Source organism: Vidua macroura, chromosome 3, assembly GCF_024509145.1.
Source record: "Vidua macroura isolate BioBank_ID:100142 chromosome 3, ASM2450914v1, whole genome shotgun sequence".
Classification (NCBI taxonomy): domain Eukaryota; kingdom Metazoa; phylum Chordata; class Aves; order Passeriformes; family Viduidae; genus Vidua; species Vidua macroura.
The window spans coordinates 70,507,656-70,628,351 of record NC_071573.1 but is presented as its reverse complement, the minus strand read 5'-3'; the positions used below and the strand labels follow the sequence as shown (position 1 = coordinate 70,628,351).

General features: G+C 41.4%; 2 protein-coding genes across 2 annotated transcripts; both read right to left on the bottom strand.

Annotated features, from left to right (window-relative positions):
• Nucleotides 1–17,983: 17,983 nt before the first annotated feature.
• Nucleotides 17,984–74,635, bottom strand: SEC63 (SEC63 homolog, protein translocation regulator). The gene is made up of 21 exons (XM_053973842.1): nucleotides 74,468–74,635; nucleotides 57,436–57,535; nucleotides 56,498–56,612; nucleotides 52,847–52,959; nucleotides 50,505–50,566; nucleotides 47,974–48,032; nucleotides 47,203–47,253; nucleotides 44,604–44,712; nucleotides 42,080–42,174; nucleotides 39,364–39,496; nucleotides 38,136–38,228; nucleotides 33,235–33,389; nucleotides 31,297–31,444; nucleotides 29,478–29,560; nucleotides 27,784–27,843; nucleotides 27,401–27,559; nucleotides 26,350–26,508; nucleotides 25,443–25,544; nucleotides 21,137–21,235; nucleotides 20,179–20,283; nucleotides 17,984–19,646 (listed from the first exon to the last, which is right to left on the bottom strand). Exons 1-21 carry the CDS (start codon nucleotides 74,589–74,591, stop codon nucleotides 19,503–19,505), a joined length of 2,268 nt encoding a protein of 755 aa, XP_053829817.1. The 5' UTR covers nucleotides 74,592–74,635; the 3' UTR covers nucleotides 17,984–19,502.
• Nucleotides 74,636–100,905: 26,270 nt separating this feature from the next.
• On the bottom strand, nucleotides 100,906–109,008 carry OSTM1 (osteoclastogenesis associated transmembrane protein 1). Its single transcript, XM_053974090.1, has 6 exons — nucleotides 108,679–109,008; nucleotides 105,830–105,944; nucleotides 104,849–104,946; nucleotides 103,710–103,874; nucleotides 102,787–102,952; nucleotides 100,906–102,480 (listed from the first exon to the last, which is right to left on the bottom strand). The coding sequence occupies exons 1-6, from the start codon at nucleotides 109,006–109,008 to the stop codon at nucleotides 102,425–102,427; spliced, it is 930 nt and encodes a 309-aa protein (XP_053830065.1). The 3' UTR covers nucleotides 100,906–102,424.
• Between the last annotated feature and the right edge of the window lie 11,688 nt (nucleotides 109,009–120,696).

Sequence of the window (120,696 nt, the reverse complement as noted above, 5' to 3'; positions counted from 1 at the left end):
GGGGAGCAGACCCTCTGTGAGGAGCAGGGTAACCACAGCACTCTGAGCAATTCGGGGCACAGCTCTGAATGCTCCAGTTCAGTCACACCTGTCGTAAATAAAGAAAATGCCAGCCAATACTCCTGGGAGCCCCATGTATAAAAATACTTGAAGCAACGAGAGCAACAGCTGGGCCCTGCAAAAGCTTTTGTCACTCTGACATTTTGAATGCCGAGCACACCGGCAGCAGTGCACATGCCAGAGAAGAGGAGCAGGAAACCAGACACATATTCCTGGCTCCACTGCCAGCTGATGTTGGAAAGGAAACCCCATCCTTTGCGTCTCACACCCAAAGTGAGCAGAGTAACAAACTCTTACGGGGGGAAAGGGGAAGGCTAGCATTTATAGCACCGTTCCTTCTCTACTATGAGAATCACCCCTAAAGATGAGGGTGATATAAACTGCAGGGCTACAGCAAACTGTTCAGTTCAAGAGGAATTATTCATCCTTCAGTGGAATATAATTGCACATCCAGACTCTCTCTGGGCAATCCTTTATTCAAGTCAAATTTACACTACTTCCTAAAGGGAGCAGTCAATCTTAATGAATGACTTACAGGTTCATAATCTTTAATAAGGCTTTATTAAAAAATAACATCAGAAGTTTAGAAGTTTAATAAATTTTGACTCCACCTTCACTGCACATTGCCTTTTCTTTTGTTAATTTCTTCATTCTCATCAATAGAAGAACTTGCTGCAAAGATGCTAACTTAGATTTTAAATTCTTTTCCATTTTATTCATCAATAGCAAATTAGCCAGTATCTTTAGTGCACCAATATATCATGACTGTGTTCAGCAGAGCAGTGTGTAATCTCCTGACACACAATTTTGAATCAAGTTTCTTTTCTAATATACAGCAAAATAAAGAGAAAATTTTGCTTCCTTTGTACAGGAAACCAATTCCTCATGAGGCAACTTGTTATGACAGAATTAATAAATGTAATTAATTCTTCCCTCCAAGGTGAGCCTGGAATATTTTTCTTTGCATAAGTAAAGCAATTATTGTTCATTCTCACTGTGGAGAGTCATCACCTGTTAAACACTGTAGCTGCTCTTAATGGTCAGCTGGAGAACTCAGCTGGGAGTGTTTTATATAAATAAAGCTGACTCCTCCTTTGCACCATTTAAAAGCTGTAGAGAAAGAAGTAGGGTAGGATTTTAGGGTATATTTCCTCATTGTTATTTTTTTTTTAAAGACACCATGTGGCCATTGAATATAGTTTATGAAAGTGAACTAAAACCCCCTGAAGAAAACAGGGCTTTGCTGACTCCAGTGTTACCAAATATAAACATTTCATTTCTTTCAATTTTCAGCAGGAATCATTGCTGTCTTGCTCTCATCAACTATTTCCTGAAGGTCTTCCTTACCCCTTAAAAAAATGTGCTTTTATCCCTTTTATTTACTTGCCAGGTATGTGTGGGTTCCCTGCCATTTGCAGGAGGAGAGCATGCCTCTGCCTCCAGCTGGAAGTACCCTGGGTGTTTCCAAAATAGTGCTAGGAATATGGGCTAGCCTTAGTGATGCCAGTTCAGTTCACTGCAGGGAAGGAGCCCACCAAGAAGTGGGGATGCTGGGGAATTCCAATCCCAGAACCATGGAATTGGAAGGGACCCACAGGATCACTGAAGTCCAGCTTCTATGATTCAACTTAAATGAGCTAAATTATCCCATATTTTACAAGAGGGTTTGAGCTGGCTTCCACCAGAGCTGGGTGCTGGGGGAGTCCAAAGATGCTGACAAGCACCAGTATGGCCAGGGATGAGGAGGATGGATGCATCCCCACTGAGGTCAGCCCATGCCCCAGCAGAGAGGCCCTTGCCCAAGTGCCTCCCTGCCGCAGGGCTGGCTGGGGGAGCGGGCAGGAGCCCAGCTGGCAGGGCTTGCCTGTCTCCTGTTACCAGGATGCAAATGGACAACTGTCCCACACCCTACTTCCTCATTCACCCCACAACCTGGGTTGAATGAATGCTTTTTTTCCTTTTCTTTAGTATTACCTAAATTCGAGGGAGGGAAAGGTGTTGGGGAGACATCTGTGTAAGGTCGCATCTCAGGCTACTGAACCGTGATCAGGTGCTATATCATGTTTCTCTTTTAAAAAAAAGATATGTTTAACAAAATTCCAAATCTTTGTATCATGCATGGAACTAAGGGAATAGCTAAGGGAGAGTATCCTATTGCAATTTCTTCTTTCTAGGTCCCACAGCCACCATCAGGCACCTGTGCAGTCATGTCTCAACCCTGCAGGTGAGAAACCTCATAGCAAGTCACTGAATGCTCAAGAAAGAAAATTGCCCCTTTCTACCCATCCTTTCCCACAAATGAAATATTTGACTTAAACATTTCCAATAGAGAGAAAAACAGAAACATCAGAGTTACTGCACTCACCAACAAAGTATTTCTCAAGGTATACCTTCTGCAGTGTTCTGATTTAATTCAGCACATGTACTTTTGTTGGTAGGTTTTCTTCCCAGTCCCTCTTTCACACACAATCACTGAAAAACTCGTGCCCCTAGCAGTCTTTCTAATCTAAAGAGCAGGTGCATCAGCTGACTAACTTTTATTTTAACTCCCCCTTTATCAGAGGGGCTCTGCCTGACCACGAAAATCAGTGTGACATCTGAATTAAAATACAAAGTCACCTGCAGCCAGAGAGAACTGGGAGGCACCCCATCTAAACGAAATTACAAAACCTGAACTTGCAAATCTCCAGGAGCCATGTCCTCAGCTGGTGTCAGATGAGGCTGGAGCCAGGGAAGTTATGCTGATTTACACCAGAGGCTGACTGAACCCGGTGTGCTGAGCTGCACCAGGGACCGGCAGCACGGTGGGGCAGAGGGTGCTGTAAGTACTCCTGCAGCACAAAGACACTCTGTAGATTCAAGCCCGGCTCCCACAAAAAGCAACATCCCTTTCCTTGCTTTACTTCTCCCATTGTGCCTTTATTCAATTTGAAAAGCCCTTGGTGTGTCCTTGAGAAAATCGTCTTCAGAAGCCTCTTTGAAATAAACCCAGGATTAAACAGCAATCCCCCTCCAAGCAGAGCATTCGAGCAACTTTCCTTCCGCAGCTCACCGGGTTAACTTTATTCCTGCCACAAGCCCCGCATGCACCAAACCCAAAAGCAACTTCTTTCTGCCAGACCGCTGCTGTCAGACGAGCCCCAGGCAAAGCAACCAGCCCCCACAGCCATTCAGCAGCGATGGAAAGGTGGAATTACTCACTGAACCACGCCGGGCTTCACTCTCTGTCAGCAAGCGGTGGGTGCGGGCTGGGGCGGCTGCAGGGCTAGGGAGGGACCAGCGGGGCTAGCCAGGTGCCCGCAGGCATTGCACCCCCGTGCTCCGTGCTCCCTCAAAGTTAGCTTTAAAACACCTGGAAAGGCAGACACGAACAACTCTGCTCAAGTATGCTCCTCAGTGTCTCTCAGAAGCTAGAAGCCTGTTGGTCTCGAAGGAAAAACCCAGTCTGCAAACAGTATTGCTCCCTCCAGGTTTCAGTTAGACATAAAAATTCAACTTAACAGCTGGCTTGAAGATATGAGGAGATTATAATTAAACTCACTGCTCTATGAACTATACCAAAACCCCAGAACATGTGACATATTTACTGTCTGCTACATATATTGCAATATAAGTTGCTTTTAAAATGGAAGAGACATTTATCTTGGCAGCAAAAAAAAAAAAGACCACTTAGATTCAGGTTTGCAAAAGCCCAAAGCCACACTGCATGCAGAGTGCCCTGTAGTCAGAAGTCTTCACTAACTCACACACACCCCCACACAGACACAGACACAGCACACACTGGCAGCACGGGCTGATCTCTGTCTCTCTCCCCACAGGAACTGCTCCCAAGGCTCTGGAAGGATGTGCTTTGGGGAAGAGAGTCTGCAACTGAGGATCTGCAAAGTTACACATACAGACAGACAGAACAAGAACTGTACTGACAAGGCTCAGCGACAAACACCAGGTGAACACGAAGAAGAAGAAGAGGAAGAAGAAGAAGCATGCTTTCCCCTTACCTATTGCTTAGGCTAAGACACTGAGCAGAGTCTTTAGAGAGCCTGGGCATTGGGACCCAAAGGACAGAGGACTTTCAGCACAGTCACAAGGACCCAGCAAAAGCCATCTTCTCCCTGTCTTTTAGCACAGTGTAAGTCTCCAGCAGCTCAGCTCTCCAGCTGCAAACATCTCATTAGACTAATGCATTCAGCACAGGCAGAAAACTCAATTTACCATAGCTACAGCAATGAATTTCCATTACGATGACAGCTTCAACCACATCATGTCCGGATAAGCAGCCAACCACTGCCTTTTAAAGAACACACGCATTTAACACGCAGAAAACGAGGCCTGCGTGGCGGGTTTCCTTTCCCTTTGCAACTAGATTGAGAAGAAAAATTGTCATTTCTTTTTATTTCGGAAACTCTGCAACCTGAGAGGTAGAGACATTTGGACTCTTCCTGCCCCCTCTCCCCCCCCTCAAAGCAGCACTGTCTTTTGCAATAGGGTGCGTTGGGCTGCAGTGAGAAGAAGGGGTGTTTGCAACATTTCTGGTCTCACTACCCCTCCTCTGTTGCCATGGAAACCGGACTGTAGCATCAGCCCTTTGTCCCACTCCTGCAGCAGCCTGGCCCGATGCTGAGCTTACGTGATGTGCCACCGATGGGAAGGACCAGCCACTTCGGTTTTGATAATTTACACGGAAACTGGGGGAATAATGCCTGGCATCTTTCTGCCAGCAGCACTGAGGGCGTGTGTACAGTGCTGCTCACTCACACACACACACATGCACCTGTACACAAACTCACAAAGTCGGCTCTGTGCAGAATCTTACAGGTATGGCCAGGCAAAGATATCCATAATGTACAGAAATTGTATAAGTAGTTATGGCTGCCATGCCGTCCTGCTTGGGCAGAATGCAGGACTGGTTTTCATTGAATTTCCAGTCACTCATGACAGAAAGTGCCAGTTCTTCCCATGTTTAGCACAGCACTAGCAGCTCTTACCATCTAAAAAAGGGAAAATAAAAAAGAAAAAAACCACACACAACAACAAAATTCTGTAGTACATATGAAAAATAACGGTTGTAATAATCCTGCCATGCTCCATTGACTGTGCCAGATCAAATTATCCCAGCAAAGGGGTTTGTCACAGTTGTTTGTGAGTGTTGCACAGCTCCCCACTGCCCACTCCACACACACACATGTATATTGTTACTCAGGATTCATGGCAAGCCAAACGTGCTTCTGACCTCTCTCCTTCCAGTCCCATGAATGCCTCACCAGACAGGCTTGCAGTCGTGGCCATTGTTTCTGCAGGTTTTGTGGTCCCTGCACACTGGTTTTGTGATAGTTGGGCTGTCTGGGGTTTAGGGGAGTTATTTCTGACTTGCCACCACAAAAGAGGAGATAAACATTAAGCCTGTTTTATTTACCAAGGAAGAAGGGGAAAAGCAGAAAGCAGAGATCCTGGGTTATTTGTACCAATAAGAGCCAGGGCTTTGCTGGTCCCCTTCCCTGTCAGTGGGGAAAAGGGCCAACACCTGCCCACTAGTGACTGTGAGCAAGGTGAGATGCCCAAGCTCATTCCTACAGTCCCTTGCAAGCACAAGGTCAGGAGGATGGCCACAGTATTATTTGTTTCTTAGAGTCATGGTTAGAGAAAAACTCTCTGCATTCAAAGAAAACAAATGAGGTTGGGTAGATCCAGGAGAATCAAGGTGGCACTAAGTTGCTTTTTTGGTTTTTTTTTTTGGTTTGCATTGCAACAAGCTTGACAGATAGTGTAGGTATGAAAAATATTTTATCATCACAGAATTGGAACAATTGTTTTCTGTCTCTGTAACTGGTGTATGAAACCCATGGTGCTCACAAACACACTAATAACAAAGCACACAAATGCTTTTCATCCCAACCTTCATCCTGGCAAAGACCTGTAATCCCTCATTTTCCCTCTTCTCTTCTCTTTTTTCTTTTTTTTTTCTTTTTTTTTGGACAAAATCAGGATCAGTGGGCCAGCACTCATTAATTCCCTTAGCAGAGTAAAAATGGAGGGAACTGGACCACCATGCAAATTCTTGTTTTAAGTTCCCTAATGGGATAAATGGGGAAAAGTACTAGTAATCACGAAAAATTGTGACAAAATCCTTTAGAAAGCCTCCCTTCTCTTGTAAGCCATTTAAAATTTTGAGCATGAGTCTTAGCCATCCCTGTCATTTCACACTGGCTCTGCAGATCCATTGCTGCTATGGCTTGTCACACCCGGTGCTGTTGTTTGTGTCACACCACGTTACCAATGTCATCTAGCATGGGCAGGCTGGCAAAACCTCACAGCATGGAGGCATCAGCTGTGGCCTCTCACAAAAAAATACCATATTAATACAATGCAATGCAAGAGCAAATTGTTGGGGAAGTGATTGGAAATTTGCTTTCTTCTCACTGCTGCTATTAATGCCAGCAGCAGTGGCATTAATATTTTGCAGCCAAAAACCAAACCAGACCTCAAACCAGCCAATTCCCCACTGCTTTGGGAGCAAATGTTGCACAGTGAAGGATTGCAGAGTGCCTTGAAATATGCTCTTTGCAGGGCTTGTTTGACAGCCTTGAATTTGAAGTTTAATTTAAAGAGTTGAATTTCAGTTTAAAACACACAGCTGGTCTGGAGAGCAGCTTAAATCACAGCTAAAAGCAAGGGTGGATGAGATAGTGTTGGGGGGATGGTTTGAAGTGCTTATATCTGCTGTGGAGTCAAATGCAAGGCTCATTCCCTGATCTCAGACTCCCCAAGAGGGGTAAAGAGAGATGTGCCAGAGATGGAGCTGAGGGGAAAGCTGCTGGGGAACTGCTTGCCTGTGTTCTTGTGGCATGTTCACACAAATGTCACGGCCACCTGAGCAGCAACAGCCACCCACAGGTGGCTTCAACCCAAAGCTGGCCCTTCCACAGAAAGCTGGTTCACACCACCCTCCCCTTGCAGAGGGACGTGCCTGACTGTGGGGTGAGGGGAAGAGTGGGTGGAGGAGGCAGGGGAGCTTTAAATTGCTGCCCAAGTAAATCTGCCTACCCAATGCCAGAAATGTGATTGGGCAGCGTAATCATTTGCCTCATTTCCAAATGAAAGTGAAAAAGGTGATAAAGTGGTGGCGGGGAAAAGAAAAGGTTGTGTTTACATGAGGTACTGGTTGTCACCCAGCCTCAAAACCATTGAACCACTTTCTTCTGTAGGCATAAGGTTTTCAGATGAAGATGGCACTGCGGAGAAATATTAAGGATCTCTGCACACAGAGGCAGGCAGTAGCAGAGAAAGGAGCACAGCTGAAGCCTCCTGCCTCCTGTTACTGCTTCCCCAACTATTTGAGCCACAGGTCACCATCAATCTCCAAAATTATTCTTATTATTTTTAATGCAAATCCTTTTCATGCTCTTTTTACCAGTGTCTTGATATTTGTATTTCACCTATTTTGTATTGATTATATTTCAACCTTTCTTTCCACTGCTTGTCTTCACAGCTTTCTCTGAGGAGGAACAGATCCCTGACATGGAAGTGAAGCTTTTGGGGCAGGCAATGGCATGGTGAAGGACAAAGGACCAGGGCTTTAACGAGCAGGCAGGAGGCAGGCTGACAGCCAGGGTTTGGACACAGGACACTCAATGTGGCAATGGGGGAAAGCCCCTTATCCCCAGGGTAATCTCTGCCAATCCCCACAGATACCTTGAAACTGTCTCAAAGAGGGACTGAGCTACCAGCTCTTGCCCAAATAATTTCAGATGGAAGAAAAACCTGGCCACAGTCTGGGCTCTGCCAGGGAGGGATGAGTACCACAGAGGGTTGCCACCCATTCAGGACCATGCTGGATCCTGGCCCTGATCCATGGCCCCTTCCCAGCCTGTGGCTCCCTGTGCTGGGCACGATGGCACACATCACTCTGCCACTCTCCATCCACCACCAGCATTCATGAACTCACACAGATTGTCATTTTATTTCAAGCATTACCCCGTAATTTAAATAATTTGATCCTTGAAACAATTACATTCAATTACCTTCAGACTTCCACGAAATCAGAAAGCATTCAGAGTAAGTGAGAAGGGAAATTAAATATCCCAAAACAACATAACCATGTGCAGGCCGGCCTGCTGTTTGGGCAGATGATGGGGCGGGGGTGGGGCTTGGAGCATGTCGTTCCACTTGGCTGCAGGGGTGACATTCACCCTGTCAGTCACTGCAGCACAGAAGATATCAGCAGGTCTTTTGGGGCAGCTGCCTGCCCAGGTGATGCCCTATATGTGGTTTTCCCCTGCATCTTTATTAGGCATTTCAGTTTAACAAGATTTTAACCTATAAATCTTTCCGGATGATGAATCAATCCCGTGACACCCGCCCCGACCCTCTTCAACCCTGCCACGCTTGCACAGACACTGTTGGTTAAGTTATGATGGAGTCCGGTTTAAGGGAATGAATTTAAACAATTACCTTAATTACAAGAGCAGTATCATCTTTCAAGAAAGAGGGTCTCCAGGGAGGACAGCTGCTGAGAAGTCATTTAGATGCATGAACCTTTGAAAACAGCGGTGAGAGGAGCTGCGACTCCCGCCCCGGCTGCAATCGCTCCCTGCTTCCACCCCAGCTCCTTCCAGTTTGCCCAGCAAAGGAGGCGGTGTGGGATGGCAGCACTGGGGCAATCAGGAAACCCCCAGGCTGCCAGGGCCCCACAGCACCCGAAAATCACGCCCTGCCCAGCCTGGTCCTGGAGGGCACCTTTTGTTTAGGCTCCTTCCTAAGTGAGAGTAAAGCCTCAGAGACCTCAGATGCGCTGCAGCAGTCAGCTCAGGATGAGCTGAAAATTAAGCACATGCCTGAGGCAAAGAGAAACCCCAGATTTAAGCCTGACAGCAGCCGAGATGAGCAAGGGCTGGCAGGAAACAGGAGTCCCATCCTGCTCAGACCCCCACGCAGCCCAGCCCCTGCCCACTGACCACCCCACAGCCCCCTTTGTCCCGGGATGGGCTCCGGACTCCTCCACCCCTGGAGCAGCAGCCCCTGCAAGGTCACCCAGCTACCTCCCTACCCCAACTCACTGCTCACCTGAGGACACGATTATTTCCCAAATCACTAAACATCAGGAGCGGCTTTGTAATTTGCTTCGTTCTTTATTACATTTATTGATTTTAAAATTTTTTAACGGCTGGTTTATTGCTGTGTTAAAGAGCTCAGAAAGGCAATAAAGTCACACAGCATCCTTAGTGATAAAAGAAATAATCCCTTGAGCTGCCAAAATCGTGCCTTCTCCCTCACTTCTGAGCTTCTTTCAAGCAAAAAACCCTGAGAGGAACTGCAACCAAAAGGGCAAGTGCCTGGGCAAAATCCCATGCATCCAGAGTGAGTAGGTAGAAATGAAATAAGCTGAAGCCAAAATAGCAACCTGCTGCAGCTTCAAAGCAGCGTGCTGCAGATAAAAAACAAAGAAACCTTATTCATCCCCAAGTTTAAGGTGCTTGACACACATGGTCATTCATTAAATGTTTGTTTGTACGACTGAGGTGACTCCCCATGGACCGTTTCTCTCTGGCCAGTGTCCAGAGTGTTGCTAGAACAGAGAAGAGCCTCCAGGTCCAGAGCAAGCAGCTCCCATCAATGCTTGCTAGGGTGTAAAACATTAACTTGCTTATCTGCAAATACTTAGGAGACCTGCTCTCCCCTCCAGCCTTGGGCCCCCTTCCCTCCTGGTACCTGTCACCCTGAGGGATATGGTGTCATCAGCACCTGGACACAGCTTCCCCCGTGCTGTGGGCAACCCAGCAAACCCCCCTGTGAGGGAGCAGAAGTGGCAGAGGGATGACCCCTCATGGACCCATCTTTGAGCATCTCTCTCAAATAATTTGTTTCACACAGCCTCACTCTCTGCAGTAGAGATAACTGGGTCTGAGCAGTAATTAAAAAAAAATCCTCCAGGTGAGGGGTTTTGTTCCTTGGATTAGTCTTCTGTTTCTGCAGTCATTTCCATACCAGAGCCTCCCCAGGCACTTAACCAATTAAACACCTACAGCCTGGCAGCTGCCAGCAGCTCCCTGCTCTGCAGCAAGAGGCCCCGGCCAGCAAGGACCATTCCTGGTGAAGCACCACTTCTTGATCAGCCCCCAATTCAGCAGGAGGGCAGCACAGATGCCTGAGCTCTGCTTCCCTGTGTGCCTGGCCCTGCCTCACAGATGCAGAGCCCGAGATGTTGGGATGCCCTTGCTGCATGGATAAAAGAGAAGAAATGGCAAGCTGTTGTTCAGCAGAGGAGGTGGGGGGAGAGGGGTGTTCTTCTTCCCCAGCAGCTGCCACAGTGCATACCATGCCCTTGTGTGAGCTCTCTCTCCTCAAGTTAGGGCAGGATCACATCTTCTCCAGCCTCCACCCTTCCTTTAGTCTTGGAAAACTGGTCTGGCACTAGGAAAGCAGATGTTATCCCCCCTCCCACCCCCCCCCCCCCCCAAAAAAAAAGACACTTCTGAGAGCAAGTTAGCACAGATATTCTGAAAGAAATCGTGTCAAAGATGTAGGCAGGTAATGTTAATGGGCAGTGCATGTCACACCTGAGGGGATTGAAGGCCAAGAAACCCATTCCCAGCCAGGGATTCAGTCCCAGAGGTCTGTCATTTAGCAGTCATTAAGACTCCTGCAAGGAGGAAACTATGCTTCCACCAGAATCCTCCACAGCAGCCACTGCCCAGCCATGTCACAGGGAAAGCTCTTCTTCCCCAGACTAAACACTTGCTCCCACACCAGAGAGACAGGAAAGACAAGGTGTGATGGTGCCATCTCCTGCCTCCTGCCAGAGGAGCGCTGCATCTCATTAGCAGGATGGGCTCAGCTGACACCTTCAAGCAAAGCTCATCAGAGAGAAAGATATTAGTAGCAATTTCATATAACAGAATTTTATCAAATGTCCAAGTCCAGTAGGTTTTATTTTTCTCCATAGCAAAAAGAGCAGTAAATATATATGCCTCTATATAAGCTATGTTTGCATACTCCCTTTCCTAATTCAATAAAAAAATAAAATCAGTTGCAATCCAAATTCACTGTAATTATCTCTGTTTTTCTCTTGGCAACTGCTATTTTTAGTCAATACACATGCATAGCCATACTATAGCATAGCTATTTTTTAAAATTACATATGCCAGCATAGTTTATAGATTTTAATTTGCCAGGGAGTTGGATAGCCATCAGCAGTCAGGAGCTGTATGTTGTTTGCATACAAATTCAGTCGAGAAACTTCCCCACACAGCAGCTGCTTGTAAAACTGAGGAGGGGCAAACCCTCCCCGGGAGCCAAACCTCGGGACAGTTTCAAGCCTCTTGAACCAAGGGCTCAAATTTCACAGCTCTTGGAGGAGAGAAGGGGAGCCTGGGTGGAAGAGGGTACATCAGCAATGAGCATGGATCTAGGAACAGAAATGCAGCTCTACACTTGCCAAAAACCTGACAGATGTGCACATGGGACAGGTCAGACCACTGCCTCTGACACCAGTCACAAAGACCATTTTCTGCTCAGGGTACATCTGCATGTGCCTAGGATGGAATACAGAGATTCCTCTGCATAAACACACTGGAGGTCAGTGGTGGTGGGGAGAGGCACAGGGTGCCCCAGCACAAGGGGTGTGATACCTGTGAGCAGAGCCAGGCAGCAGGGCTGTCCTGAAATGCAGCTGTGCAGCTGCCCATGCAGCTGTGGTGCCTACAGATATTTGCCTCACTAAGGAAAATGGCACCATCTCTTAGCCATACACTAACTTCCTTTAACAAAAAACAATACTAGCAGAGATCAGAAATAAACCAAAATTTCAGCACTCAGCTTCAGAGGATAATCTGTATCTGGACTTTATTTTTCTGGGTGGTGGGGAAGTACTTTAGTGTAGTTTAGCCCTAAATCACCCCAAACTCACATGAAATTCAGAATCCCAGGACAGACTCTGTTGTCCTCCATCCACACATAACTCTGCAGAGACTGGCTGGATTCTGTCACAGGTGGGCAGATAGCTGAATTAGCAAAGGTGATTTGAGCTCTTCAATTGACCTCTGCTGTATGCCAGAGAAGGCTGCTCCTTTTTTTCAGATGTGGAATAGCTGCCAACAGAAAAAAAAAGGGGAAAAAACGCAACCCAGAACCAAAACATACTTCTCAGTGGTATTCTGAGCTAGCTGAATAATTGCTTGCATGCTAAACTTCAGAAATCATATTGTAGTTATAAAACTAATCTAATTTTAGTAGTGATATCGTTCAAATAAAAGGCTTAATTTTAGGGTTTTCCTCCTAATTTCCCTCTGCTAGTTTGACATGTACTTCATTTTTGTGGCTGGCATGATGTGCATACCAAAAAGCCTTGCCTGTGTCTAACAAGCTGAACTATTTTATTATTGCCTAGCCTGCAACCTCGCATCTACAGAGACCTGGCTTACAAAGGCTGGTGTCAGCTTCCACATCAGTGCTGTTGTAATGTTTAACACTGAGCACTAACATAAAGATTCAAAGCAGTGATGATTTGAAAGCAGTGGTGATTAATTGCTGTCACTCCTGCGAGTCTCCCAGGCTCACATTTGACCAAGAGGTCCATGCTTCCCTTTTAAGACACAGTGGGGTTTGAAGAATATTGCTCTATTTTTTTGTTTTAATGGGCTTTTAGCAGCGAGCGCGGAAGATGCTGCGCTGGGCAGTGCTGTCCAGGAGTGTGCAGCCAGCTGGAGCTGACCCACAGCTGCTGCCAGACACTGACACCCCGGTGACATCCCACAGGCACCACTCAAGGCATCAGATTTGGAAGAAGAGGTTAGAGGCACACTATGCAGGGATAACATCAGCATTGATGTTGCAAGGAGGCAATGGACTGGACAAACGATGCTGCTTTCATCATCCCTATTATTTCTCTTTTAAACCTTCTGCTTCTCCGAGCTCATAACAAAGATGATCCCCCGACCTTGCCACCCATCCCTCTCTCTCCTGGTCTCATTGCTCCCTCAGTGTTCAGTGCAGCACCCTGCCTGTTGCTGTGTGCCTGGCAGAGCCAGCTCCAGTGTCACTGCAAGGAACACAACATCACTGCACCAGCACCCAGCACCCCCTGTCCAACACCCCCTTTCCAAAAAACAATCCTTCACGTGGTGGGGGCCACCATCCTGACTTTCATGGCTACCAGGCAAGAACAACAATAGGGAGAAGAGGCTCTTCACTCATCTTTAAGAGCCTGACTCCTCCTGTGACTGGTTCTCAGGATGGGGACGGGCTGAGGGACAAGCAGGTGACCACAGGCTACTTGCACCCCACTGTGAGGTCCAGCCCCAGCTGCCCTGCCCAATCGCCTCCAATTCTTACAAGTTTGCTGAGAGGTGGGACAGAAGAAGAATGAAGAGCCCCTGTATAGTCATCTCTATATTTCAAAAAACCAGTAACTTTTAGTGTATATGCTATAATTATGAATTTGAATGCAAAATATAATGGGGCAGCTTTGCATCTTTTGAATGAACTCCTCAGTCCTGATTCAATGAAGGAGGTAAAAAAAATAAAAAAGAGATCAAATACACCTAACAAATCTACATCAGGAGGGAACCATAAAAAGATACAACCAAGATAAAACCTTATGTGGGGAAGTTAACTGTGAAGAGTAAATCCTCATAACTTCAGGAAGAAGTACCTGTATGCAGCAGCCCCTACTGCCCCAGGGTGTTAATCTTGAGCAAATGATGTAAATGAGGTTGCTCAAATTGCCTTGTGATGGGGGGCTGACACCCACTGCCTTGGTGAGGCCAAGAGAGCAACAGGCTCCCAGGAATCTGAATTGACCCAGAGGGTCCTGCACAGCTGGGCCATATGGGTGGACCAACAGCTGGCTGCAAAATGAAGCAAAAGCTGTCTCATTTCAAGGGACCAAGCTGATTGTCATCTGGGCCTCCAAATCTCACCACCCTGTGATGGTCTCTCTCTATTTTACAGCCATTATAAGCTAATCTCTGCCAGTGTGATTTACACATAGTAATTAATGGAGCTCCAGTGGTGAGGAAATTGGTCATTCAATTTGAGTTTAATTTACTGCATGTGCATACATTAGGAAACACAAATTCCATAGCTGTGATCTGGGCACAGAGAAAGGGTTGTGTGCTGGGAAGGAAAAAATAAAACACCCAGTAAACAATTCACCACTGGCCTTTCACACCTCCTGCTCTGCAAGTCTCTCCTCAGTGGGAGCATGACACACAAATAAACCTGGACATCTCAGTTTGGATGCTTGGAGGTGGAAGGCAAAATCTCACTGCCACTGCTATCACATTTCCCAGCTGCAGGAAGCATCACCCTGGCATGTTGGTGAGTATGGCCTCATTCTGGTCCCTGCTTATGTTTGGGTGTGTTTCCATGAGAGAGGGCAGAGTGTGTGGATGGAGTTCAGTGGTACAGGGTGTAAGGGCTACAAAAGTTGCTGTGTCTGTGGCATACACATGAAACTCCAGTGAAGGAGAACCATGCCTAAAAACGAGGACACACTTTGATAGCAAAGGCAGCATTGCATTTTCAGCTACCTTAAGTTAAAGGTGGCCTCATACCAGCCTGGACTTTGGAGCACCTACTAACCACGCCCCAGAAAAGCCAAAAGCGATGCCTGGCTGATCCTCACTGGCCCATGAGGGACCAGGAATGCCCCAGAGGGATCAGGGCTCTTCCAGCTCAGGGATTACCCTGCAGGAGGTATGTACAGTATGTCCAGCTCTTCCAGGATCTCTCCCCTGAATGCCTCCATGCCATGAAGCATCTAGCTATGTTGCTTGCATAAAAAGGAAAGCGCTCATACCTATTTTAAAGTAAAGGTGGATGAATTAAAAGCAGTTGCTCAAGGTGGTCCGTGCAGCTTCCTTTGTGCTGTTAAATTCCACCCATGCAATGTAAATGTAATGTCTTCTCTGTTTAATGATTAGAGCATGTATGTGGAAGGCTTGAAAATTATTCAGTGAAAGGTTGAAAATTATTCAGATTCAGCACACATTAAAAATCAAATTCTAGGTACAGTATATGCAATTTGGCGTTAAAATATTATCATTAGCTTTACAATCCATCATCCTAATTAGATTTATTAATAGGTTTCATTGCCAGTGATAGTTCTGTTATTGAACTGAATGAAAAATATAAACAATTTTGGCACAAAATTATTTCTACCAACTCAATAATGTCTGCTGGCTCAAACTGCATCTTAAAACAAAAGATCATCGCATGAAAGAAATTAGGTGCAACCATGAATATCAATAGATGTACTGTGAACCAATTTGCTATCTCAGCTAGAGTTCAATAGTGAACACAAGCCACCCAGTTCCCTCTTCTCTGCTTTCCAAACACGCATCTTCTTTTATCCAGCACTTGGGTGCTCTGCCAAGCCCTCAACAAACCCTGAGAAAAGAGGTTTTAAAGATGCTGCTGCCAGAGGCATTTTTACATATTTCCCTGCACATCACTTAAAACTCGAGCGATCACAGCGCGCCGTGGGTGCCCACAAGGCACCCCAGGTACCCCATAAATCAGCTCTTCAAAGCAGGTGCATCCCCATGGTGGAACTACCTCCTATACCTCCCTTTGCAGAGCTTAAAACACAGCTGAAGTGCAGACACCTTCACAATGATCATCTTCTGCACACACTTTAACAAAAACTAGCACAAAGCAATGTTTAAAGCTCAAAATGGACTCATTAACACCTCAATTACCGCTAAGAAAGGAAGCTCTGCCCTCCTCAGGTTTTTATTTTGAAATAAATTCTATAATACACGAATCCCAATATTAAAATGGGTCACCTTCAGCAGGTTTTAAATGGTCAGCAAGGGGGTTGGGGGAAAGAAATCACATAAAAACATATAGAAATCAGTAGTTTCTTGAAAAGAAAAAAAAATATATCAAAGAAATTCCATCTAAGCCCTCTTCCTCTCCAGAAAGGGGGAGCACAAAACTAAACCTACAGCTCAAATACGATAGGTATGCCCCGGAAAAATCCTAGGGCTTCCTGAAGAAATCCATGCCCCTGCCTCCCCCTGCTGAGCGCGGCCGAGAACTGCGCCCGCTCCTTGAGAAAAGCACCTCCTCTTCCACTACAGCTCAATGGTTTTCCCACTCACAGACACTTGCCAGTCATTAAACTACTTGATTGAACATCAATCAACCATTGTCAAAGCTTGGTGGGAGAGGGAGGCAGAAGTTTAAATCACATTACACAAAACACTCGAAAGAAAACATCACTTTTAAAACTTTTTTCTTTTAGCTACACTTACCTACTACAAACAAGAAGCACTTAGCAGCCTAAATCCAGCTCATGGTGGTGCCTCCCTCCACTGACTGCAGTCGCAGCATCCTGCACACATCCTTGAGATGGACCAGGAGGAGCTGCATCACTCTCCTGCCTGTCCCACCAAGCCCCATTTTTACTCCTTGGAAGTGCCAACAGCCCTGAAGGTATTTGCAGCATCTCTGGTTGGGAGGACAGCCAGGCTCTGCACAGTTAAGTCCTCTGGCCTAGAACAAGGAGCTACAAAAAAGAGCACGACAGCAAAAGGGCAGAAACAAATCTGTTCAGGCTAAAAAAACAGTAACTGCTTCCAGTTATGCTGGAGTCACCATTGCCCAAAGAGTGCAGCAGGAAAGCAGATTTTATTTCCTGAAGTGTTTGGGTTTGTTGTTGTTGTTGTTGTTGGTTTTTTTGTTTGTTTGTTTGTTTTGTTGGGTTTGGGGTTTTTTGGTTGTTTTTTTTTGTTGGGTTTTTTTGTGGTGTGTTTTTTTTTTTGTTGTTTTTTTTTGGTTTTTTTTTTTTTTTTGTTCTTCAGTTACTAGCCCAGAGTTTCAGAACACTTCAGTAGAAAATTGGCTAGATTGATTCCTAAACCCTATCAAAAAGTGAGGCTTACACAACAGTGAATGCAAAATGCTGCTTGTTGCTGTAAAGTTTTACCTATCCTGGTAACTGTTACGCAGAAGGGAGGTGATCAATGTTTGAATGACAATTCATATTATTGATAAAAAATAGTTTTTAATGGACACACCACACAACAGACTAACAACTGAATAATGTTGGATAGCTGTAGTTGGGTAGTTTTAATTGTGTGAAGCTCTTCAATACCTCCTAGGCCGCCTTCTGCCTCTCTCTTGGGAGATGTAGTAAAACCATGCACAACCACATAGCTGGTATTTCTGTGAGAAAAATATCAGCATGCCTTTCTCACATTATCAAGATTCCAATACCACCACAATTTTTCTCCTCACATTTTTTACTAAGTTACCTTGACTGTACAAGAGATACACCTTTGAAGTATTTTATTTAGCCTTTGTTGGCTCAACAGAATTATCCCCAGTTGGTAGACTTAAAAGTGTTACCCCAGCTGTCACCTCAATCTTCAAGAAGAAAACGGTTCAGTATTCAGTCCAGAGACATGATTCCTTTTTTTTTTTCCCTTTTAAAATCATTCCAATTCATTCATATCTTATACCTTAAAATCATTCCAATGCATTCAAATCCATATTCCTTGACAGCAAAATTTAGGGATCAGCAGTCAGAGTGCAGCCCAACCCATCTAGAATGCTCTTATTATCAACCCTACCTCCTGACTCACCACTCTCCTACTTTAACAACTGCAGACTTTCACTATGAGCTGTTCAGTCAGCATTCACCTTGCCTACTTGCCTGAGGAAGAGTCATCAGACTCATTATTTCTCTCACCAGCACAGTATTTGGCTCAAAAGACTATGGACAACAACTAGGGGTTTTGTGTAGCTATTTCTCTGCTGTATTTTGCAAGTCAGAACTGGAGTTATAAGGCATTAAGTGTACAAGCCATTTAATTTAAACCTAGCCTTCATTCTCAAGTTTGAACACCTGACTCTCCTTGTGGTTTACAAGTTTTTTCTGCACAATGTGCACTTCAGAAGTACTTTGAAAAATACCATAATCTCATTAGAACACCTTCAAATTTTATTTGCATCTATTGTAATTACAAAGAATATAACAATATAAATTTTCATTTAAAGTGACAACCCTTTCTAACAAACAAGGTAGCAAATTAGTGTGCACCTATTCTGACTTCGGGCAATTTTTAAGTTTTCCTGCATGAGAATTTGTCACATTTTACAGCATTGTATTTTCATAGTTCAATACACAGGAACAGAAGTGCATCTATTCCCACTTGCAGAACACTCATAAGTATTTCTGAAGTATAGAAATGCAACATTTAATTTGTTTTATTTAGAGGAAGAAAAGGAAGAACCCACCCATGATTTTTGTCAAGTCTCACAGAATACACTAACAGCCCTGATGCTCTCCTCCCTGAATTTATTCTCTAATTAGACTTAATTTTTTTTTTCTTTAAAAGGGTAGGAACAGAATCACTGCCTTGTTTACAACCTTGCAGAAGACTAGGGTAGGAAAAATAAAAATCAAAACAACAAACCAACAACCTCAGACAAAGATGCACACTATTACAAATGCAAACAGCCATCAAATTGTCCAGTTTATTGATGGGAATTCAAAACTGATACAAAACATGCCCTCTCTGCATGTTGTATTTTACCCTTAAAATGTTTCTGACGGTGTCAGGTAGATTGAGAATTAAGAATATACTTCGGCTTTCAGCATCTACCTTTTATAAAGGTATTACACAAAAGCCACTAGCTTACATAACATGTGGTCCCAAAATTACTTACAGACATTCTGTTTATCAAAAGACTCAGATCTCCTGTTGATCTGATTAAATAAAGGCTTAAAAATGTTTTAAGCCATTAGTAAGTATCCTATGGCAGAGACAAGAAAGTTTATGATTTCCATTATAATCTCGGGCATAAAAAGGCAAAAAGTCCTAAAAAAAGCAGCCCTCCAGAATATATGGAATGTGGCAATGGATATGATGCCAATTTGTAATGATCAAGTTAAGTAAAACAGATTCTTAAAGCTATGAATGATGTGAGCAGTATCACAGCAAAATAGTCAATGAATACCACAGAACCAATCAAGTTTGAAAGTTGAGCAAATGTTGCTTCAATCAACAGATATTTGTAATGGCAAATATACCAAAACATTTTCTAAAATAAATTCCTAATGCAGAAAAATTGATTGAAAGATTGCTCCTAGCTAACAGTACCTTTTATTTAAATTGGACCCTAAACTGATCAGACAATACATAGCCCACACTTTTGGACATTTATAATAAAAAAGCTTTTATTTTCAATTGAAACAAATGCACCATCCTGCACTTTGAAGGCTATGAGCCATAAGCATATTCCAAGGTGTATCAATGGCAACAGATTTGTTTCACCTTCACTGAGAAGTTACATAATGCACTCTTAATTGGTAAAGAAAATTTAAACTCAGCCTTCTCAAAGCTTCTGTACTGTGTTTCTTGGTTAATTGTACAAGTTCCACAGTCAGACCAAGAGCTTGCACTGTGTGAAGATATTGTAGTCAATCAACAGTATGTTTAATCATCATCTTCCTCTTCTTCCTCTTCCTCCTCAAAACTGTCTTCAAAGCCCTCACTGTCTTCCTGGTCCTCATCACCTTCTATTGCTGTATCCCACTGTGGATGATTTTCTGGCACTGGTTTTGCTTCGTGAACTTCCAGCTGTAATTGGAAAAGGAAAGAGAAGAGAGGGGGAAAAAAAAGTTACAGACAATAAACAGCAATTTGGGAAAACAAATTCACACACACAAAACAAACAAGTAACCCACAAAAGAACAGTTTAAAAAACCAACTAAATAACAAAACAAATCCCATCCCACTCCCCAAAGCAAAAACAAAACCAAGAACTGCTTCCAGAAGTAAGGCATGCCAGATTTTTCCCATTAACTGGATGAATCTAGGACTAAGGAAAGGCAGGGAAATTGCATGGCAAACCTCAAGGTATAAAAATCCACAGCCAACCATACTGCAGAAACTGAATAAACACATGCATGGCAAAGCATCTTGAATTTTAGTCCTGTTTAATCCATCATAAAACCATCACTGTACATTAGGCAGAAACCCTTTCTAAGTCCATCCTTCCCATTTGTTTTAAAATTAGGACAGGTTGAATTCTTATAAACAGGACTTCTGGTGTTTTAACAACCATTAAGAAGCAGCTTTCAATGTAATACAAGAATATAACAAACATCACCTTCAATGGTTTAATCTGGTCCAATCCCATATATGAATCCGATCTCAAATAAACTGTGTACTGATAGTTTCCAGGTTTGCCTGGTGCAGGGAACTTCAGCTCTACCTACAAAAGAGATTTCATACCATAAAGTTCTTACTGCTTTCAAATGACACATTTGAAACAAGTATCTGAGTCCTCCAATGAACATTACTACAGAGTAATAAAAAGTTTTAGTTTCTTACTAGGGACACTTCTTTGAATATATCTAGGTCATGAGATACCTGCAGAAAAGAGCAACAATACCCAAACACAGTATCTGCCATGAAAGCTGAATAATCACTGAGTCACTCAAGCAATGATTTTTTTCTGAATTAGGCCAAGTAACTACATTAAGTACACAATCTCACCCTGCTGTATGCTAAGCCTCAGAAACCAAAACAGATTAAAATATTTAGTCTGCTGAAAATTTTATCTTAACTCTGCTGTTACTTGAAATTGAACGTAACATCTAATTTGGAAGAACAAACACATTAGGTCTTCATTTTTCAGAAAAGTGTCACGAAGAACACTGCCAAAGGTTACAGGTTCAGCAAAGTTTATATGAGCCAAAGCTAATTAATTTGTCACAGTCTCTGCTGTACAGAAAGAGAACACTTAATATTTCTAACAATTTGAATAAATTTAGGAATTTCACTGCATATGAATACTGCATTTCATCATCTTTTGATATCAAGGAAAAAATAAACCCAACATATTCCAAAAGAAACTTCAAAGTCGTCTTAAATTACTTTTTCTTTCTCCACTATCAATTTTCATAGTTAAAAGGCACTTCTCTCCTTTTATCAAGAGAGTAAAATTTGTTTTCCATCTTAAGAGATAAGTATAAAAAGATTAAAATCTACATGTATTTGCATACCAGAGACACTTCAACAGAGTTTTGTAATACCCCAGAAAGAAAACTCTCCAAGTACTTTACCTCTTCTTTATCTTTTAGAGTACAAACGTGGTATGGCATACATATTAACATCTGCTCCTTCCGATCTGCAATATACAGCCACCACCATTCTTGTTTTTCCTTTCATAAAGGGGAAAAAAAACCAACAGTGAAAAACCACCAGCATTATAGAAGTCATAGAACAAGATGCCCCTACACTTTTAAACAGGCAATTAGGATTCACTGGTTTTTGTAATACAGACAGAAAGGGAAGTTTGTGTCTGGTGGCTTTTTTAAACTCTTGGATGTGCATGAATAAAATACATGGTGTACACTGCACACTGAAAGCAAACAGGTTATGACAAGTAACTGCTGGTCTCCAAAGGCTTCATTCCATGTATTCAACTTCAGCTACCGTGTGAGACATGGAACCAGCCCAAAGAATTGTGTCCACTGAGGATTAAAAAGCAACTTCATGCAATATAAAACAACATTAGGTCCTTCAACAGAAATCCAACCTGGAGAAAAAGCTGAGCATACAAAGCAAGGAAAATGTAAAGACAGATAAAGAACACTTAGTAGAAAAGTCTTTTTCAGACAAGTGTGCTCTGTCCCACTGCTTCCCCCTGCAAAAAGTGAAATGACATTTGAACACACTGAGATCTCCCTTCAACGAGATACTTTTGCAAAGGATAACAACAACTGCTCCCTATCACACACAGGTTTCCAAATAGCTGCAGGTCTCAAGGTTTTGCCATCGCAGATGCTACAGCAGAGTTCCCAAATGAAATTAAATTAGTGTGGTCCTTCATACCAGACAGCAACACTGTACAAAAATAGTGGTATTTTCCTTCAACTGAAGTCATAATTTTAAGACTGTGGTGCAGTTCCGCAGCACAGACACAACCATTCTCAAATGATAAAGACAGTTCTTTAACATCAACTGTTCTTCATTTAAACACTACACCTTTTAGGTTAAAGCTTTGGCACTTGTTTTGGGCAAAATCCACTTCGTTTGAATAGAAGCCGAAACCTTTTAATTGTAAAAAAAAAAAAAAAAAAAAATAGTTTAGTACTGCAAAGCAAGTTCCTGTTCCTATACCTCCTTAAGCCTTTGTTTAAAACAAGTGAGAATAGTGAGGGACAAGGGGGAAGAATTCCACATGGTTATGAAGAAGTATTTTAGTAGACAGATAATCTTATCCTTTAGGGGAAAAAAGGGGAATACACACATTCTTTTTAGACAACCCAAATGTTGAACTGTCTTCCAAACCAACTTTTACCCACCCCTGACAGTTTGGTAACTCATGGTGTTCATCACAGACTGGAGTCCTAAAAAGTGCATCTTATTACAGTTACAAGTCCAAGCTGCAAACCAGGGAGCCAATTTTTATACATATACACCAAAAACAATCAGGCAGTTGCTTCAGTGTCCCATAAAAAGTGGTTGTTTTGCTTTCTTTTTAATCTAACAGCATTAGAAGGACTGAAAGAGGATGCAGTGGACTTTCAACACCACCAGTGAGCAACTTCTGAATTCCACACTTGGGAAGCAAATGCTTTTAATATGTAGAATTTGAAGAATTTTTGTCTCTACCAGAAGAGTTTAAAGTTCAGTAGTTTTAGATTTTTTTAACACTTCAAAAGCCAGTGTTTCATGAGCTGAGATTTAAATCATGCATGTTGAAAAATTGCAAAAGCTGAATTAACTTCTTCTTCCTTTTGAAGTGACTAATTGTTATCCTATCCTATTGTAATAACTATCACAATCTCACTGAAATATTCAACCATTTCCAACAGCAAGACACTCACACCAACAACTAAAAACGCCTATTAGCACTCCTGAGTCCCAGAACAGAGAAATGTAAAATTAACTCAACATGTTAAATACCCATTTTGAAGTGTATATAAAAGCAAAAGCTTCACAGTGAAGCATCAGCACTCTCTCGTGTTTTTGGAACAGGCACAGAGAACAGGACAAAAACCTATTCATATGCTATTTAACGCCAGAATGTGTAGAATTCCAAATCCTTCTTATGACTATTCCAAGTGATTTTCTTTAGGAAAAACCATCCCATGTGATTACAAGGCATAAGTTATTTTATCTGTAAGTTTCAACAGTAAATATATTGTCAATCTTCTTGACAGCTGTAGCAAAGAAGACTTAGGCAGTCAAAGTGTTTATTTCCTAGCCAAGAGGCCTCTAGGAATAGAAAGATGAACAGTATAAATAGTACAGATGAACAAGAGCTACAGAAGCAAGATCCATTACAGAAATGGCTAATCCATTTTGGGCCTATGAGGACTGTGACCATAATAAAAAGGACCTGCAGCTGTCTCCATGTTATTTTTGACTTTACCAAAACATTGTGCTTACTATACATTGTTCTTAAAAAAAAAAAATAATTCCATGCCATTGAGAGTGATGGAAACAGACAAAGATCAAAATGGCTTTTCACAAAAACTAGTAAAACTAGTAAAAATAACAGCCAAGTGGGGAAAAAATACCCCAGTATAAAAGAGCCAGTGCAAATGGCAACCATTGATCTAAAGCTCAAAGGACTCTATAGAGTAAATTTTTTGGAAGTAAAGCTCCTGACCCCAAAGTGCCATCACTTTTTTACAGAAAGGACAACTGTGCAGGACTGTGATTTTCCTCTTCCTTATTGGGTGGAATTTAAAGTTTATGCCTGTGAGAATCTGGCAAACTAACAGGCAAGTGGGCAAAACGCCCTTTAACAGATGGGTGCAAGGTTTGGCATGCCAGGGAACCAGTATGTTCATAAAATTGGAACACCAAGGCCAGTTTCTACCTAAAAAATGTCAAAACTACAATCTGTGCAGTTTCTGGACCCATGGATGCAGAAGCAGAAGATAATTCTTTAGGAACCTGCGTAGATTAAAGACACATCTCTGGCAGAGTAATCAACTGCCCCAAAACTTGGATGAAACAGCATTAAGGCTGCCTCCTGAGAACAAGTATTATTATGCTCCGCTATTACTCAAACATCTTTAAAATTTTATCTCTAATTTTCAGCATTTTATCTCTAATTTTTTATCTCTGAACTGGCCATGACCACAGTACAAATAATACTCTAAATAACAGATGAGAAAAAAAAAACCCAGAGTACGATGGTTTTTGTTCTTCAGATGTTGCAGATCAGCTCTATCTGAACCTGCTCCAACCGCAGCTACAGCACAAAGTACAGCTGCATTCAACCTTCATGAAATCAGTGAAGTTGGAAAATTTACAACTGCAGTACCATGAGAGGATATGTGTGTATTTTTTAAGTTCAAGCATTCTGATCAGCCCTAGATTTCGTTTTAGCAGCAAGCTGTATTTAGGTTTTTTTATCACAAAACCCATATGTAATTCAGTTACACACAGCTGAAGCTTATGCAGCTCTATATAGAGTAAGCATAAGCAAAGACTCTGAAAGGACCCTCACTTCAGTGAAAGAGAAATACAAAAATATTCAGCACCCCTGAGGCACTGGGCATGACACTTACTGTCTGTGAGCTTCAACTGCAACTGATGACCAAAGCCAGCTGCCTTCACAGCAAGGAGGTATTAAGACTCTGCAGCACAACTGACATGATCTAAGGCAGCCAGAAGAGCAGAAAGCCAGTACACCTTTTTACATTATGCTGGTGTACTGGTGGAAGCTGTACTGAGACATGGGAGTGCACCCAACTGTCAGGAAAACACAGCTTCAAGTTCAGCCATTACAAAAGTAGATGTCAGCTAAGGCCTTCAGGAAGACAATTTATTCACCTTTGTCCTCTCTGGGTCCTCAGCAACAAGTTTTGCTTCCCACAATTAGCTTTTTAATACTGCTAGCAGGTAAAACCAGCAGGAACAATGTGATCACAAGCATGTGGACAATGGCATATGTTTGCACATGCAACAAGCTGTACAGGGTACAGGCATAAAGAGCCCTGGGGACTGAGGAGAGGGAGCAAATATACACAGTGTCTTCCTTTTCATTCATGTTTTACTCTTCTTTCCCATCTTAGTTGTCTTCTTTAAACCACAAGAGGAAGAATAAGCCTTGCATCCCACTCCCATTATTTGAGATAGCACAACAACAGAGTACAGATCCTAAATTAGTTCCTTAGTCAGACTGCAAGGAAGCAAAGGAAACCTCTGAACCACTGGCCAGGAAAGAAAATGTAGCCAAATACTCCCTCCTGGCTCTAATCAGGTCAAAAATTAATACTATTTTTTTCCCAGGCATTAAGCTTTTTTAAAAACCCAATATTTACAGTAAAAAATATGAATGGATCAATTCATTTATATGATTATTAATTTTCATGTTTCACAACTGTAATGTTTTTTATTACTGACCTCAGGGAAAAAAAGACTGTAAACAGGATGTGTTATCTTTGACTTCGTTTCAAGAAGGGCTCGCTCCTTTCTCTGTATACTTTGCTGTAATTCTTGCCACTCCTGTCAAAGACAAGGTTAAAGAATTACTGTGCACTAATAATCTTTTTCATTAAAAAGACAGAAAATGGTACATGTGACTAGATCTCGTGCAATACTAAACATTATAAAGGGAAAAAGCAGATCTGTGGGGTTTGCACACATTCTTCAAAACTCCATTCTACAACACTGCCTCTAAACACTCTCTACCTCAGCCATAGGAGTCCTGATTACAAGTTTGATGATTCCTTTCCCATTAGAAGCTTAATCTCACCCTGTATGGGCCATTCACCTGTCATTCAAGTCTTTTATTGTAAGACCTGTGGTGCAGAAATCATCCACCACCACAATGTTTCACTCTCTATTACACTATTATAGTTTCAGACACATAACCTGACAGTTACTAGAGTTTAGTGAGCACATGTACAAGTTTGTTCAACCACTGCATGCTTAGTATGCACTTTGCAGCATGCAACAGCCTCTACCTGTAAAGAACACATTTCAAAGGAGAGACTTTAAGTCACCAATCTGCAGCTGATAGTCATCAAATTAAGCTGAAAGAAATATTTTTTTCTCCTGAAGTTAAGTCATATTTCTCATGTCATTTCTAAGTTTTCTGACCATGCTGAAAAGACTCTCTGATACTCACTCTGAAGCAAACTTGCAATGACAAAGCTCTTATACCAGAATGAGGTCTGAAAACCTCTGGAGAACCAGTATTACTCCTTCATCCTAGTGTTGCCTAGCTTGAGGGAATGCTAGAGGATTAAAATGCATTTTCTCTCAACCCCAGAGGCAACATTACCCGTCAAAAACAAGTAAGGCTTACAGCTTCATCATCTTTGTTTTGCTTCTCGTCTTGTTCTCTGTCAGAGTCTCTGTCACTTCCATCATCTTTTTCACTTTGAGAGTCCCTGTTTGTTTCTTCTTCTTCAGATTCACTTCCTTTATCAGAGACCTCCTCCTCCTCTTCCTTCACAATGACTTCCTAATGGGAAAGAAAAACAGAAACCCAACACCTCTAACTTAGTTTGTCTGCATTACTGTAGTACACAGAATTCACCGTGCCTGCCTTAAGTTGGGCTGCACGATCTACACTCTTCTTGTGTCACAGAGTGATGGCTACAGTGAAGATTAATCCTTTCCACCTCATTCGCTAAGAGAAGCACGGAAGCCATTTTCCCTCTCCATATGGCTCTCACAACAGGAATAGGAAAAAACAGTACTTGACTCCCAGATGGATGTCCCATCTCTGCAAGTGTTCAAGGCCAGACTGGATGGGGCCCTGGGCAAACTCAGCTAGTGAGTGGCACCCCCACCCATGGCAGAGGGGTTGGAACTAAATGCTCTTTAAGCCAAATGATCTTACAACCCAAACCATTTTATGACTCTGGGATTGTATTTCATAAAGTCTTAAGAAAATTACAGAGAACTTAAGAAAGTACCTACAACACAGCCTATGAGGTGGAGAAAACACCATGCAGTGGGACCATAATACCAATATGGTATTGTCCCAATATGGGACAATAATACTTAATTTACCAGAACAAAATCTCATTTCAGTTTTTATCTTTAAAGAAAAAGTAGAAGTTATAGAACAATTCACCTCCAAGAAGGCAGCATAACAAGAGCAAGTAGTAAGAAGGGACTATTTTTAGAACAATTGAGCAGAACTTTCAGTGGCCTCTGCAAACATTACCACGGTGGCTCCCTGATTACTTCACTAGTAATTGTTAAATGCAGAGAAAACAAATCCTATATTAGAAGATACACTTCACAAAAGCATAAACTGAAATGTAAGAGACAAATACAAAACCTCCCATCAGATTACAAGTGATAAACTGAATAAAATTATAAATATCATTGAATCTATGAGCTACCCCATTAGCTTGTTTTTGCTTCTGCTGTTTCTGTGGTTGCAATGAAGGTGGCACAGGTTTCTTTTTCAATGGCTTCTTTTTCTTTGATTTTGAAGCTTTCTTGGTGCCTTTATTCTTTTGTTGCCATCCTTTGCTCTTAGCTTTGCTGGCATCTCCTTGCTGCAGGAAAGTAGTATTAAAATATTTATTCTGTTCATAAAATTTCAGTCATTCAACTGTACTTTAAACGTTTTAAGCTGAGAACCAAAATTACAAAGCACAGTTCAAAGGACACTTCAGTAGGCATTTCTGAAAAAAATGCTTGAGAAGTGCACAATTAGCAATTCAAGATCTGAAACAAAGTTCTCTTTAATTAGCAATGGGAACATTCACTCTTCACTTACCCCATCTTCTGTTGGTTGCTCTTCTGCTGCACATATGGACTGTTCCTTTTCAAACACTTCCTGGTTAGAGAAAAATGTGAAAACTACTAATGCTTCTCTGTACCAAGAGCAAATTATTATTTTATATTTGAACTTAAACTAAATCACCTTAATCAGGTCTGAATATTTTACTCATGGCAAATTCTTTTATCGGTGACAGACACGACAGGGGATTAACAGATCAAAATTAAACACTAGCTCAAACATTTGGTCTCAGATTTTTCCATCACTAGCATTATAAAGCAATTTAATAGCAACATGTCACCTTGTTCCAAAAAATCTACTTGTTTTATAAAGCACAGAAATCCTATATCACAAAAGCAAGCAGTAGTAAAATGCTAATTCTGCTCCAGTTGTCAGAGCATTAAAAACTTCAACAGCTGCTCTGCTACTCAGGGACACACAACAACAAATCAAACCAGAAATGCAAAATGTTAAGACACAACACAGTGTTAGTATACTGTAGACTGGGACATCTCTCTGTAAATGGGTTTTTTAATGTGTTTCTTCAAAATGCACTATATGCCATTTAAAAAAAACCCCACCCAAACATAATAGTCACAAGGAGCTGTCATATATAAAGATGGCAAAGAGGAAATAGCACCACAAAAAACATGCATCAAACAAAAGGCTAGCTCTTGTTTTACAGTCATGTGTTTCTATGCCAGACTGCCTAGTGGAGGTCACACAGGAAACATCTTAAATTAATTGTCTCTATTCTGTTAGACATTTTAGTTTCTAAGTACAGTTCAATGTCTTCATAATTTTCAGTTTCCTTTATTCTGCAATTCCAGCATAGTGATAGTGCTTTTACTTTCTACCTAATGCACCCTTGGCTACCACAGCATGAGCACATGGAACTTATATATACAGACTTTCTCCTGAACTGGCTTCCATAGTCTCATCTCACCTGTAATACTCAGGCTTGTGTGCCTTACCTTAGAGGTGTAACTCAGACCTTCTGTTTACTTAGACAATTATGTCATTAGCACAGATGCAAAAATTGACACTGTAGTCTTTGACACATCAAAGCTTGTTTAGGTTCCGTGTATTAAAGTCTTTTGTTAAAAGAAAGCCCTTAATGCATTTTAAGCCAGAAAATAAGCACAAGTCCGAAGTTTAACTACTAGGGTATAGTATTGGTTTGGTTATGCCACACTGTTTCCTACACAGCAGTCCACACTCTTCATGTGACACTGGTGTACCTCCTTTATATTAAGTTCTGCGTATTCTGCATTCTGCTGGATTGTGTTTCTTTCATAAAAGAGTCTAAAACACCCAAGAGATTTGTAACATTAGGAGCCCACATAAAGCAAAAGCAAACGCTGTCCTGAGGACTTGAGTGAATATTTTGTTTTAGTTCAAGAACCAAGTTTCTCTTGTCTCTTTTCCTGTTGTTTACAAACCTCAGAGCAGTATTACTTGCCATATTCTTTTAGTGTTCCCTAGACAACTGCAATGGGTCAGACTGACCTTTGATGTTATTCCAGGAAAACTTTCTCATTCAGAAACAAGACCATAAGGATGGATTAAGAGCACAAGTTCTCAATTTCAAATCTTGACCTCACAGTTACGTTTTCAAAACAACCAGAAATGCCTTTTTACTAGTGTACACCCACAGTTATCACAAAAAAACAAGAATTCTTAATACTTACTGCCATGGTCTGTCTTGTTAGTGTGACCAGAACAGTTACAAGAGAACCTACTGTGATGTTGTTGCTATCTTCATCATCCAAAACTAGTGCAAAAAGAAAAACAACATATCAGACTTCTTTAAAGCCCTTTTCTCCATTAAATATTGCTTCTGCTACTTCTAAATGTAAGCAAATTCCAGAATTTTTAACAAAAAATAATTTCAAAGTATTATTTAATAAGTCCCTTACAACTTCAAATATACTATCAGAACGAGAGCTGGCAATTCAGCAACCTATAAAACCGCAACAATGAGTTTGAAATTTTAATTGCATGAAAGTTGGAAAATTCAAAGTTATAGCTGCTGTGGGAACCATAACCCTGTAATATTGTGCATTATATATTAAAGCATAAAACTTCAGAAACATGAAATATCACACATGACCAGAGGGACCCTGTTATATTTCTTCTGGGAATAATAATTTTCATTTTCCTGACTTTCATATTATTAACAACTCAATTTCAATGCCACATTAACAATCATGCATTTAATTATTTTTTAAGGAGAAGGCAAAGGAAAATAAAAGAACAGCAATCATTAGTTTAACTGAAACATCAAACAAACCCCACAGGGGAGCCACTGAGGAGTTTATACCTCCAACCTATAAAATGGAGAACATCTCAGGTGGGAGAGAATAGAGTTTTATTCCAGTGTAGACATTTTATTTATTCCCCTCCAGTCCCTCCCTGTGAAAGCAGTTTTACTATTCACTTGTCTTACATATATATTTTATATAATGGCAATACCGAGCTAAACAGAAAAGCATCTGCATGGTTTAATCCTCCACACCACACTTGAGTGCAGCTGTGTGACAAATGAAGACTACAGGCAGGAAACCGTTTGTCAAAATATGGGCAGGTACTTCAAGATTGAATTTTAAGCAGATTAACAAAACTGTATACAATCCTAAGCTACAAGAACATATTTGTTTAAAAAAAAAACAACAAAACAACATAAAAAACATTCAGAAACACCAAAATTAGCAGACATTTGCTCCCTTAACAGATATTTCTTCTAACATTTGCTTTTCACAGAGGACTACACATAAGCCAAATTACAGTCAGGCTCCCCAAACAAAGCATATCACATTTTGAATGTGATCATTGCTACCACAATGAAAATATAAACTAGAAATAAGAATTAGAACAAACTTTCAAATATCGCACATTTACTAGCAGTGATCTTCTACAAAGAAAAGGAGACCACAGAACCAATTCAGTTCCCACTGCAAAGCTGTCTAACAGGAACTGCTTACAGTACACCTAATCTTCAGAGAGGGAGAGCATTATACATTCACTGAAATAGTGCACACAAAATGTAGCTAAGCATAGTTTGGACAAATTCTGCCAGATATAAAAACTATACCAGGATTATCACAAAGGAACCCCAAAGGAACCTCACAAATTACTCTGCATGCTGAAGAAAGCTGAGCATAAATTCTGGAGTAAGTGTAACTGTTTAAGATAGCTAATAAAAGTGGTATTTGAACCAAAATTCCACATTTCTCATGAAATATTAAAACTGAAAGACGAAACTTCAGGTAAGCTCGCTTATGAGAAACTACTGCTGGCTTGGGAATACATGGAATGTTTCAATGTACTTTAACTCCTCTGACTGTAGCTCTCATGTACAGGAACCCACCACTCCAAAGTAGTATGTCATTTCCAGGTCACATAGACAGCAGTAAGTTGTGTTTCAGCATCCTCCAAAAGCTTACTGCCAGCAGACTATCAAGATGTCAGAAGAGTGACATACACAGAACAAAAGGACCTCCCACTCACCCTGTGGTTTTATATCCATAGTGACATGTGGAAAGCTGCCAAGGACAGCCATAACTTCTTCATATTTCTTATCTTCTAGGAAGTGCAGTAAATTGCGACGATCTGAGCCTTTCAAACTTACCAAATCCTGAATACTTTTGATTTTATACTGAAATAAAAAAAGAAGAAAGGAAGTCTCATGGTAGAACAGAACACAGTCCACAAATAAACTCTTCATAACACATCACTGGTGTCCCTACATTAGTAATACATACACACAATTACATTTGTTCTTATAAAAAAACCCACACTTTAGGAAACTAGCAAGCGTATGTTTTGAGAAACAATAAACCAAAGAGGTTGCACTCAAACCTACCAAACAGAACTGCTTTGAACATTGGTGTGTTCCTTAGTATGTCACACCTTAGAAATGGCTCTTTATAGTTTCTTATAAAATTTATTTCAGCCAGTTTTTTCAGCCAGTTATTTCAGAAAGTTGAGCTAAGAAATCTTCTTAGTAGGGGTTTTTATTTAGATAGAATTCTTCTGTGGTTTCAGATTTACATTAGCAGAAACAACCAAGTACAAGTTTAGGGTTTTTTTTTTGCACTGAACTACAAACAAATCTAAATCCACTCCTTCCAAGATTTGCAGAACAGAGTTAAAAGGATAAAACAAAGACAGACTTGATTACCTCATCATTATAAACACATGTACTTTATTAAAAACAATTTCATGCATCCAGGTAGACTGATCATACTCCCAATCCAGAGCACTGTATCTTTGAAGAACTCAATGCATATGATCCTGTGAAACTAGCCAAAAAATTGGGTTTTTTCCCTTCTTTCACAGCAAACAGAGGTGGGATTATAACATAACCAAATTATTTGGTTTTTTACTTAGTTACAATCCACATGTCAAAAAATACATCTAAAATTGCTTATTTTCTCATATGTTCCCTGTAGTTTAAGACTGGATTTAAAAAGTCAGTCTTTAATGATACCTGTAAGAGAATCTTTTACTTTATCCAAAGGATATGACTATTGAATATTTCATGAACAAGCATCTTCAGAGAGGATTTAAAAAATGCAGTACCTAAGAATTCTTAGTCTTGACACTAACACATAAGCATTTAAACACCTCCTAAGGCTGTAGTTAAAGTGAAACAAAAATTCCATCAGATAAAAAGAATATTTTCAAGATTCATCCAAATTAATCAATGTAATAAAACTATTAAAGTCGACAGCTTCTAGTAGAAGCAAAGGGCTGTTTCTAACCAGGCATTCCCAGAAGATACACTAGACTCAAACGAACAAGCAGGTTTAAATGCAGAGGCAATTGGTGAAACAGAGTGAAGAAACACATGCAGGTATTCAGACAAGACTATTCTTTTTTGTCCTTAAATTCTACAAATCCCAACTACAGTTACGTAGCAAAAGCTTTATAAGACACTCTTTCACACAAAGGATCACAAAACCTGAAATGCACCCCACAGTAACTGCTATTTTTTCTTTTGTGAACTCCTCTGTGTAAGCTTCCAAACATACTTTCTATCAAAGTACATTAAGAACAATATAATGCCAAACAAGCCCCCCCACCCATCCCCAGAAAAAATGTCCCAGTAGGATATTCCAGACACATTCTGTAAGGATATTAAATAGGAGATAGTATATTTTAAGAAGAAAGAAACTGTTTCTGTTGTTTCTTAGGTCAACACAGACTGATCTTTCAACACTTAACAGATCCCTGATCCTAATTCCCACCTCCTAGCTGAAATGGACTTTAAAAAAACAAAAAGCAGACAGAACATCTAGGAAGTATTGTATTGAGTTCCTTAAAAATAAATCTATTTTTATTCTCTTAGTTAATTCATGACCTTGCTTCCTTAGCCACAAATAGATAAAAGACATAACAGATAGCATTTTAAGAGGTTACCAAGTATCATTTGTATTTGTATACCTTTTTATGATTGGAAACTCTCCTCAAATTGTCCTCTTCAATGTGAGGCAGCTGTAAAAGGGGAGACTTGAACTGCTGAAGTCCCTGGACTGTCATCTGGGAAAGCTTCATACAATTTTCCAAAGATCCCAAAGATGGAGCACGGAACTCCCTTTCTTGGGGAGAATGAAACAAATGACATAGTTTTTAATTTTTTTTTCTTATACTTTTCCAATGTAAACTTGTATTACAGAAAACCTGACTTCCAGTCCACCAAGCAAAAGAAAGAGACATCTTAAAATGTTCAGGATAATTAACTAGGCAGACTTTTTACCCTCACTCCAGCCACAAAGACCAGCAACATTTCCCTCCCTCTATTTAGGATGTCACAGCTGAACACTAACATTGCCTGAGGAAACAACTGCACAATGTATCTATGTAATTATTATCGACAAAAATTTCACCAATTCATTTTAAAAACATGCAGCATCAAAACAAACTTATTTTATATTTGTAGGTTTTATGCATATGTGTGTATAACATGTTTACTGTATAATTTAGTATAATTTATCATTAAACATTAATCTTTTACAATATAATATATTATTTATAATATTTCTATCTTGAGAAATGAATATATAGGTAGGAGCCTATCACATGAAAGAAGAAAACTATATTTATAATTGAAGCTAAGCAGAGCATATTACATTATGTTAGAAGGCAGTAAGAAGAGCTGCAAAAATATCAAATGTGTGACTTTTATAAATAAATTTACTGGTTAAAAGGGGTGTCTATTTGACTTTTCTTATAGAAATTACCTATAATTGTTTTCATATTTTAATGTACAAAAAGACCTACACTCATAATTAAAATTATTATAAAGTAGACAAGGAGAAATAAGTCTTAGCCAGAACAGAGCAAAAGAAAAACAAAAACAAAAAAAACCCACACAGTTAGCAATTATTAATCCTTATCACATCTGCAAAGAAATGAAAAAGCAAAGTAGACACACACTGCAATGTAACCACTTATTCATAAATAAAACTTCTCATAAACCCTGTATAGAGGACTCATTTCAGACCACTTCTTATCTCGCTGCAAATTTCTAAGCAGCTATGAGGGCACAGTAACTGCCCATGGAAGATCACTGCTCCCTCTGCTTCAGCTGCCCCTCTCCTCTTCAAATGGTCTCCTTCTTCACTAATTACACCAAGCTACAAATTACACCAAGCTATAAATAGCATCAGCTATCAAATAAAATTACATGGGAGGACCTGTGACAATTATATTCAATGCAAAAAGAAATATAACACACAAATGGAACTACCTGGCTAGACACACAGGTAACTAAGAAAGATGTAACTTTGACCTTTAAAACAACATAGCAATGGAAAGATTAATGTCCCAACCAAGTAATACTACATTGACTTTCCATCTTGCTCAGCTTCTACCTCCCCTGTAATTTTTTTGGCTGCTGCTGCTAAGGAAAGTCACAGGATTTTTTAAGTTAAAAAAACACACTGCAAACCAAGTCAATAAAAGAATCCTAAATAATCTCTGACAAACTGTCTTTTGCAGGAAATTCGCCTAGAGCTTTGAGACCACAGAACACTAGTCAGAGTAGAAAATACTCTCTTTTTTAAAGGCTTGACTCATCACCAATATGACAGAAGAAAAATATTTTAAAGTTGGAAAGTATGATCTTGGTTTCCTGAAAAGAACACAGGTCTTTATATTCCCTGAGAGTAGACTTAAGGACAGCATAGATTTTAACATTCCCCAAATGCCCCTAGCATAAAATTAATGTCATTGCTGCACCTATTTTTACAGCTTCTGATTGTCAAATTGTAGAATACAAGATGACCTTTAATGTAAGGTTATTAAATTGACCAAAATATAGAATCATAAAATAGTTTGTGCTGACCTCAAATATCATCTGGTTCCAACTCCCTGCCTTGGGTAGGGACACCTTCCACTAAACCAAGTTGCTCAAAGTCTCGTCCAAACTAGCTCTGAACACTTCCAAGGATGGGGCATCCACAGCTTCTCTGGCAACCCATGCCAGTGCCTCCCCACCCTCACCAGCAAATAATTTCTTATCTAAAACCACCCTCTTTCAGTTTAAACCCAACATATGACATTAAAGTAGTCAATTCCAAATTTAAATGCAAATTTTAGTTGCTTGGCAAGGACTGGCATACACCTGGGTCAATCCACAACCTCTTCATCACACTGCAGCTTCCAGCCTGAATTAAGGAATGTGCTTTGACTGGACAGCTGAACTCATGCCTAACTTCTGCAGGCGCTTACTGGAATACATCCCATGTTTTTGGCAGCAAACATCTCACTTGGCAAGGCAGCTATCTACTTATCATATTTAAGGATGATCTCAAGGAAGCCATGAAAATAATTTACACCTGCTGGTTCTCAGGTATCAGCTAAACAGCTACAGAACAATGGATGCAAGCAAGGGATGCCACAAAGCAAACCTAAGTGCCAAGATCGAGAAGAGTCATATCAAGTGTCTTTCTCCAAAAGACCTGATTACAAGGTAAGCGTAAATTGCTGCAGACATTTTTAAGCTTCTAATAGTAACAAAAACATTTCAGAATATTTAAAGAAATATTGAAAGACAAGAATGCAACACAAAATGAGACTTCTCATCCCACTATCAATTTAGGTTCCACAAAGTATGATTTGTCCCCAAAATATTTCTTTATATATTATTAACACATGCCATTACCTCTGTACATTCATAGAGCCAGGACTGCTGAAAATCTATGACTAACTGTAGCATGTGATCCTTTTATGTACTGTGTCATGGCTGATTTAAGTGAAAATTAGAATCAGCCCAAAAACCAACTGCAGTTAAGTTTTAAGCCACTTAAAATTATGGTGACAAATACAAACTTAAGCAAAGAAGTCTCTTAAAAATTTCAATACCTAACTTCAATTTTATTCAACTTAAAAAAACACAATACAAAACCAAACCAATGCCACCTTTACAATTTCCAGTTGTTTCCCAGGGCAACACAGTTCGCTCTACATGCACAGTCATCAAAAACAGGGCAATGCATTACATTTGCTAAATAAATAGTAAATAGTAAAACCAGTGACTTCACTTTAGACCAAAGACCAAAATTCTCAAACTATTTACCTTGAAATCCCCAATTTCATTACTGTTAATGGGCAACTGTTAGGTACCACCTTCTCTTTAACACCATGTGCTGACAGCACTGGCATGGAAGCAAGAGGAAATGTTTGGTTGTTTGGTACAGATTTCTGGCTACTGCCACTTCCAAACTTTGGAAATAATTTTAAGAAAAACTGTTAGAGAAATACCAAACAAGTCCTCAACTATACCTATGATACATACCTACTATTTTTCCAAATCTAGGGAAGTCATTTCTACCGTACATAATGACAGCTATAAATTCTCTTCTGCTTTCACAAAATGATTGAGAATGGAAGAGATAATGATAATCTCTGGAAATTGTTAGTGGTAGAGGTTGTTCAGATTTGGTTTATAAATAACCATTTCACATGCTAATAGAAAATTAGTTTACACCACTGTATTTCAAAATACTGTCTCCTTTTATTTTAATTTCAGTTAAAATCTAAAGCTCTGGGAACTTCAAAGCAATTTATTAAGAACAATGCATCTATAAATATTTATTTTACTGTCAAATTAAGAAAGCATCTCTGTATATTCAAAAGTAGAGGAAAAAACAGAGTTACCTGAAGGTAATGTAAGTTGCAAAGTATATCATGCACTCTGTTCAGTATCATATTTCAGCTTTTACAAGAAGAACTATAGGTGTTTCTCATTTTTCAAAGACTTCCAGTTCTCTTGCATAAGAAAAGCTTCTGCCTGTGTTATTTTGGTTTCATTTTGCACAAGAGAAAACAACTATTTGCTAGTTGACTAATATATACATAGGCCATCTAAAAATGTATCTTTCAGAGCCTTGAAGTATTTTACAGTATCTCAGAGGTTCAGGTATTTTTTTTAAAACACTATCCAAATTTAAAGGAAAAATAATCTAAGCTAGCACACATCCTTATCCACTTACATCCCCTCTCACACTTTATTTGTTATGGAGCACAATTTCCAACACCACTTGCAATAGTTCTGGGAAATATCTTTCCCAAAACCATTCTTACTAGGAGGCTATCAATGCTCATTAAAAGAGTTTTGGTCTAGTGAAGATCAACCAGTAAGCACTGTTTGATAGCAAAAAAATAGTGACCAGTTTGACATTAAAAAATGCCTTGACTATGTTTGGTGCAAAAAAGGAATGGTATCCAAGTCTTTCCTTCCTTAAACTGCAAGGAACCATCTTCTGAGTAACTGCCTGTTTACAGTGGAAAAAAAATGCTTAAATATTATATTTCAATTAAATTAATCTCTATGGCATGACATACAGCTAAGCACCTGCCCCTACAACTTCAGAATAAAACTACACAGCAGGCTAAAGAGCATAGAATTCTGATATGGAGAAATATGAACAACATACAAAGAAATAATGGCAAAGAAATTATCTAAAACACAAGAGGCACTCAGAAGAGAAAAAAATTGTAGAATTGCAAATGGAAAGAACACAAGTCTTACACTAAATGCTTTGCTACTGAAAATGAACCATGTTTTCAAGAAAAGATTTTCAATTGCAGTTAAGAAAAAAACTTTAATTGCAAAAATTACAAGCAGGACACATATAGTCAGGATTTCAGAGCAGAGCTTAGAGCAGCAGCTATTTCAATCCTCAAAATAGAGAACTCTCTCATTACAGTAAAAAGAGCCAAAGTGCATTTAGGCATTTCTAAATACCACAGGTTAAGTTTCCTACAAGAACCAAAGACTTTATGAAGTATCACAGTGAAGAAACATTTACTGGTTTTAATTATACAGTTTCTTTTCTTACCTTCCCTGCTTCGAGCCATTATTATTAGTTGGCAGATCACATTAATCATTTCTTGAAGTAGTGCAGGACTCTTCTTAAGGATAAACTGCTGATCTGCAAGATACAACTGGCTGCAATTATGCTGTACTACTTTCAGGAAAAACAAACAGTTACATGAACTGGCCCATTTAATGGCATGGTCTTCACATCTATTCATTCATATATTACCAAAAATGCCACTTTATTCTCACTGACATATCCATCTGTAATATTTCTTAAATAAAACAGGAAAATGAAAGTGCTAAGAGGAAACAAATTTTGTATACCAGCTTCCACACCAAATGAAACAATATTTATTAGATCCATCTAAAAAGAAGCAACAGGATGGCACAGACAATTTACCAGTCATATTAAAATCACATGAACTCTTTAGGTAATCACAGGTTAAAACCAGGATTTTTAATTTTTAGTGAAACGCCAGTTTTGCAAAAAACATTATTTGCAAGGTATCAACTTCTTTCAAATGCAGTTCTGTGAAGTTCTAAGTACAAACAGTAAAGGAAAGATGAGATATTTTTCATGACTTTTTAAAACCCATTATTTTTCTTTTGAAAGGAACTAAAAAATTTGATGCAAAGCATTTCCTCTGCTTTGTGTTTGTTTTTTTTTATTTCCATTAAAATGTAGAACATCTCAACTTTGCCGGTCATTCTAAAACTATGGCTGTCATGGCTGAAACTTAAGAAATGCATTTAGAAACATTTTGGTTTGAATATTTAAAAGTATTAAAAATTCCAAAACACACACCAAAGTTCACAGGTAACTGATATTTAAAGTTCTAATCTTGTCATCTTGACTTCATATAGTGGGCTAAAAACCTCCAAAAATAAATATACATGGAAATGCTATAGAGAGCAGCATTATGCTGACTTTGGATTTCTTGCTCTGAAAAGCAAATATACTTCACATTTAACTTTTTATTCTATTACAAAAATCAAAAACAATTTATCTAAGCCATATTTACAGGCAAAAGCTTTAAAAAGTAAAATATCAGTATTGCAGGGCTGTCAGAAGAGTGAGGAAATGCTAAGTAAATGCTCTAAAGGGTCATTAAAGTTGAAAAACTTTAAAAACAGCTTGCATAGAGAGTATTGAGCAGAGATCCATTCAACTCTTTACAAGACAAAAATCATAAGTACTGTAGCATGCAGCATCTTGCTCTGCTTCCAGTTAGGGGAGAAGCCATTACCTTCTTCAAGGACCTCAGGAACTTGCATCCGAGCAAGATGAGTCAACAGCAGAACTCTGGCTTTCAGACTGTAAGGATAGGTGAGAGGAGGCTCATTCTTTTTTAAATTTATGCCACCAATTTCTCTGATTAGCTAAAAAAAGAAAACAGTTAAACAGCTATTTTATTGCAAAATACAAGCAACACAGGAGAAGAGTTCACAAGGAAAAAAAAAGTATGTTCACAAAACCAAGAATTTAAGTAACTTTTCCTTGGAAATTTCTGTAGAGATGAATAATTAGCCATTTTTATTCAAAACCCAGCTCCAAAAAGTTAAAGTGTCTTTGTCTACCTTTTTTCAATGTGTGAACAGGTGGGTTGTAAAGATTTGCATGCAAGAAACTTGTCTTATGTAGTGTTAAATAAGTTTGTATTGACAGATAAGTATTTTTAATATCTGATTTTACTGCCAAGGTTTACTAGATTCAACCATATTTCAAAGGCATTTACATTGAACTTAATATGCACAAGCAACAGCATCACCTTGAGACCTTTCACCCATCTAAGACACGGTGAAATTCCCTAGGAATAATTTCAGGTAAAACAGGAAGGAGGTTTGTAAGCCTGAAATCCCTGGTAGGCTGAAGATTTTAACTTCTTTATAAACTACACCGACTTGAAAAAATCGTGGTGTTCTTTACTCAGGATGACTTTTCCTGTTCCCCACAGGACCAAGACCCACAGTTCAAACAGGTCTGAGTAACAGTAGCTCAGATAAAGTAGCATTAGTACATGGCCCAGAAGCTTCACTTTTTAAGCTCAAAAATTCCAAAATCTTAAAAGAAAAAGAACTTTGGGTATCAACAGCTAAGCTACACCAACCAGTCCTTCACCACACTTGAAAAAAAGATCTTCTGACTCTGTGCTTATAAGAAACTTGTAAGAAGTTTCTTATACCAACATCCTGGTGCAACCCCAGATCAAGAGCAGTAAAACTTAGAAAAGAGAATTTTGTGAAAAATGGGAACATTGATCATGGCCCCAAAACCAGAATAGCAGAAGTTATTAGCAATACCATTCTGTGTTGATGCTTCAGTTAATTGTTCTGCCATATAGTCAGAAAAAACCACAGATGACACTGAATACTGGACCTTTAGAAAGGGAACAAAATCTGTTATAAAATGCCAAGTCATGCACTTGCATACTAACAAGAACAGCAGCTCAAAGATGGGAACCTGTTAGCTGGAAAACAGAGATAATTAAGGTGGGGAAATTCTGAAAAGTTACTGATCCCACTCTAGTTGTACTAAACTCCCATATAAAACAGCTGTGGAAAAGCGTATGCTGAAAGTCATTCCCTGCAGAAACAGTAGTGCCACCAACTAAGGCTCTGTTAAGACTTAACATAGAATACTGTAGACAATTCGAAGCAGATAAAAAATAATGTAAAATTTAGAAATCTATTAACTGGGAACAGTACCCTGTTCAGCACATAGCAGGAGGAGCAAAATGAGCCTTTTGGAAAAGAGAGGAATGAAAGACAGCAGTTTTTCTAGTTTAGCAAAACAAAGACAAAAAGATGACTAAGGGGTTATTGCTTCTGTCTAGAGATACATAAGGATATACACAGCAAGAATAGTTTAGACTCCAGAATGGTGATGATAAAAACCAAGGATATAAATTGGTCACAAACAAGACTCCTAATCACTAGAACAGCAAGTTCTGGAACAGCCTCTCAGCAGGATATGGTTACAGAAGGCTTGACTGCTTTTTAAATAATTAATGATTAAATGTAAAAGGCCTTGCAGAATGCCAGTGCTGGCAACAGCATGGATGAAGAACCATTGATCAAGGTCTTTGCCAGCCTTTTGCTCCCATGGCTGAAAAACCCCACTTTACTACAATTGCATCTTCTACTCAAAGTCCACAACAAGATAAAGAATTTGTAAAAGAGACAAAGACAATTAAGTAAAAGAAAACAGTCTGAAATACCTCTTACTTTTACATCACATTTAAAACATGAGAATTCAACTGTGCGCATGCAAAGGTTATACCTGTGAGACTATTTCCCCCTCTTTTTGCCAACTCACAACATTTTCATTGGAGCATTTTGTATACTGTGCTTTAAAACTTCTTAAATCAAAGCCTTAGTTTCTGATAAGTAAGATTTTCTAAAACTCTGCTAGTAAAAATTGTTTGCCACAGTATGCATTTACAGCATCCCTGATGCCATTGGAAACACTGAATGGAAATGAATATAAAAGGTAATCAGAGGGGAACAGATATTCATGGAGGAATCTTCATGATATTTAAAGACATTACTAATTCAGCCATTGGATAGTAAATTTATTTTACTGGTAACGCCCTCAACCAGATTTGTGTTAACGATTTACAAGAACATCAAATGGTGATCACCCCCTTATGTCAATTCTCAAAATTTTTAAGGATTATCACTCTAATTTCCTATTTACTTTACCCCTCCCCAAAAGTCAAATACAGCAGCCTATGTACTAAACCAATTCCATTTAAAATAAGCATTAGCACCATTAATGCTATATTTTCTTTTAAAAAAGTTTAAATCAAGTCTAGCTTCTAACTCCTATTTCTGAAGGGAAACAGTTGCCTCACTACAAAGTTAATGCCTGAAGAACTTGAATTCTGTCAGCTGGTCACCCAGAAGCATCACCTCCCTCTTCCCTTGAAGGGGTCAGTTAAAACACCTCTGGACATGACTGACCTGAGGTATCTGGATGTTGTCTGCTGGTCTGCTCGTTGCATCTTTATTGTACTGAGGATCAAATTCAGATGCCCCTGCTAAAACCATGATAAGCCCTGCAAAGATAATAGGAGTCAGACAAAGAAAAGGTCAACATCCTAAGACACCAACTGATTTCTTCAGAACCTTCAGCCATAAAACTTATTCCCATTCCTCCCCCAATAGCCATGAATATACATGTCCTTTACTTAATGGAACAGTTACTACTGCCACAGGGCAAAGGAGGCAGGAATCAATGTCTGGCACAAAATGAAAGAGATGATTCAAGGCTCAATTTTGCATGGTATGAAGTCCAGCATTTGACACTTCATGTCTTGAAAAAAACATAATTAGACTTCATTAGGACAAGCAGACATCACTGCACAGCAGTTTGACGACTACTGCATGCTCACAGAACCATTCCTCTCAGCAACTCATGTGCCTGCAGCAGTACCACAATGTGTATGGAAGAGGGAGGCAGGAAGGATAAAATTTCAGTTCCATTTTCTGCTCAGTCAGCATTGAAAATTCACCAAAAAAATTACTGTAATTATGAGAAAAGCAGTCTAATAAATAATCCTACAAACAAATTGCACAAAGATGATGGACCGCTCTTTTCTTAAATGTGATTAGGAAAATCCACATTACCACAAAACATTCTGAGGTGTAATTAAAATGAAAGCCCTAGACAACTGGATATTTTAGTCTCATTGTGAGCTTCCTGCTTATGAACATACCAAACCCCTCAGCCACAATCAGAGAGAGCTCACACAATCATTTGCTCCAGTTAAAATAACTTTTTCAGCAGTAGTTACTCAAGCTTCCTTCTTATATTTTGAGCAAGTGCTCTTACGAGCAAGTCGAAGTTATTTTTGCCTACCTGCAGTGTCCAGTGAATTCAAACTAGTAACAATGAGTCAAGTTCCCTGAGCATCAATTTTCATTTCCATGCTCAATTATCTATTCACTTCTTCAGCACAACATATTGAAGACTTTCAGATGACTATAAATATCTTCCCATTATTTAAGATCAACAACTGAAAATCTCCAGGAAAGGAGATTCTGAAAGTTTGTTTGTCCTGAAGCTTGAAAAAATACCTTGAAACAAGGCAAGTCATGCAGATTTATCTCATCATTTTCCTAGCCTGGTCTGATTACATTTGCTGACGCTGATATACCACACTACAGTGGAATTCACAACCAAGCAAAAGCCTTGCCTGATCACTGTGTGGTTGGTCTAAGCCACCTCAGCTGCACCTCAGTTTTCACTCAGACTGTACAAAAGACCTCAGTAGAAAAAACTGACCTGCCTCTGAACACTTTTAGGTAGTTCCAGGATAAGTCCTTAAATAAGGCCATTTAAACCTAGAGTTCATTTTTTAACCAATCTTTAGGAGGGACAAGGCAAGCCTCAAAGCTGGGTTCTGAGCAAGGTTCAATATGAAACAAATTACTGTAAAGAACAAGTCTGAAGAAAGAAAGTGATCTCCCTAAACTTCTGAAGTCTCACCTACTCTCTCTTTTCTCACCTAGCTGGAGATAGAAAAAGCATAAGAGTATGACAAAAGAGTATAAAACACACAAACCCATGTGTCCTGTGAATAAAAGGGTAACATCTTTCCATACTCTCATTCCCTACACCATTTGGATAATCTGTGAAGCATTTCTGCTCTGTAGGAAAAGGATGGATCAAGAGCAGATTTCAGTAATCTTCCAGCAAATCTAAAGCTGAAAAACAGTGCAATTCAAAGGAGTAAGAAAATATATTTATGAAGCCTTTTATAGAAGGTTTTGGGGGTTCTTCTCTTCTGCTTTTCAATTACTCTGAGCATGCAATTTAGTTAAATCCAATCTAGAACTAAGTAGTACTGTGCGAATTCTTCAGGCTTATTCCAGCCCCCAAACTGTAGGATACAATTCTGCACCAACAAAATACATCTACAGTTTTCCCCAGAAAAACTGGGGGGGGGGGGGGGAGTTTCCTTTAAAATGAGGGAGTAAACAAGAAAAGCACGTATATTGAAAGCTACAAATAAGTAATAAAATAACATAAAATTGATAGCAATTTTTAAACAGAATTTTAGCTCTCTATTCTAAAATCTAAAACCAAGAAATGCTATTTTATTCTTTATGCATACAAAAATTTTGTGAAGCCCCTAAAAATTTTTTTTATACTAACAGAAGAAAACACACAGAGGTTGGCTCCTACTGGCAACTGAGGGCTACAGGCAGGTCAGCACATTTTCCCAAGATACAATACCCCTCTTTCTTTTTTTTTTTTCATGTATAGATAGACAAATATAGATCTATACAATTCCCTCTCCCAAACATTTACTTCTTACAGAGTATTCTTCGCCTGCAACGGAATTAAGTTTTAAAAACACTCTAAAGGTACCAGAAGCATTACTTTAATCTAATTAAGGCCTATAAAATAGAAGTATTTCAATGTCAGCAGACTGACACTTCCAGAGGAACACATCTACAGTTCAAGATGGCTTTTACTTACGTTTCATGTCCATGTTTCGGGTTTTATAGACAAAATATGTATATATTTGAGTTGTCCGAATGAGAATCTGATCTCCGCTGTATCGTATTGATCGGTACCACCAGGAACCCTGAAATATTCAACAAGAACAAATTCAGGTTAGCTACAAGGAAGCCTCAAAACAGCCATATTGCATGACCTCGTGTCTGTCAACAACCAGGTAAACTCAGCCCAGCTGATATTATGTATGTTGAGGTGAACTGAATTTCAGAAAGGAGAGGGAAACAAAAATATATTTGCTGACAAACTTTAAAAGCACACTGATAAATTAATCTGAGAGAATCTAATGTTAAATATTTTTAAATGACCTCTAGCCTAGAGAAATTTTCCCCAGCACATACACCTGCGCACATATACACTGCTTGGTTTATTTCTGGTGTTGTTTTAACAAATCCACTAAACACTAAATTCACTACATTTACCACTTGGTATATATGATGTGGTAACTCTTTACAGTGCAACTCAGCATTCAAATCTAGTTTAGGCAGGTCAAGACCAAACCAAGAACAGAGACTTCTTTCACTATGAGAAAATTTGCAAAACTGTGATGTAAGACACCTAACCACAAAATGCTTTTCAGAAGAGGAATCTGGAGGTGGCATGGGGCCCTCGCTGTAAATTTTCAAAATCAAGCCATACACCTTCAGGTTGACAGAAGAAGAGCAACAGTCTGATAATTATCTAATTAGCATTACACCAGTGATTCAGATTACAGAACTCACTCTACAGTGGTTGTAGTCTCTAATATATTTTCAGAAAAATGGTGTGCTGGGTTATAAACTGCAATCTGTTCATTAAACTCCTCCCTGTAAGCAAAGCTCATTTAACATAAGAAAACACATCAAAGATACTCCTCAATCTACTGTGAAATTTACTATCAGTGAAGAGCATCAAGCAGTAAAGTAGTAAATGATGCTTACTACTATTAGTTTAATAATAGTGAATTATCCCATTATGGAAAGAATTCTACAATCTACTTAATTATTTGGGAAATACTCAAGGACTGGCTCCAACAATTTTTTTAATACATTAGGTTTGATTCTTCCATGAATAGATGAATGCTGACACAAAATAGTACACAACTTTCTACAATGTTTTTCTGCATAAAAAATTAATTATAATCCCACAGCTATCAAATATTTGTAAAAGTACAGGTATTGGAAGAAAAATGTACCTAGCCAGTCAAAATCTACATGAAAAAGGCTGCCCTAACTGCAGCTTCTGCAGATACAGTTCCTGTCTCTTGCCTCATGTACAGGACATTACTTAGGTCAGTGGAAGTCTGGAAAGAACTACTTATCAGTATTGTCTCTTTCAATTAATCTGGATTCAAAGGGTGGAAGTAGCCTTACTTTATTTTAGATGCCCATCAAACGTAGGATGACTACACTGCAGTGAAGTTTTCCTTCTTTATTGATTAATGAAAGAGAAACAGACCTATTAAAGGCATGAATTATCTTGTATGTCTACTTTCAAATGAAATTATGAAATAACTTGCTCCATAAAAATGACTATTTCTCTTCATTGACTTAAAAAAAAAAAACTACAGTGACAAGTCTGAACATACAAGTCTACATTTGGTATGGGGCAAGAAGAGGCAGAACACTTTTTCTGTGCTCAAAACATTTGTTTGTACCAACAGCAAGATTGTTTTCCTTTCACTTGAGCTATGATAAACCTGGTGTAAATCACTAGAAGTATGTGTATACAAAAAAGCATCAACTGAATCCTAAAAGGAAAGACATGAAAATTTTTTGCATCCTGTATTTTAGACTTTTTATTCAACCATTTGTTGAAGTCAGCATATTTAATCTTCTAAACTAAACTTTCAATTACACAGAAAGACTCAAAGGGAGGGAATAATGTCTCTCTGAGTCTCTGCACACACTGATGCAAGCAGCTACCAAGACCTCAGGACAATATTTCAAATTAAAATCTTCTTTTCAAGAACATGAGGGCCTTTTGGTGTCAGTTTTCTGAGTCTTGCTTCATGCCACACCCTACATGCACAATCACTGGGTAAGGAAAATTGTTCAAAAGCAATACTGTAGGGCAAACCCAAGCCCTGAAATAACACTCACCTACCAATTTATTCCTCACACAAAGCAATGTCAAGGGCAGACATCTCATGGTGTACAGAAGATCAATAAAAATTGAAGTTATTTAAACAAAGGCAGTCAGGAAAAACCCAATAACCACCTCCTTCGCCTGCAGTATTCATTCTAGCACCACCATCTAGAGACATCTCAGTCTTTACTATTACACCACTGAATATCCTCTTGAGCTCATCACCTCAATAATTTTCTTGAGAAATAAGCTGCAAGATAAATTACATAACTTAATAATTCTTGTGATATCCAGTATCTTCCCTGGAGTCCTCTCTCTATCATGGCACTGCATTTTTCTGGAAACTCTACAGCAGCTACACTTTTTTCATAATAAAACACCACCTTTTAAAAAACGCCTCACTTGCACTCTCTATGAAAGATAAGAATGAGAACTCTAAGACAGCTTTGTTTACAACTTGGTTACAGAGAGCAGAATATCAGATACTACTTACCACAACAACTGGAAGAATAACCATAAATGCTAATCCATATACAAACAACACCTACAGAAAAAAAATACAAAACAAACTGTATTAGATACTGTGGCTACTTAATACCACTTTTGTTTAATCTTTATTCTAAAATAGTCAAGTAGTATTACCACAAGCTTACTAAAAATTGTCACAAGCTTATAAAAGTGCCATTATTTCTGAAGAGCAACTTACAAGTAATACAACTAGGTATGGCTTAAATAAGGAGTGTCAGTTTAGTGTGATTCACATATGAATCAGTTTAAATGATTCACACACTGTCACGGGTCAGTTTCTTTAATAAATAAAAAGTTGGCAAGCAAGACCGTGATGCAGCAGACAAATGCTGAAAAGAAATCAAGTGGTTAAGAAAAACACCTTGCAGCAACAAATACAACAGGAAGAACATTTAGATACGAGCATCACTAGCAAATTAAATGAACTAGAGAAGCCCAGCACGCAGCTCTGTGTTTCCTTGCAAGAGTGAACACACACTTTGTAGCAAAGGTGACCACAGCAGAACCTCATTGTCATTGGAATGAGATCACCCAAACATATTCACACTTTACTCTCAAAAGTTAGATTTAAGCTACTCTAACACTCACGACTCCTGAAATTTGCTTCATAGATGTGCACTTGAACCAAAGTATTAATGTGTTTTGACTAAAAATGTGCAGTATTAAGCAATTTTTTTTTTCTTCAAGACCACTTGAAACTTCACCTTAAAATCTTGAGCTAAGTAAGCTGACTCACCAAAATTGAATTTTTCTGATCCACAATCCAAGCTGGCAAAGCTATACCAAAGCTTGTAGCTGTAGGATGAAAGAAATAAGTTCACTATAAAATACTGAGAAACATTTTTGAAGTCACATTATATCTAACAAAAAAACAAAACCACCAACCCATAAAAAACCTGCTTGTGTTTATTACTTCAATAAGCAAAATTTTAACAAATACAGCAAAATCAAGCAACAAATTAGAAATATGCCAAGTATGCAATAACAGGACTTAAATCCAACACCTGAAATACCAAATATTTTAGCTTAACATATTGCAATAGAATAGATGGGCAAGACTTATTTTTATAAAAATTTGGAAGATTTGCAAGTTTCGCATTGCAGAGTTTTCAGCAGTTTAAATACATATATTTAAGTAAACAAATGAACTGCAGGAAAATGGTCTGAGCAAATTATTTCTATGGGAAATTCTATTGGTTTGTCCCACTAAGAAAATGTTCTAAGCTGTAAACTGTAAACACAAAACCCTCTGTCAGTTCAAATTTCTGTGTGATTGGTAAAGAAGAAAGAGGAACACTCTTCAATTCAAAAGAAATTAGGCTACAGAAAACAGAAGATGTGATTCTCTAACATCTCCAGTATACAGATCTGAATAGACAGTAGCATAAAATAGCTTTTTAGACACAGGTGGTAATAAATTCAATTTTACAAACACTATCCATCCCAATACTAAGAGTTCCATGAAACCAACAGGGGAAAGAAAAGAAAGTAAGACTTTATGGATTTCTAGGACCTGCTTAAAAGAGAAACAACAGGTTTTCCTTAGTACTAGCAGTACTTCTTTGTCTATACAGAACTAGAAGACTAGAGCACATAGCTTGGGTATGTGTTTTTACACCACACATATATACATACAGAGAAGATGAATTTCACTACATTAGAAAGCCCTTCACACTTTAATGTGGAACAAGGTTAGAGAATAGAAGAGCGAGAGAAAACTTCAGGGACTTCTCCCACTCTTCAGATGTCTCAAACAATAATGAGAGGTCTAGAAATAAAGCAGAGATTTATAATTCCACTGGAGTCTGAGGTAGAGTTTTCAGAAGAGCAGGAGGCTTAAGTCTCACAGTACAAACTGCTAGCCTTCCAAAAAATCATTTCATTTTCCCTTCTGGGAATCCAAAGTCTCTTAGGTTTGTGAATACAATCACTAAGCCAACCAAGGATCTTTGTGCCTTCTCAAGTTTTGGCTGAGTTTTCTTTTGAAGTCACAGCTTCAGGTCCATTCAAGGACACTGACACAACTGCCTAACCTCAAATCCTATGCCTTGTCAACACTAAGTGAGTAGCTTATGGATGTGAAAAACAATTCAGCATCCAGAAAGGTCCTAGCAAAGCTATTAAAATTTATGATACCATTTTGCTGATATTGTGACAGCATTTCTGAAAAAAGATTTTATCTGTATTTTGTAGCAAGAGGGATAGAGACCTCTTACTTTCCAAGCATAGGAAGTACTAGAAGCTAGGAGCTGATAGAAATCTGTTATGCTATAAAACACAGCGATTAAAGAAGCTGATCCACCTCCTTAGTCCATCAGAAATGCCTTTGTCAGACTGTGATATAGTTGGCAAAGATGTTTTTTTTGAAGGAAGAGGGAAGATTTTTTTATTTCTTTGAAACACCAGTTCAGGGCTGGGGTTGGTTTTTTTAACTTTAAAAATTAATGTCCTGTTAGGTGGATATAATTCAGAAGAATTCACAGCACAGATGACAGAGTACCCTCATGTCATCCTGTAACTTCAGAATTAAGTTACAAATTTCATTTATTATTTCCAGTCTGGCTGTAACTCATTCTACACTGATATGTTGTATAACTTGCCTTAACAAATGGCAGGTTTCCATTTGGCCTGTAATGAGTATCAGCTAGAAACATGCAACATTTTTCCTTAGTAGGCCACTTAAACAATCACAAAGGTGTTTTACAAGCAATTCACACAACTGCAAGTAGGGGAAAAATATTAACTTTCAGTCTTAAATTAATTTAGTTTGGATCACCTACCGTAAAACTTTAACACACCATCACCAGGATTGTTTTCATGTAGCAACCTGCCCAGAAACAATATCCCCATGTACATCCTTTCAAAGTATGTTTATTGCAATATGGCTAGTTGTTAATTTTTCAATATACATCTCTAGTATTTGATCATGAATACCAAGAAATGTTTAAAATTGAAACGTTTCTGATAAGCAGTATTTATTTTTTGCTTATACCTCCATTAATATTGGCAAGTCTCCCTAGATACTTACTGAAGCTGACTAATTTTAAAAATTCTTCTCTTTTCACCATAATAAAAAGTTTGAGAAGCAAACTCTTTCTTGCCTTTCCCTGCCACCACCCCCAGAGCCAGTTTCACAAGCAAAGAATTGGTCAGATGTGTTGCTTTAATCCCAGGAGAAAGTTATATAATAAGTGCTTCTTGACTTATCAGATATTACACATCTCAGTGTGCAGCAATTACAGAACCTCTGTCATACATAATTGTTACCTTGTGGTCCATCTGGATTACCAAATTCTTCCCAGTTTTTTCGTGACTCTTCATCAGTTAAGCTAGTTACAAGAAGAGATATTAAGTTAACACAGAAGACATTTCTCTAAACCATTAACAAACAAAAAGTTTAAAATGTGGCAGTCACACTATCCTTTAGAGATGGTTTGGAAAGCTAAATAGCTTCTGGTATTTTTTTGTACAAAATCTAACAGGACACAATACTGCTGTATTCCTCCTCGATATACAACCAAATTATTTAGGGACTCTGACAGGAAATCAGACACAGAAGACGCACATGCAGGAGATGGCAAAATCACATCTCCCTTTCATGACAGTGACTGCATACCCATCAGCACACAATATTTCTTGATGCCAGGTTACAGCACAGAAAATTTTGAAACAAAGAGTTTGAAGTTTATCTTATTTTTTGGAAGGAAAGTAAATATGGAAGACTGATCAGAAGTAGTATATATGGGCCTTTATCTCATTCTAGACCTTTAGCTTTTGACAGCCTGTGTTTGGTTGTTGTTGGGTTTTTTCCCTGGAACTACCAAATTTCATAATTTAATACTCTCTTATTAAATAAGACACCACCTCCTAAATTATTAAATAAGGCACCTACTGTGCCTGTTCAGTAACGACAGTTTTTTGGCAGTTGTACGCCACCTTGACAGAATCCCTGTTACTAGAAGGAAGAATACTGCTTTAGAAACAGAATACCTGGCTTTCACTGTATGAAAGATTTTATTTCACATAAGAAACCCAGTGAAGAAGTCAGGCCTCTCCTGATCATTTCTAAGTCTCCCATTTGTTGACAAGCAGACTCACCAAATGGGCAGCTTTTATAATCTTTCAAGACAGCATGGCTAAGGAACTTCACCATCATTTACCTCACAATATACCTCTGCCACAGCCCGTGCACTAGTGTTTGAAGTATCAAACTGTAGCACCAAGAATTTGAGTACTGGCTTGCAAAGCAAATAATTTACATGTTTCAAGAGTTCAAAAAGGCATACCAGAATTTCCTACTGAAAAGATTTTCCGAGTGATATAGATGTGTTTAAGCAAAAAGTATGATTTCCGAACTGCTCAAGTGAGCATGGTGTTGGTTCTCCTTCCCACCTCTTCCCAAATAGGACTCTCCATCATTAAGGTTAACCACATACACAACTGACTTCAAGGCAGAAATCACCAACTTCCTAGGTTCTGTGATGATGTGACTGACCCAATAAACCCCCATAATTGATGAAGTCTCAGAGGCAATGGGCAAGAGTGCCATGCTGTGACCACAGTGACTCAGCACAGCTGCTGCAGAGAAGCTGACTCGACCTCAACACAAAGGGGACACTAAGGTGGCCTTTGTTTTACATAAAAAACCTATCAACAGCTGAGGGGATCAACTGGTGGTATAAACATTTCTCTTTGAGTGCATAAAAAAACCTATGAATGTCTCAAGTTTGAGACATCAGCAAGGGAGGAGTAAATACCTAACTCAGTCCACCACAGTATATAAACCAGACAACTAGAATTCTGTAGAGAACAATGGGCTCCAGCTGGCATCAAGCCACACATGCCATCCCATCAGCATTGTGACAGTGAGTGTATTAGAGACACCAGTAATGGGAATCCCACTGGTATTGTGATTGAACTGTGCATCTAAATTCCTGTGTTTTGATTTCCTTTATACCAAATTCTCATATTAGACATCTCTCACATAGTAAAAAAATAAAATTGCTGTAAAAGATAAGACCAAAAAATACTCTAAAGTAAAAGCAGATTCAAGGACTCAGCTTTTAAGAGCTATACAGGAATTCTGAAACAGTCACAAGGTAAAAAATCAGGAGTGCATGGCAAACATAACTGGAAAGGGATAGGGACAAGCTGAGCAAAAACAGATCCAAAATGAAAACATCCTTTTCACTGGACAGAACAGTTAAAGTACGGTCTTTTACTCTTTGGCTTTACCACCACGTGAAATGAACAGTACATATATTTTCTAAGCATCACTTCAAAACTGCTGTAACAGAGTCGGTTGGTTAAAAACCACAACACCCATTTTGTTCTTTGTCATCTTTAAGATTTAATATGTGAAATACTGGAAACACTTTTCCTAGCTGACATGCAAGTTAACACAAAGAACTAACACCTTACAGTATTCTGTCAGGTGCAAAACAAATTATCCTTACTAACTTGTACAAAGCAAATACACATTGCAGGAAGACATGTTTTGACTTTTGTTACATATCTGAACACATTTCTTCCTGCCTGCTCTTACTGTAAAGGCTGTTCTCCCCATAATATTATGATTCCCTTTCTTCATAGGCAAAGAAGAAACTTACGCTGCATAGGCCTTAGCGATCCTCATGAACATAACTTCATCTCCTCCTTTATCTGGATGGTATTTTAGGGATAGTGCACGGTACTGTTTCTTTATTTCCGATATACTTGCTCCCTTCAAAAGGAAAGGTTTACATTTATTATTAAATACCTTAAATAAAATTCATTTTCATATATAATCCTAATACACATTGTGTAGTGTTTTTCTGAACCATTCACTGAAGAATTATAACATAGGATCATGAAACTATATTTCATTAAAACATTATTATTTTTCTGATAACATTCTTACAACCATTATGTTTTTAAATTAAGACAGAAGTTCAGAGTCTAACTAAAAGACACTGAGGCGACTGAATACTGGGTTTTATCAGGATTATTTTGCTTATCTATCCACAGGAACAAAAAAAAGGAAGGATTTCTTATCTGTTTGGCAAATCTTAAACATATTCCTGAATACAAGGAATTCTCACTTGCAATATTCTTCTATTTAACCATACATCATAGATCAAGTATGATGGTCCACTTGCAGTTTGTATGCAGAAGTAAATGTGTCAGTCACCAGGAATAGCAGATTTCCCTGCCACTTAAAAACGCCTTTGACTAGAATCATCCTACCCATAAATTATTTCAAACTTCTTGAACAAAGGGAATACATTACCTATACCTGAGAAAGATTGATTTTTATTCTACTCCAGCATGTTGTTAAATGCCACCAACACAATCCCCTGTGCATTAACTTCCAGCTTGGACTGTGAACTTCACTACTCAAGAAAACCAACAAAACTTTACAGTAAGTTCAGCTGAAGTTTTTTTGTATATGTTATCTGCTAAGTTTCACACAATTACCACAAGATTTTTCAATGTTTGTGCCAGAGAAGCCTAGCATGCTGACCTTAACTGCATAATAAACACAAAAGAATTTAGTTACAGATGATGGTACTCTTTCAATAAACTTAAACCAGAAATTAAACTACCCTGAGGCTTCACTTGCTGTTACTTTATCTCACTTTATACAGTCTGTCATATTCCAACACTATTTTTCAACAGCATGCCTCATTTAATGCATAGGATGGATTTACTCCAGTATAAATTAGACTTCAACTAAAAGCAGGTGTTTCAAGACTAGATGAAGAATGCCAGACAGGGAGCAGAAACTAGAAAGTAGGGGGGAAAGAACAAAGGGAAGGGAAAAAAACCCCAAGCTGTTTGAATAGAGATGTGTTTTCATGGCTGGCATGAATGCTGCCTGTAAAAAACAAAACTATTTTTTTCTCTCTGACACAGAGGGTGCATCCAATCCCAGACAAGATGACAAGTTTTCCATCTACATTAATTTCTTAGTCCTCATTTTCCAAAGTTAAGCTACAGAGGTTAGGCCTGACTTACAGAAATGCTTAGTAGCCTTGGACAGCTGGTGTCAGTCTCCTTGGAACACAGAGCATGCCTGTATATAACCACTTCTGAGATTCATCCTTATGCCTTGGATCCCATCTTTAAAACTGCAGTACAGATACTTATTAAATAAATCATTAATATTTGAACACCTTATGTGTTAGTGAATTCCAGTGCTATGCTTCAAAAAGAGCTATTCTGTGCTCAAACACAGTGCTGATATTGCGTATAAAATCTGGTGTAAGTACATTATCTGGACTTTGGTGCTGCTGTGGTTCCTATCTGGAGAAGAAAAGCTTCTTGTTATAAATTGATATGCTAACATAAAATAAAAAAAAAAATATCTTGACTAGAGTGTGAATGCAAAGAAGTGAATTACTGTGCATCAAAACCTTGAAGTGCTTGCATCTGCAACCATTTTATTTTTTTTAAGTGGGGGGGGTGTTGCTGGTGTTTTAGGGTTTTTTTTAACAACAATAACAGTTCCATTATCTAACTACACTTCAGCATCTGTATCACTTCATCAGCAGGACTGGCTACAACTCTCAAGGTTCCACTTGAATGGTAACAGAAGAAATCTGTTGATTCTTCACATAGTCTGACTGAAAGTCTTAAGAGATTTAATAGAAGTTGCCTGATAGCAAGAAACACACTCAGATTTTGAGCCCTACTTTTCTTGAGCCCTACTTCAACTATCTCTCTTCACAACCATATTTTCATCCTCCTTTTAAAAATCTCTGGCTTTCATCCAGCTTGTCCTTATGACAACATGCTCCATCCCTCACTTCTTGAGGCATTCCAGAATTGGTTTCTTTGCCTGGGTAAGTTGCACATGCCTTGAGCATGTGTACAAGTTTTCATCAATAAACACAAAGCTACAATTCGCTACATGCATTCCTTTCTTTCTCCTCTGGGTTGTTACTTGTAGAAATTTCCCGAAGATAACAAAGGAAAATACTCTGCTGACCTAATCCCTAGCCTGATTTGTTTAATCAAAGTTAACCCAGTTATATGAACATTAAAACTGCATGCATCCAATAGATACCATTTAACAGTAAAAACTTGTATTGCTCCTTCCTGTGCATCAGTGAGAGAACTCAAGTCAGCAATCAGTGAGTCACAGAGGAGCTGAGCAGCAGCTGAATTGCAGTAACTTGGCTCCAGACATGACAGGCAGGTGTTCTACCTGTCTAGCTAGAAACAAGCTACAGACTTCTCACCTGCTATAAATGGCTTTCTTAGCACAAGGTGCTGCTTTGCTGACAAGTCAACATCATTTAAAGGCAAGAGATGTACTTGCTAAAGTTCACATACATTATGCTCTCTCACACTAACAATATACATCACATTTAATCAAAACAGGTACATTCAAAGCTCACTCATGTTCTTGTGCTGAACTGGATCCACAGTGTATTTCTTCAGACTTGAGAGTGAAACATACCTCAGACTCCAGAACTGGAAAGATGACTCTACTGTTATTCAAAAGAGGAGCCTTGGATCAGGAAATAATTAACATAAGCAGACAATCTGCTTGAGGTATTGTGGTTAAGATGAAGAACTTAAAAGAAGTTCAGAAAGTCTGCCCTTGGGATATGTAATTTTTTGCATCCATTTTGAATCAGTCTTTCAGTATAAACAAAGCACTACACCTATTTTCTAGATAGGCACTATATCTTTTTTTTAACCCCAGTTTAATAAAGCTATTGGCTGGGATCACTGTTTAGAATTTGTTGTTTGCATTCACATATATTCACAAGATTCAAGCTAGCCTGCATTGTGTCAAAATGTGCATCACCAACACCATTCAGTGAAACCTCTCGTTTACAAATACTGCTCTGTACAGAAACAGTAAATCAAATTAATTCACATTCTTGTTTATACAGCTTCTTCAGCATTCCTAGAAGTTCTTATTGAGAAGATTTACACAGGACATACAAAGCAGATTTTTTGTTGTTTTCCTGTACACAGATAGGAAAACAACATCATAATCGGATTTTAAAACACCCACCTCACTACATTACTAGAATTTTGAAGGAGCTAGATATAAAAGTTATAAATTGGTACAGATACAGGCAAAAAACACATAACAACTGACTTTGTAACATGCAGCAATAACTTTCACATGTCAAAAAATACCAAAAACACTAGATAGATTCACTAAACTTACTTTGTTTGAAAAAACAAGTCTAAGATTAGAAAGCTACATACAGAATATACCATTACAGTAGTACAGACTAGTGAAAGATGTTACTACTTACAGGATCCAAATGTAACACTTCATAAGGGTTGTATTCTTGATACTCTCTGTCTGTTTTGGAAACTTTGTATGCAAGAAACAAAAATAATGCCCAGCCAGCAAGGAGGACTATTTTCCTGTTTGGAAGAAAAATAATTTTTTAAATACACAAATAGACTAGCTCAAGCACCATTCTAGTAACACTAAAAGCCATCTTATATCACTCTTCAAGAAACAGTATTAAAAGAGCAAGAAACACTAAAGTAGGTACTTCAATACTTTTAATACCACTTTTTCTCCTAGTTTTTAACAATGACAATCCACTACCACCAAGTCTCCATTTTTTAACTGTCTCTCCTCAGCAGGTATACATTATTATTTCCTATTTTTAAAGGATAGTTTTAACTAGATCCTAGACAATGTGTTAAAAAGAAAAAAAAAAAAACAAAACACAAAACGCTGACACAGATGCATAACTGACAGCAAATTATTTTGAGGGTGGGAGTAACAAGGAACTGATAAAGCATTCATCTTCAAACATACAAAGTCTGTATTGTTTTTTTGTATGTATACAGAATTTGAAGTCTTTTATATTTGAGTATGTTTTAGTATATGTTGACATATTAAATATTTAAATCAAAAGATTGCACTAGCACTACTAATTTCAGTGAGGGAGAATTAGTTTTTTCAACAAAAAAATGCATTGTTTACTTTTTCTACAGCTAAGGCTCACTGGTCTCATTCCTCAGGTATTTTATATAGGACAAACAGCATGCATCTTGATTTCAAGCCCTACTAGACAATAATGATTACTTATTAATTATTCAAATATTGCAGATTGCAAATGTCTCAGTGATGCAAAAGTAACTAATTCCTGCTTTGATTACAAACTGATGTATTTCTATATTAAAAAAGTAAGAATTGCTTTAATGGAAAGCCATGCAAATGAAACGTACGTACTTCACTGTAGGAATTATGTTCTGCTGCGGTTTTAGCAGTCGCAAGCGGTACCACAAACACCTTCCATATACATTCCTTATGTTCTTTAATCGAATTTGTTCTATAAAAATAGAGAGATTGTGATTAACCAAGCTGACAAAACACAGAACAACAAAACACGCTCATCTCAGGCAGTACAAGGTCAGCTGGAGGACTAACATAATGTCCAGCATTACCAGAGGAGAGAATGCTTTCTATCCATTTAAGTGATGCTGTACATGCATAAACGTAAGAAGTTGGTCAGATTACCCTCTCTACCTAAAAAGAATCCGTTCTATTTCCCATATACCACATAGTAACCATCACATGCCCAGCCTTTGCCTAATATGCACCTGTAGACTTTGCTTCTGACACTCAACTCCAAAAGTTTCCCATTTCAGTATGTCAGCCACCGCATGCAGGAAAAACAAACAGAATGCAAGCCACAGGCAAACTGGTGTTTGTATACAAATAAAGAGTACAGCAGGAGCAACAGCTCCTTCTTCAATTCAAAATATGATGCATTTTCTTCCTCTTTGTGACATCTGCTTTTATAAGCTGCCTTCATTTTTCTGCTGAAGGGTAAAAGGAAGGAACATTAAGATAAAAAGCGACTTGTAATCCATGCAGCTCAGCAATAGATGCCTTCAGCAAGGGAGTTTTCGCATTAACAACAGTCAACAAGATTTCTTCCCATGGTCCTTTTAGGACAGGATGGGGCTGGAAGGAATTGCACTTACACTGTCAAACTCACCATGATGAGGCACGGAAGCTCTGTTAAGAGAGTTTTAATTGTATTGCAGAGCTGATCAGGACTAACTTAGTCTTGGTCAAGGAATTCTTTTATACTATGAAAAGTACAGTGGAAAGCAAATAGCTTGTACAGAAATTGTATGTTATAATTAAACTCCTGTTTAAGTAACTTATCCATAAACTATGCAGTCTGACCTGTAACACTTCTGAAGATGTCACTGTAATTAACTTACTTGCAAAAGAATAAGATCACTTGGCCCTTTTCAGACTAAAGGAAAAAGAATCAAGACAAAAGAAAATTCATCCTGTGTCAATACACTTAGATACTGCTGGTAAACAAAATTTAAAAGACAATCATTAATTTTATAAATACAGGAATTATATTAACAGCTTTGATCCAAAGGACATATCAGTCATATCCTCCTAAGTCTTAAATCTCAACTTAGCACTTCTGACCAGGTGATGCCCTCATAGAATCACAGGATGATTTAGGTTGGAAGGGTCCTTAAATATCCTCCAGTTCCAACCACCCAGCTATGGGCAGGGATGCCACACACCAGACCAGGTTGCTCAGAGCCCCATCCAGCCTGGCACTGAACTAATCTTAATTAAAATAGCAGTTATGATACACGAAGACATTTTTATCTGGCTGATTTCTAAAAGGTAATAGTGGAAGACAGTGACAACCTCTGTTTAGTTATTCTGAAGGTGTTGAAGGTGGGATATGCTGTTGATCTACTCAAATTTCTAAGCAAGCACACAATTCAGATGAAACATGCAGAATTCAATTAGCAATCACCAAACCCTTTGAGGCCAGAGAAACATGACCATTGTGCTCCACATCAACCATGAGTTCAGATTTAAGGCAGATTAAGCACTGGATGGTATTTCAAACTCTGGCTGATTTAGCAGAAATAGAGTGGGGACACAGATGACATGTGGCCACCCATGAGCTAGTAAAGCAGACAACTATTAAAGCTTGTACAGACAAGGTACCAGAACCAGAAGTCTATCAGCTTATTCTGAACTACCTAGTTCTATAGAGTATAGCTTTCCCAAAACTGGATATGACATTTAACAGTTTGATGCAATTCCTGTGAAGATTATATTGGTAGTACCATCACCCCCAAAAACAGAGAGAGATAATCAAGGATAATTCAATCCCCTGCATCTCAGTCAACTCTTGCCATGCTTCCATATAAGCTTCCATACTTCTGTTTTGTGCAACAGATAAACCACACAAGTATTTTGCAGCTCTCCTGATCTGCAAAAATTGTTCATATACCTAAAACACAAAATTCTCTAAACAAAAAAGAATATGACTAAAATTTGGTTAAGCAATACCCTGCTTAGTTTTACTTATGTAAGGCTTTAGAAAGCACTGTGAAGGAAAAATTCAGCAGACAATGAAAACATTGAAAATGCAACACTCACTCCCTACCGGTAGAATATAAATTAATTTGGCATTTTGTCTTTGCTTTTTTATTTTAAGACAACAATTCTAGGAGATCTCTCTTGGTTCAAAACTGGATTCACTTCAACCAGAAGCTGTTACTTAAAATTAAATTACAAACTTAAAGCAAAACTAAAGAGACAGAACATTTCAAAAAAAAAAAAAAAACAATCAAACTTGATGCCATTAAAGACTAGACTGACAATGAGGTCATGAGAATGGAAAAGCTTTGCAACAGAAAGAGCGAAGAAAGTGTTCCAAAGGTTTTAAGTGGTCATTGGACAGCTGTGAGCCATACTGTGATGCTTTCATGAAAAAGTTATTGATTATACTTGAATAAATCAGGCATCAGAAGACTCGCAGAAGACACATGTGCTTAAGCCTAAATCACTTATTTCAAATACTGTCAATCAATTCTGCTGTTTGGTGCTGAAGCAAGATGAAACCAACTGTTCATCAGTTCAACCACATCGACCCACAGGAGCACCTGAGCCTCTAAGTGTTTTTGCCAGGATTTTGATTTTTAACAAGCTGCTGTGCCTTGACTTCAAAGACCTATGCCACAATGCCCCACTTCTCAAACCTGCCAACTGTCCAGCCCTCCAATGACTGGATGACACTCTCTTCCCTGCTCTGCATCCTCCCTGCAAGAATTGCCAGTACCTTCTCCCTTACCATGCCAAAAACTTCCAAAAACGCCTTAGAGGAGATAAGCTGAAGAGGTGGCAAAAAGTCAAATAAAAATTGACCACTAAATGTGGTTTACAATAATCACTGAATTGAGGTCTTGGAACAGCTTTCCAGTAACAGTTGCAGAAGACAAGTTTTGTGATCAGTCTAACAATAACATCAAAGGAAAAAAAAAAAAATCCCAAACAACCTGTGCCATGCAGTGTGAGCAAAAATTAAGTCTTTTGAATACTTGGTAAATGGAGTCTTGGAACTGCTATGCTGCACAAGGGGGACCTCTTCACCCAAGCACCAAATTAAGGTGCAGTGCTAAGTAGCCATTGCATTTTTTACACATGCATCTGAACAACTCTTGATCAAATTTAATTACAGCTGATTAAACAATATCAAAGCAAAAGCATCTTATTAATGTTCTCTCTGATCTTGGGATGGCAATGGTCTCATTTGACTAACAATCCCAAAAGGAAACAGGGCACTAAAAAGATGAATTATTATTTACAGTTATCTGTTCAGAACATAAAGAATCAAATCCTACCCAAATTGAAGCTGAAGTCCAAACTACTCAAATTATTTGGAGCTATTCTGAGGCACTTCCTCTGTCATATGCCATCATTAACACATGTTAATTTGTGGAATTCAAAAACAGGCACCTACTTGGGAAAAAAAAAGGAGCAATACAGACAGCATAACTCCCAGTTTAGGCCGAAAGCCACTGGCAAAATGCCATACCAAGAAAGCTATATTCCTACTGTATCCAAGAAAAGCAGGCTTCCTATTTATTTACAGACAAAGCCTGCAAATTCACTAGAGAAAATACTTCTCATATTAGGAAAACAATGGTCGCAGGAAAAGGAAAAAAGAGAAGGGAAAAAAGGAGCGAGGAAAGGGAAAGGGAAACTTTTCAAGAAAATTATAGAAGGAAGAAAATTTAAAAAAAAATAGGAAAGACAAAAAAAAAAAAAGGCTTGCAAAGGCCAGAATACCAGATAATTCTGGTGCTTAATAAAAGCAGCAACTTATTACTAATGAGCAAGTTGTGGATAAATCAGATTTTTTTTTGCTTTGCCTCTGTCTGACTAAAGGAGCTTCCTTTTTACACAAGTGAATTTACCATGCCACGGAACTGACACACTGCCCTGCAATATCCTGCAGACCCTGATCACACTGGAGTGAACACCTTACACAAGGTGTAAGTTAAAGCTTTGCAGTGAAATATGAATTGTACTTTCCCTGGAATCCATATTCTGTCAGGGAAAGCAGTTCAGAGTTTTAAAAGCAGACAAGTAGAGTTCTGTTGTTTCTTCTCAGTCCAGATTATGGCTTTCCATTACAGTGTAAGAGCACTTCAGACAGCATCCTTTGATATGGGATTACAGGGAGACAAGTGTGTGTGGGGTGGGAGGAAATGCTTTTCCTCCAGCCAAAACCCCTTCCTGTTCGATGGGCAAAATCCTTCACAACAGTGAATCTCTCCTATGGTTTTAGGAATAGGTATTAAACAGCCTTGGAAAGCAAAGGCATAATGCACCCGTGGGCTTCTGAGTTAATCTCACTAACACTAACATCAAGATGCTGTTAAAGCACCCCTCTCACAAGAGGATGTAGACTGCCACTTTACTCCTGTAAATAATCTGGGGAAGCATCCCATGCTTGCTTTCTTTTCCTCCACATTGTTTTCGATGCATCCAAAGTTCCTGAGATTCACAAGTAGATTTTCCCCAATACAAATCTTACTCACAAGGGTTCTCACAAGTGCATATCATAGTAACTTTAAAAATGTATGTGAATATCCAGCCAAAAGTACATCTTAATATACTTTTCAAGTTCAAGAAATATGACTAGTACTGATACAAAAGAAAACCTGAGCGCCATCTCTTTCGTGACTTTGTCAGAGGCCTTACAGAACTTTAGGTAGATGACATAGGTTGGTCTTCCCTTGTTGACTGTTGCAGTCACTTCTCTTGTATTCCGGGCATCAAAACAGGCACTAGTAGAGAGTGTTTAAGTAAACGCTCTACTTCTCTTGATCAGAGCTTGATCTTGACTTCTCTTGATCAGAACTTATACAAACCTCTTGAATAGCCAGTTCTTTAAGCCAGAGACACCTGCTTCTTCTGCATGGGTAGCACAGACCCCACAGTTCTTGGGTAAAACAGAACAACCTAAGGGTTGGAAAGGGTGGGAAAGACCTCAGGAGATCACCTAATCCAACCCTACTGCTAAGAGGAGAGTCAAAAAAGCAGCTGCTCAAGGTCTGGCTGTAGGCCTTTGGATGACTCCAAAGACAGAGCCCACTGTGCCTCTGAACAACCTATTCTACAGTTTGACCATCCTCAGGGGGCAAAAATTTCTCATATCTGTCTCAACCTCTGTTCTGCTTTAGCAGTCACACAATGGGCAATGACACAGGACATACAGACACAGAAGAAAGCTAATTACAAGTTGGATTTCCAATTTTCAGAGATTACATTCAACCTGTGTTTACAATTCAGCCATGCCTGGCTTAAGTTTGGTTTTGCAGTTCACCCATCTTACATACTTGTCTCCAAAGAAACAGGAGGATACACCCAATCCTCAGGAATGCTTGACAAATGATCCCTACCTAGACCTAATATTTTTGTTTCAGGTTCTGGAGGTTCCAAAAAGTGCTTAAAAAAAAAAACCTAAGGGGAGATCCTTTTTCATCCTTCTGAGAGAAAAGAGAAGATTGCACATTTATTGTTATTGGACACAGGTAATTCTAGAAGAGAGAGAACATAAAGAGGTACAGCTGCAATTATACTGAGAAGTTTTAATCTCCAGAATCTTGTTTCAGCTGCAACAAACAAAGTTCAATTTTAGGAAAAAATACCACAAATAAGACTACTGGCATCAGTATTTATATCTAAAGCATATAAAAGTTTCAAAGTATCAGTCAATTTTTATGACAGCCAAAAGCAAGCAAAAAGCTAATATCCAGAATACATGGAGCCACCACTTTTCCATTATTCTACCTCAAACTGCAGGAAAGGACAGAAATACGTCCCAGCCTCCTGTGTTCTTTCTACCTTCAGGCTACAAGGAAAAGCAAAATCACATAGTCCAGAATACAGTTCCAGTGGACTCTGTCAGAAAAAGAAACAGGAGGTGCACATGAAACATTGTGCCCACCAGCTGCAGACAATTCACCCAAAGGAGAATGGTTTTGAAAGAAAATTACTTCTTTCAGCAAGGAACACAGAGAGACACAGTTCTGCAGCCCTAGGAAATGCCGAGCTCACTGTAAAGCCAGACTTTCACTGAAAGTGAAAAGAACTCATTTGTAGTATGTCATCCTCTCCACACCTGAATGGAAGACTCGTACCTGTGGAAAGCATCAAGAGGTGCAAGTAATACACACAGCATGCAAGTCTTGAGTAAAGGTTACAGCACAGGGATACCATGGCCCTAAGCACTGCATCTGTTCTGTCAAAACTGAGGGCAACAGGCTCCATCAAATCACCTGAGAGCTTCTGGGTTTCCTGGATTTTACTCAGAGTTCTACAGTTTTAATCCTCTAAACTGTACACTAAAGTAGGCTCCTATTTACTTTCAACAGTTATATATATATATATGCAAAATCTGAACTCCTGGGCTTCTTTCTACTTCAGCAATAACAGAAATCAAATAATTGTATGAACAACTTGTTTACTGAGGTCTTGAACTGAGGGTCCCTATAAAAATTTACTTTCTTAAGCACTTAACCATTCCTCAGATAACAGATGAAGTAGGAAAAGGCTACCCTACTATTTCACTAGGCCATCTGTGCTTAACTCTGTTGACATTTTCCTTGATAATTATTACAGAAAAAGACTCCACATGGCTATAGTATGTTATCTGAGAATAATTTTAAAAGTCACAGGATGATGAAAAAAACCCACACACTTACTTTCAAAAAAGACAATGACAAACACTTAAAACTATGTTATAAAAGCAGTAACCCATCTTTGCCAGCAACTAAGAGGCAGGACTGAAACTCACAGCAAACTCACAAAGTCAGCAACTCCTCTTAAGTACTGAGCAATTTCAACTTTATTATAATAGGATTGACTCCTACTGTAAAATCCCAAATTCAGAGGCATGAAGCATATTAAATTGATTTTAAAGTGTTCTAAAACACTGTTGCTTAAATGCAAAAGTCTTCAAATAAGCACTAGTGTTCTCACTGGATTACTTAAAAAAAAAAAATTAAAAATGGAAAACATGCTTCAGGACTTTGAACGGACCACAGCAGTCAAGAATTAAACCATCTGATAGACACTTTCTAGCTTTAATGTCTATCATTATAAGAATTGTCCTCATTACCCTCATTATTTATCTATAAAGAGGTCATGTCCAGGTCAGCCTCTTGACTAAAACATTTAGAGCTGAATAATCTCACCCTAGTTGTTTTCAAAGACATTTTTCTCTCTAGTAAATATCTATAGAAATAAGCCAAAAAAAATATGTGTTTTGAGTAACATTTTAAGTATTAAAACCCCAAGCAGTTCATTAACTATGTACATAGAGACCTGAGAAATACTTACCAGCAAAGCTGCTTTTTTCCAGAGCATGTTTTGCAGCAACTAGATAAAGCTCAAAAGAAACAAGAAGTAACCTAACTTTCCATTCCCACAATTCCACACATATTTGCTGACCAAAAGATAGCATTTGTTACTAACAGCTTTAAATAACAGTAACGTAAGATGATTCAATATCCTGAAAGTAAACTTCTTTTCTGAGTTTACTTACCCAAAATTTGTGTTTACAGTCAGCTGGGCACAGTTCCACATTACACTACTGCTAATCAAGCCATTCCCAAACCTTGTCCCTCCTATTAGTGTACTGTCTCATTTGCACTGACAAAACAGTCAGTGGAACTAACTGTAGTAACATTTAAGCTCTATCACCTAAATTATAAAATTTATAGTAGGGCTGGACCTATAGCTGCATTGCAAAACTTGAACAGAATCTGAGAGAAATTAGAAAACTGGACATTTTACTGTGGAACAACACCCACATGAGTCAAAGTTAACAATTTTAGACAAAGCCAACAACAATGCTGGGCTTCAAGATTACACACTCTTAACTATTAGCTGAATTTTATCAGTTTGGTGTGGGGAGGAAACCAGAACACACTCAATCCAAAATAAAAGTAAACAAAGTCACTTAACTATCACCAATCATTAAAAATGTTTGTAGTCAGTATTGTTCTGATGCACACCTGAAGAAACTCTAATAAAGGATAGAATTAGTGGACACAAGGATAAGTACCATACATCCATTTAGCATCAGCAGAGATTTTGGTAAAGTCCTCTTAAGGAAGTAAACATACAGAACAGATCCTTCTGAAACAGTGTGATTTCCAAAAGGCTTTTGAAAGGTTCCTTTTACAAGTCTTTCAAGACAACCATCTAACTATCACAAAAATAAATATGTGACTAGAAGATAAGAGTGAATAGCCAATTCTCCCAACAGAAGGAAATCGCCAGGAGCTCTGCAGGAATCTGTGCTGAAACTACACCACATTTCATTAATAAGTAATCTGACTAAAAGGGTGAGCAGTGAAATAAAGCTTCTGGATGATATGAACTTATTCTGGGTAACAAGGACAAGGGTATCCTGAAGAATTGTAAAGATCAAGCAAGTGCACTTCTGAAGGGCACATGAAATTGAGAGTATGAAAACAAAGTCCAGTGGGGGCTATCCTAATTCTATGTATACAAGGATGAGCTCAAGGCTGATTATTACCTCTCAGATTGCAATCTTGGTGTTTTGAGAAACTGTTCTATGTAAAACTCAGCTGAATGCTTATTATTAAAACCAGAGCATGTGTTTAGAGCATTCCTACAAGAAAAGGAAGGGATTATTACTCCACCACATAAGCTGGAGGTATGTCCTAACCTTGAGGCTGTACATATCTCAAGTGTGATGCACAGTCCTAGTTCCTACCTCTTAAAGAGGGGCAACCAGAAAACATTCAATTAAGGTGAACAAGGTCCATCAAATGTATAAGAAGACTTATGAGCAAAATGTAATCTACAAATCTTCCAGCTGAGAGAGTAAAGTGCGAGAAGAGGTAATGGAAGGCTGTAAAAAACCTAAGTGACAGCCAGGACTGAACACTTACTTCCTCTTTCAGTAGAGCAAACAAGGATTGTTAAGCAACATCAGAAGCAGCTGTGAAACAAAGGCAATTATTTGTGGTGTGGACAGCAGATATGGCAACCTCCTTCACATAGGATGGTACAGATGCTGTAACAAAAGTTACTATACTCAAAACCACTGGAAACAGAGAATATGCAAAGGAAGCACCATTTATGCTTGTCCTGTTATTCCTTCCTTAAGGCATTCACTTCTGTAATACTACATAAAAAACCCCACCTGATCTGACCCAGTATGCCTATGCTTTTGTTTCTAAAGAAAAAAGGGAATTTTGAACTTTATTGGCAAGGTAAGCCTTTGTAGAAGCCACAATGCTTACAAATATCCCAGTTTCAAACAGTTCATCCAGCCAACCATGATAAAGGAATCTTCTGAATTTAAAATGCCTGTAAGCAATTTCCTGTAGAAGAGAAATACTAGGTGAAAATCTGAGAACACCTCTTAAATCTTCTTAATTGTGTACTTATTTAAAAACTGGTGCAGACACTAATCTTTTTGCTCAGCAAAGAAATTAGGTACCTGTACCCTGCTCTTGTTATTTCCAGCCAGCACAACCCTCCTCACCATGAAACAGAGATCCATGTCAGGTCCTGGCTAGTAACTGAGGGAAAGGCCTATAAGCCCCCACAATGGGAGAAAGCAGTACCACAGGGGGCAAGGATGCAGCATCAGCCCCAGTCAAGACTTGCTCAAATTGCTGCAGATCTGAACCCTTCTTCATAGGCATGAATTTGAAACACAAATTTAAAAAAAAAAAAAAAATCACAACCAACAAATTAAAAAAAAAAAAAACAACAAAACACAACAACACCACAAAAAAAAAAAAAAAAAAAAAAAAAAAAAAAAAAAAAAAAACAAACTATGGAATCACTATTGATTCCATTTCCTGTCACTTACCTTGCTTCTCTCTCAAATTTCCTGCTCCTTCTCCAGGAACAGTTTAGCTGCCCATGAAACCATAACTGAATCTAATTCTCTAATACATAGCCTATATATCCTAGTAGTTTAGTGTCATCTCTGTGAGTAGTCAAGACAACCTTGCAGCAACTATTAAATGAACAAGGTGTGTAATAAAACCTTCAGTACACTGTTTTCATAAGCTTCCATAACATAGGATGAATTTTTTTAAATATTAAAGATAATAATAATAAAAAAACTACTTTACTTTTATGTACACTTAATGAAAGATAAAGTTCTTGTAATGGCTTGATCTTTGACTTGCCACAAAATAGCTTTTTTCAGCATTTTGTATTCTCGACAGTCTTGAAGCTACTCAACTAATCTCTAATACAGAGCTATTAATTTTATTTTACTGCTAGGAAGCTATAGTGGTTATAGTAAGACTACAATACTTTTTAAAAATTCCATGAAAAGACAAGCATTTTTTTTCCCAAATAACAGTAATTTGGATAACTCTGTGCAAATGCTTTGTTTTGAAAAATATTTTTAGAGATAATTGCTAGACATTACTAGTTGCATCTCATGATGATTGCCCCTTCTTCAAATGTTTCTCAAAAAAGCCCTACTGCTTAAAAACAGCAAAATAGTGAAAAAAATTACCAAAAAGTTAAGTATCACCATTACATAATATTCTGCCTTTAAACAGTCACCTAATAAATTGTATTTTTTTTTTAACTTGAAATGGTTTACATCAACCATAGTATACTCAATCTGTCAAAAAGCTCAATTTGTAGGTAATAATAGTCCTTAGATGCATAACTGAGTTTCACTGACTCTCCTCCCACTTCCTGACACAATGATGAAAGGTTATATTAACAGGAAAGGATAAGCACACACATATGGGTAAAAAATGTTTATATTCACAGATATCAAGTTTTCACACCCATGCTTATCTACCACATTCATACTGTGGTTTTATCCTGTCCTTTACCAGCATCCTGTACTTTATCCTGCATAACCAAATACCAAAATGCTGTGAAATACTTTGGAGTAAGGTTAATGAGATTTCAGTGAGCTGTGGGCAAGGACAGGCATCACAGTTAACCCACTCCAATCAATCTTATCTCACACCAGAGGATTAGGAGCATCACAGAAGAATTTTACCCAGAGTGGGGGCAGCAGCAATGCTGCTTCCTCTCCCTCAGTTGCTGTGAGGTACAAGTGCTCATTACTCCCTAACAGATAAAACCAAAGAAGTGCTGCCTGCATTCTCTACACTGACTTGAGTCACATCCAGGTTGCACACTCATTGTTTGTCTTCAGACAAATAAACTTCACAGCCGCAGTTCCCCTACCTGCATCTTAAAGCAGGGGATTAATATGAGAATCTGAAGTCAGCCTCAACATACACAGATGAAAAACACACCAAAAAGTTACAGAGAAGCCTTCATTATTGACACTACTACACAGCAATATCCAGTATAGTGGGCAGATATACAGAGAAGTATGGTTCCTAAGACAGCAAACCTTTACAGAACTGTCTTGGGACTTCTGATCAAGGCTTTGAATGTGAGTGCCAACTACTACCTACAGAAGTATACAAAAAGCCCTACTGCTTCAAAGTAGCAGTACAGTAAAAAATAAACAAAATAATATTAAGTATCAATATGGTATTATATTCTCTCTTTTAACAGTCACCAAGTAAGCTGTCATTTTTAAATATTTCTGTTTATTCATCCAGCTTCAATATAAAAAAGGCTGGAATAGTTTTAGGGTTCTCTAACTGCCTATGCTACTTCCTACAGGCATGGCAACTTCAAACATTAGCAGGAAATTGCCTTCTTTAACCAGGTTCTTTAGAGTTTTTCTCTGCATTAGCCCAGTGTTCTTCAAGAAAACTTTAGCTATATCTTACACAGAAACGTTTGAGAGGGGAGGGTGCAAAGGAAAAGTGTTAGTAGTGAGCAACAGGACAACATACAGCCAGACTGGGAAGCAGCAACAAGAACAAAAAATACAAACAAACAAAAGCCAAATTAAAAAAAAAAAAGCATCACAGATTTTGTATGGATTTTTATTATAATGAAAGTTAATTAAATAGCTTTTATCTATTTCATATCAATACTTTTTTCTAGATACAAAAATGCAGCCATTCATCTGGTTTTCTTCCCTTCCCTACAGTAGGTTTTTATGTTCTTAAACTTCAAGAAGGAAGATCTACATTCCAAACAGAATAGCACCTACAACCTCTTTTCTCTCAGAGAAGAGACTGCAAACTTCTATTAGCATTATCCTTGCATTCACAGCTGTTATTCTTTGGCATTTTTGAAATGTTTTCAACATTTTGTTTTGTTCAAGTTACTGTAAAAAAACTCAAGATAGATACTTCTATTCTTTCCAACAGCTTTGTAACAAATTATAAATACCCAATGCCCTAAAACAGGATAATTTATTTAATGTAGACCTAAATAAACTAAAAAAGATGAAATAGCAAGTTTCCATACTACAAAGCACATCACAATCTATGACCACCTACCTATGCTGTGTTTCAGCACAGCTCCATAATTATGTGTCTCAATCCAGCAGCACAGGTGTAAGTCAAAAGTACACAAAGTTCAGCAAACACATCAGCATTGTGCAACAACTGCCATATTATCCAACTAAATTAATTCACCTCTTGCTCTCCATTTCCTTTCTAGATGTTGACGTTTAATCTACACAAGCTTACACTGAAACTTCAAAGCAAGTCCAACAACAGGAAGATATCTTGATGGACACTCCTCCACCCCTAACTGCAGAGAGAAAAAAAAGGAAAAATCTTTTTCTTCAACTCTCACAATTAACTTTTTGAAAAACAACTTGAAAATTCCCATTGCAAAAATACCTTTTTAGTTAAGAATGAATCTGCACCAGAATAACTTTTTAGCAAACACATTTTTTGTTCCAAGAGCAGTCCTTGCAATGGTTTTACTCACAGTAGTTAGGCTAAATTAATAACAGTATTTTCCCAAACAAAGGTAACCTAGAAAAAGTATTACTTTTTTTAGAAATAAAACATGTATACACACATATGCTTTAAAGAAACAAGTCAAGGACAAACTGAAGCCATATTCACCATCACCTGAAGGCATCACCAACACTGAAGGAATCAGTCTTCTTTCCCTCAGTCACATCCTGTACTATCCCAGGCACATACAAAGTCTTACACAGAAATGAATACACATTAAAAGACAAAAGAAAGAAAAGAAAAAAAAAGGGATAAAAATTAACTTTAGCTGAAATTACTTTCTTCCACTCCCATACACTAGTACTCTATTTGGCACAAGGGATGGGGAGAAATACAAGACTTAACTCTGTTAGAGCACTGCTACCTCAATGCAATTATGAACCTTCAGTCCAAGACACAAAGCTGAACAATTAACCTTCTATAAAGGCCTTATTAGCTCTGGAGTGAACACCAAGGAGGTAAAGTCATTTGGACAAATCCGGTTTATGAAGTCAATTACCTGCTTGTTTGGTTTATCAAAGCTGAGGTAATGAAATTATAGGACAGTTCACAGGGTATCTAGTATACCAGAGCAAAATCCTCCCAAATATTAGCATCAACCCCTACAACAGGCTGCAGCAATTTTCATAGGGACTCTTTCAAAATGCCTGGAAAAAGCAGGTTTAGACTCTCAGGGAAAAAAAAGCAGCTCAAATTTTTCTCAGCACTTTAGAGACATAAGTTACATCATGCTGTTCTTCCAGACAGTAGTATTGAAAAGGCTTTCCAAAAGTTTATTTTAAGAAGAACTAAAACCAAAATGTTAATGGCTTGCCAAAAAACTATTCTACTACAAATCTGACATTAGGTAACGCATTTTGAGTTTCCTTGAAGTAGTAAAGCAATATAGATCCAGTCTTACTTTCCAATCTTCACTACGACAAAAACAAACACTGAGTTTTGAGGGGGTTTATTTAGTTTATGAGCATTTACTACAAAATGACAGCAGAGAACAAATCCTAAAATATTACAGGCCATCAGCAATTCCCAGATGTTTGCTGTACTTCTCCCTCCGCTGGCACTCTGTACTGTATCCCATACCAGCAATCCATGACAGCACATCTGTAGACGGAAGCAGCAGGCACCAATGGCGTGATCCTCCTGCAGTGAGCATTTCACCCTTGCGAAATGCTAGCTCTAGTCTGCTCTTACAACACAGTGTGGCTGAAGCTCCTCTTCCAACCCCGTTTTTACCAAAAAAGGAATCTGCTCTGTGTCTTTTGGATGCTCTGGTTGGCATTGCAAAGGGGTCTTGAAGTGAGGAGAACAAGCACCTGATTTGCCTCAAAAGCTCCCCCTGATGTGGTTTTCTTCACTCCTGCAGCTGGAACTGAAAGAGCTCGCCAGTACAACTGTACTTCACCAAGTCCACAGGGGTGACAAGGGCTGGGTTCTCTAACACAGGTAGGGCAAAACACAGTTCCAGAACAAAAAAGCTACGTGGTCCTACACACAGAGGGCAGAGGTCTTGGCAGAGCTTATTCTCTTTGGCCCAATACTGTGCCTCAGTACTGGAAACTCCACTCTAAACTATCATCAAAATAACATATCAACATCCAGATATTTCTGCTCATCAAAGGAAGCAGGAGTTATTAGTGCAGGAAGATTTCTCTTCTGAAGACACAGGCTTTCTCTTTGCTTCTGAAATAAGTGGTTTTACTGTTTCTTTTAAACTAGTGAATTACACTGAAAACAAGAAGCAAGGTGGCCAAACAATTTGTATTTTTCATCATCACAAGGTTTTAATTTATTCCTGAAATCTTGCTCAGATGCTGGAACAGGCATGGTTGAATACATACAAAAAGCTGTGAGAAAAATACTGATAGGATTTTGCTGGAAATTACTTGCCTAAGATCCATAGACTTAAACAACTTGAACATCAAAATGTTCTACTACTTAGCAGATTTACTTCATAAGAACTTACTTAGTAGATCAGCATTAGTCCCAAATTATGATCTGCATGACACCTCAACTATTTGTTTAAACAGTGCCTGCAGAACAGAACTCAATCAAGAGACTGTAGGCATGCCATTAATGCATATGCTTAAAACTGGACTGCATTCACATTTTAAAATCCATTAAGACAATTATGAGGCAGAAATCATTCTTCCATCTCCCTTCATTTCCACTGGTGATTTTCACTTCGTTGACTCATTACTTTGCACCAACAGCATAACAAAATCTATCTTTTGCTTTGGAAAATATGGTTTGACACAGCTTTGCAAGAATCTAGCATTGAATGCAGAATAATATGCAGCAGGTCCTCTATATACTGGACAATGCTGGCCAGACAGACACAAATTAGTAATAAATTTAATGGCAGGCCTATTTGGAAACCGGGTGAAATCCATACAGCCATATTCCAAAGTCAGGTTTTCATTTTTTGCCATCCTGCAAGGATAACTTACAATGAGCTATGTAAGGCTGGTAAAGTGCTTCAAGTTTGACAGCATTTCTACAGCTTTTCTTGATTCTGTCAGCCCCCTGAAACTGATGCTAACATCAGAGTGTCCTTGCTGGCCATACCATTCTGCACAGCATCTCAGGCAAGTCACAATAATTTTCTCAAGAAGCAGCTTTTAAGAACTACGGAGGAAGTAAAGCATTATTCAAGAGAAAATGCAATTTTCTCCCCCACTGCCTCCCACCCTTCACCAGAACAAAAATAAAACAAAATCCTGAGGTTTGGAAAAAGGTTACAGAAGTATAATTTTCTCTCTGATTCCCTGCTCCTCAAGAACAACCCAAAGATTACAAAACATCTTCAACAACAGTAACGCCTCCCTCTTCTCCCTCTTGCAACAGTCAGGATGCAGAAAGAGGAGGCAGAGAAACCTTTCCTTTCGGCAGAGAGAACTACAGAGAGAACTGTACAACAGGCAGTAAGTACCTGGAGGGCAGAGACCAATCCTCCAAAGAGGTTCTCCAGCCAGGGCCCTGCCAGTGGCCACCAGAACGTCTGGCAGCAACCAAGACTGTGAACAGCTGTGATTTAGCACCACAACAACATTTGTTCTATCTTACTCCTTACTAGAAGGTACAGGATTAAGATTTCATTGCTAGGTATTTCTTTTACATATAAAACTCAGTTAAGCAGAACCTGGCAAGCCATTTTAAATGACATCAAAGCCACTAAGTAACCACCAGATACTGAATGTAAAAAGATGCAAGAAACAAAAGGGATTCTTCTCAGATTGCAAAGCACAAGTGTTCTTAAGAGGTCAGCAGGTTTCTGCAATGGGAACAAATACCAAGCATCCCTGTTTTACTAAGCACTTACCACTCAGCCTTTAAACATAATTTCTATAGCCTTTTTAATCTCAGAACTGCAGTCAAAAATGTGTTCCTGTGCAGCCTGTATACCAAAACGCCTTCTCCTTCCAAGAATAGAGGGATGCAGAAAAGACAAAAGTGGAAAATTACTTTGGAAATGAGATTCTGAACTAGTCAAAGAAACTTTATAACACCGTTTAGGGACACAAAGCATCACCCCGAAAAGTGAAACAGAAATGTAGCCCTTCGGACATTTAACTATGATTTGCAATGGGGAAAAAAAAAAAAAAATCCCCAATTTCGCACCCGCTGTGACCTTACAGCACATCAAAGCTGAACCCGGCAACTTTTCCTCTTTGTCCCCAACTCAATAGCTTGTTCTTCCCCCACGATCAAAATTTAGGTCAACCACCCTGAAACGCTCCGTGAAGACAAGGGAAAAAACCCAAACCCCAAACAAAGCCCCGGACCCCGGCGCAGCGATGACTCTGCAGGAGCCGCGGCGCGGAGCCGGTCGCGCTCGGGGGGCGGCGGCCCCGGGACCCTTCCGCCGGCCCCGGTACCGCTAAATGGCCGCCGGCGAGCGCAGCGCGGGGCCGCCGCCCCTCCAGGCGGCCCCCGGGGGCGCGGGCAGGGCCGGACGGGCGCCCCGAGCGCGGCGGCTCCGCGGCGGGCCCGGCCCGGCCCCGCTGTGTCGCGGCGCAGAAGCCGGCCGTGCCCGGGGTTGGGCCGCTCACCGGCGTGCTGGTCCCGCGGCCACAGGTAGTAGGTGGCGGGGATGACGATGAGCCCCACGAAGCTGGTGAGGAAGTAGAAGAACGTGTTGCCGCTGTCGTCGTACTGGAACTGCTGCCCCGCCATGGCCGCGCCGGCCGCCCGTCCCCGCTGCCGCTGCCGCCGGCGGCCCCCGGTACCGCCGCCCCGGGATCCCGCGAGATCGCAGGCTCGCCCGCCCGCCCCTCGCCAGGCAGAGAGACGTGTCACTACTCAGCCACCATAGCCCGTGTGGCGTCACGGGCCTGCCCGCCCACAGCGCCCCGCCCGGCCGGCGATTGGCTCGGCCCCAGGCCCTGCCCCTCAGGAATCGCTAAATCCCGGGATCTGGGATCCGGGGGAGCGCGGCGCGGGCCGGCCGGGGTTGGGCTGGCGCGGTTGTGCCTCTCTGGTCTAATTTCCCTGCTAAAGCAGCGTTGTATCAGAGCACGTTAGAATTGTCAGAGCGCAGAATCACAGGTTTGTTAAGGCTGAAAGAATTTTCTGGAGCTCGTCCAAACCCCCCTGCCAAGGAGTAGGTGACAGCACCTAAAGCAGGTGACACAGGAACCCGCCCACACGGGTTTGGAATATCTCCAGAGAGAGAATTCACGACCTGCCCGGGCAGCCCGTTCCAGTGCTCTGCGACCCTCCCATGTAAAGTTCTTCCTCATGCTGAGGTGGAACTTGGTGTGTTTTAGTTTGTGGCTATCCTCACCCTGTCACGGTGCACCACCAAAAAGTGTCTGGCACCATCCTCTTGACAAATGCCCTTGAGTAATTTATATGCGTTGATGAGATCCACTCTCAGGCTTCTCTTCTCCAGTCTAAACAGGCCCGGTTCCCTCAGCTTTTCCTTGTAAGAGAGATGCTCCAGACCCCTCATCATTTCTGCTGGACCATCTTCAGTAGCTCTTTGTCTCTCTGGTACTGAGAAACCCAAAACTGGACACAGCACTCCAGATGTGGCCTCACTAGGGATGAGTAGAGAGGAAGGATGACCTCCCTTGACCTGCTGGCCACACTCTTCCCAATGCACCCCAGGGTACCACTGGCCACATGGGTGCTGCCAGCCCATGGTCAGCTTGTCATCCACCAAGAGTCCCAGGTCCTTCTCCAGAGAGCTGCTCTCTAGCACATCTGTCCCAGCCTGTACTGTCACCTGAGGTTATTCCTCCCCAGGTGCAGTATCCTACGCTTGTCCTTGTTGAACCTCATTATGTTTCTCTCCACCTAACTCTCCAGCCTATCAAGGTCCTGAATCCATTCAGCAGGATAGGATTGCATCCATATGGTTCTTGATGCATCTCCAGTGAGGGAAATTCCATGACCTCTCTCTGGGCAACCTGTTCCAGTGCTCAGTCACCCGCACGTAAAGACGTTCTGACTCACGTATGTGTGGAACTTCCTGTGCTTCAGTTTCTGCCTGTTGCCTCTTGTTCTGTTTTCACCAAGAAGAGCCTGGGAGCAGGGAAGTATTTCAGACATAATAGAGCTCTCAGAATTTGGAGGGTGGACCCTCAGCAAACATGTGAGAGAAACAATTTAAAATGTGTCTAATTCCAAATTTAGCTGCAGACATGGTCACGCTCTACGAGGGGATGTGACCCTAAAGGTGTGAAATCAAAAGTAAGGTACTGTGATGATCCTATTCACACCATTAATGGCAACTTACCTCTTTGAGGGAAAAAAGATTGTTTATCATGCCCATTTGTGGGAATATACTCATCTCTACAAATTCATGGTCCAGTGCACAGCCACTCATAACTGCAATCCTATAAAAATCTCACATCTTGAGTTCTTATAAGTTCAGGTTATAGGAAACAGTGACACAGAAATGGTGATGGCATCCCACGCAAGAGAAGCATCAGGCATACCTTAGAAAGAAGTTCTGTCCCAACATTAACGAAGACTGATGTGGGAAGTGGAGAGAATGCCGCAACCAATGAGCTGAGCACTAAATGTCCTGGTGCCATGATGTGGTAATCTGTGAATGGATGAAATCTCTAGTTTTCCTTGGAAATTATTTTGTGTTAATTAATTTTTTTATAAAATATTCTAATTTTTAATTGATACACTCTGTAATTGCTTCCGGTTAGATCCTTGTTTAAGATATTTCCTTCTATGTCTTTTGCTATATACCCTGAGTGTTGTACACTCCCTGCAGCGATGGCAACTCTTGCAGTAGATGTTTTGGAAGATCCCTGAATGCATTAAAACTCATCTCCCTCTGGGTTTCTAGTCCTTAATGTTTTACAGCGAGGCAGTGAAAAGCTGCTGTGCATAGTAAAGAAGACATGACAGGTAAAAATCTACACATGTAATCAGACCAGTTTTGTAAGCAGAGGAAATGCTCTTCCTCCAGCTGTGTTCATTTGCTGAGTTTGCTTCTTCAGGCAGATAAAGGGACAGAGCTTTCACAGACAATTATGTTCCTGCAGGTTTTGTGAAAGCAGCCTCTTAGATGAGGAAGGCTTGTGAGGGCACCAGCTTGAAGGACGAGCAGTGGGTGAGCCAAGATCCTACAAGGCACTGTAAAATCCACACAGGAAGCAGCATAAGTAAGTGCCCTGTAGAAAATCTCTGGTCAATTTATTCAGCAGATCACAGGAGTCAGATCAGGAGGAAAGCAGGCACTGCTTCTGTTGCAGATCATCAGATAGTTTCTTAATGCCATTGCTTCGCTACCCAGTTACAGATTTTCTGTCTGTTGTTGGCAATGTCGCTCCTTTGCCCCGTTGGCGTGTGAGGGGATTGGTTGCCTGCGGCATTAACTGACCTAGTAAGGGAATCATAAGGGGCTGCTTTCAGCCTTATCCTCTTTCTGCTTTCTCCCTGTTCCAGGTATTAGCCAGGAGCCACTAGAAAATAGGGCCGGAGAAAAAGAATTCCTACCATCAGCTCTGATAAGCAGGTTTGCTCAGCCAGATGGGGGGATGCTTCATAACTGAACAGTAGTAAGCAGAGACCATTCTAACCTAAACCCCTATGTTTTATTTGAGTGCCATTCCTTACATACTCAATTTCCCTATAAGTGACATGATCCCTTGCTTCCCAGGAAAAAGGAAAAATCAATATTTCTTTTTCCACTCATGGCCTGTCTGAAAGGTCATCCAGGTGAAAACAACCCCAGCTCCTTGGCTTTGAGAAGCAATGTGGTCCACTGCAGGTGAAGATACCATTATGGGATATCTTGATTAGATAACTATTTGTAACCTAGAGGAATCTGATCCTCCTAAAATGCTCTCAAATACTTTGAGGAGCTGTTATGTCAATTGACCAAAGTGCCCCTTTTTTGCAACACAGCCCTGTCATGCTACTAGCAGTTGTCATGAGCCCTTCCACATAAGCAGGGTCTGCACAGGTGGATTCTGCAGCCGTGGGGGCTGCCCCCAGCATCTCACAGTGCACTTCTGTCATCCACCTGGCTGTCCTTCAGCACCCTACACTAGGTTCAAATTACTCAGTGTCGCACATGTGGTCATTTGCACAGTGGTTTCACAGCCACTGGCACCTCTCCAGCATATCCCCTGCTGGTGTTTCTGATCTCATGGGAGATTGTCAGCTGCTGACTGCCTCTACCACACCTTCAGGCTTTATCAGGCTTAGTTACAAAACTGCAGCTGACTGAGTTCAATCCTGCCTTAATCCCTAATCGTATGAGCCACGGACCCAAATTACTGGCAGAAGAAAGTCTGCTTTGACAAGGTCCCCAGATCTCTGTGGAAGAAAAGCAGTGACAAACCTGGTATGGTGCCAAAGATGACAATCGGACTGGTTTAGTGAGTAGGAATGGTGAAGCTTGGAACAATGCAGCTGTAACAGATACGTACTTTCCAAATAGAACAGAAGATTCTATGACTGTAAAACAGAAATTAAAACCTAGAAGATATGTTGTACGCTGTGGGAATTTGTGAACCACATGTCATGACCGTCATAATCTGTGAGGTGATGGACTGCTTTCCCACAGCTGACAGTCTGGAGAGCAGGGATCTCAGGAGGTAATGCCTGGCCGGCAGATGGCGCTGTGGAAATTATGCATAGCAGACACCATAGCAGGGTTCGGCTCTAGGTTTAGGCGGAATCAAGTCAATCGAAAACAGACTCTTCTATGAAGTCCTTTTTATTAGCAGTGCTCCAGATCAAACTAGGCACCTCCGAAGATGGACCCAAACAAAGAAATCCCTTGGCAATTATACCTTTACAATCTAAGTTCACCACTCATGTGACAGCTAGGACCAATGGTAATATTGGAGTCTGGGGTCTTCTTACTTTTTATTGATTTTCTTGCTGTTTAGTTAGTAGGCAGTTCTAAGTGGGCATCTCCTTACAGTGGTTCTGTATCCTGTTTCACATCCTCTTAGGTTGTTTTCTTCTGGTTCTGTAGTTAGCTACTCAGAATACTGTAATATGGATGTCACAGCACATATACCACAATCTACAGGCTTTGCATAATCTAGCTATTAATGTTTAAGCTGCAAATGCCGAGTTGAAACTACCATCTTCTACAACAGTCCTCCCTGTTTTTATTAACAATGCTCTTACATGGGAGCAGAATACCCTAAGGTGTTGAGTAAAGCAAGTGTTATCGCATTTAATACAAACAAACATTATTTCAAAGATCATAATAAAAATTAATAACCTATAAAGAATTCATTTTGCCCAAGCTCCTAATCTGGTACCCAGGAGGTGAGTCAATACTTTTTGCTGAAGTACTGATGAATAAGTGAATTCATAAGTGAATTGGTGAATAAGTATGAATTCCATACTTCTTGGAATCCTGCTGAAATATTGTCCTGTTATATTTTTTGCATTAATTTTATTTGTTCCCACAACTTTGGACATTGGCTGAATTCCTTCCACTCTGGTCAATGTACATGCAACAACTGGTATTACTAATTGTGCATGCCTCCCCTTGTGAAGGTAAGAAAATTAGGCTGCTATCACTGGTGAGTGTTTATATCCACATGCAGCCATATCCCTATAATCTATTTGCAGTCTTTGGAATGGGAAAAATGCTCACGGTTGATTTCACAAATCAATTTTATAGGTAATAATTTATGACAGGTGGGACAGGTATTAGTAACTATTTTTGCAGCTGCTTAAACACCCAGATCTGCCCATACTTGTTGTACTTGATTAGCCACAGCTTTCATTCTTCCCTGAGCTGCATCATGGAACCACTCAGTTATCAGTTATTTCTTCAGTAAGACAGGTTTTCCCCCTGTTGTTCATATTCCATCTTCAGTCTTGCACTGCTTCCAACTTTTTCCACAGTTCCTTTTCTTCACTTGTCACACCTGATTGGTCATAATCCTTCTGGATGGTCAACATCAGGCCATGAGCTCTTATCTGAAGTAACTGCCATGATGTTCACTGCAAGATGATGAACTGTGGCCTTTGCTGCTGCATCAGTTAGGACATTCTCTTGGCTGATTACGGTAGTGTCCCCTGTACAGAATGGACAGAAAACCACAGGATTTTCTTTGGGAAGTTGAATTGTGTCCAGCAAGTCCCAAATTTCTGTTCCATTAGCCACACCTTTTCCTGAGGAGGTGGGACACCCCCATTCTTTCCACAATATTGCATGGCATATGCCAAAAGCACACTGTATAAATACTCACTTTCTGCTTCCCAGGCATTGCTGCTCGGGCTAAGGCAATTAACTCTGCCCCTTAAGCACTAAGTGTTGCTGGAAGGGCTCTGGCATCTGCAACCTCCCACTGTTCCACAATTGTGTAGCCAGGCTTTTGGGCCTGTGCAAACAGTAGGATGACCCATCTGTGAATAAAACAAGAGCTGGGTTTTGTCTGTCTGTGATCTGCTCATGCCTCACTCATAGTCTGGATTACATTCATGTCAGTGGAGCTTTTTGCCTTCTCCTGGTACTGGTAGTAGTGTTGCCAGGTAGAATCACACATTTACATTTAAAAGAGTTAGTGTGAATTTATGTGCACATTGGGGAGACACGTACTTGTGAAGTAATTCAACTCTATGTGGCATGTAGATTGTAATTGGGTGCCCTAATACTAAAGATGGAGTTTTATCCCTATTGTAGCTGCCATGGATCTAATGTATGTTGGAGCTCCAGCTGCCACCAGATCCAGTTAGACAGAATAAAATGCCTCAGGTCTTCGATGAGGTCCTAATTTCTGCATTAATACTCCACTACCCACTCTTTTTTTTTTTTTTTTTTTTTTTTTTATGTATATACAGATCAAAAGGCTTTGTGTAGTCTGGAACTCATAAAGCTGGAGCCAAAACCAAGGGCCCTTTTATAGTTCTGAAGGCGTTTTCCCATTCTGGCCCTCATGTAATGGGTTCTATTTCTTCATTTTTTGTTGTTTCTGCCAGAGATTACATTAGTTCCACTAATCCTGGTATCCACAATTGGCAAAACCCAGCTGCACCTAAGAATCCTCATAGCTGGTTGTGGGTTTTTTGAACTAGCCAAAGAATTTAAACTATAACCTTTACTCTTTCTGCATCTATTACTTGTTGTCCTTCCTTTAAAACAAATTGCAGATATTTTACTCCCATTTGACACAGCTGGAGCTTGGATAGAGATATGTCCTTGGTTGCTAAGGCAGTACATAAATGTTTAATGTCTTTCAAACAGTCATTGCAATTTCTATTAGGTGTAGAAATAAATTATCTACACATTGCACTAAAATTAATCCACCAGGTAACTCAATATCCTTTAAGTCTTCTTTTAATATCTGAGAAAATACGGTGAAAGACCCATTAAGCCCCTCTCAAAGACAAGATCACATCAGCTGAAGTCTCTTCCAAGTAAATGCAAACAAGGGATGGCTTTCTTCATCTGTGGGAATACTGAAGAACACTGCAGTCAGATCAGTCACAATAAAACATGTAGCCCAGTGCATGATTTGCAAGAGTGCAGGAGAGGAATCTGGCACTGAGGGGTGTGAGGCATGCTGGTTCGTTGCTCTCAAATCTGGAATAAATTGAAACTCAGGATACCCATGTTTTTCCAATCTGTTTTTTTTCCAGCTGGTAACAGTGCGGTTTTATATGTGAATTCAGCCACTTCCAAGATTCCCCTTCGATCTTGGTTTTGATTACTTTTCCTGCTTCCGGGGGATGGGATGCTGCTCGCAGCAGAGGGCGCGCCTCCCTTTGTTTTCAGGCGTATTTCGGCAGTTCCCGACTGACTCCGCATTTCCTTGGGCACCGCTTCCAGGGGCTTAGGTATCTCCAGGACGGACTCCTGAGTTTCAGATGTTACACATACCCCCGTGATTATCAAATCAGGACTCAGAATGATAGCTGTAATTGTATATCTAGGGTTTGGGGGCGATCTCTTCCTAACAAAAAAGACAGGCACGCTTCTCCTAATACAAATCTTCTCCACATCTCTTTATTCCTATTTCTTACAGTAATTTCCACATCCCATAAGCTCAGAACTATTTCCAGTTTCAGTTATAATGAGTTCTTGCCTTCAATCATTGCATATTACTTCATGATTCCTGTCTTACATCTCCCATGACCATCTCCCCATGATGCCCCCTTGTATGCAGTGGGCATTTTCTTTGCCAGTGACCGAGTTTCCCACAGTAATGGGAATGGGAATGACACTTTTCCTCCCATTTAATTACAAATATTCTCTTTTTTTTTTTTTTCAAATATGCTATCTGACCTACTCTGCCCTCTCTTCAAGAGGGAAATCCTTTCCTTCACCCTCTTAGTTGTAAACTCTTTGCCAGTACTGTCACTAAAAGACTAGCCTCTTGTTGCTTTTCCCGTTGCTTTTCCTTTGCAAGTTCAGCTCTATGTGTGTTTCTTCCCATCCATCAAACATAAACATGTAACATAAACATAACCATAAAACCTGGGGCTTTATGTAATGTCCCTCCTTGCAACCCAGCTATATGTTCTTTAAAATATTTCTGTATATCCTGGGTGATCAACAAATACTCTTGCCACTAGCTCATTGTTAAAGTTCTGTGTGGTCATACCTTTGTGTTTTGATAAATCCCACCATGACCATCCCCAATATAACTAAGGTATTCCTGTACCCTCTGCCTTCATTCCTATACTTTGGTCCAGTTCACTCCAGATTCTCCACAAGCTCTAATAGCTTCCACTAAATTATACCTCAGTTCAGGGTGTCCCTTTCACTATGCTGGGTACATTCCCCGTACCTGTATGCCAAATTTGTGTGCCTTACTCTGATCAAGCCATGCACACCTCTCCTACCATGCTTCTGAGCTGGAGTTTGAATCCACTTGAAGCCAGAATATCCAGAATGTAGTGGCGGAATTTTAGCACTCATCAGTCAGTGTCTCCTGTCCCCAAGTTCTCAGGTGATGCCAGCAGCTGGACATTTGGAGACTAGAGCTTCCAACATCTAGTGCTGGATCCCTAGAGTCCCACTGGGTCCCCAGACTGCTATGGAAATTACACACAGCAGCCACCACAGCAGGGTTCAACTCTGAGCTTTCACCAAATCAATAAACTGAAAAGAGATTTTTCTACACAGTCCTTTTTATTAATACCACTACAGCTCGAGCTGGGTGCCTCTGAAGAGGGACCCTGAACAGAGAGATCCCTGGGCAATTATTTCCTTACAATCTAAATTCCCCATCCTTCATGCAACACTTCCATAATATTGAGGTCTAGGATCTGCTAGTATTGCATTGGTTTGATTTTCTTGCTGTTTCAGTCCTAAATGGTCATCTTATCCAGTAAATGGTGCTTCTACATCCCATTTAATGTCCTCTTAAGGATGTTTTGGCCAATTCTGTAGTTTTGGCCAATTCTGTAGTTAGCTATTTGGCATGTTGTAATATGGTTGTTATAATTCATGTGTCACAGTTTATAGGCTTTGTGCACTCTAGCTATTAATGTTTAAGCTGTTAGTGCTATATTTCTACAAACTTCTTCTACAACAATGGCAATCCAACAGAATGCAGGCATATTCTCCAGCTCATGCTGCTGCCAAACAAGTCTAATGAGAAGGTGATGAATTTCCAATGATTTGCCAGTTTTGTAGGTATACTAGTTCCCAGTAAAATGCAATGTGGTATAGCATAAGACTAGCATATCTGGGACATCAAAGCAACAAAAAAAGAAGGCTCTTAGTGTGTTTAAGTGAGAGAGAGAGAGAAGATAACAGGTTTACATGGCATATTTCATTGAAATGGGCATTGCTAACAAAACAGCTCTTTGTGAGGGCTTCAGAAGAACCTGTCACCATGGAAAAGCTGCAGACACCAGAAAGGCACCAGGATCTGCCCTCTGTGTGTCTGGGATCCACCTCAGGCTGCCCAGCCATGTTGGGTGGGCTCACAGTCCCTGTTTTTGTTCCACTCCTGATCCACACTGCAAGCAATATCGCACAGGAGTCTTTGCGTTTGGCCCAGCTATTTTAGAAATGTTCTTTATCTATGTCTATCCTGTGACACAAGATGGTCCATTCTTCCAATTACTTCCAGTCAAGAGTTTAGTGTGAACGCCCTGAAGAGCCACGAACCCTGTTGTTTTTGATGGGAATAAAACTAGTGTTGTCTAGAGCCACAGAGGTGTTCTAACATGACCATACAAGGAAGAAAGGTCCCATTTTTTAACCTCTTCTTGGACTGCCTACTGGAGTGTAGCTCCCTCTTGGCATTGCCCCATTCTTGCACACCTCAATGTCCAATTTGCTTCCCAACAGGGGTAAGAAAATATTTGTCTATTTCCTTTGCACACTTCCTAATGTTTTTGTGCAATTCCCACAAATATCCCCATAGATCCACTCCTGGCTAGGCACAAATATTGTGCCACACCAATAGGAAAGGGATGGGGAAAGTGAAGGAGAAGAGCTGAAGGGCAGGGGCATGGAAGTCTGTAGGATGGATGCCATGGTTTAACCCCAGCTGGCTGCTGAAGGACAAGGTGAATCCAATTGGTTTGCAGAGGGGAAAGATATGCACCTGGCTTTATGTCTTGCACAGTGAGATTCCTTATATAAACTGAGGGGCATTGCCTGTGGTCTGGCTAGGCATCGGTCAGAAGGTGGTGAGCAATTGCTATATAATACTGTGTGTCATCACTACTGTGGTTGCTCTGAGCATGTTAACCCCATTACAGTAAAAATTACCCAGGACAAGCACATAAGTGATGGAACAAGGGCTGGTTTCAGCTGGCAACTCTGTCCCATGCAGCCACTCCCTCACTCTCTCCTGGTACTATGGGGAGGAGAATCAAGAGAGTAGAAGGGAGAAAATCCATGGGATAAAGACAGTTTAACAGGTAAAGCAAAAGCCACACATGCAAGCAAAACAAAACACGGAATTCATTCATAGTTTCCCATGGGCAGGAAGGTGTTCAGCCGCTCCCAGGAGAACAGGGCTCCATCACATTTAACAGTGACTTGGGAAGATAAACACTATCACTTCAAATATCCTCTCCTTTCTTCTTCTTCCCAGCTTTATATGCTGAGCGTGACACATTGGCGATCCCTTGGACATGAGATCCCATATGACAGGGCAATCCCTTTGGTCAGTTGAGGTCAATTGTCTGGGCTGTGTCCTCTCCCAACTCCTTGTGCAGGCCCCTCTCTGCTGGGGTGAGAGGCAGAAAAGGCTTTGACTGTACAAGTGCTGCTCAGCAGAACTAAAATATCCCTGAATTATCAGCTCTGTTTCCAGCACAAATCGAATAATATCCTCCTCATATCAGCTACTGTGAAGAGAGTTAACTGTATTCAATGGAAAACCATGACAATGGGAAAAGGGAGCTTTCCTGGGCAGTGTGCTGAATACTGCAGAACTTCATCCAGTGGGTAGTTTCAGAGGAGAGTAAATTGTGGGGTATTCCTGCTGAGAGGTAGCAAATTCAGGAAAAAGGTCCTAGGGCAAAGTGCTGGCAGCTTGTGTCTCAGTAGTGCAGAGGTTAGTGGCAGCTCAAAACCCCACAGTGCTCCTGAATAAAGTGCAGTGCCGGAAGAGCCACTTAAGGGGGAAGATAAGGGCTTAAGCACCTTATATGCTCATCTGTAACATTTGGGCTGTGACTCTGGAGTTTTACCCTTAGCAGAAATCCAGTGGTTGAGTTCCATCAGGAATCAGTTTGGTTGGCATTTTGGCCTACTTTGTTCTTTGCTGTTGCTTGCTAGGGAGTAACTGTGAGGATGCAATACTGAAGCTGAGCAGTGCTTTAGAAGTTGAGGGTTTCCCACTGACCTAGGGCCAATGCCCCTTCCTTCCTTTCCTTCCTTTCCTTCCTTTCCTTCCTTCCTTCCTCTCACTCTCTCATTCCCCCTTTCTCTGCCTTGCACACAAGGAGCAACCACGAGCAGCCCACACCTTGAGGAGGTGTAGGCTTTGCCATAGGGCTTCACAGGGCGCTAATGCCAGGAATATTAGCAATGAAAGCTGGAGCACAGCTGCTGCTTCTCTGGAAGTTGGTAAGTGTTACAGCTAAATCCAGCAACTGGGACTCAGAGGTATTATGAGGATAGGCACAACAAAGATGCAGTAAGTGGATTATCTGAAAAGTCTGCACCCCCTCTGAGTTTCCCATTTTTTTGTTTAAATTAACTATTTTATGCCATATTGTTAAACATGACCTAAAAATGATGCAATAGCACTGCCTTTAGAAACAGAAAATCATTTGTAAATTACGCCCACTGCTTGTGACTCAAAGGTCTCCAAACTATATCTGTTTTGATAGTTGACCTTGCAAACTCAGGAAGACAGAAGTAAGTCACAAAGATTCCTGTGGGTTAAACTATTTTCCAAGCTGATTATGAAGCTTAGAGCTCAAATGGTCTTTGCACAGAAACTCACAAAATACCTTTTCTTTTTCAAGGGTTATCACCACCTAATTCATTTTACCTCTGATTTCGCATTAGAGGTATTGCTTTCTCCTCTGCTGCTCAGAAATTGCTTGGGAAGTGTGATATTATGGTCCTCCCCCCAAGTCTGCTCCAATATACAGCAGCCATCTGTTCACCATGACTGGGCTTTTTTAACAGATGTTGTTTGAATGTTTAAAAGAGGCTTTCCTTGACATTTTATTTATTATGATCACAATCATGCTGCCAGTGTGATCAGTGCCAGTGATCAGGAAAAATTCACATTGACACCATTGCCTGGCTGCTACCTGTGCAAGATTTGTCCAAGAAATAGTTGTAAAACCTTGAACATAATAAATCATAAATTAGAACCCGACAATGTCCTGAGTTGGAGGGGACCCACAAGAATCATAGACTCCAGCTTGTGGCCCTGCACTGGACAGCCCCAAGAATCCCACCATGTGCCTGATAGGGTTGTCCAAACACTTCTAGAACTCTGTCAGGCTGGTGCTGTGATCACTTCCCTGGGGAGCCCGTTCCAGTGCCTAGCCATCCTCTGGGTGAAGAATCTTTCCCTGATATCTAAACTAATCCTCCTCGACACAACTTCAGGCCATCCCCTCATATCCTGTTACTGGTCACCAGTATTATGCACAGAGGCTTGCACCGATTTCCAGAGAGTTTTTATCAGCTTTTGTTTCTGATTTTTAATTAACTACCATTCTCTGATTTACTTTGTTCATTGCTTTGTTTTAAGGGGCAACATTGTCTGGGTTTAGATGAGCACTTCAGAAGGCAAAGGATGAAAATTCTTTTTCATCAAGATTGAATTCTATTAGATATCATGGCAAAAATAAAAAAGACTTTGAAAATTGTTCCTGCTGGCTGAACTGATCTACACTTTTCACTGGTGGCTGAAGCAGACACCTGTTGACCTATACCCTTGTATATAGAACTAGTGGAGTGATGGGAAAGGGCAGCTGAAATTATCAAGGAAATCATCTGAAGATCATCTTACGGGGAGCAAGGAGGCAGGCTGGGGTTCTGCAGAGGAGGTAGCTCAGAAAGGACATACAAAGGTTTACAAAGCTTTGGCAACAACAGCCAAGTGGAAGAGCGACTCACAAATATTGCATCAGCAAACATCAGTATGGGCAAGACTGGAAGAAACAAGAAGGAGCTTGGTTTAGAAAAGACATTTGTTAGGCTGATGGCAGTGAACCTCTGTTGCTGGCAGCTGCATAAACCTGGGGGAGTCAAATGGTGTCAGCAAGTTGACTAAGGAATTAGATGGACAGTAATAGATCCATGGGTGGATGCTAAAAGGGCTAGGCTAGGACATACCCCTGAACATCCCTAGCACAGTAGCACTAGATAGATACAGCAGAGAAAGGGGCAATGGACTGCAGAAGGTGGCAAGGCTCATGTGCTCTCTTCTAATAGCCTCTGCCCAGTGAAAGTACCAACATGTGCTCATATTCATGTGTACCCACTGACTTCAGTCCACTTCTCATTGAGAGGTTTCTTTACTTCAAAAAATTACTTTTTTTGTCCATGAACAGGCTTCTTGGCTGCAGTGTAATCAACAACTGCTTGAAGACACTTCGACTTTTCTGTTTCTGTATCAGAAGATGGAGCCCCAGCCCCATCTTCCCCAGCCAAGGTAATTTCCACTTGGTCTCAACCATTCCAGATGAGGTCTTTCATACAAGAGGAATTGGCTGTGGGATCAGTCTGGCTACACACTTCATTGAAGTGACACTCACTTCAATGCTGTCCATGGTAAAAGATGGGAAGTCTGCAATAAATGAAGGGGGTGAGGCCTCTTTTGTAAGGCCTTTAGTGCTGGACTCTGGTCCTCTGTTTGCCGAGCTAAAATAATGGTCATGGGCATTTCAGGCACAGGGGGCAGGGAGTGCAGGGAGAAGTTTGGATCAGAGGGATTTAGCCCATCCTCGCAGGGATGGGGACATGCGCATCTTTGCTATGAATAAGGCTAGGCCACCACTCCAGGTGGTCCTGACCACAAAGTGAGTCACATCAGGCCCGTAAATACACAGTAGCTCCAGCCCAGCCAAACACAGCTCTCTTAGCTGCAGCAGGGAAGGCATGCCCACAGTGGGCAGCCTTGCTCGGGGGGGGGGGGGGGGGGGGGGGGGGGCATTTTTAAGCTTTTTGAGTTTTCCACTATGACTCTGTCAATCTGTATGAAGTAAAAACTGATAAAAATACCATTATGTCTTTTTCATATTTATTTTTCCTTCACTGATTTCCATCTTTTTTCCCCTTTTTTTGTCCCCCTCTGTAGCTATCAGTCTGACAAAACCAGAGCTGTTTTGTGTTCTCCATCTTATATGTCAGGCACCAGGTAATAAAGATCTGTAAACCAGATGCAGAGGCTGTGCAAGCATAATGAAAGGAATAATGCAATTCTGTAGAGCTTTTATTCTTGTTCCTCATGAAAGCACAGCTCTTCGTGACAAAAATCTGCCACCTCAACCTTTTCAAACATGGGCTGCTATAGAGAGTTATTAGTTTGGTGAGGTGAGGATGTAAGATTGATTTGTACAATGTCATCACACCATGATGACATTGATTCCATTACCAGTATTTATTTTCTAAGCTTTTCCATGTACAGGTCATTTACCTTTTTAAACAACCATAGCAAATGGAAGGGCTGTGTTCAGTGCCACATCCACAGCTGTACTTGGGCTCCCCCTGTCCCCAGTGTGACACACATCCCCTGCCCAAACTGCACCCAGAGTTTTGCATTATTCTTTCAGATGTGCAGTGCTTTGCATTTTGCTACAATTTTCTGATGCAGTAAGGAAAAAAGGATAACATACAAACAAATGGTTTTTTAGGCTCCTAAAACCTACTTTAAATTGATTGAGCAGATTTTTAAAAACAAATACAAGGACCTTTATGCTCTTCTGCAATTCTGACAAAGGATTAACAGAGACCAACACCAGGCTGAGACTTTGTGTGTTGTTATGTTGACTTTTTTTTCACAGCTGAGCTTTATATCTCAAAATACCAGCGTTTCTAATGCAAATGCTACAGCCCTTCACTGTAGCAACTTAGAGGAGCAATGCTATGATTTTAATAAAGCTGTCAGATTAAGTGACTGCATGGTTACACCATGATATTAATACATGTTCTTAACTGTCAATTAGTTAACTGGCTAATAAAAAGAGCCAAGCTTATAGGATTTCACTAATGAATATAATGCTTTGTTTCTGGGCAAAACATATGCTTTGGATATATAATTAGAAAAAAGCCCCCCTCTCTCTCCCCCATCGAGAGAGCATGTGCAGCTGAATAAAGGAGCTCATTATACCTGCGAGGGGTCAAAGTCTGTGGATCTGTAGCTTATGGTATTATGACAGATTACAAAATCACTCTATTATGTTAGTCAATCTGTTTCCAAGCACAAACTAGCAGGGAGCAGGGCACTAGAACCTCCCGAGCAGGGCACCCTTTGGCTGTTCCCAGCAGTCTTATGATGGGTCAGCTGGCAGTGACACCACCTCTGACAGCTCACATGCCAGACCTTCCCTGCCTGACTTCTGCCTTTGTCACCACATAGCCTCTTCACAGACAATCAATCCCTGCTTCAGGCTGCAAAGAGCTCCCAGTAAGAGCTGAAACAAATTTGAAATCCATATGTAGCCATCACTTGTGCTAATGAAAGGGAAAAACAGAGCACTTATGCTCCAGCTGACCTCTCTCAGGCTCTCACCTTAAAAAAAAATTATAAACATGTAAATAAAAAGTTTTAGAGAGGGGAGCAGTTAAACAGCAACAGCTGGGAATAAAAGCATTGAGTTCAGCTTTGGTGCATGCATCAGTTTAAGAGGGAAAAGGTAATGCATATGTAGGATAAAGAGATTTCAGACATGATGGAGATCCTAAGAAATGTTTGACTTTCCTAATCTTTCAGGGAAATTATTCTGCTGGAAAGTCTTATTCAGTCAACTCAGCATAAAACTCCTTGGTACCAAGGAGAAAGAAAATCCTCTTGTATTTGAGAAATACAGCAGTAGTCAGCACATGCATTTCTGACAGACCACAACTTTCTGAGATTCTGCTGAAGAGAGGTGGTTCCACCACTGCCTTGAGCTGGTTACTTTGCCCTCTCACCAGTCTGGCAGCTGTGCCAAGACCAGGAGGGCCCAGGGCACACAGTGTGGCACGGAAAGAATGGAGAGTAAAGCAAAACCAGCAGGCTGGCTTAGGTCGTCCTTAAGGACTGGAACTAACAAAGCCACATTTGAGCCCCATGATCAATTGATTGTAGTGCCCAGGAAGATGGAAAGTCAGGCTGTAGCTTTCCCTGCAGCTGGGACTTCTACAAGCTCTGTCCTGTGGAATTTTGTAATGGCTAACCAATGGTGAGGTCAGGCTGCCACCTCTTTGAGGGATAATTTCTGGTTGATTTATTTCCTCTCCTCAGCAGCCCTTATCGTGAAACTTGTAGAAACTCCTGTCTCTGTATGTTCTCCCTCAAGTCCAGTTTGACTAAGATTTGCCAAGAGACTGCAAATGCAGGAGGTCATAATCTGCATTCAAACCCCTTAAGACACAAGCTTGCTTTCCCCAGGAAGCCAAACTCAGAATGTGCTTGTCCTGTTATTCATTAAGAGCTTTTTTTCTTGAAATATTGTGTAGAGAACACAATTTTAACCATCCCTTGTTTACAATAGCCACTTGAGTGTCACTCAGCAGCAATGGCAGCAGCAGCTTCTTGCATGGTTAATAAGGGACTGAGCTTAGGGCTGGACCCAGAATGAAGGAATGTCCAATGCTCACCCTGCATTTGGGTTAACAAGCATTTAAGGAGCTATTTGGCTCTCCCTGAAGCAGACACGGGGTCCCAGCCCCTGCACAGTGGAGTGCTCAAACCTCCTGGGATCACAGCAGAAGCTTTGACACCAAACCCACAAAATGTCCTTCCTGGACACACCTGTGCATGGTGCCAGGTGCCACAGGAAATACAGTGCAGAGAGCCTCAGCGTCAGGAGGAGCCACAGCCCCTGGAGGACAAAGACTGGCCAAGAAGAGGTTTTTGTAGGATTCTACTGGACACCATCCTGGCCCAGCAAGGAGCTGGGCATGGGATCTGACACCCAGCAGTCCTTTCTCAGCCCCTTCCTAGAGCTGCTGGGTTCATTTTCAGAGGTATCCCTGCAAAAACAGGTAACTGTGAAGCTCAGCATAGACTCACCTTGGGGCAACTGTGTCTGGGTAGTCCTGCATGAGCAGGGGGATCATACCAGAGGTCCCTTCCACTCTCAGGTATTCTGAGGAGGTATTTTGAGGAGGACGAGTATGTATTTGACAAGTATAACGTTACTGAGATGTGGATTAATTTCATAGCCTGCATGAGGTAAGGGTAATGATTCTGGAATCAAATAACCACTGGAGTGACGACAGATAAATCTTCAAAGCCACTCTGGGTGTTCACAAATTAACATGGACATGGCTGAAATGCTGCAAGGAAGCACTAGAGGGAAAAACTGAGGATTTATGTGAAAAACAAGCAGAGGGAGCTGCTTACAGGATCCAGTAAGGAATTCTTCCCACCCTGCAGATTCCAGGAGCTGTGTCAGCTGTCCTGTCCTGAGTGGAACACTGCTGAGACACCCAATCCTGAGTGAACCACACACCTCTAGCAGCCCCTGCTTCCCCTCCATGTGCCTGCCCATTTCAGCAGTGATTTCCTTGGCATTGCAGCTCCCTGGGCTCCCCAGTGGTTCCTGGTCAGTGAGCCCCTGACCTGGCAGAGCCACATGACCCAGTAAGTCACTGTGGGTGTTCTGGGACCTGTAAACTTGTCAGTGTTCACCTCTCTCAGTAACAACTTCTTGCTGCACCCTTCCTTGGCCTGTTTGGTGTTTACCAAGTGATCATGCCATTACCTGTTTGTGGATATAAACTTCACCGCAGTTACAAAGCACTCTCATAATTTTAATTTTTTCATTTTCAGTACGTCTCCAAATTAGCAGGAAAGAATCTGAAGGGGGAAATATTAAAGTAGGAAACCTGTTCTTTTCTCTTTGAACCATCAGCTCAGGTAAAGAGATGAAAAGTTTCCCATAATTGAGTTTTGCTGTTATTATAACAAAACCAGAAGGGAACTTCTCCTTTATTGGGGAGTAACCTTTCCTGGCACACACCCGGAAATCAAAATTTATGTATTTGGAACAACATGTCATTTTCAATAAAAACTCCCAAGTTTTTAGAAAAAAATATGTGGTTTCTTTTCTTATTCATCACCTCAAAGATAGACAGCCTGTCAGTCTCTTTCTCTTGGAGATCTGCTGCACTTCAGGAGCTAGCTTCTCAAATTCACCCACAGGTTTTCATACACGTTTACCCATTTCAGTACAGAACATACAATGTTACCAGTCATACAAACACCCTGTTAATCCCTGGAGGTTGCATCCAGGCATGGCAGGAGTCAGTTCATGTCCTTAGAGACTGACAGAACAACATTAGTTTATGCCGGGCAATGCTCTGATGTACTGGCTAGCAGCCAAAGAGTTCATGACTTTTATATGTTTCAACAAAAGGCGTTGAAAAGAGCTTTTGATATGGTTATTTGGTAAAAGAGATCAAACGTTTGCATTAATCTGTTTCATGTTTTCAGTATATAAACTAACTTTTAGAAATCTCATCTTGCAGGTGTTTGAGCACATGGTTTGACAAACAGTTATTTGGGGTATATGTGCTACTGGGGGAACTGCAGAAGAGAAACAGCAAAGGTTTAGGAAAACCCAGCGGGCATAGAAAACGTGAACAAAAAATGATGTGTCCTACCCACAGTTCAGAGCTGGCAGGCACAGTGGAGACAGGATCCTGGACTAGAGATGACCCACTACAGCAGCTCTGATGTTCTCCAATGGGCACTGCTCATAGGCAGTTGTCACCCCAACACCTGTGCCAGGAAACTACGGATGCCTGGGCTCTGTGTTCCAGCAACACAAGAAAGGCATGGGAGAAGCCCCATGGTGCTCCTGTGTTGTGCCAGGCTGCTCCCCCAGCCAGGACCTGCCTGGCCGCTCCCGGGTCCCTGCCAGGCTCAGGCAGCCGCGCGTTCGCCGCTGGGCACAGGGAGCCGGCACAGGCTCCTGCTTCCACGTGGGCAGGAGGGTTTGCCCACGGGTCATGAGAGGCTGAGTTCATTTACACACCACTCAGCACTTGTTTTCTGACCTCTGCAGCCCCTTTGTGAGCCCTGGCCCACACTTGTTTGTATGAGCCTGGCTATTGTACGCAAGCCAGGCTTTCCTGTTCTTCTTAAAAGCTGTCCCCAAAATGAGATTTACTTCTAAGAAATAACAAAGCCCAGGCAGGCAGTCATACCTTCTTCATCATTCCTGGGGTTTTGATTTCTTTTTAAATGACCTCTAAAATATTTTCTCATTAAAGCAAGGTCTATTTTTAAGATACCAATGTCATTTAATTAGTCATTTTGCACAAGAGGCACATCTGACTGGAATTTATGCTCCTTTTATCCCCTTTTAGTAGATATGCATTTTTTCCTAAGAGTGAATAAGATGGAGTCTCTTAGTCTCTCAATCTCTACTTTTTTCCCCTTTTACCTCATCTCCCCTCTCAGATGCTGGAAGTGAGAACAGTAGAGTCTGTGCACCTCCGTTACACAGGATGTCTGACTCATGGCACAGGAGCAAAGTGGTAATACGCTCTGAAATGAGAAAGGGGCACTTAAAAGGAAAAAGAAATATGTATATGTATTTAAAATCTATTTTAGACACTTCCATCTGTTACTTCTATTTCTGTCCACATTGTCTTATGCTTATTGTCCCCTCAGAATGAGTTTCCAGTGTAAAAATATGAGAGTTTCATAATGTCAGACCATGGAGATAACTCACAGGTTAATTCCTGCCCCAATCACATAAAGGATGGTGCTGCTTCTTTTACTGAGTTGTCACAGCTGTGTGAGCATAAATCTTCAGGGGAAAAAATGCAAATCTTGAATCAAAATGATCAGAAATAGAAACCAGAACAGGGAAGAAAACATGGGTTTGCCAAGTTTAAGTGCCTTCAAGATCTTATGGCTGATTCAGAAGAGTTGGTTGAAGCACAGAGCTCATGGGTCACATCTGGCATCCCTGTGCTGAGAGGCCATGTATCCAAATCCCTGATGTGTCATTTTTGCTTACAGACTTCTAGACATGGCAACAGCAAAAACACTGAGAAGGCGAGACATCAGGCAGAGCACATCTGTGTCTGCTTTGCTTTTTCCTTGAGGTTGCCTACCTGTATGTAAGACTGCTGCAGTCAGCAGCAAGGTGTGCACTGCAGGGCAGCCATCCCATCTGGGGATAAACCCCTAAGCCTAAGGGGGAAGCCTGGTCCCTGTCACAGATCTGTAGTCCCTCTGCATGCTTTTCAGAAAGCACAGGACATGTGGTTTTACTTCTGACCTCTTACTACAGAGAATTACTTTCACTTGAACAGAAGTAAGTGAGCATCTGTATGCGTAAGAGGCAGAAATCTGCCCCTGTTACCAGTCACGGGGGATCAGCTTGTGCACACAGTCTCCTCAGGAAAGTGAGAGAGAAGCCCTATAAAGAAACTAGGCCCCTTCACCTGCTTGATTTTTGGAGTGGTTCCTCACTACCCAACCATTCGTGAGACAGACACATGCTCCCCAACAAGGCTGGCACACACACAGCTGCTGGGCCAAAGCAGCCTCTGCTACACGACCCATGGAGGATGCAAGTAAATATCACAGATAAGAACAGGCAAGACTGCTTTGACCATGCCAGCCAAGAGGCAAGCTAAAAGCCAATGAAATTGTTCCAGGAAAAAGAAAGAAAAGAAAAGCTTAATCTTAGTAAAAATATAGTCCCTGAGCACTGGCGGGGTCAGGGTCAGGTTGGGTTACGCGTTGTATAAGTCCCCATTATACAAGCCAAGGCAGGGCAGAGGCTTTCCCAGGACTATTCAATCCTCCTTTCTCCTGCTCAGTTTCACCGTTTTTCCCTCATTCCTTCCTTCTCACTATCCCTTCTTCTGATGTTTGCTTGGACATCAAACAAGTCAGTCCAAGTGCTTCCATCGCTGTGAATTGAAGATCACACACATCACTTCCTCCTTGAATAAAATATGACTGTGGGAGCTTATGAGTGGGCCTAAAGTTGCTCATGTGAGTGGCTGCAATAAAGGCAGCTGCTTATCTGTGTAGCAGAAAAAATAAGCGTATTATGCAGTAGGAATGGAGCCTGCTGTAACACAGAGTGACCAGAGCCCAGGGGCTAAGTGCAAGCATCACTTACATCTGTGCAGTTTGTAGAGCAACAGCAAACAGTCCTGAGGGGGCTCCTGATAATTGAGAAAAAACACGAAAGTATTCCACAGAAACATAACTGTTACTATTCCTCCATTTTAAACCAGCTGCTGAGGACAGTGTTTTCTTGAAGCATGCATGTTCCTCTCAGGGCACTCCATCATATTCACCTTCAGATTCTGTTCTTCCATGGACAAGTGTCTTATCAGTGGCAAATTAATATCTTTGCCAACACCCACAAGCCCTTTTTTGCATCCCAGCACTCATCCTTCAGGCAGCTGTTCTGAAAGCATCTTCAGGTTGGTTTGTTTGTTTGTTTAAATGGAGCAATGCAAAGTAAGGCTGCTTCTCCTAACAGACTTCCAGAGTGCATTTGTTCCAGAAACAGCTTCCTTCAATCCCTCAACTCTCTTATTACCAAATCACTTTTGATTCCCCGTTCTGATCACCTGGGCAAAAGCAGCATTCACCAGAAATAACATACACTTTCTGGAGTGAGAACCACTACCTACCTGCATTTGAAAACCTGTTCCAGCACAGTGCAATTGCACTATATTTTTTTAATAATTTCTACATATTTAGGTAATTGCTCTCAACTCAGCACACGTTTGCAATACTTTGAACCACATTTCTCTGGGTTTGATATTCTAAGTTTGACTCCAAGACCCCAAAAAACTGCTGAAACATGTTGGCAACTCATCATAATCTTCCAAAGAAAAAGAAGCATAACACTGTACTGCAAACAGAAAATTCACTGCAGTTTTGAGAACTAGGGAGAATATACAGATGCCACAGCAAATACAATTTGCTTCCTAATCAACAAGAAGTGAAGGTAATTATCTAAAATAGCATTTTCATGACACAGGGAAAGAACAAAACAGTAATCAAAACCCAGTTGAAGTTTGCCACTATAGCAGGAAGAGAACACACAGTTTTATCTGGAAACTGGAGAGCTTAAACTTTTCAGACCTGCCCAGTATTATGCAAAAGAACAGACTTTCTATTGTACATTACACAATACCGGACAGGTGAATAGCTGTACTTTTACTTCCCTGTCTCCTTCTACAGACTCCTTTGAAAACCTTCTGTCTTTCCCACATCTACCTTGGGACTCTTCCTTGCAAAGCCAAGATGCCTGCTCCTTGAAATCTGTTTTTGGTGCAGCACAGTAAATTGCTATTCTTTGAAATGCTTGAAAAAAGGTTTTTGAATAAAGTCCAAAGGAAGATTCTGATTGCCAGTGGCCGTTCTCTCTGTCTTAACCTAGATCAGTTTGACATAAGCCATTTATTTCTTGGTTAACCCCAAAAAAATCCTGAAGGGAGTATAAATTTGTGCATTAATCCTGCTCACTGGTTCGGTTCCACTTAGTTTTGGACGAAGGAGGTGCCACGTTGCAACCCTCTAACTCATATTTACCTTTTCAAATGCTTTAACCAAACACTATTTGAGAAGCCTTCTGTGACTTCACACAAACTCGTTGTTGCAGAGGAGAGAAAGTCACACCACTCTAAGTACTGAGCATTACAATGAAATATAAAGCAGCACTAAAGTTGCTCCATGCTTAATGCGGTGGTTTAAGCAGCTAATCTGGTTTCGGTTGAATGGCATGTTCATTACAGCAAATAAATCAGTAACGTGTGGGATTATTGAAGAGGAAAGACACATTAAACCAGTTTAGGGCATCATATTGATTTTCCAATTTTTTTTTTTTTTAGTGTCCGATTTAGCTTGGCGTTTTTCAACAGTCAGTTCTAATAAATGCTTGTATAGCACAGATTAAGCAGGTGGGAACACTGCCCAGAAAGAGTATTATGAATAACTTAATGCACTGGTTTAATTGCAGCAATCCATGATACTTACTGTGTTGGCACCAGAGGAGAATTTTCAGTATTAAAAGTTAAAAATTCAACTGAGCTACTAGCAAGTATCTTTCTTTTAATAATTATTTGGGAAAAAAAAAAATCCATTATTTTTACCTCAGATGGGAGCAGAGGAAGATTAGAGCTGATGTAACTATTTAACTTATTTCTGCCACAACTAATTAAGATATTGTTAAAAAATAATTAGCATTTACTTGACACAACTTTGCCTCTCTGACACAGCAAAACACTGCAGCAGTGTCCCTGCTGTCTTTGTGCTCACTCAGCCCTATGCTGCTCAATCCTCTTTGCAAACAGGATGCACAGAAGTGAAAAAGCCCAAAGCTAGCTCATATTTCTAGCAACAGGCTCCTTTCAAAGCTATGCTCTAGAGTATCTCCATATTCCTTCCCCACAGCACCAGTTTCCTGGCACTGTCCTTGCCACAGTTCAGAGCAGATGCAGGAGGAAACCAGTTTGGAGCAGCACCAACTTTCCAGCAGAGCAAAGCATTGGAGCTGCTGCCATCACAGAAGAAGCTGCTGGTCTGACAGCTCCCTAAGCCCACACCTAGTCCTGGGTACAGACCATGCCAGGAACACTCTGGAAGGCCAGCAAAGATGCTGGTAACCTCTTCCAAGTGCAGGTGTTTGACATTACATAACTGTGATCGTGGTCACTGATCACATCACCTGTTTTCTTCCTTTCCATGTTATTTTTGTCGTAGATTAGATTAGGATCTCCAAGACAGAAACTTCACTTCAACTCTCAGCACAACACAAGGCACATAAATCACCCTGGCTGCCTCCAGCAAGTAGCAACAGGCACCCATCACAATGCTGGGAGAGGTAACACTCCAGAGAAGTTGCAGAATTTACTGGCTTCGCTCTTCCAATGTAACTTTTTACTTTGGCAAAGATACAGAATGCACATCCTGCACAAACTTAATGAAGGTCAGGCTAAAAATGCTTACATCAGTCCCAAAGGGCAAATTCACAATGAAATATGAACAAAAATTGATAAGTTACCCATACATTCTGATTAGGAGTACAGTGATTTTGCTAATCACACAGCTTATCATTCCAGAGGAACTCTATATTCAGGGCATGAAAACTAAGGTAGAAATTAGCAGAAACACAAGATTTAACGGTACTTGATTAACTGGGCAGAAAGCATCAGAAACAAAACATTAGGAATCTGAAGCCATTTTGTGATTATGGCAGATATTTAATGAAGATGCAGAAAGCAGCCATTACACAAAAAAAAAAAATCTATGTTAAGTTTTTTTAAAAGAAGTCCCTTGTTTAGTGCTAAACAGGAGTCATCACTCAGCTCAAAACAGAATAAGGAGCTTTAAGGAACCTTTGAACTTGGATTATTTCAACATCATCACACAATCCAAGTGCCCTTCCAGCAGAAAGCAGTTGCTTTTAATTCAGAAGCCAGTCTCTGTTGCCATCCTACTACTCACTCCCAGTTCTGACCTGTGCAGGCCCCCCACCACAGACAGTGCAGGGCTCAAGCCCAGCTGCACTGCCTCGCTTCCACCAAGAGGCCAGAGCATCCCTCTTCCAGCTCAGGTGCCATCAAGGTCCCGTTCATACCCTCTTTTCTCAGCATCTTTCAACTACCTGTGCACTTTAGCAGCCTCCCCTTTGTGTTCTTACAGACCCCCATTTCTGAACCTCTGCTCCACCCATCAATTAAATCCTCTATGCTTCCCCACTTGCCCTTCTCCTATGCAGATTCCCTTTCAAGTTTCTCTCCTGGGCATACAAGCAGCTAGAACCACACCGACATTGCAATTCCCCCCGCCTTCCTGGACATCCCTTGCAAGGGACAAGACTTAAATCTGCCTTTGCAAATCGCAGCACTAGAGCACAAAGCTCCTGCCATCAGGCGAGACACCCGACTCTCTCCATGGTGAGGCACTGCGCTGCTGCTTTTCAAACCTTGCAGCCCAGCAGCGATCCAGTGTCGTGCCTGCTGAAGCTCTAAGGGGCTGGTGCAGGCAACCAAAAGCCTCCCCACAAAGACAGCAAGTTATCCCCACCAGCCTTACTTCTGCACAGTTGCAGCTAACACGAGCCTTTCCATAGACTTCAGGAGGCTTTGACAGGGCTGAAACTCCACCCTCTCAGCAGTTGCTGTTCTGTAATTCAGCACAGCACTGCTTTGCAAAAAACCTTTCTGATGCTGTTATCCTGCAAACAGCATAATGAAGAATAATAAGCAGGTGCTTCTGAACACAAGCCCAGAACAGGGGGAGTATAAAACTATTATCAATGAAGCAATTAAGTAACCACACTGTTCACTGTTTAGTGACAATCTTTATTAGAGCTGACTTTGCACATTTAGGGGTTTCCTAGTAAGTAAAAATATGAATCAAAAAAAAAAAAAAAAAAAAAAAAAAAAAAAAACAAAAAAAACCTAATAACCAGTAGTTCAAAATTTATGCTTTTTAATACATATAATATGAAAAAGGCAAAAAATAAACAAAGATTAAAGACTAGCAGCAAAAAAAATTCTATTTCTCTTTCAACAGTCTTTGCTTCCACATTTCTCTAGCAAATAGAATATAAAGATAATTCAATCAACTTATATATGAAATATCCCACTAAAAATATAACACTGTGTAAAGAAAGTTTTCAGTAGAAAGCTGGGGGGGGGAGGGAAGAGGAAAAAAAAAAAAAGAGAAAATAGTAGATTTAACATTAAAAATCTCAAGTGTAAACTTTGCTGCTGCTTTAAAATCAAAACCAACAAAAGTCACATGAGTATTTCCGTTTGGCTTAGGAGCCAGGAAAATAAGAAAAGCTGATTTTTTTTTAAAGTGCTTAACCACCATATCCAAAAGTAATGACTTTCAGACCTACTTAACATGAATGTGCTCAAAAAGCCACCGCTTACAGTATAAAAGCTGTCATTCTGAAATGCTGCACATACAAACTGGCTTTATCTGCACGAATGAAAGATTCCTTTGAACAGCTCTCAATCATATGATGTCCCAAATCAATGTAATGCTATTAGAGCAGGCAGCTGAATAAGTACCAGAAAGTTGAAGTTTAAGAATAATAGATATAAAAAATACTTTTTTTTTTTCTTAAAAGGCAGCATGCCTCTCCCAGCCGAATGAAGGTACTGTTACACAAGAGAAACAGTTTTATATCATTGTTGTAAACTACCTAAAACAAAGTGACTGCTGATCTAGTAATTCACATGTTACACAGAGGAAGACAGATACTGCTTTCTGATAAAACACAAAAAGGCAATCATGTGGGTGGGACCAGTTGCTAACATGGTATTTTACTTATTATTAAATATATTGTTTAATAAACTTGTTAAACTTGACTTCAAAACCAACAGCATGTCCTAACAGAAGGAAAATAACAAAAATAAAATTATGACTAAAACAAATTATTTGAAGAGCTTTAGGACTGTTTTTGTTACACTGTTATATATTTATTTGAGCCTTAGTGCAAAGGAAAAATTCAACATTATAGGCTCCAAAGCAAATCAAATACAACTATTTCATGAGGCATTTTGACAGACACCAGACACAGATTCCAAGAGAAATTTAATTTTTTTTAGCTGTAATAACCATTCTTTTTTATCTCCAGGTTAGAAAATACATTGAAAAATTGGAGCAAAGGCTCTGGCATTCATTAACCTCAGGTACAGCTATAAATAATTTAAACACTACCACTCTCCCAAATCAGAAATACAATAAACAAACTGAACTGCCACTATTGCTGCAGCCATCAAATTGTGCCCACAATTTGGTGCTGACAGCAGCACCACCCATCCCCGCCAGTTATTGCACAAATTTCTCCATCAACTTTGGAGTTCTCCAAGTTTGAATTTGTTTACATCCATCTATTTCACAGGAATGATATTTTAAACTACTTCTTGAAAGTCACCAATTCCCAACAGTATATTCATGTTCTTCAGATCAATTTTTAAGTAAGAGAACCCGCTGGTTCACTTACTGCTAAAACAGATACCTAGAAAACACAACTTTTACCCGACAAAGTTCCTGTAAACACCTCTGTATTAAGCCACATCAAGCTCTAGACCAGTAAATTCAGCATCTCCAGTGACTTGACTTTACCTCACTTCTCCTCTACAAAAACAAAAAAAACACTAAAATGTTAGAATTAAAAAGGAAAGGAAATGGGATAATAAACAGAAAGTGAAACTTTGTTACCCAAGCAGGTATGTAAAATTAGCTTCTGAAAATGTAAGATTTGAAAAGCAACGATTTTAGTGGTTGAAGTGTGCAAAAGACTAAATATGCCACCAGTTTCAGGGAAAACAGAATACTGTAGCCATCAATAATTACTATTCAAGTCCAGCACTGGAAGTTGTGCTGCTTTTGTTGCCATTTTAGACACTGTATATTACCACTTTCTCTGCATATGTCATGCCTCTTTTTTAACAGTTGCCAGCAGCATGACTTTTCAGTGGTATAGGAAAGATGGGAACTTTTTAAAAGGGTTCCTTCCATCCCAAGTCTGAATATTATGTGGAATTAAAAGTAATGTTTTAAGCAGAAACATAAAACATTATTTGAAATTGTCTATCAAAATCCCCTCAAAAAGATTCAGTATCTCAGGTTTTTGTAAAACAATTATAGGAAAATACCATGCAAGGAAAGTGTAGCTATTCTACTGATGTGAAGTACAAAAGCTTAGGAACAGAAAAACACAGCTTCAGCCCAAGACTGAAAAAAAAAACCACATATTTTTCAAAACCAGAGTCCATACAGTGTCACACAGCCCTGCCTTGTCATGTTTGTTAATATCCTCGCTTAGAAGTCAGACAGCATTTTGTTTAACTTGTGTTGCTCTGTATCATTACACTAAACCATAATTAACTCCTCTTTTGTGCCGGCCTCATTCCAACACAATTGTACCCACTGTATACCAGCAGCAGCTCTCAGGTTTTGTTTTGCAGCTCAGCTGTATTTTTCTTGGATGTTCACAAGATTGGCATTTGACTGGATGCGCTTGGCTAGAAAGGGAAAAATTATATGAAAATTAAACACAAAGAATTCCACAAAACTAGTCTCTCCACTCCCTCTATTTATCCGACACAGACTTGCAAACAGCTTTCTGTTCACATCCAGAAACTTTAATGAAAAGATATGGCTGAAGCTCTTTACTACCCTTCTTCAGGGGACAGCAGCAGACTAATAGTTGCTATTAGCGCCGTCAGCACAGCTGCAGGCAGATCTGGCTGGGCCTCCTCTCCCACAAGAGCCAAGCAAATCCCTGGCACCTCCCAATCCAACAGTGAAATGCCAACACCACCACTTACGCAAAATGAGTATCCGTTTCTTCTGCTTGGAGTGAAGGAAGCTACTAAGATAAAAAACAATAGGTAGGAAGAGAATAAAGGATGAAACTGCAATCACTGGGACTGTATCACTGCAGGGAAGAGAACAGTTGAAAGTCCTGCTCCAAAGCTTCCGAGTGATGTTCATCTAAAAGGAAAACAAAAGCAAACCATGAAAGCAAGCACATGCAGTTTTTCTGTGCAGCATGGCATGGCAAACACTCAGGCCTCAAGACATGCAAGTGTTCAAGTATCACCTCAGAAAATTGCACTTGAACAGATCTCCCCCCAGAAACAAGCAAATAGCTGGAAATGTTGAAACAAACTATTTACATCAAAACTTTTATAAGCTTCTAAAACATAACTGTACTCAGATACATGTAGGCACTGCTGCACTCTCTGCCCCAGAGAGCTCACTGTTAATCTCTGGGGACAGGGCTAATCCCATACTTTTGAGGAGCACTCCTTCAGCCCAGCCAATTTAACCTCACAGTATACCAAAGCTCTTTCCAAACATGTGTCGTCAACGCTGAGGATCCCTAGAAACAGCTACTGTAATAAGGAATCAATTAACATACCAGCTAGAACAATAGCAGTAAAGCCTCACATTAAAAGCTAGAAGATTAAGAGATTTATTTTTTTTTAATCCATCTCCTTCACAGTAAAAAGAAATGAACATGCAGCTACTCAAACTGGGATGGGATCAGGAGCTTCAAGTCACACTCCTGCAGCACTGCCCAAGGACAGGACCTCGCAGGACAGCCCCACCAAGCACCTCCCACCACAGGACACCAGCCTGCCAACGGCACTGCTGCCCCTACTGCCCCCTGCACAAAGGAAAAAGCAGTCCTAGTATGAAAAGCACAAATGGCTTAGATTAATAAAGTGTATCAACAAACACTTACTGCATCTTCCACATCAATACACAAGTGTGCAGAGTGCTCAGATTCACCACCTTGCCTGTTCATCCTCTGCAGGTGGTTATACAAATCATTCAATTTTGTGTAGGTTTCGTTGCAGTTTTTGCACACTTCTGTGTAGTTATTTGGTGACAGATCAATGCCTTGCACCTAGGGTTATAAAACTCTGAATGAATGACAGTTTAAGGCATTAAATAAAAAATTGGTTTGATTTGCTACTGCTGACATTGACAGGGACAGACTGTGCCATACCAAGCAATCCTTTCCATCTGTGGCCTTCACCACTCCATGAATGCAATACAGGACACTTGAAAACAAAACTACAATCTCTGAAGATATTTCAACCCAGTAATGGCTGTACCAGCTACCCACTGACCACTGGGTTAAGTCCTAGTTTAATCACTTGAACTTTTCAATAGGCCAGTCCACACTGCTCCTGACCAAGGCCTATAAAGGCACATTTCCTAGAAAGCATTAATAAAGAAGCAGACAGTTTCCACAAAGATTGTCCCAAGCCCATTGAAGTAAACTCATTTCACTACTGAATGATCCTGAAATCTGGCCAGCTTCTGACTGGAATATGCAGTTTCTTAGGCTATACATGGCAATTTCTCTGAAGACAATTACCACATTTATTTTACTAATGAAGTTATATTGTCTTTGCAATATGGCCAACCTTTAACTACAAGTAATTTTAACAGTCAAAAGAAATGTTACAAGAATTAAAGGTGTCTAGTCCTTCTGAGCTAGTCCATATTATCGAAAGGATATTTAAAGACTGAATTTCTACATAAAAAAGACAACAATTCTACAAAGCAAGAGCATGCAGACATGCTGGTTTTTACTATGTAATTATCAACTATTGTGAATTCAGAAATTTTGATGTGAAGTAGCATTGCAATTACAGACAAAATGAAGTCAAGGTGAGTATCAATTAGAATTAATTTCAGGCACTCAGTCTGTAAACAACTGCATTTTACTGATCATGGATTTATCTGCCTACAATTCACAAACTCAGCAGCAGTTTATTTGCCTAGTCTGCATCTATAGTTTATTCAGCATAAATAAAATTTTGGTAGCAGTTAGAGGATTTAGTACTTCTCCTAAATACACAGCTTAAATACCTGAAGGTTATGTTCAAAACATGTCAGAGATTTATTGAATAAATCCAGGAATTCTTCAGTAGAATTTGATAATCCCTCACTGTTATTCTTTAAACAATCTGTGTAAAAGAAAGAAAAACATTGGGATATTTTAATTTCTAACATTTCTGCAGCCAGCAAGCCCCAGACACTCTACTCCTGCAAAAAGAGCTCTCAACCATAAAGGATAGGTCTAGTCAACACTGCAGTTTCCTCATCTGCCTGCCACTGATATCTCAGACCTGCTGACCTAATGCTTCATCGAGAACACATTTCAGAATTAATTGGCCTTGATTAAGTGAAAGATGAAGACTATCATCAAGAGCTTTCTGAAGAGGGGGACTGAATTATCTTTGGACTTCAAGATAAAACAAGATATTACTTTTATTTCCCAGCCCACAAATCCGGCTTTGCCCAGCAACAGTAACAGCCATTTTGTGTAAGCAGAAGCACCAGCAGCAGAGGTGAAATGGAGAGCACCCAGGAAACAGCTAGACCATGAACACAATAGTAGAAATCACAGTGTAATTATTATTCTTTAAGAAAAGAGCTGAGCTTTTTACCAGCTTTGACAGAAGCTCTGGGGCTTTCCTTCTAGTCATGGGCTCAACCCTATGTTACTGCTTCCATCCATGCTAGCCTACTTCAGGTGCTCTAATCAGCCAGACCTTTAAAAACAACATTATTTGAGGAATTTAGGAGTTCAGCAACAGCACCATGAAAGCAAGCCAACATCCTAGAAAATTCTCCTGAAAGTAGTAAGCATCATCAGTAGTTTTCTGACAGACTACTGCCCTCAGATTTTGGCCCTTACAAGAGAAAACACTCTTGGAGTGGCTATAGTTCAGGATTTGTGTGTTATCTAGTGGCTGTATTCAAACAAACACACACAATTCTGATCTGTGCAAATTTTAGGGGCTACGTCATCACAGTAGCAGGAGAGCTACAGAATGAGTCACGTACTTGCGCAGTTGGCTGCCTCCCAGGTTTCATTGAAGAACTCTGAAAGGGTCACAACTATCTGCAGCCTGTCTGAGGTCAAGATGCTTTTGGCGCAATTGTGGCTCTCAGAGGAATTCTAGAAATAAAAGGAAACAAGAAAGGAAGCAAACAAGTGTTAAAAATACAAAGGGGAATTTCTGAAATGTATTTTACACAAGCACATCTAAAACAATCACAACACATCACGTCGATATTTCTGGAAAAGGCAGAGCAGAAGTGATAGAACAAAAATCTTTTGATTCTCCAATTCATACTGTAAGCAACACAGCTTACTGCACACAATCCCTGCAGGTCTACCAGGGCTGCATGCGAGTCAGTCAAAAATACACAAAAAAAAAAAAAAGAAACAAGCACACAGACAAGACCTTCTCTGCCAGGTGGCTCACATTCATCCATTCCTGGGCCACGGCCCCAGGAGCCAGCTCAAGGCATGTGCAGTCAGAGACGAGGACAGGGTTGTTCTCGTTAGACAAAAGGAACAGTTGAGGCAGCTGAACCAGCGGACTGGCCTCAAACAAACCAAGCCCAAACAGAAACAGCCTCCAAAGCTGCTGCACCAGCAGCAAACTTCCCCCAGTGCAGCAACACCAGGAACAGAGTCCTCTGTGGAGCAATGCCTGTGCTCACCCACCCAAGCATATGTCCAGGCCAAGCTCTCACCCTCCCCAGACACAGGTACCAAGCTCATCTGTCTTAGTGAGCACCCCCACCCTCAAAGCAGGCTCTGCCACAACTCTTACCACAACTTATTCTCTGGACCAAGCTCATAAAATCACACAGTGACTGTAAAAGCAGTTGAAGAATAAACAGGAAGTATTCTGATCAGAATTCAGATAGAGAACCGTGACCTCCAGTCAGCTGACTCCTGTGCTCTAGCTCCTGGCATCTGGCTGCTAAATTGACTTAAGCACTTCTCAAAATTGCCAAGGCTGCCAAAAGCCTCTTTGATAAGTGATGTGGGACACAGAAAAAAATAATCTCTTTAATGAGAAATTTGTTCCTTACAGTGCTTTACAAGAGATCCAGTTTTTGCCTCTCTTTGTTAAAATGGGAAGGGGAGGTTAAATAAGAACTTTCCCCAGGAGGCTCAATTGCAGAAGTCAAATATTGCCACATCTGGTAACTCCCACACTTGCCTGCTTTCATTTCTACTAAATTACAGATATGCAAGAATGTTGTTTATGCAGGAAACTCTGGTTGCTTCACAAAGGCTGTGAAGCTTCCTCACCACCTGGGCTCATGAGTAGGAAAAAGCACTTTCCCAAAACTGAATCACACAGACCTAAATCATTCCTTAAATAAAGTTTGCCTAATTGATTCTTTAATTAGCCTGGTGAGGAGGATTTTATATTTCAGAGACATCCAAAACTCAAACCGCCCTGCTCCTGTCACACTGCACTCTTAACTACTGTTAAGATAGAAACATCAGATACCTGATTAATTGTAATCAGGGACTGAGGTTGCAAGAGGCACTTCCTTTATTCACCTAGTTAGTTAGTCCACACACAGAAGGAAAGCCAACAGAAGTGCCTTCCAGACCACGTAGTGGACAAGTCCTCCCAGGCTGCTAGTACTCAAGCACAGCAGCTGCAATGAGTTCATACATATTCTAAGTACCACAATACATCTGGCTACTTAATCCTAGCCAAAATATCATGGTAGAAGTACCCAAGAGAATTACACATTAAATTTCTCACTTTCACACTACCTAGTCACTGGTGTGAAACAGCTTCCATAAAGGAAATAAACAGATCACAAGTTTGCAAACTAAATCAAGAGACCACTGGCTACATATTTGCCCTGGAGAGGACAATTACCAAGGGAAATGCATGCACTATTCCAATACAAGCACTGGTGTGGTGAGGGGAAATAGGAAAACAATCCAAAACACTACCCAAAAGCAACACTGATACTTCTCTAATGAGAGGAAACTGTGCAGTGAAATGGTTCACAGGCCACTGTGGCACCTATTTACTGCCTGTTTCTCATCAATGGCAATTCTAAATCTTGGAATTCAGAAATCCCAAGACTGAAAGCACAATCCAGGGTACATACTCCATATAAACCTGCTCTCTGTCTGTTCTCTTACCAGGGCACCCACATTTAGCCATCATCAAAGAACAAAGGCCTGCCTTTTGTCCGATTCACTAATGTCATCCTCACATTATCCCAGGAACTAACTTTTACAAATGGATCAGCTCGATGGAGGATGTAAAGAGAAGACCCAGCTTCAAAGTTCTCCCAGCAGTAGGGTGCACTGAGCCCCGGCAGTGCTCAGGCTTTCTACACACTCTCCCATGGGCTTTGGAGCCGAGAACACTGTGACATGGCTCCTCACAAGACGATGTGCCTCACCCGCCACAGCTTCATGGACTATCCATTTTCTGGGAAATGCCAGGCAGCTAAGCTCTAGCAGTGCTCCCCATTAGTGCCCATACAACCTGTGAGCCAGAGCACTGCTTTAGCCATTGCTACATCAGCAAGAACAACTCAAGTTTTTCCACTCGCACAGCTTTCTCTGCGGGTGGAACCACTTGCCCCCGGCCGTGCCAGGAGCGGGAGGCACGGACCGTGCCACAAGAGAGCAAAAGGAGGTGGCCGTCTCTGGCAGCAGCGCTTCCCAAACACCCCCAGCCTCTGCCAAACTGCCCTGCGGAGCCCAGCGAGGCTTTCAGCCTGCCTTCCCGAGGAGCCCACCGCCACCTGACGTGCTCCGGCACCGATCTCACAGGCCCGGAAGCCTCAAGGAAAGGGGCCAGGCCCCCAGCTCGCCCCGGCAGCCACGCACCCCCTCGGCCCCACGGACGCACCCCGACGGCGCGGGCGATGCTGCCGTACTGTGCGAGCAGGCGGCGGTAGTGGCCGTGGCAGCCCTGGCACAGCCGCACCGGGCGGGCGCGCCGGCCCAGGCAGCCCGTCAGCGCCGCGCTGCCCTCCGCGAAGGCGGCCAGGAGGCTGCGGCACTCGGGCTCCAACTCGGGCAGGTCGCCGGGCAGCCCCGCGCCCCACAGCTCCTCCGCCAGCTCCTCCGCCAGCTCCAGCGCCGGGGTCTGGCGCGGCCCCGCGGCGGCGGCGAGGCCGAGCAGGGCGAGCCCCAGCGCCGGCAGCAGCGCCCGGCAGGGACACCACGGCGGCGCCATGGCGGCCGCACCGAGGAACCGGAAGCGCCGCGCCGGGAAAGAGCCGGCCCTCGCCCCGGGGCGCCGCCGCTGATTGGCCGATGAGAGGCGGGGCGGGGAAAGGGGCGGGGAGATGGGCGGGGAAATGGGCGTGACCGAGACGGGGATTCCCGGGGGGCGGGGCGGGAGCTCATCCCGGGGCCCATCCCCGGAGCTCATCCCGGGGCCCATCCCGGGGCCCATCCCCGGAGCCCATCCCGGGAGTTCATCCCGGGGCCTCATCCCGGGGCCCTTCCCGGGACACGGCGCTGGGGTGTCCCCAGGGCCCGGAGTGTGTGCAAGCTGTGCTTGTGCCCGCGGGATGTACCTGCCTCGAACGCATCCTGCTCCGCGGGGAGCGCGGTTTCTGTGCCATGCGTTTTATCCAGGTCATACTCTCTTCACCTGAGAGGGGATTTTAAGAGTATCTGTCGTGTGGGAAGTGACTTTAAAATATGCTCAAATACAGCAACAACTTAAGGCTAAAAAATCCCCCAAACAGAGAAAGAAATTATGACGGAGAAATAAACTGCAACTTTCTGCAAACAGACTATTTCCCACGTTTGGTCTGAAGCTGGACACCTTTGCTGGTACCTGGCTCCAAACTTCCCGTGGCAGACTCTGAATAAAAACACAGCCACCAAAGGAAAACTCTGCGGAGCGGGAGGAGTGAGTGGAGCAGTGGGTAGCCCCTCCCGGGGGTTGAAGTGCCAGGCTATCCGATAACTCTGTCTGGCAGGACCTTGACCCCGTGCCCGTTCCTTCGGGCTCAAGCTCTTTTCAGCCGCTTCCACGGGCTTCTCACCGAGTCTGGGGCTTGTAGCGCTTTGGTAAGACACACATCAGAGAGATGAAGGAGAGCCCCGTGATTCCATAGCATGGTGCCTTCGGGAATAACGGAGCCAAGCAGGAAGAGCCCCAGCCTGGGGCCATTTTTTTGTGGTGGCACACAGTGCTGGCCGACAGTGCCGTGACAGTTTTGGCAGCTGCTGGGAGCTCAGGACTGTTTGAAGCGGCTCCCAGAGCAGCCAGTTGCACCCAGCGCCACCAGCACCGTGTCACCTGGCCCCACCTGGTGCTGGCTTGCGCCAGTCATGCAGTAAACGTCACGGCGTGGAAATATCCCGGGCAGATTTGTGAAAACACAGAAGTAAAGGTGGTGATACAGATGCTATCAACAGGCAAGGAGCACACCGCAGAGAGTTGTCCTTCTCTGAGTGTCCTGAATGCCTCAGCTTTGAAGAACTGGCTTTTAAAGTAATGAATGAAACAAATGAAAACCACGTCATGAGTATGACACAGACAAATGTGGCAGTGTGGTCAAAAATGTACCACGCTGTCTGTACTTGCAGATGACCAGGGCAAGGGCCCTGGTTTGGGTGCCAGACCTTTCCTGAGCCTTGCTGCCCAGGCTTAAGGCAAGTCCCGCCGAGGTCTTCTCCAAGGCCAGGCAACACTTCCCGCACAGCGCCTGCTGGTTTGGGGACCGCATCTAGCAAGTGGAAGCCTGAGGACTCAGGACGCGTGTGCCCAGGTGTCCCCGGCCACAGAAGATTGTCACCCTTCCGCGGCTCCCAAGCAGAGGTGCAGCCAAAGCACCGAGAAACCCTGGGGCGGCGGCGCTGCCTGCACCAAGCCGGCACCCGCAGCCCTGAGACGGGGACAGGGGCTGCTTGCCGCCCCTAAGCCACCCTCGGGCCAGCCGGAGTCCAGAGAGCCCCGTTTGCCCGAGCCGGGAGCGGGGTGTCCCCGCAGCGAGAGGTGTCCCGCAGAGAGAAGTGTCCCTGCAGAGAGGGGTGTCCCCGCAGAGATGGGTGTCCCCGCAGAGAGAGGTGTCCCCGCAGAGAGAGGTATCCCCGCAGAGAGAGGTGTTCCCGCAGAGAGAGGTGTTCCCGCAGAGAGGGGTGTCCTCGCAGAGAGGGGTGCCTGCCCGGGGCTGGGCGGGGGCGGCACGGCCGGGCTGTCCGCATCCCCCGGGAGAGGGCAGCAGCACTCCCGCGCATCGCCCCACCGAGGGGCCGCGGGGACCTCGGCCTGTCCCACACCGCCCCGACAGCCGCTGCACCCCGGGGGAGCGGTGCAAACACGCCCCAGGCCAGCTCTCGGCATCCTCACCGGGGCTGTCCCTGGCGTGGGTCTGCGGGCACCGGGAGGGACCGGCTGGCGGGGGCAGAGCTGCGCCTTCATCTCGCGGGTCGAGGGGGATGCGCTTTCCCACGTCTTAGGAGACTTCTCCTGTGAGATAATATGTTCTTCCTGCGTGTGAAAACTAGACTCGGAGGGTGTGGAGAGGGGAAAAAAAGAAAGGGAAAGGGAAAAAGAAAAAATTTTAAAAAGAAAAAGGGAAGGGGGGAGAATAAAGAAAAAAAAAGTTCAAGATTTTCAGATGAGATCTCTGAGGTGTAACCAGTTGCTGCAGATCAATAAGGAAGATGTTTGGTCCCTAAGTGCTTCTCCTTTTTTAACAAAAATAAACGTGACACTACAAAGCAAAAAATTAAAAAGTCACTAACTTTTTCAGCTGTGGTTCAGAACTGGGCTTGAAGAAGGCGTGGTCCTCTGAGAATAAATTTTGTTACCAAGCAGAAACAGGCATTTACACTGAGAACTCAGCTGTCAAGCTCCTTCAGTTAATTTTGTTATAGACTTGGTGCCATTACCTTTCTGCTGGACCTTATCAAAGGTGTTGTACTCACAAGCAGGATTCGGCCTTGGCCAGCAAATCTCAGAAATATTGAAGAATATCAAAAATCTTGTGTGGGTATACCAAATTATTTTTGAAAACATATCCAAGTGTTTCAATACCTGCCCTGACTACAGGCAAGAGCATTATTCTGCAGAAGGAAAAAATCTTGCCTTTAAAGTGCAGAAGCAGAACAGAGAAAATGAGTATTGATTTCCTATGCCATCTTGCTGGATCTGAGGAGATGGCAGCGTGAGCCAGGCAAAATGAACAGTTTGAAGGTGTGAACCTGTTTTTCCCCTCTGATTATCAGTCTCCCTGTTTCCTTCAGTGCTCTTTCTCCTGAGTTATGCCACTGTGAGCTGAAAAATAAACTCTTTTTTCAAGTTTTCTTGTTATCTTTAAAGGATGATCGCTTGGATAAAACCTTTACACCAGAGGGCTGGAAAAAGAGGAACAGACCATAAATGTCAAGGCAGTGCCAGAAAATTAAGTGATGACTAAGAGTCATCACTGACTAAGAGAAAGGAGTCAGGGTTGACTGGAAGGCCGGGTGCTTGGCGAGTGGAGTGGCCTCTGTAAGGGAGACAGGCAGCAGCTCAGAGGGCAGGAAGAAAGGGGGAAAAGGGCTCTGCCTCCTAGGCCAAAACTGCTGTACAGGAGACAGACTACCCATCTTCTGAAATAGGGGCTGGAGGTGTGAGGGTTGTCCACAGAGAGGTGTTTCTGGCATTGCAGAAATGAAAGTATTTTTAAATCTTGACTAATTTCATGGCAAAGATTACAAAGCTCAGCGTGAAAACAGGATCAGTGTATTACATCTATTCCCTGCCTACAGAAAGCTTTTCCTCTTGCTCTCCATCACAGTCATGCACCTCCCTCCTAATTCATGGGGCCATTGTCAGCTCCTTCATGTCCTGGTTGTGGCTGACGCCAAAGCCTAACTGGGGGTCACCTGATTAAATTACTGTTTTCCAGATTCTACAGAGAATCAGAAAGCAGTTCAGGAAACAGTAGCACATATGTGATTAATAAAGGGCACACGCACATCTTCATCACACCCTTGACAATGAACTTGTGAGGAAATAAATATGTTAAATGTACTGTCAGCCTGTTGAGGTGTTTTTGGTTAGCTGCAAGTCAAAATCACCCTGGCAATACTGTAGAGTTGGTATGAGCCAATTACTATTTTCAAAAGATTGTGTGAGCTTTGTTTAAAAGATATTGACAAAGACAATCTAGCTGCACTATTTCTGACCAGCCTGAGCCACTGTGCTTGCTAGCACTGTCCATTTGGTGCATTATTTTTCTATGTGGATAGCAAGGAATATGAAAACCTCACTCAGAGCAAGAAGATAGAGTCACACCTGCAGTAAACCATGAAGAATGAGCAAAAGGACTCAAAAGTCAGGAAAGCAAAAACCAGTTGATTCACAATCATTTCAGTCCTTAATTCAGAAACTCCCAAAATCTATCCATGTCTTTGCAAATCAGATGCCAAATCCTGCCTGGAGGTTCTGGGACCAATAATGTTGCATCAGCCACTTGGAAGTCAGGGAAGATCAGATACTGGAAAAGTGAAGACACACTCAGGATCATTCTCTGGGTAAAGACAAGAAACTATCACCAACTATAACTGCTTCAAAGTTATACTTACAGAAAATGTGTATCAGTGCCTCATACAGAATGCATTTTTAGGAATGTTCTGCAAATTGGTTTATTCTCTGAATTGCCAAATGAAATAAGGGAACAATCCTAGCACCACAGTTTTTCAAAGAGCTGTGGCTAGGTCTATGGTGTCAGGCTGTCCAGCACAACTGCAATGTGTTTGTCTTGGGCAATTCTATGGAAAATTGTGAAACAGGCTCTTAGCTCACCTGAGCCAAATCACCACATTCTCAATTTGGAGAATCACGAATATCTTCCATGTCAGAGTAAGGTTTAGGGTTGGATGCTACCTGGTTCTCCCTCCTTTTTGCCAGCTGTTCACTTCAGGAGAGGCTGGACCCACTCTTGACATCCTCAATGGATCAACAGTTATTTTTCTGACTATCACCGTCCACAGAGACATGCCCAGGACCCATTTTCCATATCCACCTGCTCCTGAAGTCTCTTGTTGTAGCCTCTGGTGGGTAGTCAAGCCACCTTCAGCTGGAACTAGCTGGGTGGAGGAGCTCTGGACATTCTTCTGTCCCTGGGGCTGGGTGTCAGAAGGCACTGAAGCGACCTGTGATGGTAAACCAGAAAGCCAGCAGTAGTTTTCCCATTTCCAAACAAATATAGAGGAAACACCAAGACAGGCCATCCATCAGCTACCCCTCTTCCCTATTTAGCACCGGCACACTTCTGAAGAGAGAAAGCTACCCCACCTCTTTGTATGAAGGCTTTTTTTTTTTTTTTTTTTTCTGTAGGCATATAACAGCATAATAGCTTCAGAAATCATATGTAGTGCCATATGATCTTTGCTTAGACCTTAAATGTTTGCATATAATCCTCTCTATGAATCCAATGCACAGAGAAATGTTATTTCCATGCACCTGTCAGAGTTTTTACAGTGGAAAGGGAAAAAAAATAGGTACATTGTATTTTTAGAATAATGACTAGAAAAACAATAATTGTCAGTGGCAATCATGCCAGCCTGTAAAGATACAGTTAGAACTAAGTTGATGGGATTTTTTTTGTTTGGATTTTTTTTTCCAAGATTCTGCAGTTGAGCAACTGAATGATACCACATTTAAGGTCCTGTGTGGCATTGCCATTTTCTTACTCATACGCATCTAATTAAGTCTTAATTGTGCAGTTCATTTTGAAATGAATGAAGAGCTGTTAGACTGGATATTTTTCATGTCAGTAAAACAGGATGATACAGATGAAATAGCTAATGTATAAAAAAATAAAGTATGAGAAAAGACATCTGAAGACAATGTTTAAAACCCAGCAGAAAGATAAGAAGCAGCATAATAGCAAAATTGCCACGAATAACTTCTTGATCAACACAAATAATATGAAAGCTATATTCTTTTCATAGCTCACTGCAGTCTGGATGACTGTCCACGCTCAGAGGTACCCAGTGAGCCGAGTTTTGCTCTTAGTTACCCTGGGGTCAGTGTGGTATCATCCCACTCTCTTCTCCAGCAGGAAGAAAACCAAACCTGTTCTTCCCTTTTGCACAGACTGTTTCCTGCTTCTTGTATATCTCCACTGAATTTCATCAAGTTCCCAAAGTAGAAGCCTAAAACATTTCTCATAAGGGAAAGTGGCTGGGCTTTGACAGACTTTGGATCTGCTTGTACACCTGTCAAGTTTCACTCTTTGTGTTTCAGCCCTTCTGGGATGAGACAGTGGAGGACACCCTCCAGAAGCAGGAGTCTTCTCTCCTGTACTTATGTGGCCAAGATTGAAGCAGTGCTGCAGGAGCAGACATGAACATCTGAACTAATCAGCTAAGGGAGAAATAATATTTTTACAACTGTCTCCATATACATTTGTCCTGGTGAATTTTCTGCTTTAGAACCTCGTCTTTGAATTGTACCTCAGTACTTCCTATTACACATGGTAGTAGAAAATCATCTATTCACTAATATAACTTTCTAGAAAAGGTTTCCCTTTCTTCTCTGGATAAAGGATTACAGCAAGATGAGCACTAATGGAAGATAGCATAAACATGGTAGGTTATTGCAGTAATGTATCAAATGCAAGCAATTATTATCCTACAGAGTTCCAATCTTACCTGAAGTACTCCACATCTATGTTAATTCTGAGAAAGGGGAAAAAAAAAAAAAAAAAGAGTATTCAGCACAGTTTTAGGTTATTGTAACAACAAGGTGGCTTCTGGCAGAGGGTTGGCAGAGACACCTGAGGAGGGAAAGTCCACTGCATCCCACCGGGCCTCTGCCAGCTACAGCCACACTGCTGTGAGATGTGAGGAACTCGGGAAGAGCCAAACACTGTTCCCACCTGGGGTGTGTCACCAGCATTGGTCCATTGTGGTTTCCATAAAGAGCCAAATTTTCTTATTTGTGGATTTTCAAGTCTGTCCAACAAAGCTCACCGGGGTTGTATGCCTGTGAGAAAGGGAGTGTGCTTTGGTCAAGAAGCTGTAAACATAATGCTGAGTACCAGATGCATAGCAGGCACCAGCAGGCACTTTCAAAAGGCTACAGGCAGCTGAAGACTGGATGAAATTTTGTAAACAGTTGCCTTCACACCTTGCAGTGTTCATCACCATGTTTCTGTTCCAGCTTGCTGCTGTGACCTGAAAGTAATTTCCCTTCTTCCAACGATTCACACCGAATTCATATTAAAGAAAAGTTTAAAAAAACCCAACAAATACTGTCACAGCTGTAAATATCACATGCAGTGAATGCAGCTTAAGCGTTGGGAGGATATTTATGCATGTTTTATTTGTAATAGCTTCTTTTCAAAATTATTTTGTCCATTTAGAGTGGTTTTATTTTAAAAAATTGTCATTCCGCCCCCTTCCCCCCCTCCCGCCCAAAAACACCTAAACAACTAACCAACAACAATAACAGGTAAAAAACTCACAACCCATTTCCAGTCTTAAAACTGATCTAATAGTGTGTACTCAACCTTTCTCTGCGAGGAGGGACTGTGCAAACCTCGCTGCAGGGACAGTGCAGGCAGCCTGGCCATCCTGGCCACACCAGGACCATGAAATCTCTGGCTGGCAGAATTTAGCTCCAGTCCATATTCAAGGGTACATTTACACTGGCTCCTTCCAGGGGCAAGGGACCCCAAGTAAATTTTCAAGAAGGGAGATTTCAGTGGCAGAGGAGAGGTTAGGCTGTGAGAATCTATAAAATAATAGAATTTGACTTCTTACCTTTCTACACTGTATTAATTGAAGTGTTTGAAAGAGAGGAGTTAATTATTCAACGTGAACCTGTCAATTCTTCAGCAGCTTGGCCAAGCCTTTCTGAGCAGCATGGGTTTGTGGATGTCTGGGACTGTCTTACATGAACCGATGTCTCACCATCTTCCAGCTATCCAGAGCCTGCATACCTTTGTCCACAAATGACTTTAAGAAAGTAAGGAACGGGTTATCCCAGGAATTTCCCACGGGACTTTTTACCATGTTCACTCGCGGTGAAAGCGGGACACACACACACACACACACACACACACACACACACAGACACCGGGGAGTCCCCAGCACCGACTGGGGCCAGCCCCTGCGCTCTGAGAGCTCCGTCCAGCAGCCGGGCACCCGCGGCAGGAGCTCTCCCTGCCCGGCTCCGTGTGCCGAGGTGCTGGGCCCCGGCGTCGCGCGTGGAGCCCCGCCCGTGGGGCTCTCCCCAGCAGCCCTCCCGCGCACTTGGGGGCACCGTGGGGCAGGCGCTGGTGGGTGGGGAGGATACATGTGTGTCCAGACGGGTGGATAGATGGATGGACAGACTTCAGGTGCACCTTTCCACTTGCTCACGGCTCTGTCTCGGCGAGGACAGTGCTGGGGCAACCCCCGGAGCTCACTCCCACGCAGATCTCTGGAGAGCAGCTGTGATTTTTTTTTTTTTTTTTTCCTCCTTGGGAGCGCAGAAACACGGAGACCAGATCTGGGGCTTTTTTCCCAAGCCAGGTGTTCCCTTACTCACAACTCCTGAAGTGGCCATAGGGCAGGCTTACACAACTCAGCAGAGGAAAGGACAAGAGCCGGTGAAACCCAGCACACACCCGGGGGTACACGGGACCCCTCCACAGCCTCACGCACACGGGAGCCGGGCACACTGCCCCTGTCGCAGGTGAGGTGGGCGCCGAGGGGAGTGGGGCTGAGCGGCAGCAGCAACCTGTTGACACCAGCGACCGGACAGACAACACTCCCGGGGCCGGGGGCGGCCTCCCATTCACCCCAAAACCTCACAGCCTTTTCTCCTGGGCAGGGTAGGGCTGCGGGCAGCCGCTGGGGAAAGTTCGCTCGATGCTGCGTCGAGGATCCCAGGATATGCCCAGACTGTCCTGCACCCCTTGGGTAGGGGGCTAGAGGGGGACGGGGGTCCGAGATCCGATACAAGCCGCGCTTTTTTGGCATGGGGAAGGGGTTGTTTTGGGGAGCGGCCGCGGCTGCAGCCCCGGTGGTGGCTTTGGGAGCGATGCCGCCCTCCCGCCCCGTTCTCCCGGGCCTCCTGGCCCTGCCGCCCCCAGCCCCCCGGCCCGCCCCGCCGCCGTCGCCGGGGTCGCCTCCCCTGCCCGGGGCCGCTTTGGGACTCGGCTTTTTGTTATTTTCACGGAGAAGATATTAATTAAAAGAAATACATGATTAAAAAGTAATGAGTTGAATAAAAATTATCTCCGCTCATTTTCTGATTATGTTAATTGTTAAAAACCCTTCAATCACGCTGTTGCAGTCAATGGGTTTTAATGTGAAATTAGTGGGCTCTTGATAACTTACAGTCCAGAATAATCCTGGAGGTTTAGTCATCATTCCTAATAACGAGATGTTACTGAGAACGGAGATTTTACATGATTTTGCCACATTCAGCCCTTCCCCCATGGAAGGGTCTGTCTTTGTGGCACACAACTTCAATTTTCATGCCTACGACTACTTTGTTAGTCTTCCCCTGTGTACTGCTCCATTATACGCCAATTACATATTTTATGTGCCTGTGTGTCGTCTGAATATTTAGGAAAAAACCAACATGTGTCCGATATAAGAAAAAAAAATTGTCCCTCCTGTATCTCTAATTTTATTTTATCTGTCCAACCCATCTTGGGTATTGCAACTCTTCCTTCGCTCTGATTAATTATTTCCCTAAGAGATAAGAACAGTTTTATACTGAAAATATTCGAAGTAATTAAACTACTCAGGGGGGAAAGTATTTTCTGCAGGCGTTGGTATTCTACAGGCTTAAAGACTACGGGTTGAAATAAATATGGAGAATTTCTCCCATGGGTGATCGCAAAGAGACGTGGATTTGTTAACTTCAGCCCCGAGGTTCGGAAATGCCGTGAAATCCGCCACTCAGAGAGGGACGAAATGACGGCCCCCAGACCACTCGTTAGAGCCAACGTGTTTCTGCCCTAAAAATTGATTTAAGAGGGGTTTCATTTTCATGCAGGAAAATAAATGTATCCTTTTCTGTTCGACAGCATTGAAAATTGTCACCTAAAAACCTCTCCTCGCACGCACCTAATAATTTCGCTAAAATCTCGGGCACTGACAGCAAACTGACTCCTCGCTGGAAGGAAAGAAGGAAGGAAGGAAAGGAGCGGGGCGGAACAGAGGAGCGGCTGCGGAGCAGCGATCCGTGCTGCCAGCCCGGGATGTGCCCGAATTCCTTCGCAGGGGCGAGGGAACCCTCCTCGGGCGACGAGCCGCCCGGGCCACCGGGGAGCGGGCTCTGGGAGCCCTGGGAGCCCTGGGAACCCACGGCAGCCGCCGGGCCCGATCAGTGCCACTCCTTGAGATTCAAAAAGGGGAGGGGGGAAGAAAGAAAGAAAGCGGGGGGCGGGGGGGGGTGGGAAGGAAAGACGGGGAGGAAAAGGCAGCAACAAAATTGGCGCTCTCTGTTTGTGCCTCTGTGTGTGTGTGTGTGCGCGCATACCCACGTATTCCTTCCCCCTGAGACAAAGTGCTGGTGCCGTGCATCTCTCTGTCACTTCAAGGATATCTAATTATTGCTGACAGATAAGAAAAGACGTTTTCGGGCGGACCGAGCGGGCTGGCGAGGGGGCGGCGGAGTGCGGGGCGTATTCCCGGCCAGCCCTGCACAGATCAGGCTGTGGAAAAGTCTCCGCCACGGCGACTTGAGCTAACGCTGTTTTAATATTGATCCCCTATTACCGCCAGCGAGGAGCGGGTGTTTGCTGACCTTGCGGGGAGGAGGGGGTTAGGGCCGGGTCCTGCACACTGCTTCTGGCTCCTTTGGGGTGGGGGGGAGGCCGGCCAGGATCGGGGCCCTTCGTGTCCTCCCTCCACGGGAAGCCGCGGGCCAGAGCCACGTTCCCGTCTCCTACCCGTTCCTGCCTTCTCCCCGCCCCCGCCCCGAGGCAGCTCCCGAGGGCGTCGTGCCTCGGGGAGGAGGGGGAAGGTTATGTCCTAGTTTGTTGTGAAGGGGAGAGCTTGGGGGATTGTGGTTTGGTTTGTTGTTGTTTTGGTTTGGGTGGTGGGGTTTTTTTTTGTTGTTGTTGTTGTTGTTTTTGGGATTTTTTGGTTGTTTGGGTTTTTTTTTTTACTCGAGCTTCTGGTAAAAAAAAGAGCTATTTGTTTACAAAGCCCCACTGCCCCCATCTGAGCCCACCCGGCGGGGCTCCATCAAGGAGCGGGGGGGATCCCTCCGTGCAGGGCCCCTTCGCCGGTTCATTTCCCTATTTGCATCCGCAGTTAACTGAAGATCATTTTAATAAATAACAATGAAAGAGGAGCGCATCTAGAGGGCTTGTCGGCAACATTCAAAAGCCAATAGAGTTTATAATTTTACTCTATCATTTCTTATTGATTAGAGTAATCAAGATAAAAAGCTAGCCGGGCTCCGAGAAGTTCAGCGGCATATCATTAAAGATAAGAGTCAGTTAATTCTGGCGCAGGGGTAATGGTGCCGGCGATGAAGAGTTCATTTGCATGAGATGCTGAGCCCCGTAACAAGAGGACAAAAATCACTAATTAGGAGTGCAGAGTGTCTCGAGTTCTTCAAGCACCCTTTAGAGATGAGGGATGATGCAAAGCGACCGCACTTTTATGTAAATTCGGGCTAGGACACCGCGACCGGGGTGCTGCTCCCCGGCAGGGATTGCCGAGCGGGGACGGGTCGGGTCCCCGGGGCCGCTCCGGGCTCCAGCGTGCGCGGCCGCCGCAGCACCGAGCCTACCGGGCGCCCGCAGCCCCGAGCAGCCCGGGCAACTCGGAGGAAACACGGCCGCAGCGAGTGGAGGGTTTGTACTGAAATCTGCGGGGTGGGAGAACAGGATAAGAAGGAAAAAAAAAAAAAAAAAAAAAAAAAAAAGAGGGAAAAAATTAAAACAAAACCAAACCC

What these genes read in the sequence shown, in the direction of transcription:
- SEC63 (XM_053973842.1), bottom strand. Translation starts at nt 74,591, where the DNA reads ATGGCGGGGCAGCAGTTCCAGTACGACGACAGCGGCAACACGTTCTTC. An exon ending in AACATAATTCCTACAGTGAA is followed by an intron (nt 56,613 to 57,435) that starts GTACGTACGTTT and finishes TCTTCCAAACAG; the next exon opens with GAAAATAGTCCTCCTTGCTG. An exon ending in AAGTGTTACATTTGGATCCT is followed by an intron (nt 52,960 to 56,497) that starts GTAAGTAGTAAC and finishes TTCCTTTTGAAG; the next exon opens with GGAGCAAGTATATCGGAAAT.
- OSTM1 (XM_053974090.1), bottom strand. Translation starts at nt 109,008, where the DNA reads ATGGCGCCGCCGTGGTGTCCCTGCCGGGCGCTGCTGCCGGCGCTGGGG. An exon ending in GGAGGCAGCCAACTGCGCAA is followed by an intron (nt 104,947 to 105,829) that starts GTACGTGACTCA and finishes TCTTTTACACAG; the next exon opens with ATTGTTTAAAGAATAACAGT. An exon ending in GTATTGATGTGGAAGATGCA is followed by an intron (nt 102,953 to 103,709) that starts GTAAGTGTTTGT and finishes TTTTCCTTTTAG; the next exon opens with ATGAACATCACTCGGAAGCT.